Source organism: Clarias gariepinus, chromosome 10, assembly GCF_024256425.1.
Source record: "Clarias gariepinus isolate MV-2021 ecotype Netherlands chromosome 10, CGAR_prim_01v2, whole genome shotgun sequence".
In the NCBI taxonomy this organism is placed as follows: Eukaryota; Metazoa; Chordata; class Actinopteri; order Siluriformes; family Clariidae; genus Clarias; species Clarias gariepinus.
Genome location: NC_071109.1, coordinates 22,200,381 through 22,322,166, shown reverse-complemented (window position 1 = coordinate 22,322,166; position 121,786 = coordinate 22,200,381). Strand labels below are relative to the sequence as shown.

The 121,786-nt window shown below is 37.5% G+C and overlaps 6 protein-coding genes across 8 annotated transcripts; all 6 read right to left on the bottom strand.

The window, feature by feature from the left end:
- Window positions 1-7,235: 7,235 nt before the first annotated feature.
- tgfb5 (transforming growth factor, beta 5) lies at window positions 7,236-13,354 on the bottom strand. The gene is made up of 7 exons (XM_053506116.1): window positions 12,571-13,354; window positions 11,185-11,348; window positions 10,847-10,979; window positions 10,337-10,447; window positions 10,033-10,210; window positions 8,031-8,184; window positions 7,236-7,895 (listed from the first exon to the last, which is right to left on the bottom strand). Exons 1-7 carry the CDS (start codon window positions 12,917-12,919, stop codon window positions 7,737-7,739), a joined length of 1,248 nt encoding a protein of 415 aa, XP_053362091.1. The 5' UTR covers window positions 12,920-13,354; the 3' UTR covers window positions 7,236-7,736.
- A 4,564-nt stretch (window positions 13,355-17,918) lies between these two features.
- trmt112 (tRNA methyltransferase activator subunit 11-2) lies at window positions 17,919-28,947 on the bottom strand. The gene is made up of 4 exons (XM_053506138.1): window positions 28,760-28,947; window positions 27,914-28,015; window positions 27,750-27,842; window positions 17,919-18,297 (listed from the first exon to the last, which is right to left on the bottom strand). Exons 1-4 carry the CDS (start codon window positions 28,832-28,834, stop codon window positions 18,196-18,198), a joined length of 372 nt encoding a protein of 123 aa, XP_053362113.1. The 5' UTR covers window positions 28,835-28,947; the 3' UTR covers window positions 17,919-18,195.
- Window positions 28,948-29,159: 212 nt separating this feature from the next.
- On the bottom strand, window positions 29,160-55,149 carry atg2a (autophagy related 2A). 2 transcript variants are annotated; one of them, XM_053505628.1, is made up of 42 exons: window positions 54,625-55,149; window positions 54,192-54,354; window positions 53,939-54,088; window positions 52,299-52,401; window positions 51,948-52,086; window positions 51,652-51,813; window positions 51,430-51,529; window positions 49,566-49,733; window positions 48,940-49,082; window positions 47,417-47,492; window positions 47,066-47,318; window positions 46,818-46,959; window positions 46,033-46,131; window positions 45,495-45,656; window positions 45,115-45,379; window positions 44,877-44,964; window positions 44,555-44,726; window positions 44,291-44,433; window positions 43,671-43,816; window positions 42,863-43,017; window positions 42,624-42,774; window positions 41,577-41,761; window positions 41,406-41,486; window positions 40,979-41,085; window positions 40,685-40,777; window positions 40,535-40,605; window positions 40,357-40,433; window positions 40,097-40,267; window positions 39,201-39,327; window positions 38,731-38,957; window positions 38,276-38,505; window positions 37,774-37,909; window positions 37,171-37,386; window positions 36,566-36,667; window positions 34,581-34,665; window positions 34,303-34,456; window positions 34,137-34,206; window positions 33,255-33,337; window positions 32,902-33,023; window positions 31,478-31,632; window positions 31,065-31,217; window positions 29,160-30,578 (listed from the first exon to the last, which is right to left on the bottom strand). In XM_053505628.1, the coding sequence occupies exons 1-42, from the start codon at window positions 54,793-54,795 to the stop codon at window positions 30,342-30,344; spliced, it is 6,033 nt and encodes a 2,010-aa protein (XP_053361603.1). In that variant the 5' UTR covers window positions 54,796-55,149; the 3' UTR covers window positions 29,160-30,341. The 2 variants fall into 2 exon arrangements, with proteins under 2 accessions (XP_053361603.1, XP_053361604.1); XM_053505629.1 differs by having other exon boundaries at window positions 38,731-38,954.
- Window positions 55,150-55,685: 536 nt separating this feature from the next.
- nxf1a (nuclear RNA export factor 1a) lies at window positions 55,686-70,304 on the bottom strand. 2 transcript variants are annotated; one of them, XM_053506284.1, is made up of 22 exons: window positions 70,194-70,304; window positions 69,359-69,412; window positions 68,024-68,222; window positions 66,682-66,850; window positions 66,499-66,582; window positions 66,280-66,384; window positions 65,659-65,739; window positions 65,493-65,562; window positions 65,253-65,341; window positions 64,647-64,754; window positions 64,353-64,462; window positions 61,469-61,505; window positions 61,229-61,297; window positions 61,086-61,141; window positions 60,304-60,396; window positions 59,981-60,039; window positions 59,687-59,802; window positions 59,545-59,587; window positions 58,218-58,290; window positions 57,434-57,616; window positions 56,843-56,903; window positions 55,686-56,707 (listed from the first exon to the last, which is right to left on the bottom strand). In XM_053506284.1, the coding sequence occupies exons 1-22, from the start codon at window positions 70,249-70,251 to the stop codon at window positions 56,672-56,674; spliced, it is 1,953 nt and encodes a 650-aa protein (XP_053362259.1). In that variant the 5' UTR covers window positions 70,252-70,304; the 3' UTR covers window positions 55,686-56,671. The 2 variants fall into 2 exon arrangements, with proteins under 2 accessions (XP_053362259.1, XP_053362260.1); XM_053506285.1 differs by lacking the exons at window positions 69,359-69,412; window positions 70,194-70,304 and adding an exon at window positions 69,463-69,670 and having other exon boundaries at window positions 55,687-56,707.
- A 3,140-nt stretch (window positions 70,305-73,444) lies between these two features.
- On the bottom strand, window positions 73,445-83,662 carry si:ch73-22a13.3 (inositol-trisphosphate 3-kinase B). Its single transcript, XM_053505198.1, has 8 exons — window positions 83,592-83,662; window positions 82,584-83,479; window positions 81,849-81,933; window positions 81,505-81,718; window positions 76,579-76,783; window positions 76,386-76,487; window positions 73,980-74,051; window positions 73,445-73,863 (listed from the first exon to the last, which is right to left on the bottom strand). Exons 2-8 carry the CDS (start codon window positions 83,367-83,369, stop codon window positions 73,555-73,557), a joined length of 1,773 nt encoding a protein of 590 aa, XP_053361173.1. The 5' UTR covers window positions 83,370-83,479; window positions 83,592-83,662; the 3' UTR covers window positions 73,445-73,554.
- Window positions 83,663-90,758: 7,096 nt separating this feature from the next.
- Window positions 90,759-97,536, bottom strand: bscl2l (BSCL2 lipid droplet biogenesis associated, seipin, like). The gene is made up of 8 exons (XM_053505197.1): window positions 97,289-97,536; window positions 96,641-96,710; window positions 96,361-96,504; window positions 96,069-96,203; window positions 91,434-91,531; window positions 91,174-91,302; window positions 90,996-91,072; window positions 90,759-90,901 (listed from the first exon to the last, which is right to left on the bottom strand). Exons 1-8 carry the CDS (start codon window positions 97,534-97,536, stop codon window positions 90,759-90,761), a joined length of 1,044 nt encoding a protein of 347 aa, XP_053361172.1.
- Between the last annotated feature and the right edge of the window lie 24,250 nt (window positions 97,537-121,786).

The following is a 121,786-nucleotide window of genomic DNA, read 5'->3' as shown; positions in this document are numbered from 1 at the left end:
AACACTGTAAACCAGTTTGCTATTGATTTTTTTAAAACCAGAAGTACATTATAATAGTACAGTGGAACCTTGGATTACAAGCATAATTCGTTCCGGAAGCGGGCTCGTATTCCAAAACACTCATAAACCAAATTTAATTTTTCCATAAAAAATAATGGAAATGCAAATTATTCATTCTACAGCCCAAAAAAATAAATACATAAAAAAAATTAATAATAATAATTCGCTGTGTGTGTGTGTGTGTGTGTGCGCGCGCGCGTGTGTGAAGCCCCTCCCGTCCTGAGAGAAAATGTTTGTACCGGCAAATTACACACGCGCACACACATAAGAGAGGCTAAGGGAGAAAATGGATTTTGAACCTTCTAATGAGACTTTCTTACACAGTAAACCTTTCTTCTTTCTTATTTGAATTTCACATAAACACACAATAATGGAAAGACTGTTTTGTCGGAAAAATTTGCAAGGAACATGACTAATGACTCGTGTGAGCGCTTAATAATGGAATAACTGCTGTAAAGTAAAACAAACTAACAAATAAAGTTTGAACTGAACAGAATCGCGACAAAGCAGTGTTTCTGTGAGGAGCAGAGTGTGTGTGTGTTTGTGTGTCTGTATGTATGTGAAGCAGAGAGGGGGTGCTTCACACACACAAACACACATACTAAAGACGTGACACTCGGCATCAAAACAAGAAGCGCATGCGTGATGCATGATACTCTGTGCTCGTAAACCAAGACTTGCTTGTTTTTCACTCCAAATTTATTATAAAATCTTTACTTGTCTTGCGGAACACTCGCAAACTGCGTTACTCACAATCCGAGGTTTCACTGTATTAACCTATTTAATGATGGCAGCATAGCATCTTGAGCCATCCTCATTTCTTTATATTCAATTATATAGATTAAAGAAATGATAAATTTTTTTTAATTGTGACAGGCTGCAACATAACTAAAGATACCATTAAAAAAATTAAAGATTGTTTTTATGTAACAATCCAGCATCCAGCAGCAACCTCATTTCCCCTCTCATCCTTTCAAACTATTTAGCATTTAGCATCACGAGTCTACAAATCACCGGCTTGATCATCTGTCATCATCTGCTCCTCTTTCTCACTGGTCCATATTAGAAGGGTTTTTTAATTTTTTTATGATTTATGGGTCATTGTGTTGCTACTGAAAATTTAATTGATATGAATGGCTTAAAAAACAAAAAACACTCCTCTGAATCTGGTCAGGTGCAGGGACTGAACTGAACTGAAAGCTAAAAACGTGTTCTTGTCACTAATAATATACTGAGTATTTGACCAGCACTCTTCTCACTGCATATTGGTTAACATGTGGCTGTTTACAATTTACTGCATACCTTTTTAATCAAGACAGCTTTGAAGTGAATACTCAAATGACTTATCTAGTTCCGAAAGAAACAACCAGTTCCTATTCGCTGAACATAAGTAACTAAATAAGATCATGAGTAATAACTACAGCACTATCAGATCTAGTTCCAGAAGAGTCTGTTAGATGTTACATTGAAACACATGAATCATGTACACTCCACAGTCTTTATTAGCCGATCCTTCAGTTTGTTTTTATTGAACCCACCTTGATTCATTTTAGACAAAAAAAAAATATTTTATCCGGGACTGTATCATGATTTTCTTAAATGTTTGTCTAACATATTGTTGGGTATTTTCAAATACTGTTTATCTTTAAATGGTGTTTTTGTCTGATCTGTAGTTCTTTAAGAATGAGCAGAAGGGATTACATCATGTTGCACCTTTAAAAAATGTATCATGAAATTGTATTATGTTATCAGATTTGTTGATCACACTGTATGAGTTTAGATGAATCTGATGCCATTAACTATAGCTGCTGTTTATAGTCTTATTTTGAAGCATTTCATGAAAGGGTCAGGTATGAAGTGAATCTCAGATGAAAAGATGGCGCCCTCTTGTGGCCAATTAATTCAACAGTGTGTTTATTTATTTATTTTTATAACATTTGATTTTTAATTTTGTCTTCAGCTGTGGATGAGTAACTGATTTGTTTCTGCTTGAGTGACCATGAGTATGCAAATGTTTATTCTTTAGTTGGAGCACTAAAGAGAGAGAGAGAGATTATTCTCAACATGACATTCTGAAAATAGCCTACCATACATCTAAACCTCTGTTTTAAAATATATACACATAAAACCTGGGATAGATTGCAAAGACAAACATGTTTATGGAAAAGTACAAACAAATTGCACAGACAATTGCCTTGTCCTGGACAGGTTTAAATGCCCAGGGTGGCAGATGAGAATGAGAGAGGAAAACGTTATAGGCCAGCGAGAGACACAGCTTTTGGAATGACTTTTGTAAGAGCTCTGGCAAGCCAGGCTGCGGGGATAAGTGCCGGGTGCGCATGGTGAAGGGGGTATTTAGAGCCAAGAGGACAAACACATGATGGTAGTTTAGTGAGGAGTCTCACCACAGAGCCGGCAAAACTTCCCTAATTTCTACCTCTGAGGGACTGCAGCTCAGCCCCACCTAACACTGCGTCTCTACACCCACAGCACTGCTGTCTGCATCTGGACACTTTTTGTTCTATCTTGCCCAAAGAATCATTCCTAAATTGCTTTTTATTTTATATATAATATAGTCTAGAGACAAAAAACATTAAACCTTCATGTAATGTCATTGGTTAACATGTTAACACAAAGTTAATAAAGAAAAAAAGAGTTTCCTCATTTTCTTTTAAACTAAGTGTTTTGTTTTTGAAACAAATAATGTGTAAAATGGTGTTAAAATGTTTTAAATACCCGTAGAGTAACTTTAAGACAATGTTTTAATACAAATATAATATAATATAATATAATATAATATAATATAATATGAAATGAAGAGACACATTGTGGGATTTAGTCATTCAAACAAATTAAGCATTATATGAGCAGTAATAATAAAAAAACACTATTTCAGAATTCTATATTCCAGTTGAGCTTTTGTTGAACTGCTATGGAGACTGTGGTTTGACTCCTACACAACATTTTAAGGCTTAAATTTTATTCTGAGGGGAATAGTGGAGTGGAGTTTTCACAGAGAACATCACAAAAATAAAGAACAGAAGATTTGTGTAACTGTATGAGATCAGAGAAATGAAGAATGATCAAAGAAATACTCTATGAAGAACAAAAATTTGTGTACCTATATAAAGGCCTGGTTCAAATGGAAGATACAGTATATATATATATATATATATATATATTCTACATTGTAAAATATATATGAAGGCGTCCAAAAAATGCATTAATCTCCTTTGAACAGTTAATAGTGAGATGTGTCTGCTACTTATGCTCTGTAAAGACTTCATAACACCACTAATCTGAGATGCTGTTAATTGGTCATTTTTCAGGCTGATAACTCTAAATGAACTTCTCGTCTGCGGCAGAGGTACAGTAGGTTTTGGTCTTGCCCTCCTGGGATGGCCTTCATGAGAGCCAGTTTCATTATAGTGCTCGACTGTTCTTGCAAGAACTATTACAGAAAGGCTGACCTCTGTGTCTTAAAATAACAAATAACTGTTGTTTTTGTTGTTGTAATTACCTAATTCCATATGTGTTATTTTATCGTTTTGAAATCCCCAGTATTGTTGTAGAATGTAGAAAATAAATCACTAAACAAAAACAAAGAAATTTGCAAGTGACCCCAAACTTTTGAACGGTAGTGTATTTATATATATTTTACTAGAATATGTTATTCTTGTCTTTACTGGTAACCCTTGAACTTCAGGAACTGTTTAAAAAAAATACTTTCAACCCAAAACCTACCCAAAACATTATGAATGTATTTGATTAAAAAACCTTGCTGAGATAAAAGTTGATCCCTGTGATGCCCAAACCCGCTAAACAAATCTAACCTTTATTTCACTTTCAGAAAAACATGAAAGATTTAAAAATAGTTTGCTCAATCATTAATGCTTTTTGAGATTGCCTTCTATAGCCAAACCGATTCTAATAACATGATGAAGTACTTTATTATAAGTAAGTCTAAATTTGTCAAATGAAACTTGATCTTTTCCATAAACAGTAATAAAGATTTCTTTCAGACTCAGTCAAATGCTCTGAATTGTGTACCACAAATCGCAAATTCATTAAAACATGTAAAAATAGTAACGCTGTGGTTTTTCAGACAGTCCTGGTGCTTGTGTAATGAAAATGAAAATAAATGCACTCACGAACATTCCCTCCACACTGAATTGCAGCCAGAGTCAGAGTAAATACGTAGTAAATTATAATTAACTGTGAATTTATGTCCTGCTGCCCATATCCATGTCATTTCAAAAATCTCCAATCCAACTCAATTTGACTACACTTTCATTAAGTGTCCACAAAAAGACTATGAATATTACTTCCATTTGAACCAGGCCTGGTCTGGTTAACTTTGTGGTTAGGATAGTATGTAGGAAGGAAGGAAGAAGGAGTGTATGAAGGTTCTACGTGGATTTGACGAAAGAACTCTGGAGCATAAACAACGCCTTGCCTAAAGCTGGAACATTCCCTGGAATCCAAATCTCATTAAAAAAAAAAAATTAACTGGGGAAAAAGTAACTTGTAATCATGTTTCATAAGCACAAAATAATGGCAGAGTCTGGATCAAAGATTTTCAAATGTAACAACTAAGGTTTGCATTGGAGATATACAGTACTCATGGGGTAAATAAAATAAATACATTTAATGTCTGAAATACTCACAAAGATCCTCTTTTTCATGAAGTGAATCAATCTAATGTAGTTAATAAGAAATGGAAACTTCTACATTTAGAATCAATTACCTGAACCAGAAGCCAAAACCAGCTTTTAACAAAACATCATTTGCCATGTACCATCTGTGCACAAACAGTTTCATTAAAATCGAAATAAGAGCAGTTGGGCATGTTTCAACTTTTCAAATGATTTTGCCTTCCACATAGTCTTCAATTCAGCTGTTGTGATAGAGAATCAGGTATCACGGAAATAAACTCCCTCACCTTTGTACATCACTCATTTTATTACCTATAGTGAGGTGCCACCTAGGGCTGCAATGTGGGTATTTCTTGGGTGTGAGTGTCAGGGGGAGCAGCGTGCTTACTGCTCCAGATGTTCCATTAGACTCAAAGTTTCCTTTTTCTTGGCTAAGGTTTGGGCAAACTAGATGTTTACTTCTTACTTGGAAAATTCCTGTGCTGTGATAACTGATAAAGAGTTAACTTCATGCTAATGTTGGCACACATGGAATTAAAAGTGTTTAAGAACTGTAGTAAAAACTAGACGATAATTAAACCCGGGCATTTTACCTGTGACTTAACTTTTTTTTTGTGACTCGGGTTTATTTGTGGAAAACATTTTGAGTTTGACATGCGTTTGTTTGACAGCAGTCTGAATGGGAAAGCAACTGCTTGGTCTGTTTTCTTTCAAGCTTTGCCTCTTGAGAGCAAGCAAATAAAAAAAGCATTAAATTTAAATATAACCTAACTATTTTGGTCTCTGGTTTTGGTTTATTTGGTCATTACTGACTAAGTTGTCTTTTCAGCAAGGTTCAAATAGTCAATTTCTTCTTTAAAAAAGTCAATCAAAAGAAAGCTACCAGTCACAGGGTCCTGGTTTTTCATTTCATGTTCTTTAATGTGCCGGTTTCCTTTGAGTTCCCTAGTTTCCTTCCGCTGTGGAAAAATATGCCAGTAACCGGACTGGTTAAGCTGAATTGCTAGGTGTGAAATGTGTGAATGTGTGTGATTGGTGCACTGTGATTTAAGATGAAATGGATCTTGGCCTGTACCCAGTGTTACTGGTCTAGGACGCTGATCAGGATTAGGTTTTTACTGAAAAGTGAGTGAGTGAACAGTAGGGCAATGGTCAGCATAACTCTGACATTAGGTGGTCCAGTGAGTAACAGGTTCTTAATTTAGAACTGAACATGGTTATACATACTTAATGTGCTCTTTATCCTGGTCAGGGTCACAGAGGTTCTAAAGTCTATCCCATAGACATTGGCCGAAATACACACAGGCACACACCTATTAAGAGCAAACATTTAGAGTAGTCAGTCCACCTATTGGCATGTTTTGGGGAGGTGGAAGGAGCCTGAAGAACCTGAAGGAAACATACGGTGAAAACATAGCTCAGGAATAAACTGGGGACCCTGGACCTTTGCAGCAGTTAGATGCTGTGCTACCGTGGCATGCAACTCAGATACTGTAAATGGTTAAAAAACATCTAAATTCTTTGTTCAATTACATTTGAGGTAATGCAAAATGTACTGTTAATTTGATACTTGATTTTTGCAACAAAATCTTCCTTTAGCCTCTAAATGTTGAAGGCCGACAGAAGTTCAGAATCTTTAACTTTTGTTTATAGTCACGCAGAGCAATAGCACGAGTGCCTCACCGCGACTCCGTGACTTAGCAGTTGGTTAGAGACAATATTTTGTTCTATTTGATCCTATTTAGGAGACTCTTATGTAACTGCATTTAACACCCTCATGACTCCCTCTTTCTCGGCATCCCTTTTTCAAGGGTTATAAAAAGCTGTTTTCATAGGGCCCGAAAGTCGGAGGCATTTCGCCTGTTTTAACTCTGGCAGCCAGACACAGAAAGCCTCTCATTTCCCCGAGTTCGCCCTCAGCAGCCGCAGAGCGACACAGATAAACATTAGAGTGGCACAAAAAAACTTAATGTCCCCTCTAAAAAACAAACAGTGCCATGCAATGCCAAGGCTCATAGTTATGGGATTGAAAGAATAAACTGAGGCTTTGCAGGTTGAGAAAGGATGGAAAAAAATAAACAAATGCGATATGTAGGCCAAGTCAACAGAAAGCCTCCCACTGATAGGAAAAAATCCTATGATTCAGCAATATAGATGGGTTTGAGGTTGAAATATAAATAGACATGTCGTAAAGATTGCTTGGTCTGTTCTAGAGGGCGTGAAAAGCTCTCTATCAGCCTCTGGTTTCTCAAATGTCTTTTTTCCCCTGCTGTGTCACCACAAACCCTGAAGGCCAGGCATTTAAATCTGATGTTTCAGTGCAGCCAGCCACTCCAATATCATATATAACCCATAATATATAACAGGCTTATACTGTTTTCTCTGCTTTTCCCCCTTCCAAGTACATGAATTAAACCAGCCCACTATATTTCAGTTCATTATTCGTTCTTATTTCATTTAATGAAAAAAAATACTAGCTGATTAAAAAGTATCAAGTTTGTCTCATGTGATCACTTTTTTATTTGGATAATATAAACATATAAAACCTTTACCTGCATGTAAAATTATGTACACTTGGTTTAATTAAAAATCCAAAACAACAACTGCTCTACAGTTCTACAGTAAACCGCTTTTGTACAACTAAGTCCACACTCTAACACCGGGTGGATCTTAGACTACAGACGCTTCAATGTTTACTTTTCATTGAAGCTGCATCAGACCAAAAGCACTATGATAGAAAAACAGTTTGAAACATGAAGGACAATAGGACTGAATGGAATTATGTACCTGAAACAGGTGAAGTCTAGATTATTTGTGATTACCGATTAATGCTGTGCAACTCTCAAAATCAACTCCAAATGAGTGAAACCTGAGAAAACATGCGCACCAACATGCCAAGATGTATTCGCTTGCTCTCCTGGCTTTTTTTCCCACGGATATTGTCCATACTCTATTGCGTCTCCTGCGTCCTCTCCTGTTTGCTCGATCTCTTCGGCATCTCCCCTCTTGAACCTCCAGTAGTCAACGGCATTTGCAGGATTTTACCACCATGTTTGAGAGCTGCTCCACCCGCGGAGTCCGACCGAGGAAGTAAACGATAGTGAGAGGCTCCAGGTCCTGAGGCACACAGCAGGGAGATGCAGACGCCTCAGGATTCATTTTGTTATAAAGTGGCAAAATCTGGACAAGACAAAGGGAGACACAATGGGCACTTATGTGACTACAGTTAGACAAAATAATGCCTTTTGTTCTAAAAATAGGACAATACTCTGGATAGAAAACACAACCCAGATATAAAGTGTTTTATTCACACACCATATTATAATGATTGTCTGCACTCCACAAGTAGGGACAATTGCCAGCACAGAAATTGGCTTTGTAGCCTTTTGGTTCATGGATCCATTTCCAGTTAAGGTCCCGACGAAAGTCAATGTACAAAGACCTTAAACAACAGCTTTGGTCTGCATTCCTATGGGGGAATTCACAAAACAATAGTCAACAGCTAAAAACTGATTAAAAAATCATGTCTTAATGTCATTTAATTACTTTGTTTTTTATAAGAAAATAAAAATGCTTCTGTCTTTGACATTTACATAATTTTTTGATTCTGTAAAGCTGATTTGCAGCAGTGACCATTGATAGAAGCCTAGACATAATATAAGTAAAACTGAATTGATTTAAATCTGCTTGAAACTCACTTTGAAAATCCTATAGTGATGGTCAATCCAACCATTATATAGACCTTTTATCCTGTATATGGACACAGGGGGCCTGGAGCCCATCCAAGGGAACATCCCTGATCACACACTACAGTCAATTCGGAAATGCCAGTCAGCCTACACGGCATGCTTTTAGACTTTGGGAGGAAACTAGAGTATCCTCAGGAAACCCACCAATAATGGGGAAGAACCTGAAAACCTCAGTCACACAGACTTTAGATGAGACGTAAACCTCCTTCATCGGATGTGCAATGCACCAGTGCTAACCACTAAGCCCCAAAAGTTTATCCTACATCCTTTCTTTACTATATTGCCCCAGTGTTGGAACACTGCCTAACAATACAAACAACCTGCTATAAGACCTTCCCTCATGTGTGTAAAAAAATAGAAAGTGAACATATCTTGAATAATATTTCTAAATGAGGTTGTTATGTAACAAATATAAGGCCATTCATTATATTTCTAGACATATTTAATAATTTCAATCTTCAGTTTATATTCATTTAAAAGAAATTAAAAAAGTAGAATTGTGTGTTGAATTGACTCTCCCCTAGCTAGTTAGCACTATCGCCTTGCACCTCCAGGATCTGATCTCCAGGGTATGTACTGTATGTTATTCGCATTGTAATTGGCTTTTCCTCCCACAGTTTCCTCCAAGACATGTTGATTAGTCTAATTGGCATTTCCAAATTGCCTGTAGTTTGTGAGTGTATGTTTGAGTGTGTGTGTATTTTTGAGCCTTGCAAATCCAGGGTGTACCACGGCTAGTCCCCCAAGTCCCCTGGGATAGACTCCAGGCCTCCCGTGACCATGCACAAGATATGCGTTATAGAAAATGAGTGAGAGAGTGAGAGTGTGCTGACTTGGTTTCAATAAATATTCAATATGTTTTTAAGGAGTGAAAAGGTGAAAAAAAAAACACCAGCATATTCATTTAATACATGATGTTATCAGCTGATTTCACTAATTACTTTTCATTTATATGGCTGAAGAGTTGTGCTAATTAATGTCTTTTTGACTTTATGTCCTGCCAGATCCATCAGATTTTTTTTTAAAAAAGGAGTTCATATCAAATATTAATTAGTGTATGGCAATTTCATTGCATAAAATAACAAATAATTCTTGTTATCTTAATCGTCATCATGTTAAAAAACATTGAATCTTTTATCTCAATACTTTTGTCCACCACTGTATATCCAAGCCAATCTTACTGTTGCTCTTAGTAATGTAATATTTTGATCATTACCCACCAAAGAATTACTCAGCAAGATGATTTTCCCCACACTATTATGTTTTGTAAGCACTGCTTAAAGCCTGATGTCTATACAGCAATGATGAGGTGCACAGAGACATGGTTTATGAACATCTCTGTTATTTTTTTCCACACTTAAACACAAGGCACTCCCTAAGCAAGTCACTGCATGCAGACACTGCGTACACTGTATGCCAGTAAGTTTACAGAACAAACTCAGTACAGAGACTCTTTCATACATGCTATCACACACACACACACACACGCAAACACAGACAGATATTTGTAAGTATATATGTCCTCAAAACTTTATAGCTGTTTTTATGTCTTTTTAATGGTACAGTACCTGGAGCATGTCGTTGCATCAGCAGCTGCCCTCTTCTTGCGGTTCTTCTTGTTAGGGTTCTCTAAACGGTCTGTGGGCAGCAGTGTCAGTATAAGGTGTGGTGTTTTAGTACTAAATTCTATCTGCCCTTTAGTTAGACCTGGTTTCCGGTTAGGACGTATCAGGTCGTCATCAACACCTGTAAAATAGAGGCTTGGTTTAAAGGCTGTCAATCAATCAGCATTGTTAACAATCACTGAGTCTCTGCACTGAGGTTACTGATTCTATTTCTGATTTGAAATAGGTGATATAAGATCGAACTGACCTGCAAATCGAGCTTCCAACTCCTCACTCTTGTTGAGCAAAATATTATTTGGAGATGGAAGAAACGTGCAGCATGGACAATGAACACTGAGCATCAGACCCAAGTTCTTCTCTGAGTTAAAGGAATAATAAGAGAAAACGATAGATTTACAATCTCATCACATTCACAACATAATTCATTGCTTTTGCATTCATTTTTTTACTGCATCAGTGCTTTAATTCGCAAAAATAAAAGATGAAATAAAATCTTTATTATTATCATCCTGACCACACCACACAATAAAATAAAATTGAACATTTTTGTGGGTCTTTTGATATTTTGTTGCATTCACATGACTCAACAAACATAAATAATTTTGGTCAAAACAATTCAAATCCATTTAAGATCAAAGGCTCCCCAAGGGTATTTCTAGCACAAATGCAATATGCAGCAATATAATCTCGGTCCAGTGTTTTCCCTGTGTGCTTCAGCCCTACTTCCTGTGCGGTATGACTGCTTGAACTCTCTAACCTTCATAAGCCATCCACTCTTTCACAGTCTCGGTGACGTCAACAGACAGCCACGCCCCCTTGGCTCGTGGCTGTACGGTTCTGGAATCTATATACCTATGAGGGGAACCTGTAACAGCGTCTGACTTCAGAATCTGACCAAAGAGAGAACAAGAAATGCAGTTAGAGACTTGAAAAATGTTTGAAAATGAACTTTTATTATTTAAAAAAGGTCATCTCTTTATACACAGTATATATTTTTTATTATATTTATATAATGCAGCATGCTGTTTATTCTATAGTTCCAACTTTGCAGACATGACTCTGAGCTCATGCACACACAGTGTTGAACAAATTCACCTGGTATATTTCCACTCGCTGCTCCGAGGCTCGAGCATTTGTGTTCTGCACCCTGTATATGCGAAACTCTGCCTTGACAAGTGTGCTAGAATTCCTGTCTACGTTGGTGACGTCAAACTTTACCACTCTGAAGTAGGGACTCTGTGGCACTGTGTTTATTGCGTCTGTGGAAAAAAAACAGGAGAATTCTTTTAAAGTCTGTGGGGTTTTTCAGAATTCTCACCTCAAGATGATTAAAGTTACCTACACGTCCAAATCAACATCCATCCCCTTATGAACCTCCAAAAGAAATTAAAAAAAAAAAAATGCTAAAAGCATCTGAGATTTACAGAGCTTGTTGCATCTGGTTAAACAAAATGAAATGAAGTATATTCAGAGTGTGAAATATATTAATTTTTTAACCGGGGTTTTTCCACATGGGTGATCTGAGACATAATTTGGTTAATATTACAAGTACAAATACATAGCTAATTTTCAAAGCAAATTTTGAGAAGCGAGATTTCATTTTGCAATGAATGCGTGTTTAATTAGTAAATCATCAGGCAAAGCATGGTTTAATAGACAGACAGACATATAGATAGATATATAGATAGGCAGATAGATAGATAGATAGATAGATAGATAGATAGATAGATAGATAGATAGATAGATATGCTTTGGCCTTTATTTACAAGTCTTTTTCTTGGAAATTCTTGATTCACACCACTAAAGCTGTTTACTGAGGTTCACTAAGATATGAATGTTAAAGATAAGACTAAGAGCAGTATTGACCTTTATAATTTTTTTCATTTACATTACATTCATTATTTTTTATTATTATTTCCATAAAATTCAACCACACTGTGTTCATTAATTTGAATTCTTGTGATTTTTTCATGAATTCTTACTAAGGTGGCATGGTGGCATAGTGGTTAGCACTGTGGCCGTGCACCTCCAGGGTCAAGGGTTGGATTCCCATCTTAACAGGCTAACGGGTACTCCCAAAATGCCTACAGGTCCCCTGTCCGAGGTGCAACCCCCCAACGCCCCTTATGCCCTAAGTCTCAATGGGTTACGCTCCAGAACCCCTACAACCTTGTACAGAATAAATGGTATAGAAGATGAATAAAATTTCTATGAATGTTTACCAATACATTTTTAGTACCCATAACTTTTAGAGACCAACCACTAACTGCAATCAGGTGGGTCAGAACTATCTCCTCAACAGATAACATGGATGATGAAATGTTTAAAGTCAGTGATGTAAAAATACTGACGATACTGCCAGATAAGTGTATCGTGACGTAATTGATCAAGAATAACACATGGCCCAGCTCTAGGAGTCCCCAGAAGAAGGTGATTTTTAAACCTGAGTGAAGAATTTAAGTGATAACAGTGAGCACTCACTGGAGTCCGCGCGCTGAGGCAGCATGTCCACGCGCTGCACCTCTTTGGCGTAGTAATCTTCCTCGCTGCTCTCGCGCTCACACGCAGACTCGGCGTGGCGCGCGCGCTCTTTCAGCAGATCCTTGGTGCTGTTATAAAGCAGCATGACCTCGAAGGGAACCGACTCCGTCTGCGGGGCTGATGCGGGATCGGGTGGTGATCGGATGCGCAGCTTGCTCAGGATCTGTCCGCGCACCGCCTCTATCCTCTTCGACTTGTGATCGTCCAAGTCATACGACTGACACGTCGAAAAGCCCTCCGCCGAAACGGATAACTTCAGAATAAGCAGCGCGATATTGATGAACCACATGGCTGTTAGCAAAAAAATAAATTAAATAAACAAAGAAGAATCCGGTTTATTCAGCTGTTCTGTGCGTAGAACGCTGTAGCCGCACGCGCTGTGTGCCGCGTGCACCTGGTGACTGACCCACACCGCGCTCACGTGCAGGTTTTATCTGCCTTAGCGCGCGCTGCGATGCATCACGTAGCTCCGCGTGCTGATAACTGTGTGCACATACACATATCAAACTAGAGTTGGACTGAGAAAAACAAAATTGAAACATATATTACCAAATTACCGTGTGCATAATTTCACTCCACAGGTAAATAAATTATTTAAGAAAAACACGCACGGATTATGCAGCACGTCATTATAAAACATACTGCAAAAAAGGTGGTAAATAAATATAAATTTTAGCACAATACTGAATAATTCCTTTAGCTCTTTAGCTGCCGGTGAGGTCAGGAAGAAAGTGCAGGCTATCCTCTGAGTGTGTCTGAGGTCGAGTGTGGTGTTGAAGCAATGCTTAGGATTTTTGCGGCGCGACTCAGCTTTTTAGAGGAGGCTATTTTAGTGGGTCCACTTTTCTTTTAATGCTATTCTCCCATGAACCACTAGACTGTTCTTTTTTCTTTTCAGTTTATGCAACATCATAGCTTATAGGTTTTAAGTTGAAATGCTCAGTTTAAGATCTGACCACCTACAAATTGTTAAATAACCTGATAAAAAAATGGGCACGGCTTTGCTTTTATGAGGGGAACAACTATGGAGACATTAGAGGAAATCCAGTTCTCCCACTAAGCCCCACGTAAAATCCATACCTTTTGGGGAAAATAAAAGACCCTCTGTGTGTTGGTGGTGGGAGGAGAATCATCATTTGCTTAAAAAAATAGGAATACCTAATCAACGTGACTTTGTGGGACATTTGGTTGATCTTCACTTGAAAAGATTTAATACATTTGCTGTACTAATTATTATAGTACAGTTCATTATTATGTCAGTATTGTTTTTTATTAACAAATAAACTACAACAACAACTGAAAGAGACAAAAGGTTTTACTAAGGTTGGTAGGTAGATAATCAGCATAGCATTAATAGTTGCATTAACCACTGTATAGGTAATATGGCTTGTACAGTATATACAGTAAAAGGAGATGATGGTCTTATGTAGCTTTTATATATTGATAAAAAAATGTCCATGTAGCTTCATTAAATTTTGTTTGTATAACTATGTATTTTACATACTTTTTGAATTTATCTTATGTAATTAAGTGGAAATCCATCCATTATACATATCACTAATCCTGGACCCAGGAAAGGTGGGGTACCCGTTGGCTGGGGTGCCAACCATGCACAACACATGCACACACCCTAAAACTATACACTGTGGGTGATTTGGAAATGTTAATCAGACTAAATGTATTTGGAATGTGGAGAAAACCAGAGTACATAAAGGAAACCCACCAATCACAGGCAGAATATGCAACTCCATGCACACAGGACCACAGGTGAGATTTCAACCCAGGTTCGAGGATACAATGCTAACCACTAAGCCATCGCGCTTGATTTCCTTAAATGGGAATTTCTTTATTTATTTATGTTGGTTTATGAATTGTTTTCAATTTATATAGGCACTTTCTTATCAGATTTTTCCTGCACTCATGTATATTTACACATTAAGACATTTATGGTTTCATACAGAGCATTTGAGTGTGTGTTTGTGGTTGTGCCTTGCGATGCACTGGCACCCCATCCAGTGTGTACCCTGCCTCGCGACCTAAGTCTCCTGCTAGGCTACAGACCCCCCCCCGCCCCCCGCTCCTCCACTCATACAGGTAATGAATGTTGCACATCATGAAAATAACTGCACTTTATCCTCCTTCTATCCCACCTCTTTACATCAGCTTTATCTGTCACACATCATTGAATCATACTTTTGGATAAAAGCTTTCTCTTAAGGTGCTTCATAGTAACTAAACACCGCACCTAGTGCACAGGAGTGCGAAGCCCATGGCTGTGCATGATGATAAAAAATGTCTTGAACTGAATTTTCTGTAATTGATAGTTTTAGATGTTGGGCCTGGTAGTGTTATTACTCTCACCCTAAAGCATTCTTTTCCTGAAAAGATTAATATCCACTCCAGATGCCAGTCCTTTCATTTGAACTTCCACTCCCTCTTTATTTTACTTCTTTTAGTCTTACTGTTAATTACAGTGCGTGAACTACTCGATCGTTAATCTTTCGAAAACAGCTTTACTGAAGCTTTCCACCTCCTCCATTATAAGCTTCTTACAGTCCCAGTCACAGAGCTATAATTGAACTGAAAGTGGTTAAAAAACATTAGGGTTGAAATGAGTAAATGTGCCCAGGGGGATTTATATGTGCTCAGGGTGTTTGATAGGGCCGAGTGAGAAAATACAGAATTTCATGCTCATACACGACTTCTGGATCTAAAAGTTTATTCATAAGCATCTGAAACGAAAAACGCCCACGTGGAGAGAGACGGTTTGGCGACATCTAGCGCTAAAAGGAAGGGCGGAGGTTTCCGCCTAGTGGTTAGTGGCGGTATTGCAGCAATAGAAGACTTAAAAATAACGACCATAAAAAAGTCGCATTTTCCCCCTCCGACCTCCCTTTTCCCAAATATAGGCTGTAAAACGCCACGTCATTCCGCCCTTACTGCTTCCACTGTAAACAGCAGCTCAGGTCCTAGGAAACAGCTTAGAGCCAAAACACTGGAAGGAAAGAAAAAATTTAAATAAATAAATAAATTGGATCATAAAGCTGGTTCTTCTCCATGCAGAAAAAAATACACAGGGTGAAAAAGAGGACACTAATTTTCAAAATTGCTATACAGTGCATCCAGAAAGTATTCAGAGCGCATCGCTTTATCCAAATTTTATTTAACAGCCTTATTCCAAAACTCTACAAACAATACCCCGTAATGACAACATAAAAGTAGTTTTATGCAAATTTATTTAAAATTACCCAATAAAAAAATCATATGTATATACTGTAAGTATTCTCAGCCTTTCCCATGACACTTAAAATGAAGCTCAGGTGGATTCTGTTTCTACTGATCATCTTTAAAATGTTATAATGTTAAACCTTGAATGAATTCGACCTTTGGTAAATTCAGTTGATCGGACATGATTTGGAAAGGCACACACCTGTCTTTATAACGACCCAAAGTTAACAGTGCATGTAAGAACATAAACCAAACCATGAGGTCCAAAAAATTGTCTATACACCTCTGAGACAAGATTGTATTGAGGCACAGATTTAGGGAATAGTACAGAAAGATTTCTGCAGCATTGATGGTCCCAATGAGCACAGTGGCCTCCATCATCCATGAATGGAAGACATTTGGAACTACCAGGACTCTTTCTGAGCGATTGAGGGGGAAGGGCTTAGTCAGGAAGGTGGGCAAGAAACCTGATGGTCACTCTGAAAGATCTCCAGCATTTCTCTGTGGAGAGAGAAAAATCTTCCAAAAGAACAATCATGTCTGCAACACTCCACCAATCAGCCCTGTATGGTAGAGTGGCCAAATGGAAGCTACTCCGCACTAAAAGGCACATGACAGCACGTCTGGAGTTTGCGAAAATGCATGTGAAATACTCTCAGACCATGAGAAAAAATTCTCTGGCGTGATGAAAAGAAGATTGAACTTTATGGCCTAATTGCCAAGGTTCATGTTTAGAAGAAACCAGGCACCGCTCATCACCTGACCAATACCATCCCTACAGTGAAGCATGGTGGTGGTGGCATCATGCTGTGGGAATGTTTTTTAGCGACAGGAACAGTGGGACTAGTCAAGATTGAGGGAAAGATGAATGCAGCAATGTACAGAGACATTCTTAATGAAAACCTGCTCCAGAGTGCTCTGGACCTCAGACTGTGGCAAGGGTTCATCTTTCAACAGGACAACAACCCTAAGGCTAGATAACAAAGGAGTGGCTACAGGACAACTCTGTTAAGGCCCTTAAGGGGCTCAGGCCAGACTTGAACACGTTTGAACATATCTGGAGAGATCTCAAAATGGCTGTGCACCAAAGATCCCCATACAACTTGAAAGAACTTAAGAGGTCCTGCAAAAAATAATTGTAGTGCCAATTATCCTTAAATAAGACTCGAGGCTCTAATTGGTGCCAATGCAAAGGGCTGTAAATACTTCTGTACATGTGATTTTTCCCCCTTAATTTTTTTTCTTTTTTTTATAAATTTAATATAGATTTCAAACAAACTTTTTTCATGTTGTCATTATGTTGTTGTGTTTGTGGAATTTTAAGGCAAAAAATTAATTTAGTCTATTATGGAATAAGGCTGTAACATAACTCTTTCTAAAACGCTGCTCAAAACGTTGAACCTTAAAGTGAATGGGCTACAACAGCAGAGGATCACACTGGTTTCCACATCTGTCAAACTCACCAAAATAATTTTTTCAGTAAAGAGAAGAAACCTTGTCTGATAAATTTTGATTTCTACTGAGGCATACAAATATTGGGGTCTTTGACACAAACTGCATGATTCCATGGCCTCAACTTGCCTGGTGTCAACAGTCTAAGATGTTGGAGGTGGTGCAATTGCGTGGGGTACATCATCTTGCCACTTTTTGGCCATGTTAATACTTATGTTAATACCATTCCTTGAAATCCTTAACCCCTTGGTCTAAGGCTACTACATCCAGCATATCAACAGTCCTTTCAGAGTGGTTTAATAACCATGGCAACGATTTTAGCGTTCTTCAATGGCCTTCCCAGGCACTGGATCTAAATCCAATAGGACCTGTTGGGATGGGGTTAAACCAGATTCAAAGCATAAAAGTGAACTTGAAAAACTTACAGGAAATGGGTGATGCAATGAAGGCGACATAGGCCAGACTTTCAAAGTAATGTATAACATCTTGTGGAATCCATGTATCCTCATATATAATAACTCATTCAGACCCATACATTTTATTTTATGTAACTCACAGTTGTCATTAACTCAATTGGATAATGATACAACATTTATTTAAGATTCGGTCAAAAAGAAATGTTTTATTGCAAAGTATATTACAAAACATAGTAAACACAATACAAACAAGAGCTGAGAAAAGAAGGGCCAGGACCTGTGGAAATCCCTATTAAGATTAACTTTTTAAATTAAGGGCCAGGTTTGGATGATGGCAAGTATTTCAGGGGAACAACAATTATTATTTTTAAATCTTGATTCATTGCAATTCTATTGAACTCTGCTGCAATCCCTGACTGTAATTTGGTGTGTCTGTTATATTTGAATAAAACAAGAGTGGGGATGTTTCCTACGACTCATCTTCATTCAGTAGCATGTTGGGGACTCCTCTTGAGATGGGGAATTCTCGACCAGATTCAGGGCACTGCAGAGCCCCCTCTATCACCTCCACCTGTTAACATGGAAAACATGACCTGTGTAAATATGTACTGAGGTTTTCAGGCTAAATGCCTAGCATTTTGCTGTGAAAGGTCCATAATTTAATATCATAAATCTAGTTACTGAAGTTAGACCGTATATAGTATACCTACATAAATAGAAATAACAAAAATAGTGCTAATTGCCAAACTATTTCCTTGATAACCAGAACACTTGATTCTCCTTATGACTTAAACCTTGATCTGTAAAACATAAGTTATATGTCATATCAGTATATACTGTACACTGCCTGACCAAAAAAAGTCACCATTTCAGAAGGGTTCAATTATTGGGCTGCAACAAGCAAATAACACAACTAATTTGAACTAGATACAAAAGTTTGTTTAGACAAACTTTAAGTTGGCTTGAGAAAGCCGGAGATAAAAGTTTAAAAGTGTGAAAAGTTTAAAATAGTTTAAGAAGTTAAAAAAGTTAAAACAGTTTAAGTTTAAAAGGTTTAAAAGACAGATAGATAGATAGTGTCAGACAGATAGACAGTTACAGATATATAGATTGATAGATGAATTCATGATTGAGTCTATAGATAGATAAAAAATAGTCAGATTACAGATAGATAGATAGATAGATAGATAGAGTCAGATGATAGATAGATAGATAGATAGATAGATAGATAGATAGATTAGTTAGAAATAGTCAGATGATAGATACATAGCTAGATAGATAGATTAGTTAGAAATAGTCAGATGATAGATAGATAGATAGATGATAGATAGATAGATTAGTTATAAATAATCAGATGATAGATAGATAGAAAGATAAATAGATAGATAGATTAGTTAAAATAGTCAGATGATAGATAGATTAGAAAAGTTAGATAAGTTTGAATGAGTTAAAATGTGTTAGAAAAAGTACATAGAAGGGAAGTCTATAGATAGATAGAAATAATCAGATTATAGATAGATAGATAGATAGATAGATAGATAGATTAGTTAGAAATAGTCAGATGATAGATAGATAGATAGATAGATCGATAGATAGATAGATAGATAGATAGATAGATAGATAGATAGATAGATAGATAGATTAGTTAGAAATAGTCAGATGATAGATAGATAGATAGATAGATAGATTAGTTATAAATAGTCAGATGATAGATAGATAGATAGATAGATGATAAATAGATAGATAGATAGATAGATAGATAGATAGATAGATAGATAGATTAGTTAAAATAGTCAGATGACAGATAGATTAGAAAAGTTAGATAAGTTTGAATAAGTTAAAATGTGTTAGAAATAGTACATAGAAGGGAAGTCTATAGATAGATAGAAATAATCAGATTACAGATAGATAGATAGATAGATAGATAGATAGATAGATAGATAGATAGATAGATAGATAGATTAGTTAAAATAGTCAGATGATAGATAGATTAGAAAAGTTAGATAAGTTTGAATGAGTTAAAATGTGTTAGAAATAGTACATAGAAGGGAAGTCTATAGATAGATAGAAATAATCAGATTACAGATAGATAGATAGATATATAGATAGATAGATGAGTTTGAATGAGTTTGAATGGGTTAGAAATAGAAGAGAAGTTTGATTGAGACTAATTGGCATTAGCAAGTCGGTGGTGTGGGGGATGGGTCGTGCATGCGCACGCACACTCTTCTGTGACAGACACAGAGAACCGCAAACTGTAATAATTAAGCTCTCAAACAAACGCTTCCCAACCGAGAACCGTAGGTCCGATCGCAAAAATTCTTTCACCGTGAGTGGCAGGAACTTCCTGACTATGACATATTGAATCCTCATGCCCGTAGAGTGTATTATATTGACGTGGTGACAGTGTAAAGACACCCTCCGATTCACACTCTGTGAATATGGCAGTTGACAGTGGCACGCATGGTAAAAAATCAAAATTTTCATCAAACTTAAACTGCTCTCGTGAAGCAACCGTGAAAGTTATCAAAACATGGACCCAATCCGTAAAAGTCCAAAGTCTTGTGACCCGTTTAAACTTTGAATGATGTTTCTACGACAAATTATGGCCGAACGGTAAGCTTTCAAAGTGACCCATGTTTTCACCCTTTTTCGGGCCATTTCCCATTGAAATGAATAGGGGAAAATGGGGTGGTTATTTGGGAATTTCGGGAAAACCGTGCGACGGATCCCTACCAAAAGTCATAGCACACCATTCCCGAAAAAGGCGCACGGTTTGACACCTCACTCATGGCACTCGGGCAAAGTTAGTCTCAATGTTAAGTCTGTGGGGGGTTAATTGCCCCCTGCGAGGGCAATTGATCACCCACCCCTTAGAAAAGTCACAGCACCCCATTCCCGAATAAGGCGCACGGTTTGACACCTCACTCATGGGTTTCGGTCAAAGTTGGTTTTAATGTTAATTCTGTGGGTGGTTAATTGCCCCCTGCGGGGGCAATTAACCACCCACCCCTTAGAAGAGTCACAGCACCCGATCCCCGAATAAGGCGCACGGTTTAACACCTCACTCATGGGACTCGGGCAATGTTGGTCTCAATGTTAAGTCAGTGGGTGGTTAATTGCCCCCTGCGGGGGCAATTAACCACCCACCCCTTAGAAGAGTCACAGCACCCGATCCCCGAATAAGGCGCACGGTTTAACACCTCACTCATGGGACTCGGGCAATGTTGGTCTCAATGTTAAGTCTGTGGGTGGTTAATTGCCCCCTGCGGGGGCAATTAACCACCCACCCCTTAGAAAGGTCTCAGCACCCCATTCCCGAATAAGGCGCACGGTTTGACACCTCATTTGTTGGTTTACGATGAACGGTGCGGGACCAGTTATAATTCGCTAAAATCCCCATTATAAGTCAATGGGACGGTTAATTGCCCCCTGCGGGGGCAATTAACCGCCCACCCCTTAGTAAAGTCATAGAAAAATTCTTCCCGAATATTCTGCACGCTTTGACACCTCACTCATGGGTCTACGATAAATGGTGCGGGACTAGTTCATCGCCAAAATCCCCATTATATGTCAATGGGGCAAATTGGGGACCTCTCTTGCCCCGGGGGTAAAACTTATACCCTTGTGCATGGTATCTTTTGACAAAGGCTGCAAACATCTTCAAATAGGGTTAATTTAACGTTTCTACAAAATTCCCTCTCTGCGCAACAAACCGTCAAAATTCTCTCAATGTTAAGTAAATGGGATTTTTAGGGCGGTTAATTGCCCCTGCGGGGCAATTAGTAAGTCCGATCAGTTAGAAAAGATATAGCACACCCCGTGAGATCAGTCTGAAGGTCTGGGCCGAGTTTGGAGTTAGTGGAGTTAAAGCTCTAGGAGGAGATAGTGTTTACAAATTTAGTCTCAGAATAATAATAATAATAATAATAACTAGAGAGGTACATTTCCTGAAGAAAATGTGAGTGGTGCTTGCCGTGGCGAAACTCTGGCCCTCCATATCTCCACGACAATGGGATCTTGATAGCAACATGCTAATATAGCTAGCATCAAGCTAGCACCATGCTAATCAGCTAAACATCGTGCTAATTACACTAGCATGATGCTAGGAACATTCTATACATGTTATTAGCGAAAAGTTAGCATAATGCTAGCGACATGCTAATAGCGTTAGCATCATGCTAGCGATGTGCTGATGAAATTAGCATAACGCTAGCAAGATGCTAATTTTGTTAGCATCATGCTAGCAAAATGCTAATCGCGTTAGCATCATGCTAACAGCATGCTAATGAGGGTGCTAGTGGGCGTGGCTTATGAGCATGATGATACATGCAAAAGAGTGTCTCTACGACAGTCGTTTCCACAGTTAAATCAATGTTAAGTCTGTGGGTGGTTAATTGCCCCCTGCGGGGGCAATTAACCACCCACCCCTTAGAAAAGTCACAGCACCCTGTTCCCGAAGATGGGCCGCACGGTTTGACACCTCACTCATGGGACTCAGTCAAAGTTGGTCTCAATGTTAAGTCTGTGGGTGGTTAATTGCCCCCTGCGGGGGCAAATAACCACCCACCCCTTCAAACAGTCACAGCACCCTACTCCCGAATAAGCCGCACGGTTTGACACCTCATTCATGGGTCCACGACGAACGGTGCAAGACTCAGTCAAAGTTGTTCTCAGTGTTAAGTCTGTGGGCGGTTAATTGCCCCCTGCGGGGGCAATTAACCACCCACCCCTCAGAAAAGTCACAGCACCCTGTTCCCGAAAATGGGCCGCACAGTTCGACACCTCACTCATGGTACTCGGTCAAAGTTGGTCTCAATGTTAAGTCTGTGGGTGGTTAATTGCCCCCTGCGGGGGCAATTAACCACCCACCCCTTCAAACAGTCAGAGCACTCTACTCCCGAATAAGCCGCACGGTTTGACACCTCATTCGTGGGTCTACGACGAACGGTGCGGGACTCAGTCAAAGTTGTTGTCAGTGTTAAGTCTGTGTGTGGTTAATTGCCCCCTGCGGGGGCAATTAACCACCCACCCCTTCAAACAGTCAAAGCACCCTACTCCCGAATAAGCCGCACGTGTTGACACCTCATTCATGGGTCCACGACGAACGGTGCGGGACTAGTAATTTTCTTAAATTCCCATTATAAGTCAATGGGCAAAGTCGCCAAAATCCCCATTCAAATTCTATGGGGCAACTTTGGGGACCTCTCTTGCCCCGGGGGTCGAACGTATCCCCTTGTGCGGGGTATGTTCTCACACAGGCTGCAAACCTCTTCAAATGTGGTAAATCTGACGTCTCTACAAAATTTACTCTCTGCGCTACAATCTGTCAAAGTTGGTCTCCATGTTAAGTCAATGGGATTTTTGGGGCGGTTAATTGCCCCCTGCGGGGGCAATTAACCGCCCACCCCTTATAAAAGTCATAGCACCCCATTCCCGTATAAGCCGCACGATTTGACACCTCACTCAGGGGTCTACGACAAACGGTGCGGGACTAGTTACGCGCCAAACTTTTGTACGGAAGAAGAAGAATAAAAACTAGAGAGGTACATTTCCTGAAGAAAATGTGAGTGGTGCTTGCCGTGGCGAAACTCTGGCCCTCCATATCTCTACGACAATGGGATCTTGCTAGCAATATGCTAATATAGCTAGCATCAAGCTAGCACCATGCTAATCAGCTAAACATCATGCTAATTACACTAGCATGATGCTAGGAACATTCTATACATGTTATTAGCGAAAAGTTAGCATAATGCTAGCGACATGCTAATAGCGTTAGCATCATGCTAGCGATGTGCTGATGAAATTAGCATAACGCTAGAAAGATGCTAATTTTGTTAGCATCATGCTAGCAAAATGCTAATCGCGTTAGCATCATGCTAACAGCATGCTAATGAGAGTGCTAGGGGGCGTGGCTTATGAGCATGATGATAAATGCAAAAGAGTGTCTCTACGACAGTCAGATCCACAGTTAAATCAATGTTAAGTCTGTAGGTGGTTAATTGCCCCCTGCGGGGGCAATTAACCACCCACCCCTTACAGAAGTCACAGCACCCCGTTCCCGAAGATGGGCAGCACGGTTTGACACCTCACTCATGGGACTCAGTCAAAGTTTGTCTCAATTTTAAGTCTGTGGGTGGTTAATTGCCCCCTGCGGGGGCAATTAACCACCCACCCCTTGGAAAAGTCACAGCACCCCATTCCCGAAGATGGGCAGCACGGTTTGACACCTCACTCATGGGACTCAGTCAAAGTTTGTCTCAATTTTAAGTCTGTGGGTGGTTAATTGCCCCCTGCGGGGGCAATTAACCACCCACCCCTAAGAAAAGTCACAGCACCCCGTTCCCGAAAGTGGGCCGCACGGTTTGACACCTCACTCATGGTACTCGGTCAAAGTTGGTCTCAATGTTAATTCTGTGGGTGGTTAATTGCCCCCTGCGGGGGCAATTAACCACCCACCCCTTCGAACAGTCAAAGCACCCTACTCCCGAATAAGCCGCACGGTTTGACACCTCATTCATGGGTCTACGACGAACGGTGCGGGACTCAGTCAAAGTTGTTGTCAGTGTTAGGTCTGTAGGTGGTTAATTGCCCCCTGCGGGGGCAATTAACCACCCACCCCTTTTAACAGTGAGAGTACCCTACTCCCGAATGAGCCGCACGGTTTAACACCTCATTCATGGGTCTACGATGAACGGTGCAAGAGTCAGTCAAAGTTGTTCTCAGTGATAAGTCTGTAGGTGGTTAATTGCCCCCTGCGGGGGCAATTAACCACCCACCCCTTTCAACAGTGAGAGTACCCTACTCCCGAATAAGCCGCATGGTTAGACACCTCATTCATGGGTCTACGACGAACGGTGCGGGACTAGTAATTTTTTTAAATTCCCATTATAAGTCAATGGGCAAAGTCGCCAAAATCCCCATTCAAATTCTATGGGGCAACTTTGGGGACCTCTCTTGCCCCGGGGGTCGAACGTATCCCCTTGTGCGGGGTATGTTCTCACACAGGCTGCAAACCTCTTCAAATGTGGTAAATCTGACGTCTCTACAAAATTCACTCTCTGCGCTACAATCTGTCAAAGTTGGTCTCCATGTTAAGTCAATGGGATTTTTGGGGCGGTTAATTGCCCCCTGCGGGGGCAATTAACCGCCCACCCCTTAGAAAAGTCATAGCACCCCATTCCCGTATAAGCCGCACGATTTGACACCTCACTCAGGGGTCTACGAAAAACGGTGCGGGACTAGTTACGCGCCAAACTTTTGTACGGAAGAAGAAGAATAAAAATAAAAATAATAATAATAAGTTTGCAAGATAACAATAGTGATGCTTTGCAAGCACCACTAATAAAAATAATAATAATAAGTTTGCAAGATAACAATAGTGATGCTTTGCAAGCACCACTAATAATAAGTTTAAGTCGGATATCAGTAAGTTGGCTTTCTCAAGCCAACTTAATTACTAGATGTGGGTTAATAGCCTTTTAACACATAATCAAAACCTGAAAAAATAATCCTGAACCATCAATTTTGTGGAAGAAATGTGGTTAGAAAAAAAAAGTGAATGCAGATCACACTTGGAAGTTGTAAAGTAAAAAGATCAACAGTAAAACTGTAGCTCTATTTAATAGTGCAAGTAGGGCTGCTCGATTATGGAAAAAATCATAATCACGATAATTTGACACGATTACTCATTGACTTTAATAATATGTTGCATTTATTGAACAGAACAGTAAATTCTCCTTAAAACAGATTAAGAGATAAAACAGATAAAGGCAAACAAGATCAACAATGTAGTGCACTTCCACAATATTCTGAAAACAAGTAATAAATAAAATATAAATATTAAATAAAATAATAAATTATGAATTATTATTAATAGTGTCGAGATGGTAAAGCATAACGCTTGTCCAGAGTATTTATCATTTTCTTGAATCCTTCGTTCTCAACCGTGCTAATAGGGCACATGTCTTTGGCTAAAAAGTATGCAACGGCATCTGTTATTTTTTGTGCCTTTCTGAGCTGGATGTTTACGGAGTTGCACTGAAGAGTGTGTCTTTAATGGATGACTGTGTTGCAGAGGATGTTGTGGGGGTTGTTCGTCGTTCTTTTTGTTTCTTTATTAGTTGGTCATATGTTGGTCTGTGTTTAAATTTTAAATAATTAAAAAGATTTGTGGTGTTACCAACCGGTGCCGACACAACCGCGTAGCAAATCTTGCACCTAATATGTTTTTGATGCACGTCCGCTTCTTCGAATCCAAACTGTTTCCAAACAACAGAAGTGCTTCTACCTCTTTTGTTGACCAAAGACTTCTGTGGCTGCTCTTTTTCTACCATCTTCACTCGCGCTGATTTTGAAATGCGATCAGATACCATATAGGCAACTTCTTCACTGACAGTATAGAGTGAGTGTTCTCCAGCTTCTGGAAGGGCGAAAGTGCGGATGCGCGTCCGCAGATCAAAATAACTTAAAAAAAAAAATTTTGAATAATCGTTTTTTCCGATTACACCATTTTTGTGATCGTTGAGACCCGAAATCGAAATTCGATTAATTGCACAGCCTTAATTGCAAGTAAGAGCATTTCCATACACAAAATGTAATGAGATTGTGACTCAACAGCTGTGTGTCACAGTAAAGAAAACCAATTACAGTCTTATGCAAAAGTTTGGGCACCCCTTGATAGATAACAGCTGTCATTAGTAAATGTCAATTTCAAAGTTTTACAAATACTTCAAACTCTTCAAACCTTGTGCACACACTTGCGGACACTCAACAACCATGGGTTTTTCTGAGCAGCTGTGTAAGACTCTTAAAATGAAAGTTATTGATGCCCACAATGCAGGAGAAGGCTACAACAAGATAGCAAAGTGTTGTCTGCTTGCAGTTTTCACAGTCAGAAATGTAGTTAAGAGATGGCAGTTCAAGGGAACTGTTGAGGTCGAGATGAGATCTGGAAGACCAAGTAAACCCTCAGAGAGAACTGCTCGTATGCTGGTCAAAAAGACAAACCAAAAACCTCATTCGACTGCAAAAAACCTGCAGGAAGACTTAGCAGACTCAGGAGTGGTGGTGCATGGTTCCACAAAACCTTTATTGAGGAGTCAGCAGAAGAAAACCTTACCTGCATCCCCATCATGAAATCCAACATCAGAAGTAGGCAACAGAACATCTAAAGAATCCAGATGCGTTTTGGAAACAAGTGCTGTGGACTGACGAAGATAAAATAGAACTCTTTGGCCACAATCAGCAAAGACATGTTTGAGGAAAAAAGGAGCAGCATTTCATGAAAAGAACACCTTGCCAACTATTAAGCATGGGGGTGGATCTATCATGCTTTGGGGTTGTGATGCAGCCAGTGGCACAGGAAACATTGCACAGGTGAAGGGAAGAATGGATTCCACTAAATACCAGCAAGTTCTGGAAGCAAACATCACATTATCCGTAAAAAAGCTGAAGCTGAAAAAAGGATGTCTTTTTCCATTTTCCCTTTTTAAAGAGAGACTGTGTTTACATCTTTTCAATTTAAAAAAAATTACCAAAATCTGTTATTTATCAAGGGGTGCCCAAACTTTTGCATAAGACTGTATTAGAGGGACTAATTCGAAAAAGAGGCTGCAGTTTTCTAGGAAGCAAAAAAAATTGCTTTTTGGAGCAAAGGATAAAGGTGGCATGATGAGTTCAGATTGACACTATGACACCAGAGTGATGGGTTTATACAGCCCAGTGTATAAGCCTCAGTGGGCAGTGTTGTGATCTGCGGTTGCTTCAGTTGGTCATGTCTAACCTGACCAATGTTACTTGGATGATCTGGGTGAACTGAATTATCACACCAATGAAGTTTTTCTTCCTTGATGGCACAGGCATATTTCAGGACTCAATCTCTCAAAGAGTGGCACTGTGAGCATGAGGAATCATATTTACAAATTAACTGAACACCACATTGTGTGCTGTAGTCAAAGCTAAAGAGGACTGAATGAAACCTGTTTTTTTTTTTTTTACCAGTCAGTTTTCAATTCCTCTTACCTCCAACAGGACTCTGTGAACTTTGCGTAAAAAGTCTTCATCGTTCTCATAGTTTGCTGCAGGCGTGCTGGGCAAGTCCTGCAGGTATCCCAGCTGTGGAAACAAATTATTTATTCACTGATCTTATTAGACCCTTGGTGAACCATAAGTTGAACTAGTCTCACCCCATCAGCTGCATGGATTAAAGCACTCCACTCCAGCTTTGGTATCATTCGGGTCACAAACTGAGGGTTGAACTCGACTTCGTTCACTTTGACCTCTGTCGCCTTTGGAGAGAACAGAAAAAGGCAGAATATTACCCAACACTTAAAACTAACATGAAGGGATTTTTATTGGTCACATTTGTTATAGTAATGGGCTCTTATAGTGACATCACAACCATTTTGTATACACACACTAACTCAAACATCTTCATCCTGTATACAGGGTCGTGGAGGGACTGGAGCCTATCCCAGGAGACTTAGGGCAAGAGGCGGCTTACAAATCTTGTTAAAAATCTTGCATGTCGACCAGATGTTAATTTTAGGAATGATAAAAGCAGCCAATTTGCTTTTAGCATAGTTTAAATGCTTTAATGTTAAAAAAAATAAAATGACATTTTAAACAGTGTGTAGTGAGCACTGAGGGTTTGCAGGTTATAATAGACTTACTTTTGTCATTAAACTTATTAAAAGTGATTTCTAACAATAATGAAACATATAGGACAAAAATAGGACTGAAACTTTGATGTTCTTGCTACAATATTAGATACACAAGACTGAGCAAAAGATCAGACGGATATAAAGAGAAGTTTTCTACAAAGTAAGTTAACACATGACATCACTCCATCAGTGAGTGAGTTTCTGATGATGTGATTCCTCAACCCTTAATGAACAGTTAAGCCGTGCACGGAGTTTAGATTTTATTGAATGCTTCTCCTTTAGCATCACAGCTGACCATCACTGATCTAAACACTGCGCTAGCTTACCGTAGCATGTCACACACACACACACACCAGCTAGCGTGCTCACCTTAATCAGCAGTGGATATCCTTTAGTCACTCCTTTCACATGCGACGTCAACATGTTATGCGTTAACAGTTTCATTGTCGCAGTCTTTGCAATGATATATAAAAGCAAAAATATAAATATCAGGTGTATTAAGTGTGCGCGAGCTCTGCTTTCACGTGTTGTTCTTCTTCGTGCTGTTGAAATGAGCGTTAGAGGACAAAATAAAGGACGACACTGCCATCTGCTGGGCTTGAATAAGATCTACAATTTCGAGCAAGGTAATAAAACAGGAGTTTAACAAGTTATACAGTACTAGATATAGGAATATACAGTTCCTTATTTTTATACACCTATAATCATGGGTACAGGTGTTTCTATTAAACTACAACAGCACCACCAATCACATTACAAACACTTATTCCAATGTACAGGTTTTATTGATTTTTTTAATATATATAACTGTTTACACATCGTCTTGATATTATACAGATTAATCTTACAGCTTATGATATAGCAATAATTACAAAAAAAAAAAAAAACACGGTCAGAGCCATGATTTGATTTTCATAGCCTGTAGAACCACAGCCTATTGTAACAACACTCAACCTACAAACATGCAGAACTTCACTCATCCACTCATAAGACACTGTGTACATGTACACATGCACTTACTTTACAGTGCATTAACAAACATAATCTTTCAGCTGCTGAATATGACACCACTGCATGAATATGATAAGCAGTTAATTATAATGAGGAACATTAAAACAAACAAACAAACAAACAAACAAACAAAAACAAAAAAACAACAATTCCAAGCAAGGCTGAATATGAGTTTCCTGTCTGCAGAACTAAAAACACACGTAACAAAAGCTAAAATATTAGAACTTTAGCATGGAAATGCCACAGGCCCATGGATACGGGCAAAAGGAGAATAAACTAAACATTCAAATTGATGATAATTATGGCACGATTACACCAGAGGCGTTGTTTAATGTGGTCAAAGGTCATTTCACAGGATGCAGAAGAATCACACTGGTACACTTTATATTGTGTTATGGAAAGGTCACGTACAAACTGCCTTCGGTATTATTTTTTAACAAAAACGCAGCCTTAGTTCCTACTTTGGACATTTTAATCAAGGTTATAATTCCTTATAATGGATAAAAGAAATCCTGAACAATTAAATGATTTACAGAATAACAATACCCAGTGTGGAAGTCCAAGAGGAAAGAAAAGAAAAGAAAAAAAAAAACCCTTGTTTGCTGTAGTAGTTGGTGTTCAGAATCGATACGATTGCATACTTTCAAATCGGGTGGATTGCACTTGGCTACCTACAAAGTCTTCTGCATGCGCACAGTGACCGTGCAATGAGTGTGAAAATGTGCAACTAACAAGTAAAAGCCACTAAAACCATGTGTGCAGTTGTGATGAGTGGCAGATTTCTTTCCTTCACCTTTTCCTTGTATTAATACTCACAGAGATATCCACATTTCTCTCTACCTCTACCTCTTATTCACTCACTCTCTTACACACAAACACGCACACATTCACGCCTCTATGATAACATTCTCACTAGCAAAAAGGCCGGTTTAGCAGTTAGTTATTCATGGCCGTCTTCTGTGCGCCATTTTAAGAAGTCCTCTTTCCGTGCGTCCGGTTTGATTTGGTTCCGCATGCCTCCTAGAAGATTGGAGGTGGCTTCAGAGGCTACTATTAAGGGACGCACGACAGTTGGGGGAATCTGACGCAGAACTCCACCCACTGCTCCTGGAAGACCTTTCTGTTCGTGCCCACGAGAGGCCACGTCACAAAGCGTCTGAGCAGTGTCTATCACACCCTACAACATACAAAACACAAGGTCTGGTTGTATTAGTTCATTTGACTTAAGTGTGACTTCACACTTAGTATTGACTTCAGTATTTGTGAATACTGAAGTCAAGTGAATCCAAACATTTTTACATTTGTAAATATTATAGATCTAATTTTGTATGGATCAATATTTTTGAAATGATTCTGCCATGGAAACATTGTGCTGGGAATTATTTTTTAATAGGGAAAGTAAGTAATTAGCTTGTATGCATGACAAATAACATTCTATCACTCTATTAATAGTGCATGCTATATATAGAAATTAAGCCAGAATATAATATAAATTATTTTAGTTCAAGTTTAATATGCTAGAAAATATTGCGGGAGAGAATCCGTCTTATCTGATGGCAGTAAGACCTTTTTTATATAGTAGCTTGACTATAAATAATAGGACCTATGTATCTACTGTATAAATTATTAATGAATGATAAAGTATAAAATAGAAGAACGCTACCTCTCTGACAGTGTCGTAGGCCTTGGCCACACCTTCTCTGAGGTCAGCTGGTTGCGGCGTGCGTCTGGGTCGGGAGACAGGACGCCCCTCTGTGATGCAACGGGTCAGGGGGGGAGTTGGGGACAGGATGTCATACACTGTCTCTGCTGTGGCCTGCAAAGCAAACATGACATGCTTTCCTTGTTTAATCTACCTTTCAGATGATCTCTGGGGTTGGGGCTAAACACCACACCTTATAATATTTTTTATAATTTAATTATAAATAAATATAATATAATATAGTTCCTTACTAAATACATCAAGGACATTATGCAGCATCTGTGTGTGTGAGGGAACAGGTTTCTGTCTGTGTGTACAGGTACTACCCGTATAAACATGTACGAGTGTGCGCCTGTGTGTCCTCTTGGACATACCTGTATAGCCTGCACCAGTCTGTTGCTCAGCTCCAGCGCAGCCGAAGCTGTAGAGGTGCCGAAGGATGCTGCCCCCCTCTGGAGACCCCGAATAATACGCCCATCTTTCCTGTACTGCTCAATTGGCATCCAGAACAGATCCCGGACTCCGTGAACTACAACAAAAACCGAATAAGAAGCAGTAAGTAAGCTGACTGGAATAAGACCCTGCGTATAGTGTCACGAAACATGATTTAAACAACAGTTAGCTCCGACTAAGCAATCTGATTGGACAAGATGTGTTCCAGGAGTGGTAACATCACTGGGACGTTTAACTATATGCATCACACATCGCATTTTAGGTGCTCTATATATTTACTAGTAACACTAACTGTCAACTGCAACATGGATGACAGTAAGGTCTGTATGGTCAGCAATACTAGTAGAAATCCACTGCTTGACCCAACACATATTTAAAACTAGTCACAGAAGCACTTTCAGCAAGAAAACACATCCGGTAACATTATGTCATGTTAAAAAAACAATTTGATTCCTTAATAATTGCTTTAAAGTCATTCCAGATCGCACCTGAAATGAAATATTAGTATTATTTTATTTACGCTACAAAGCTAACTCGCTCCTAACATAAGTCTGAATGCCAAATTGCTCTCCAACCCCTGATGGAGGGCACTACTTTGTGTGTGTGACAAGCGATTGTACACCTTACATAGCGCACCAGCTATGTTATTTAACGCTATTTGTGATTCAACCCTGGAACCAGGAAGTTAACGGAGCTGATCGTCTAAGGCAAAATATGTGGAAATATAACGTGGAGATTTATAGAACTGCTTACAGGACAGAAGGCTTCTTCCTCTCACCTAGCATCAGTAAGATTTTAAAACAATTTTCACACCTGTTAATTACACTAACTGTCGGTCGCTGTCAGTCATAGTTATGTATGATGATATATAACTATATAACTTTTATATAATGTAATGTTGGAGGTTAATAAAGCAATAAAGTGAGATCAAGTCTAAGTAAATAAAACAAAATTAACAGATATGGCAGAAAAAAAAATTATGAAAAGCCTCATTAACAGGAAACCACCTGTTGTTTTTTTGGTAACCATCCATGTGGTAGACCTGAGAACCGCACCATTAGCCAAAACTTTCCTGCTTCCTGGAATCTTTCTGCCTTCTATGTAAATGCACTACTGTACTGACTACTCCAAACACCACATCTCTATTACCTCCTGCTTTTTATGAGTTTAGATATTAGGACAAATCGGGTTCTAGCAGGAAAAAAAAACACATTAGTGCATTTAAAGTTATATACTAAACATTACAATCAGTAAAAATAAATAAAAAAATAGATATAACTTTTTAATCCGTTATACTATATACTTTAATAACTTTTTAAATGTTATACTATACATGCATACTTACACAACTGAACTACAGAGTGCATAGGACCAACACCTCCCAGAATGCCCGGTAACTGGTTCTTCCTGATGTCAGTCAGCCACTCGTTCACTGCGTACTGAATGACTTTATCAACACCCAGCAATCTACCAGGGAACATGTTTTTTTAAATCAATTATTATTATCATCTAAATAAACTAATACATAAAAAAAAAAAAAACATTTAAAGCTAGCAAGGCTAATTCAATTCCTAATTTTCTATAACGAATCTAGACAAAATCTGACTATTAAAAAAAAAATGCTACATAAGCAAATAGGTGTATAGACTGCTGTAGGAATGAGGCAGAGGTTGGTTGATGTAATATAAAGATAATTACCCATGTCTACAACACAGCCTCTTCAGCTTCAGCTCTGAGCAGTTCAGTTGGGCCAGGCCAATAAGAATTCCTGCAAATGTTCCCTATAAAAACAGCAGAGGGTCAACGATAGGGTGTAACTACTGTACGGTAATCTTTTGCTTGTGTGGATTGGAAAAAAACAACACGACCAGCACACAATTGTCAGCTAAATGGTAGTGTATGACTAATCTTAATAAGGTATGACTATTATGATTTAAGTGTGTTTGACTTCTACATAATGTAGGAACAGGTTAATATTGGGGTGCAACGAATCACAAAACCCACAATTATGAACAGATCACAATATTAGAGTCATGGATCAGATCACCAAAGAACACATAAAACAAGGAACTTCTACCTATGGCCTCAATGAAAACAACATTCAAGATGAACAATGTTTAAATAAAATCTTAAAATAAAACATTCAATACACAATAGTTAAAGTACATTATGAGAAACAATGATTATTATTTTACCTTTTTGATGATATTGACTTTTTTTTTTCTTTTCCCATTATGTGAATTGAAATTTGTATTTATTTATTTTTATTCACTTGGGCAGTTATATAATTTAAGCACATTTCAGTAAAACAAAGTACAGTATGTGCAGATACAGTATTAGTTCTAGTAGCTCTGTTATTTGTCCTGTTTTCCACTTACTGTATACAGAAGTGAGAAAACTAATTTCTCCATACTAATGGTAACAATGATTTCCATCACTCAACCATGTAAGATACTTATACAGAAGGTTTTGGGTTATAAAACTTGGGCTTTACAAGTTTTGGTTGAATATCCCTGGTCTAAAGGGTCTCTGAGACACTCCTAATAATGCTGAAAATGTATCCAGTAACTGAACGCTCACCTGTTCAATGGCCACATGCTTCCCATGGTAGTCCAGCCATATGGGAACTTCTGAGGTGAAACGAAACTCTCTAATAGAAGTGAAAAAAAAAAGAAAGACAATGCACATACTGTATAATACTTTAAAACTTTGTTGTGAAAACAATGTTAATATATTTAAGGCGTACCTGAAATAAATTGGCTGGTCAGAGGAAGAGGTTGAACCAGCAGAGGAAGAGCTCTGCTCACTATACGTTGTCTCTACAGAAGCAGTAAGATCAGGACCCAATCCGGTGCCAGACTCTAATTCTTCTGATGGCTTCTGAGTAAAGTCTGCTTTAACTATTAAATAAATATATATTTACATACACATATGCATAAGAAAGAAAAAGATGTATATATGAAATACATATGAAAAGAATAATAATATAACAAAAATGATGCTGCTTCATTCTTACTGGCTTACCTTCTGCAGCCGGATCAACAGGTAAGTACGGATTAATCCCAGCAGCTAGATTACTAAAGTAGTCTTTCAGAAAGAAAAGGGCATCCTGCAGGCATAAAAAAAGAGAAAACATTCTTAATATGTAATATTCATTGTAGTAGCACCACAGACATTACAGCAGTACAACTTATTAACTATGCATATGGGAAAAATACAATACACGTCACTAAAATGTCTTTTGCAGAACATTGTCGAAATTGTGAGGCTGAATTATGCTGGAATTTTCATCACTTCTGATGCCCTTGGTCAATCAGCTTATATTAATAAGAGCAGTGATTGTCAGCCGCCAATGTTAGGTCTATTTGTGTGCAAAAAGATGTCAGCAAGTTTTTCTTTACTTTAGTCTCCCTTAAAACACTTTAAATAATGAAAGAAAAACATTTACATGTTTCAATATCCTTCAATATCAAGTCCTGAAACCATTAGGTTTGACTGAAATTAGTGTCACACAGAGTGAACTGTGTCATGATGACCCACTATTGACAACTGGCATCCTACCCAAACATTTGGACTTATAAATCATACAACACATTTCCATAATGCTATGTGTGTTATTTCATAGTTAATGAAATAAAAACACACACACACACACACACACACACACACACACACACACACACACACACACGGCATTTAGTTATTAAGTAAAAACAACAACAGTCAGCTGTTATTTTAATACATGAAGGCCAGATGTTCTACAATAGTTCTTGTAAGAACAGTTTTGTCAAACACCATATAATGAAACTGACTCTCATGAAGATCATCCCAGGAACGCAAGACCAAAACTTACCTCTGCTGCAAAGGAGTTCATTTAGTGTTACCACCAGCTTCAAAAATCACCAATTAACAAACAGGACCTCAGATAAGAGCCATTATGAAGTCTTTACAGAAAATTAGTAGCAGACACATCTTAATATCAACTGAACAAAGGAGATTATTGCATATTTTGGACACCTTCAACATTGTTTTACAAAGTACATCATGGATTTAAAAGGTCTGTCAAAATTAAACTGCAACATATGTGAAATCACAATGTTGAGTAAAAGCAATGTTACATGTATGAATAGTTATGTGCCGGATGTAATCTACTTCAAAATAAAGATTTAGATTTTTGATTAGAAAACCTAAACTGAATATTTTTACCTTCTATTACCTATACATTCAATTAATAATTTAATATTATCACTGGAGTCATTTTAAGCAAAAATTGCAACCTTTATCTGATCTACTTTTTCTCATCTGTGATTCAGTGTTTGATTACCGAACATAGAGTGTATTCGATTGATGATGAAAGAAGTACAACTTAGTGAAAACTATGCCTATGTATAGAGGCTTCAACCTGAAATAATAATATCGCTAATTACATTAAATTGAACAGCTTATTTTTAGCTTTAACATTTTTAACTATTTCCATATTTAGATATTATTGTTACATATATTACACTATTCCCGCCCTCCTCCCCTTGCCACCAAAAAGTAATGAAAAAAAAAAACACCTTCTGACATCTGTTTATTGGGACCAGCATTAATCTATTTCTGATTTGAGCTACAGTAGCTCTTCTATTTGAGCAGACTACATGGGCCAGCCTTCGCTTCCCATGTGTATCAGTGTCCCTATTGCTAGTTTACTGGTTTACTTTCCTTGGATTACTTTTGGTGTGTCCTGACTACTGTAGCCTGGAAACATCCCATAGGAGCTGCAGTTTTGGGCAGCAACTGAATCTTTTTTTCTATAATAATACTATAAGAATTTGACCGACTTTGAGAAATTGTGATGGCTAGATGACTGGGTCAGAGCAACTCCATAACTGCAGCTCTTGTGGGATATTCCTGGTCTGTAGTGGTCAGGACTTACCCAAAGGTGTCAGAATGGTCTGTTAGTCTATCATAGCGTTACAGAATTATTAATATTTATCATTAAGCAGCACAGCTGGAGGCTGTATTACCTGATCTATGTTGAGTCTGAGGGGCAGCAGACTAATTCTCAGGCAGCACTCTGGACCTCCCAAGCCAGATTCAGGAAGTACCTGCAGAGCCTTTATTGATAACTAAAGGACACAAACATAACTATGTTGACCCCAAAAAACACAGAACAGTTATAGAACATGATCAACATCAACACACTGTTTATTTGCTAAGCTAAGCTTCTTTCAGTCTCTTTTATCCACAATTCATGGTTATTCTCCCCAGCTGTTTTCTACAATTTTTCTCCTTAAAATGTTAATTAATTAATGTTAATTAACCCTGTTGGTTACAACAGCAATATTCAATGTCAGATCCAGAAAACCCCAGGGGTGTGTGAATCATACAGATTTTTTTTGATAATTTTTTTTTTTACAATGTTAGACCCCATATTCTGAAATAAGGACTCTTTGGCTTTAATAAATAATCAAAGTAATACTTAAATGTTTGGATTTTTTGTAAAACTATAATTGTGTACTGGGTCTGTGAAAATTCAGTCCATACAGTTAAAAGGCTTTGTGGTTGCTAAATATCCAAATACCCCTTAATTACAATAAAAGGCCTTTCTTCCCTCCCCATCCCTGCTCACCATGTTGGAGTGGGCTCTACGTGGCATGCTCTCGCTGGTATACAGGTAGAGGAATTTGTTAATCTGAGAGGATGCAAGTCTGTCACGGACCTCCAGCTCTTGCACTATGAACACCTGCCGTGAGAGAGGCTGCTCTCCCGGTCCCGTCCCTTCCCCATCCTGCCCTGAGACTGCGGGGGGCACTACCACAGGGTATGACTCGTGCTGAAAGCTGACCTGGAATCACAAATAGTGTTTTAATAGGGGTGATAATTAAATCTAAATGGCATAAAATATGAAGGTCTAAAGCAATCCAATTACATTAAGCAGTTAGTTACTAGGTTATAATGACTGATATTAATGCAAGCAGAGTCATTAACACTGCCGGAGCTGTGTTTAACAAATTATTTGGAGAGGGAGAGATTACTTTTACCTTTTTTTTTAATGGATTTTGTTTTGTACTGGATTATAATTTCAGTTTTTGAAAATCATTTGACTAAATATGGCTTCCTGGTAAAACTATTCTGGCCTGAATAAGGCTTAATTCACTTGTGAGAAAAAAAAGTTATTGTTTTTAATCATGCTAGTGAAGGATGTGTTGTCTGTATGTCACTGTCACACAACCTTTGTCAGTTGTATTTCCATGAGCAGGGAGTGCAGCCGGCCACTGCCTCCCACCCATCGCCATGTGTTCTGTGGTCTGGAGGAGCCAGCAGAGCGCGAAGGAGAACCACGGGCTACTGCAGGTGCTGAGCGCCCCCTAAATTTTTTTTGGAAAAAATACATACAAAGCATTAATTTATCAGTGTTACTCTTGTATCCTGCTTTATTTGTAGATGATGAAAGTGGCCCAATCCTTTCTCTTCCTTCATGACACACTATTAGAACTAGTTCCCCCGTAAAAAAAAAAACCCAAAAAAAACAAAAAAACAATGAGTCAGTAAGAAAATTGTCTCCGTTTTAACCTACTGCATGTCACAATTTCTCCAGGAATTTTCTCTTGTTTATTTATTTATTTATTTATTATGCCCAAACAAGCAAGATACAAAATGTTATTTATTACTGAATAAGCAGGTTTATCATGACTGGTTATGGATATGTTAGACAATTTACTAAAGTTTGTTACCTGTGGCTGTGTTGTGTGTGAGCAGAGATGGGTTTTCCTCCAAAGTCTTTGCCTCCATAGAGATGCCAGATTACCGATACCTCTCTGAGTACCACCCTGCTCTGAGGCATAGGAAAGCGAGCTGGTGCCCGTAGGAGGTCTGAACTGCCCCGTGGCCGAGAGAAATAGCCATCGCGAACCTTTATAGGATTCTGTGACAACACTGTGACCACTGGCTCTCCATCCTTAGGCTGTAGAGTAAAATTATGTAGAGGGAGAGATTGGATTAATAAATTTATGTTTAAACTTGCCAGCTACAACTGCTGAGATTGATAAAAAAAAAAAAAAAAAAAAATGAATGAATGAATGGATGAATGACTTAGATCATTTATTTGCAGGTTGTACTCTAAATACTGTAGATGAAATGACATGCAGAAGAAACAAAATCAAAAATAGTCTGAATTAAAAATACTCACAGGAATGCCTATACCAGGAGCCTCTAAAATACAGAAGTCATCATTGTCAGTGGAACCTTCCGAACATTCCTCTGAGATCATGTCATGTACTTCGGTGGCCGTTACTACCAGATGATCAAGTTCAGACTCCTTGCCCTCTAGCACAGAGAATCTAGCTTTTGGGCCTTCCCCAGGAAATAAGTACACTGAGACAGGTGAGCCTCGCTTTACTGAGGCAGGAGAGCCTGCTAATTCAAACAAAAGATGTAGACCGTGAACAATCTGTAATCACTCTTAGTTTCTGAACTACTAGTTTGGCGAAGTGACAGTATGACGTATCCTTTTGTACTGAGAGCAACAACACTATGATTCAGAACAGGATTTAAAACTGCATTCCAAAAATTACAATTCTGATTTGTAATCAGTAATGCTTTGAGGATTAGACGCTGATAACGTGCGACCGCAACCAATTACTCATCAAGCAATCTTACCAAATTCTCTATCCTCTTCATACAGCGTTCGTTCTGTGTCGATCAGAGCATCTGTGAGATCACACTGATTAATTTCGGCCGTCTCTGCTGGTGGACAGGGTGGTAATGATGCAGGAGCTTCTGAGAGCTGTGAAAAACAAATATCCTTATGTATCTGTGCATGTAGACTAAATTCAAATTCGCCATACAAATATGGTGTATTAAACCATTCAAATAGCCAAAAAAAAAAAAAAAAAAAACTGAGATGGTGAGGTGAGGATTTTGAGATGGTGAGTCAAAAAACCTTACGCGCAAAATGAAAGGAAACAGCTTAATTATAAGCAGCAGTAGCATGGGACTGTTGCACAAAAAGTGCAAATGCAAATGGTCTGCATAAACATTTCTTCCTTTCATACATTACTTCCAAAAATCATGTACAAAAAATGCTTTAAAAACAGTATCTTCTTGTCTGTAATGCAAGACCCCAAACTCAAAAAGTTCAGCGCTGTTGAGGAGTTAAAAGAATGATCAAAACCATCAAGCCAGGACAAAAATCAATTTAAGTTTATAAAGCCAACTGGCAGACTGACCTGCTAGTTAGCTTTGGAAGTAAAGATACTGGATTAAAAAAAAAAAATTATAAAAAAAAAAAAAATTATTATTTTGCAAAATGCAACTACACTAATGGATATGTTTCAAATGTGCTGCTAAACTCCATTGAGCACACGCTGATGATGTAGCATAGCTCAAGCTCAGCTGTAAGCAGAGGAACAAAGTGTGCTTAGCCTCATGGTGAACAAAGGACACAAACATTTTTTGTCTCATTATATTCAGTTTTTTGTGCTTGGACAAGGCTTAATAGCAGGAGGCACTAAAAACTGATGTGGCACATTGAAATCATCTACAGACATTCTTACCGGAAGCTTCTGTCCAGCAATCTCAGTAGGGCAAGTATGGCGAGGAGGTGGGTGCAGGTCCCCTTGACAGACCAGGTACTGGAGCATATTAACTAAAGCAGCACAGGAGTCTGCACAGGTGTGCACATGAACCACATTATTTGAACAGCGCAGCTCAAACAGTGGCTGAGTCTGAACACGAATGAAAAAAAAAATGCTGTAAATATAATGTAGCACTAAATCAGAGAAGGAAAAAAGAAAATCAGAATTTTGAGACATACCAGTTTGCCAGTGTTGTTGCCTTTCCAGGTAGTTATGGCCAGCTCCAAAAGATCAATGTCTAATACACACACATAATCTGTAGAAATTGAAAAATAACGGCAATAAATAATTTTTGGGGAAAATACAACACACTCTAAACATCACAGAAATTACATAAATAAAACAGATCAACAGTACCTCGTCTTAAATCCACTGTCTCACTTTCACACTTATCAGTTAGGTACAATGCAGAGTCATCCAGGATGAACCTAGGAGGTTTTCAGTGCCATACAGGTTAACCAATAATAAGTAACCAAATACACTCACAGTATTAAACACTGACAGTACCTGAGGTGAAAGGTGGCGGTATCCACAATGATGTTACTGGACAGAGAAAAGGATTCTGCTGTAAACAACACTCGCAATGGAAGATAGAGGGGTCTAAATAGGACAAAAAATAAAAAGAAACCAGAAGAGATATTTTGATATTGGGTAAACTTTTACTGTACAACCAGTTACTGTTATTACTTCTGCATACATGATTCCTTCTGTGGGATCACAGTTAAGTGCTATTGCTACTAGTTACACAAAATGTTTGTGGTGTGTAAAAAAAATAAAAAAAACCTTTCTTAAACACTTTACCTGTAGTCAACTGCACAGGTGGCCAGGTGTGTATGCAACACTGTGATGACTGCAGGAGGTGTGTATCCCAAAATGTCATCATCAATGACGTCTAGAAAATCAACCAACTGATGGCAGAAAACAGGCAGGAATTCTTATATATATATATATATACACACACACATAACAAATGCTGATACCTATGACATACAAATATCAATTACAAGTAAATGAAGGCGTAAAAGCGATTGACATAAGGTGATGAGAGTCTTTACCGCACTAGAAATGTGTGTGTGTGTATAAATACAAGGTGCACTGAATGCACCTTGTATTTATGCTATTTGGAAGTTCAATCAGAGATGTGTTATAATTGTTGCTTGTAAAACACAACTTTGCCACCATTAAATCATTTAACCACATCTGTCCAACATTTTTCAGTAAGTAATACCTGCTCATGCCAACTGTGATTGGTCAATGCCATATGATGTCTAAAAGTAGCACCTTGAAGCCGTAACGCAACCAGGAACTCCTGAGTGGAAAAAAAAAGTACATTAACCTATATGGAAAAAATAAACGCTGTTACATTTACAAAAACAGTAAATTTAAATAATATTGGAACCTTGACATTGCGTTGGAGGTCTAGCGTGATTTTGATGGCAGTCGACAACATCTGACCACCTGCTCCTCTGCGCCCCACACCGCTTACCCCCACTTCTGTGGGATAAATAGTAGGGTCCAGGTGGCTTGGGGGAGTAAACTTGGGCATTTCTAGTCGCGCTGGGAAAGGGGTATCTGGGACCTCCGCTTTACAGAGAAAGTATGACAAAAACAGAGAATTTATTTGTTATAAACTGCATTTCATTTAAGAAATAATATCACATTGTTTAAGAAATATTACCCATGCATGTGGTAGACCTAGTAAACCCCTTCCCACGTGGAGAGTTATATATTCTACTATATGTACAGTTAAACCTTGGATTGCGAGCATAATTTGATCCCGAAGTGTGCTTGTATATCAAAATCACTCGTATATTAAAGGGAATTTCCCCATAAGAAATAATATAAACTCATATGATTCGTTACACAGTCCAAAAATATTCATATAAAACAAATTAACCTCTTTTCGACACTGCTATGTCGGAAAACTTCTTTAACAAGGAACCTCACAATTAAATGCTTATGTGATTTTTAAACAACCCATTTTAGATGTGGTCTGCTTATCCTTGCTGTTATAATAACTTCCACTCTTCTGGGAAGACTTTGTGCTAAATTTTGAGACACGGCTGTGGGGATTTGCCCATTCAGATACAATGACATTGGTGAGGTTGGGCACTGATGTCAAGTGAGAAGATTTGGGGTAGAGTCAACATTCTAGTTCCTTTTGAGGGTGCTCAGTGAGGGCTCACCAGCCTTGGCAATGCATGTCTTTAAAGACCTCGCTTTGTGCACAGGAGCAATGACATTCTAGAACAGGTTTGGACTTTAGTGTACAGGCTCCAATACACCAATGAAGGGAATCTGTGATGCTAAAGCATATAAAGATACTAGACAATTCTACCCTCCCAAATTCAGTTTGGGGAAGACCCTGTGATGTCAGTCAGATGTTCGCTTATGTTTGGCCATTGTTAAATCTGTTTGTAGAGCAAACCGTGTTTCTTTTACTTACCTTTATGATAGAGTTCAACTTTTTTGCTCTCTATAGTAACAAAGTTTAAATTGGGATTATTCTGGTGCTGGGTAACACTGAAAATCCTCCCGCCTTCTAAATCTAGCAGCAGTTCTCCATGGCACTGTTCCACCCTCCGTCCTGCTTCATTCTGTGAGAGAAGAATACAAGTGGACTGGAATCAAAGGTAAGCACTTGATTATACTCGATTTTTATAGCGCATCTTATAATTTGCTTACCTTACTGTCTGTCAAAGCCTGCAGGCGACCTTTGCCAATCAGTACAGTTAGACTGAGAAAACTGAGGGCGTGGTTTGATTGAGGCTCTGACTGCTCTGTTTTCCTTGGCTCACTGTCTGAATAGAACTGAGGTTCATCCTCTTCCGAATCGGAATCTACACTTGGATTAAAGATTTTAGAGAAAATAGCTCAGAAGTTTTTTTTTTTAGTTTTTTTTTTTTTATAAATATATCAAGACTGCATTCTAATCACCAATTATATCCTAAACACATGCAGTTCTCTCATTAATGCTTATTATTTCCTGTTTTATTCTTTGTATAAATATTGTTAGTCTTTCGGCTGCTCCCAGCAAGGATATTAATTTAAATATTTATTTTTCCCTGAAATGGAAGAGCATTCTTCTTATCCATATAACTACAGTGCAAGGCAACTATTGTAAAAAAAAAAAAAAAAAATCTATAGTAATAATAATAATAATAATAATAATAATAATATCAGGTGTTAAAATATTCAGTACCCATAAATAGTTCCTTTAACAAGCTTCCTAATTACCAACAGTTTTTTATGAGTACACTGATGGTCATACTTGACTTATGCACAACAGAATACTTTTACACAATAAGATTAAATGTAAATAGACAAAACATGTAATTCATAGCAGAATTTCAAAAAACAAAACCGATCATTACTGCCCGCTCTAAACCATTAGCAGTGTCCAAAGATGTTGTTCAAGTTCTATTTGAGAACCAGTTTAAAGCATATCACCAATTTGAGAAACATTCTGATTATTTGCATCTAGATGACTGACCAAGTCTAAAGGCAGATTTGCAGAGCTGAAACTCGTCATCGTCTGATCTGCGCTGCTGCACAGGGCTGTGAGTGATCTTTGAAGGGGGTTGAGGAGGAGGAGGAGGAGGAGGTGGGGGCTCCCACATCAGCAAATCATTATTGATTCTGAGGAAGGACATAACATCCATAATTGTTGAACAAAAAAAACATTACAATACTGTTCATTTTCGGACAAAGAAGAAACTCATAACCAGGAAAATACAAAAATGTAATAAACAAGAAATGAGGAAAAACGGTAACAAATATGTGGCTGGCCCAAGAACAAGAGTACACAGTCACACTAGTACCAGAACAGCACAGACAAGTAAAGGGTGAGATCATGACACTTGCGCATATGATTCACTGCTTGCATTATCATTTGAGAAGAATCTAACAGACTGAGTATTTTTATTACGTTTATATATACTTTAAAAAAACAAAAACACAAAACAACAGAAATAGAATAATTTTAAACAACAAGGACATAAAAAAGTGGAAAAATGTTATTTACATTTTTTTTTATGAAGCATGCTAATAATTCTGCAGGGCAATATATCTAAATAAACTAAAAAATAAAAAATAAAGAGCAAAAGCTCATGCCTGTTGTAGATGCTTTGAAAGGCTTCTTTGCTGGGTAAAAGGATGTAGGCCACAGGGAGTGTGATATCCACTACATACTGACTCTGAGCCACACACTGAGTCTGGAATTCCTTCATTTCCTCAGGATCTGCAGGGATTACCATCTAAGTAAGACAAGTGGAAGAAAGACAATGGAAGATAGTTGAGTGTCTAGTTGAAAATAACAGGAGTGAAAAAGGTTCAAAATTACATGGATAAAATGAGAAAAATTACAAAGTTGTCCACCTCTTCGGTCTCAAACATTGTTCGGTTGGAGGAGAAGGGGGAGCTGTTTTTCTCTCTAAGTTCACAGGGACTTTCCATAGACACAAAGCCAAACCCCAAATCCCTGTTGATACCAACACCTACACCCCCTGGACCATCTGAGTCTGCTGCTCCACTTACATACACCACAATTCTACAAGAAAGTAAGAAAAAAAGCAAAACCAAAAAACAATAGTGGTTTCGGAAGTAATTTAGGACCAATCAGTGCCTACTGCGATATAACTATAGTTTTATGTTTCTAATAAAACTACATTATATAAAGTCAGTGCCCACACAGACTCACTTGGGTATGCTGTCTGGGTTCTGCATGTTGGAGCCCTTTTGTACACAGATGCAAGGGAACGAGCCTCCCTCCCAGCCCTCATACACTCCTTAGAGAGAGTGAAACAAAGAACAATCACACGTCATGAACAACAGGCACTATAGGGGGTCAAATCAGAAGCATATAGTTTTCTTATTAAAGATAAAAGGAAAAGTGATTATGCCTAATTAAAATGTATAAGTGAGTAGGTTCTCCCTACCATGCATGTCATTGAAGCTTGCCTCCAGCAGCTTGGTGAGTTTAGTTGTGGAGGTGGATGGCACCTGCTGCTGGAGGTCCGATCCCTGATGAGACTTCAGTTCTAGATTGCACATCTCCAGACTCAGGAGCTCCTTACGCACAGCTTGTTCATTAACAGGTCTTCTCTGATCTAAAGGTCGGAGGTCAGGAATGGGAAAACGAAGCTTCAGCACAGCGTGGGGAGAGAGGAGAACAAGAGAGGTGTGCAGCTCCAGCAATGGTGTCTATGGAGAGATAAATTCACATTAGTGGAAAGAAGCAATATAGTCGAGTGAAAAAGATACAGCCTACATACATACATTGCTAACAGACAAAGCATACAGAATATCAGGTCAGCACCTGGGAATTTCCTGGCTTTTTCGGCTGGTTAGGACAGTGGCTCAGGGCCTGTGTGATGCTGTCCAGTCTGCCCAGTATGTCCAAGTCTATCTCAGTGGTGAGCTCACCCAGCTCTACACGTAACGAGCTGTCTCTGCGCACTATTCGCTGCTTTGAGCCACTCTGCAGAACAGAACAACATGAAAATGCTTTGAAACTATAAAACAGGGGCACTGAACTAATATTTCTAAATGTGCAGGTACATACTTTTTTATAAATGTAACCTCTGTGAAAATCTATGAAATCTATGAAAAACCCTTTATGACTAAATCTCATAGCTTTGTAGCCAGTCTCTATTCCAATAAGCTGCCTTTAGCTAAACAATTTGTATAAATGCATATAAGTGGATAAACCACAACAGGCAATCTGTTGTAGCACCAAAGCTGGTTCATGTTCAAAACCATTAGACAAGCAAGAGTACATGGTTAGCTCTGCTGAAGCACTGTGGTGGGTTCATAGTAGGGTAGTACAAATGGACAAGTACATTCAGATAAATCACCTTGCGCTGCTGTTTTTCTGTCAGGACGTGGTGAATTTGGGCACAAGGTCTTGCAGTCGCTCCCACAGTAAAGTGACCAGCATTTTTGAACTGCAACAGCTGAAGAAACACACACACTATATAGTTAGTACCTTCTTTAGGAGTGAAAGATGAGCTCAGGGTGTGTACTAAGCACTAATGTAGTGGCTGCTGGGTGTGAACAGCTTTTTAAGAAACAATAAAGGATAAATTATGTTGTATACATGTATTTCTATACTATAGTGTTTTTACTATAATAAAATTGTAATAATTGAAGTAATAAAGTAATAATTATTTGACAGTTAACCTACCTGGCCAAAAATTAAAATCACCATTTGATTTAAATCATTAAACACTGTTAAATTGGAGTAAGTAGTTTGTTATTGCTTAAACAAAATATGTTGGAAAATTTACACAATGTGACAAGAACTGGGATTTTGGGAAAAAAAAGGATTGGGACGGCAGGGTGGCCTTAAGAAAACCAATTTCTATTTAGGCTAATCAGAAAACAAAAGGCTTCAAAATTTTTCACAAAATTTTCTAGAGAACATGAAGATTGGCCTTCTGGAAAATGAAAAGCAGTCATGTCTGATGAGTCCAGATTTACCCTATTCCTGACTGATGGGCGCATCAAGATGAGGTAGAGGGGGAGTGCATGAAGCATATGTTTACCATTTAGCCATGGCTATGAAATGAATGTAAAATAAATAAAGGCTGAACAAAGTAAAAGTTGTGCATTACAAAAATGTATATGAAAAGCATATTACCTCAGTGTACTGGGGTTGGTCTGCCTCGCAAAGACACTCCAGCAATTCCAATCTGCTGAAGGAGAGGTCAGAAGTCATAGAACGGGCATAACGCCCAGAGCTACGCATCTCGCATGCTACCTGCACCGCTGCCCCAGTTAGCCTGAAAAAGAAAAAATGCCGTGTGTTAGTCAATAAACAGATTGCTTATATTCTTACCTAATGCTCAAGGAATAAACATAAAAGTGTAGAAACATTACAATTTGTACCTAAGATGTGAGTGAGGGCACGCTTTGGCAAAGCTACCCCTCAGGTTCTCAAAGTCTCTTTCACTGAACATGCTGTCCTTGAAGAAAGCTAGCTCATGGAAGAACGCCTGGGACACCTTCGCCATTGAGGACAGATCATCAGGGTCCTGAGATGGCTCCTGTTCCAGAAGGACCAGTGTCATTCCACCCAGAGAAAGCCGGAGCAAACAATCAGGCTTCATGGCTTCTGACTGGCCAGTGTGTGTTGATCGCCCTGTTATATAGAGAAGTGAAGAAACAGAAAATATATATTTAAATAAAGTCAGAAAGGCGAAAATGTAGTTCGGTAAGTAATGAGGGGAACATACGTACGTGGCGACTTGCTACATTGAGGCAAACTAGATAAAGTTCCTGGTACAGGATAACGTCTGGGGCAGTTAAGCATTCCCTAAAACAAACAAACAAACACAAAAAACAAAAAAAAAAAACACACACATTTAAAACATACAAGAAACAAACTACAGAATTAAGTATACATATTAGCAAAAAAAAAAAACATCTCTCAATACAATTTGCTATTGTACCAGTTAATGTTATAGTAAACTACAAATGCCATATAACGTTTAAAACAGGCAACAGGAAAAGCTGCTGTCTATAACTGTTATAAAGTTTAACAAAAAGCTTCTGTAATTTCAAGACTACTGCAGTTTATCTTGCAATCTTTATGTGATGTGAGATCAACACAACGTGACACTTTGCCATATAAAATTGAGGAAGAACAATCACATGAACATGAAATAAAACTGAAATGTTGCCAACAACTGTGTGACTTTACATTGAGTGTTCAAAACACCATTAGAATCTTGTTAGAAAATATTAATGACCATATCCTTAGACATTACTTAGCCTGTATTGATTTACTTATCTAGCTAACCATATAATATTAAATTAGAATATCCACCATTTAGACGAGCTTTATACAGGGCAAACAGATTGAAGCTTTAAATGCCCTGTTTTTGTTTGTAAAAAAAAAAAGTGCCCCCTGTATTTTATACAGTATAACAGTAAATCTACTGTATGACCATGAAAATTGTGGTTACATAGTAATTCTGAAAATTATAATACACAGTCTGGTCAAATAAGAGTCACCGCTTCAGATGGGTCAAATTATTAGGGCAAACAAAACATAAGAACTGTATAATGCATTTTTATAAAATTGCAAGACTAAAACTGAATGGAAGAAGTGTGGTCAGAAAATAAATAATAAATAATGAAATATCTGAGATCACATTAACAACTGCTTAAGTTTGACTGAAAATTCTTATATATATATATTTGATAGTACGTATATAAGAGCATTTTTACACACAATGCAAGAAGAACTCACAGCACTTTGTCTAAACATGAAAACCGCTTGTTAGTGAGGTTATTCTGAAAAAAAAGTCTGCAGCTTAATCACTGGACTTTGGGGCAATTGAAAAAGGTCATGTTATCTAATGAGTTCTGATTGACCCTATTGCAGACCGACGGGTGCATCAGGGTAAGGAGCCAAGCACATGAAGCTATAGGTTCATGTCCCCCAGTGTACAAGCTTCTGCTGGCAGTGTTATGATCTGGGTTTGCTTCAATTGGTCAGGTCTAGACCTAGCAACATTATGCTGCAATAAAATGAAGACATCTAACCCTGTCATTCAGTACATTCAGGTTATCACATCAGTGGAGTTTTCCCTTTGCCAATAGCATGGGCATATTCCAGGACTCAAACTATGAAAGAGTGGTTCTGAGAGCATGAAGAAACCTGAAGCTAAAATCAAAGCTAAATGAAGTTAAACAAAATATGTGTGTGACTGATTTTTTTTTGGCCTTTACAGCATTTTTCTGGGTCTTGCACAGACCTGTGGAGACAGGGGGTGTGTTGGAGCCAGGCTGCTTTGGCTGTGTATTGAGGACTCCATGTCACTGTCTGAGAGCTCACTTCCTGAGCGTGTGGACGTCACACTGCTAGTCATACATCCAGGTCCCATAGAGTAAAACATCTCTGAAATGCAAAAACAAACAAAATTTTAGGGATATGTCATGAATAACTTTTTTTATGGTATTAAAATGTCAGAAAATCACAGATGATTTCAATAGGCAGGAAGTACATACAATATATTCCTTAAGTATTTGGACACCAACACTTTCCATAACTTTGCTTCTGTACACCACCACAACAGATTTGAAATGAAGCTATTTTGATAGGATTGAAGTGTAGACTTTATTCATACTCTTCTCGTCCTATGCTTCTGGTATAATATTTTTTAATATTATTTTTTCTAACAAAGTCTAATCTCTGTTCTCTGTTGTTGAGTGTTTATGACTGTAAATAATTGATTTATCCAATACTACTGCTTCAGCTATTACTTATATCTATTAAAATTTTTATGTCCTTGATTTGTCATGAAATAACTGGATCATTTCAAGTCTGTTGTGGTGGCATGCAGAAGCAAAATGATTATGGACTGTATACATGGCCACGCACCTCCATTTTCCAGGGTGCAAATGTAAGGCTCTGTGTTTAGCTCCAGATCTCGATCTGTTGAATCCACACTGAGTTGCTTACTGAGGTCCTCCTCTATCAACTTCAGATCATCTGAACCCAGAGGCCTACTATGAGCACCATTACCCCCATGTGTATTACTGCTACCCTCTGAAAGAAGGAGAAATAAATGAACAGCCTTGTATAAAAGGGTGACCCCGAGACAATTCTAGAGACAATGAATATAGCTGACATTATATCACACAAAACTGAAAGCATATCAAATTGAAGTGAAAACCCTTCAATCTACTGTTTTCACATTACTTGGCCTGTGATACTATATATATAGAATTACAAACTGTTAAATTTAGGCCAGAATTAAATAATACACTTGAATAAGAAAATGAAACAAAAACTAATGTTGGAGAAACTGGCTTGCATGTTACCTATGCATATAATTATGTAGTACTATGGAGTTGGAGACTTAAGTCCAAAAGTTAAGATAATATTTATTAAAGCTATTCTTTTGTGTATAAATATTTTTTATACACAAAAGAATATTACACACAAAAAAATATAAGTTTTTTTCAGTTCTTGTGATTCAACCTGCTATTTTGCTTTGAGGAATTTTGGCACTATTATACTTCCATAATCAGTCTCACATATAAACTATTCTGTACTGAGCGCTTACACCAGTCTTGTGACCAGACCAGTCTCGAAACGCTGCAAGTGCTAATCAGTTAAAAATCGCATATTAGAAGCCGCATGGACCTGTTTGCTCAAGGCTGTTCACTGTTAAATTATGACACCTAGGAGGTGCTTGAGGAGATAAAACATTGCTGTTTCTTTATATTCCTACAGGTAAACTACTTTTTACCTTTACACATTTTTCATCTCGTGTGGTCAGGGGGAATTATTAGCTAAATTTTTTTTTTTTATAATAATTACAGCGAATGAAAAAGATACGCGCCGAACCTAGAGTTGAACCCCTTATTTAGTTGTTAGGTTTAAACTAAACAGGGAATCCTAAATTATAATAAAAAATTATTACCCTCATATTTCTACAAGACTATACTTGTACATGAAAATTCAAGATTACCTAGTACCTTTTAGATATTTTTAGTTACTTTATGGCATTTTGAAATTACATTCTAAAACAATTTCTGACATGATTTTTAAACTCAATCCTAATCTAATTCCGTAGAAAACACTGCAATCCCCATAGATTAGTTATAATACAAATTTATGAAGCAAAAATATTTGAAACTAACAGTTTTAGGAGGGGGGAAAAAGCTGTCGAAAACATAGCTTGCCTCTCTCGGCCATTACTCAAAAACTTTACCTGCGCTCCCACATTAATCACGGCTCTACAGCCAATCAGGGGTGTCTGTGAGCTCGCGCACGTGGAAGGAGCGGCTAGCGCTTTCCTCCGAGTGTGTTACTCCGCCCCTAACAGGGCGTGAGCGAGCAGTTCGAAAAGATGCAGTCGGCTCGCGTCACGTGGTTCGGAGGAAACACGGGATAGCTTTTGCCCTCCCGACTGAGAGGTTGCAGTAGCCTTAATGTGGGAGGCTCCTAGTGAGGGGAGGAATTGGCTACATGACTAGATTGGGGAGAAAATCTGGGAATAAGAATTGGACAGGACTAAATTTATATAAAAAAAGAAAAATTAACCAGTTAGTATGTAAATCATTAATATTCCTAAAATAAAGTGACGCACAAGACATGAGACTTTTAATGAAACTTAATCATTTGCTTTGCTGTGTTTATAGGTGTAATATTCAAAAGCTATTTTATGTGCGAACTACATTAATCATTGTTCTTTAATTGTTCTTTAATTGTAGAATCATACTGGCAAGAATGTTACCTGTTTCAATGCAAAGAGCAGTCAGGAGGTCCGTTAGGTTAGTAATCTGATTGGGAGAGAGCAACAAGTGTAGACACCCCACCTTTCCATCTAACTCCAGCTAAAAGAATGGAAATAGGGAAGGATTATAAATAACATTCAATTAATGTCTGTTGCACAGGGAGGGCATCAAATCTGCTCAGGTAAAATGGGAGAATAAATAATTTATTTCACAAAGCAAACCTTGGGCCCAGGAAGCATGTCATTCTGCTTGATTTTAACAGTGGTCTCCATGAAACCAGAGCAGCTTCCAATGACTAGAGGTCCAAGATGTGGCCGTAACGGTTTGGGTTTGCTATCCTTCTCTTCATCATCACAGTCCTCAGTGTGTTCATGAACAAGACTCTGAAAACAGAACATATTTTAAAAAGCTCATCATATTATTCTAACTGATCCCATAAGAATTCAGACTGAAGAAAAAGCCTGAATAAAAAAAAGTTCTTATTGACAACTAGATTTATAAAAAAATCTCTTCTCACCTGTGGCTCTCCAAGAGTCTCATAAAGCAGCTGTACTGAGTTGAGCTGAAGAATTTTATGCAGGAAGGCTGGAGGCTGGTGGATATCTACAGGCACTGTTTGGCTGGAGTCTCTCACAGCTTCATCACAGTACTCCAGCCTGTAGTACAAGACTTACAGACTCAGGTTTACCTTACAAGCAAGATGTTCAGCTGCTAGAACAACTAACCCCTTATTAAACAGTGCTGTTTTTTGTTGCTGTTATATGGTGTAGTGGTGTAATGCAAGGCAATATAACAAGACTAAAAGATGTTCAGACTGGTGACAAGGAGAATCAATGTTGCAGGTTTCACACAGGTCCTATGTTCTTACCGTTTAATTTGCATCTCTAAGGCAACCCCATCCTTAGCGTCAAGGGGATGGTGCTCAATTCGTACTATAGTGTCCAGAAATGTGACTTTTATACGTCGCAGAACTGTAGAGCACAGAAAGAGGACAACATATTAGACTTTATTTACATGCATAAGACACATACAGTACTTAGCTTTTGCCATGCAGATACATTTTCATTGATGAGAACAACAGTATACCCGATGTTAATGACATGTACAGATTTTGGCAGTACTGCAAAGTCTGGGTTACTCTTTGTGCATCCTCAGAAACAAATAGTTCTCTACACAGGACACTACACTGGTGATATAGTTTTTATAAAAATCTCATGAACATTGATTTGTATATAAAAGGTTTGTAAAAATGCATTGTACAGAAATCACTTTATAAATAATATAAAGTCACAGAAAGGTGACCTACTGAGGTTTTAACTCTAATCTGCCCAAAGTAGATAAAGTTTTATTCCTAAAGTGGCATAAAAATTCTGCATACGAGCACATGACTGATGGTCGAGTCTGTTACCATGATGCAAAGTCATTATTAACCTCCTGAGACCTGGACTCGACTGTTGACTACACTGCATTTCCTGCCCATTGTTTCTATTTATCAGCAGCTAATAACTCTGAATTTAATGAATGTCTTTTAATTGAAAGTAGTTTGACAAAAGAATTATACCCGACTTTCCTTATATGAAAGACAAAGCAGTTGGGAGAAAAATTCATGTTCTCATATAAGGACATTTGGGTCACAAGAGATTAAATATATCAAGGTTGAATAGGTGAGGAAGAAAACATTGGGGTTCGTGCTGTTCTAGAAAAATAATGTTCTGACATTAAATGTTTCATTACTCTTATGTTCTGACATTAAATGTTTCATTCCTCTTTTTCAACCATATATATATATATATATATATATATATATATATACATATATATATATATATATACATATATATATATATACATACACACACACTGTATACGTTTTTTTTTAAATGTGCTAAAAAATAACATTTACTTAAATTTGACAACCAGAAATTGCAATACTATAGGGTCACATAGGACCTGGAGCCTATCCTAGGACTCTAGATTGGATGCCAACCTATTACAGCGCACAAGCAGGCACACTCATACATCCACATAACATGCATTTGACATAGAAACTCCACACACAATAATAAAATAAAATGAGATTTGATCTCCCAACCTTAAGACAACAGTGCTTACCACTAAGAAGTCTCCCTCCCACTTTAAATAATAAATACAAATATTTCATAGGAAAATCAAAATCCATATCACCAATTTAATTTTTTGTTTTAATAAAGAAAGAAGTGTTTTAATTATTATGCTCACAATACTTGAAGCACCTGCTGTAGAAGTTACTGTAAAAGAGCTGTTACCACAGAAATTATTGGACATAATTATGTGTGCATTAATATACTTCTGTGATTTGTCTGCAAATTGGCACTACTGGCAGGGCTTCAGTAAAAGTAAATAAATCAGCATCTTCTAACCAGAGCAGACTGGAGAATCTAACATCTTAGAGAGTTTAGAGGTTTACAGTTAAATAATTTCAGACTGACTTAAAATGCCACTTTTAAATAACATTTTGGGAATGCACACCTGTCTCAATGGTCTGTGCAAACATTTCCAGCCCCTCCAATGGAGCAGGCGGCTCTTCCGATGCCTCAGGTGGGTCCTTCAGACACTCTTGGGCCAGCTGCATGCTGGAAGTCATACATGAGGACCAGCCTTGGGAGTCCCACGTACCACCTACATAAAGAAGTCATCAAAAGAAATCGAATAATTAACACAATGATCAAAAAATAAATATATATATTTCGAGAAAGGTGTCATCAAAGTGCATTTAACCCACTGGTTCTGTCCTTGGGTCTGCATGTTATCTGTAGCCCAGTGACTTCAAGTGTGCAGTGGTCAGTGACGAGCGCTGCCCATGGGATTGTTACTTTTATACGCTGAACAAAACCCTCTACGATCTCCAGAGGGGCTGCGAGGGAATCCAGCAACTCATTTACTGACTGTAAGGGAGAACAGGTAAAGACAAATCATCACTGATTACGATTACATGACTTTGAAAAAGCTCCCAGGTCCTGGAAATGACTGTCAATTATTAGTTCCAGGCCCTGAAAAAAAAAACATCTTGGTTCTTCTAAGAACATTGTACGAGGCACATGATGAGGATGAGGACTTTTATTCTCAGCGTTCCTAGAAAATTGCGAAACACTACTCAGATGTATTTCATGGTTAGGGCGCTAATCTAGCTCCTGTAAACTCATTCACTCACTCACCCACACGTCGAGGTTGATTTCTGTAATGACACCGCTGCCATTGTACAAGTCCAAACTCAGCTGGTCCAAACTCAAACGTTCTTCCAAGAAGTGTCCGAGGTAATGCTGTAAAAGATAGCGACAGGCCCGCTTCTTTATCGAGCCTGACCAAGGGAAGAGCCACCGAGACATAGGGCCAGAGAGACTAGGGTGAGGGACTGACAAGGTGGCGGAGGAGAAAGAAAACGACCGAGACAACAGTCCTCCGGGAACTGCATAACAATCAGCACTGACTCACGAGGCACAATGCAGAGGTGAAACGGGAGGCTAGCGTCAGCCTGAAGGGGCTAGCTGCATACACTGGCTAGCTAACTTCCTTCTCTTTGACACAAAGATTCTGAATTTGTTCGAGACAGGACAGCTATCTGTCCGGTTTACTTTTTAAAGTGCGACGGTCTTCTTACAACTTTACACTTTACTCGTAAATAAGTATATTTCTGCCACCAGCGACAGGTCCCCCCGCGTTCCTCCTGACAGGGTTGTTTATTGTTTTCATACTGAACCCTGATAGAGACTAGCAACGTCATTACGTCACACAGAGGCACGTCACGGATAAGGCGGTACGCCATTTTGAGAAGGTCAGAAAACAACTTTTCACATTATTTTAATAACGTACTTACAAGTTGAGCAAACCAGCCTCCTGCTTTTATTTATTCACAAGTCAGTCCACAATTATTAATATACAAATTCAATTCAAACTGCTTTTTAAGGACTATTTTTGTTCTTAAAATCACCAATAATGGCGCAGCAAGCAGCATCACTACCTCACAGCTCCTGCACTGGAACCAAGGCTCAGGTTACTGTTCAAGGAGTTCCTGTTAATTTCTATGTCCATATTGGTTTTATCTAGAATCAGCAACTGTTTTAACCTTACTCTTATTGTCCGTTTCTCACAGTTCTGTTCATTCTTGCCTCCTTCATGTCAAATTCTTTTTCTTGGTTTGGTGTTTTGTACACACAGACACAATTAGCTCCATAGATTTAGAAAGGAATTTTTTTATTTTATTTTGCCATTTGGCCTCTTTACATGGCCACACTAAATTTTAAATGAACACTCAAGATAGGTGTCACTGTGGCCCTGCCCCCAGAGTCAAGGTTTTGATTACCGGCTTGGGTTGGTGTGAGGAGTTTGCATGTTCTCCCCGTGCTTGGTGGGTTTCCTCCAGGTACTCCAGTTTCCCCAGGTGCAAACACATGCAGAGTTTCCAAATTGCTCATAGTGTGGAAAATGAGTGTCAGTTTGTGGCATGTACATGTGTGCCCTGCGATAGATGGGCACCCTGTCCTTTTGCCCCAAGTTTCCTGGAAAAGGCTTTCAGCTCCATGTGACCGTGTACAATGATAAGCAGCATAGAAGATGAATGAATAAATGAATGAACTGTCACTATATGTGTGAAGACCATGAGTCACTATTTTTAGCTTTAGTTTCAGAGGTTTGACAAAAGTGTGAAATTAACTATTCAGAAAGTACAGCCATTTTCACAAACAAACAAACATTTTAGGGCTCATAAATAAGAGAACAATGCACTTGGTAGCTGTTCATGCAAATTAACATGAGGTGTCTATGCACGCGAAGGCGGCTATCATTGGGCTGAAAAAACAAAATAACCCCATCAGAGAGAGAGAGAGAGCAAAAGCATTGGGAAAAACTTATAAATCTGTTTGTTTAATGATCTATTTTTGTATCGGAAAACAGAATTATGGTACAGTGCCTGAGACCTTTAAGCCATGGGATATACAATAACCACAATTTTATTACTGTTTTAATGGTTTATCTAACAAGGTTTGTGCTGTCCTGAACGGACACAAAATAAATACACAATGGTAAGAGAAAACAGAAGTGTCCTTAATGTTTAATTCTTAGTCCAGCCTATAATACAATAGTAATAATAATTCAACTATAACAACATTAAGAAACACAAACACCAAAAAATATAAAACAATTAAATAATGGGAAAACAATGTTTCTTTCTAAACACAGCAATCTCCTTTGTGAAATGGAGAACTATTAGGTTCTTGCCATATTAGGTTCCATCCCCTGAGCCTGTTGCAAAATAGAAACACATCATAAACACAATAACTGAATACAACACATTTATCATGCAATTATATTACTATTATATTACCTTTCATATAAATTCTGTTGTATAAGTGGTATGACTAAAACATTAAGTCTCACCTGGAGGTTTGTGAAGAGCTGAAAAGCTCTGTTGAAGTCCCAGTCATGCTGTTGCAGCCACCTGAGACAAAAATAAATGACATTAAAAATAGGCATTAAAGATTTGAAAGCCTAATTGTTTGTCTTTTTTTTCTCTAGATAATCTGCTTGGCTTATCAATCCCAAAGTTGCATTAATCATAATTATAATTTCCCCCCCACACACATAAAAGTGTACTTGGACGGGTTGACAAAGTACACTTGCCCACCCTTTTTAAAAATCTGAAGAACGGAAGAACGATGCCATCTGCAATCGCTTGACTAGTAGTGGACAGTTCTCTTTTGTGCTAACTGCTCCTGTACCCGTTTATTCTTTTACTGTGAGAGCGGTGTACTGAGAGACTGTAAATGCAGCGTTACTAGATACTAACGTTCTGTTATGAAACGAAATCAAAAATCAAAATATTATACCATATTATAAAAAGTTAATATGTATTTCTTGTTTATTTTATGTACTTTTGAGCAGGTAATGCCTGCCCGTTCTGTTCACTGCCACAAGTATGTTTCAGCTGCTATATATACATAATATATTTTTATTAAGATCTCCACTTGCCTTTGGGACCACTCAAGATCCATCTGAGATTTCTGGGAGAAGGTAGTGATCATCTCCAGCTGGGTGGGAGAGTGGGTGGATACAGGGCTGCTGGACGGGGTCGGTGCAGCTGTGGCGAATGCACGGCAGATCTCTTCAGTGGTGGCGTTCCTTACAAATAGGGCATCATTGACTAAACAGATCCTATAAGACAAAAACACATAACACGTGTATTAAAACTACATTTGGATGCTTACAAAAAAAACAAGATAAAACTTGTACCAGGAGTGGACAAATATTTGTCCTTTGTGGCTAAGAATACTAAATTCAACAGGCTGCTGAAATCGAAACATAAAATTGCATTTGTTCACTTATTGTGTTAAGTCTAAATTAGCTATCTAACTTGTCATACTCAATCCCAGTAACCACTAGAACATTATCGAATCTGGAGCCTGCATGTGTATATCTGTGTGTGGTAATGCACCTTAGATGGGATGCAAGGTGCTCACAGGTCACCATACACACTTTCATTTATAACCACATTCACCCTAAGGGTTAATTTATGTTAGGCAACTCAACTTCTGTCATGGATTTGGGAGGAGGGAGGAAATTAAAGAAATCTGAAAGAAGACTGTAAAGCAAGATAAGGATAGAACTTGGGACCTGGGAAACAACATTGATACATGCTATGCTACAGCTATGTCAATTTTCTGGGCAATGGTACGGTAAAATAACTTGAATTTATCACTTGGTCACCAGTTATTTTAATAAGTAAATGTCAGTAAAACAGACTGTTTTTCCCTACCCATTATTCATGGCTGGAACTCCAACAAAGACACGGGAGAAGGCACGAGTAGATTCTTTTGACTTGATGTCAACTAAGAAAAATAGAAAAAAACAGTATACATATATATAGAAAAACACATCTACATATAAACAAACAGAGGGTGACCTAAAGGCCCGGATCCATAGGAAAACAAGTAAATCATGTAAAATTCGGCAGCAACTTGTGTATTCAATCTTTTACTGTTGTTACCATCTCAGTTCTGAGATAAAGAAAAAAACATTCAATTTCACCTGCCTGTGGATCCAAACATTTGGGCCACCTGTTATACGAGGGTGAGTCAAATATATATAAAATATATATCAAATATAACCGCACTCTGGTTATAATAAAACTTCTTTAGGCCTCGCTGTCTCATCAGTGCTTTCTGTTCAAGGCTACTGCCTCCCCTGTTACTGCTGTGCAGGTGTAAATGTGTTACATCACTTTATTTCCAACTGTGGTGCAAGCAAAAATAGATGTCCTACTTGTGATTTGTTTGTAAAAGAAAAGCAGTGTGCAGTGATTTTTTTTTTGGTGGTCTGATAGTGTACCTGGAGCTGAAGCAACTCACAAAAGAGCATAAACAGAAGCATTTTAATACTCTGAGGAATGTCAAAGTTTCTTAAAGAGAATCATCACTGGTGACGAGACATGAATTCAGCACTATGAGCCTTCGAGTAAACGGCAGAGAATAGAATGGAAACATCCTAACTCGGCAGCTGAGAAAAAGTTCAATAGTCATTTATCAGCTGGTAAATTGATGCTTACAGTTTTCTGGGATTTTCAGGGGCCAGTACTGGAACATTATCAGGAAAATGAACTGACAGTACTCATGACTGTAAGATGCTTTTAGTGGACCTGAAGCCTAAACTTCGATTTGAATGAAGAGCACTGCTGTATTAAGGGTGTTGTGATCTTGCATGACAATGCACGTTCTTCCTATAGTCCTATGATATTGCTCCTTCTGACTTTCTCCTGTTTGGTCCCCTGAAAGCTGCCCTACAAGAATAATGATTCACTTCTGATGAAGAAGTGAAGACAGCAATGCATTCATGGCTCACAACTCATTAAAACATTTTTAATGAGGGAATACAGAAGCTTGTTGACAAAGCAGATGGACAAAGTGTATTGAAAAGCCAGGAGATTATGTCGAAAAAGTATGTACTTGTCTTTTCTAAAAATAAAAAATAAATAAATTCTACAGCCAAAGTGCGAATAATATATTTTACGCGGATAATAAAATGTATATAACAGCTTTCTAAATAACATAGAAAGTTTAAATCTTTGGGAAACGTTCAATACTTACTGTCCTTGAACAATCCACTGACTGTAAACACCAGTAATGTTTGCTATGGAGATACAAGCAATAGCTGTAATAAGAATTAAGTTGTGTGACAAGCCAACAGTTATACATAGATGCATAAAATACAATTTGTATGAGAACTCACTGTGCATGTGTTTACATCCACAATAAAAGATGATAGGTCATGCTGAGTTTTGGGCAGTTCATTTAGAAAGGCCACTACATTCAGTCGCGTGTGCTTCAATACACGGAACCGCATTGCTGTCAAGAAGATCAAAAGCAGTGACGTTTCAGAGTTTTTCATCAAAGTTTTTTCCTCAGTTTGTAGCTTAAATTATTCAGAAGTAGAATAAAGTAGAATACAGTATAAGGACATAACTAAAATTATTAATTAAGTAAACTATAAACTTTACTTCACTTGCTTTTTATAAATACTTGCCTGGGTCTTTTATTTGTGTAATGTTGTGATCGTGATTTTGATATTCCCCCAAGTTAGACCTGTGATGGGAAGGACGCTGAGAGTTAGTGAGGGAAAGAAGAAATATATGACTTCCAGCATTCGCAAAAAGACTAAGAGCATTGGATGGACAATTGATATGTACAGTCATTTTTATAGTTATGTCTCCATAATTTGATATCTTAAGTTCTTCAAAAGATAAAGCCTTCATAGTTGTGTTTGCTACGTTTATTCCTGTACTTCATGATTCATTATGTTCTATGAATACCAAAATAATGAACAGAAAGTTAAAAAAAAAGATGTACTTGGAAGAGGGAAGGCTGAGGGAGAAACATGCCCCATCATGATATGCGTCCAGCAGAGGCTGTCTGTTTCCTGAGTCATATATGCTGTAGAATCTATAACAAAACAGAGAGTGATTCTGTTAGAGGTGGTATAATGGACAATTGTATGGCAATGCAGTAATCACTTATTTAAAGTAAGGATGCAATTTTCTGACCCATAAAGTCTACAGATTCTAAACTCATTCAGATTTTTCTTCTGTAACATAAATAATTGCTTGCATACATGAACGCTTTTCTTTTAACGCTTTAAATTTTTTTTAAACATTTCTTTAATAGAGGATGTTATTCAACATTTATAATAAAACATGGACATATGAAATAACAATGTGTCTTGCTTCTTATAAATCTTTCTGCTCTGCATACCATCTGTGAAGTTTGTCACCCAGAATTACAGCACAGGGATTACAATGCATTCCAAAACCCTTGTACCCTGTGGAAAATGAATTCCAGCTTTCAGTAGAATTATACTGTATTTAGTACAAATGACTAACCGGACGTAGCCATAAAGCTATAGTAGTGTATGTCCATTTCTGCATTGTATGAGGGTTGTGAAATTAAGCTCCAATTACTTACATTGTACTTGCTGTGAAACACATCACAGTTTTTGTGAAGAGCAGGAAGGTTTATGACAACCAAGACCTATTGTAATGTACTTACATACATCTTCATTTTGATTAGAGACAGACTTGGAAAAAACCCCACTGTAACTAATCCTAAAATTTGAGAGGTGCATGTGGACTTACTGTTGCAGAAAACGCAAAATGAATTCCTTGACATCACCCGAAACAAAGTAGCTGCCCTGATGCGGAAAGACATAAGCATGGCATTAAAACACAGAATTGTATATATATTAGTGCAAATTCTTTTCAAATGCATAATGACACACTTTACAAGAAGGGACTGTAGTGTGCGGTTCAACATCAAAACCAATCGGCGCAGGAAGACTGTGGCCGTCCTTCATAAAAAGAAAATGAAGAATGCAAGCATTAGGTTCAAGTCAGTTAACTACATGAGTTACATTTTCCTCTCACAGAGTAACTTTTTAATAGTTACCAGCAAAGTGACTTTAAATAGGAAGAAGGGAAGGTAAACCTGAGGAAAAGAGAAACCATAATAAAGCTCTAACCAGTTTGATGAGTCTTGGGAATCGTCCACAAATAGCGCTGTCGACACGAAAAGGAAAGACAACACAGCATAAGAATGTTATAGTTTAAGCCTTTACACTTGCACAACAGTCACACACACAATGAACATACAATATATTTTAACAATCATAAAGAGCAGAAGAAACCAATAACTTCAAACCCTCGCATTCATTTTCTGTACTGCTTAACCTTCATAGCAGGCATCACTAAATGGCGGACGGCGGTCCGGACCTGGACTGAGTAACAGTTCTGTCTGGACCCTGATGCTTTTCTGATAAACGAGAATAATTAACATACCAGTAATCTAGCACTTTTTTTCCCTTGAGCTGGGCATGGATATATGTTTCACTCAACAGAGCCGATCAACGTGATAAGAGTTTGCGAAATATATAGAACCAAAAGTATGACAGAACAGAGCATGGTTTACTCAAAAAAAAAAAAAAAAAAAAGACTAAAAACCAGACCTTCAAAAATAAATGTACGGATCGATATATAAGTATTCGTTCTGCTGGAAGTTGGAAACAAGTTTGCTCTAAAAGGTTGGTGATAAAAAGCAGTAATTTAAAGCGCTACTATTATAGAAAACACTGGTTGTATTAAAAATTTAAAGGAACCCACCAAGCACAGGAAGAACATGCAAACTCCACGCACACAGACCCGAGGTGGAAATTGAAACACGTAGGTTTGTGTCCACAGTGCTAACCACTCTTGGACCTTATATTTAAAAGGCAAAATTTCTTTATCACAGGCTTAAGAATAATTTAACTTTAAACTCTCGCTAGAGTTTAAAGTTAAATTAGCTTTAAATTTTTGATTATATAATACATTCCCCATTTTGCTACATTGCAATAAAGTTAAAACCCAGAGTTCACTTACCCCCAAAATATGTGGAGAAACACTAAAACCCAGAGCCTCTGATGAAAGGCAGGTGGTACAGTATGTCAAACACAGTATAAATATGCAATTTAATCATTTTGAATATTTATTTAGAAGCAGATACTGTACAGGCATGCAAGGACAGAAATTCATGCCATAAATTTGACCTCCTAGCTATTCAATCATTCTTTAAAATTTCAGTGCATTACTAACGCGATATTTAGGCTTTAGCTGTGTTTCAAATAAAGCAAAAGGAAAAACCTTTAAGTTGTAATCTGCAGTTTGCTGCAAATGACTATTTTAACACTCATTCATTTTTCCTCTTTAATAACGATGCAATTCTTTTTGGAGAATCCCTGCGAGCTTTTATGTAATTGCAGGAATGCTGTGGAATATTTAGCCACAATACGGCACAAAATTCTGGCATGTCTTAAAAGACATGAGTAAATTTTTATTGCCTAGATGGGAGCAGCATTTTAATGAATGCTTGTTGCTTTTTCCCCAAAGTAAATCGGTAGATACATTTGCTATTGACAGTGTGTGTTTAATAGTCTAGTTTTTATTATTTCCTGGTTAAACCAGTGTGGTTTAACTTTTACTCTCTTCCACATTTAATTTATCCTTCCAGTGGATTTCATCCATTCCTCATTTTTTTCTGGCCAGTTATCACGACTGTGCCTGCCTTAGGTTGTCCCAGGTGCAAAAGGTGGGATCTTACCCGTCATTGGCTAACCAGCCCTCTCAACTGGCCAACAGCACTGATGTGGTTTGAGGAGGAACATGATGGTGGGATAAATAAAACGAGACATCAACATTAAAATATAACATTGCCCTTTTGTTTTGCCAATATTTGTATCCAAATAGAGGGTTGAAAATGTATATATTGTAATATAAAATCATTCAGCTGTCTTGAAATAAAAGTAAAAATTAGATGAATTTAAATACTAAGATAGCTTTTCATAGTAAAAGCGATCAACTTTGTATTGAAATTGCAGGGCAGAAATGACTCAAGAAAGCACACAGCTAAATTATGCAAATTTATATTTTGAAATGAAATATGAAATTTTTTATTATTTTCCCAACAGCAAAGAATCCAGGTCTAATTAAAAAGGATTCTCTTTTTCCTAACTACAGTAGGTTTATGTTCCATGGTTGTTTTAAATACTTGTAGAAAGAAACCAGCGACCTTAGGTGGTCACTGAACCTCGTTTTTAATAAGTACTCTTTTGTTTATATTATAAATACAAGTGTGTATTTAAAATTATAGCATGCCTGACTTGGTTTAATTCAGCACGGAGAGTATGTGTACCTCAAAGCAAAAGGTTTGGACAGTCACAGTGCTTTAGACACTAAATTGTATTAATTCTATGATTATTAGGTTTAATATTTCAACTCGACACCGTCTTGTATGCTGAATTTTACTCCAACTGAAATATGAAACCCTGATTCTGTGCAACATGACTATGCACTGCTTCATCTCATTACACTATGTGTAACTGTTAACATGATGTGTTTTTCCTATGCTGCAGGATGAATCTGCTTTTACACACACCTTAGGGATTTTACAGAAGAATTACCCTGTTTCCCAAAAACATGCTGGCATGAAAAGTTTTCCAAAAACAAGAGAAAGGCCTCAAAGGGAAAAAGCCTGCAATGTAGTATATTGTGCAAGTGTAATTTAAAGAATAAAAATTATCTACAGGTTTTTGCTTATTATTTGTATAATTTCACTCATTCTTACTCAAATATCGTGTCACATTTAGTCTAAACAGTAAGGAATTTTCCCACAAGATATTTCTATACATCCCTTTAGTCTTACCTTATTATAATAACAGTATACCATCATATATTGTGTTTAAGAAGGATTATGAACTCATACACCAACCCATTTATCTCAGTAATGAAAACTTTTACATATACAAGGTTATCCTTTTAAAGATCTCTGACTGTTTCCTAGTTCAATACAGCTGTAGAGTCAAAAGCACTGACCTTATATATGTTGCCTGGTCTGTGAAATAATCACACAGAGGATTGCGATCCAGCCACAGCTCGGTCAGCTTCAAGCTTTTCAGCTTGTCCAGCTCACGCTCAGATTTCAACTACAGCGGAAGCATAGCAAGACAAACCATAAACTCATTTTATCTTAGTTCAAATGAGAACACATGCCTTAACTCATTATGTTTAAGTACATAATGAAATGACAACTTGTGGGAATAATAAAAAACTTAATGTATCCTGATTTAATGAATCATTGGAAGACAGTGTTGAATTGTAAAGTATCACCTCGTTATGGGACAGGTTGAGAGTCTTTAGGTTGGGAGCTATATTCACCAGCTCTGTAAGGTCATCCAGCTTGAAGAGCTTGTTATTGCTTAGGTTTAGACCAGTCAGCTAAAAACAACATATTAGCGAGAGACAGACTGTTAATTCATCTACTGCTGGGTTTGCAGGGTTAAATTATGATTATACAAGAGAGGTGTTTGCAGGATTGTTTTTAAATTTCACCCAGGCAGACACTCTTATATATATAGTGTATATATGTGTGTAATATATATATATATATATATAACGTCTTTTTTTTTTTTTCATATTTCATTTCCAAATTTACATTATTATCCAACAGTCTAAATAAATCAATTAACTATGCAAAACAAAATAGTTCTGATGTTTTGATGAAATATCATTGCTATAAATATACTTTGAGACAAGATGTGCATGTGCTTCTCATAAGTGTATCAGTTAGCCATTAATGATAATATTCTTTTTTAGGTCACAGCTAGCTTACATTAGTTAAGTACCATATGTTTCACAGCATATACATTATAAGGAAAAAGATCAGATACAAAATTTAACTTAGAATTTATTAGTGTTTGTGAAATGCAGTCTTACTTGTGGAATATTCTCTTTAATAATCTTTAATACAGCCTCCATGCAGCTCTTCCTGCTCAAAATCACAGTGACGTTCTTCGAGATCAGATCTAAAAAAGACATCATGTCAACCATTATCCATTTTACACGCATGGTACACACTTGTAGTGGCTGATCAGTTTTTATTTTACCATTTTAACACCTAAAGAATAACATGAGGCAAATGTGAGCTGGTGCTAGTCAAGTAAAAAGAGAACGTACCTTGATCACTGCGGAGACTGTTCAGGTCAAGAAACTGCTCTGAGGAATCAAAACGCTTGGACATGCATTGCTGTGAAAATGATTAGATTTATGAATACAGTGTGTTTTTAAATCACTTTTCTTTATATGTTTTTTTTTTTTTTACGTTGCATGCATAAAGTTTTACCTTTAAGTGTTCAAGGTCCAGGGCTTTCAGGTCATTTTGGAGGAAGGCTGGTGGAGGACAGGGGTTTTTGATCACAACAACCTAAACGGGGAACCAAAGCAAAATATAAATCATTTATTAATATTAATTGCTATAGGAATTCACTCACTCACTCATTCACCCATCTTCTATACCGCTTTATCCAGTATTCAGGGTCGCAGGGACCTGGAGCCTATCCCAGGAGGCTTAGGGCACGAGGCAGTGTATGACCTAGACAGGGTGCCAATCCATCGCAGGGCACACACACACACACACTCATTCACACACTACGGGCAATTTGGGAACGCCAATTAGCCTAACCTGCGTATCTTTGGACCTCAGCGAGTACCCAGAGAAAACCCACCAAGCACGGGGAGAACATGCAAACTCCATGAACACAGAGATGGGAATCGAGCCTGGCCAGGAATCGAACCTGGACCCTGGAGATGCAAGGCGACAGTGCTAACCACTACACTGCCCTGCTATTATCTTAATGTTAAAAATTTAATTATCTGTTACCTAAAATGACTGAAGACCATTTAACTACACAAACATGTAAAATGGGGTGTAGGACAGAGTTAAAAATCAAGTACTGTATCATGCCTTATATCCTTCACTGTCTGTGATCCTGTGAGAGATGTTGCACAGCGCACTGGCAGCGTTCCCATCCTCTACGTAGAACTGTGCTTTTTGTCCCTCCACGGAATACTTTTATACATATCGATTAACAAAAAACAAAGACATGAAACTGTTACACATCGGCTATGTATACATAACAGTTTACCATGATCTGGACTATTAAGCCAGTCGGGGTTTACTCACGTGTACAGGAGTAAAAGGTATGGGGCAGAGATTCTGCAAAGCAGTCAAAAGCCACTTCTTCTCATATTTCTTGCCAAAAGGGATCTGTTAAAGAGCAACCACTGTTGAAAATCTATTGACTTTGCAAAAAACTGAAGTATTTTATTTTTTGTATTCAACATAATTTTACTTTTTTATCCATACCGTAATTTTGTACCAAGTTTTGAATTTTCCTGAGACTGGTGCACCTCCTTGTCTTTCTGCGGTGACTGATAACTGATTTCGTACTCCTTGCCGGTATCTCATGACAACTCCTCTTCTCTCTCGAGCAATTTGGCCTGTCCCTCTCCAGTTGGCTCTGCCATACGGGTTGCTACATGAAAGAAACCAGACCAATCCATTCGCAGCCATGTCATATATTCTACGTGGCAAAAAAGTTTGTGGAAACCTGACCAAGCAGTCCCATGTGAGAATTCTCATCACCATTTTTCATATTTATTCATCCTTTGCTGTTATAATAAACCCTATTTGTCTGGGAAGGCTTTTCACTAGATTCTGAACCATAAATACAGGAACCAGTATATCCACATTTAGCCACAGGAGCATTAGTAATGGCAGATACTGATGTTGGGTGAGAAGGCCATAGGTGCAGTTGGTGTTTCAGTAAATCTCAAAGGTGTTTAGTGAAGTTGAAATCAGGGCTTTGTGCCAGTCGAACGTTAGCACACCATATCTTCATGGTGCTTCATTGTGCTGAAACTAGTGCTGGGCATTATGACCTCAAACAAATATTTAATTAACTTAATATTTTACCTCAATTGGGATTTTTTTTTCTAATGAAAGGGTCCATGTTGCTTCCATGCTGCAAACTAGTGCAGTAATGTTTAAGGGGAAAAAGTATGTGAACACATAGTAGGGAAAGTATCAACAGAATTAAAAAAAAATTGACAAGATGACGTTGATTAGAAGAAGAAGCCTTTATTTGTCTCATATACATTACAGCACAGTGAAATTCTTTTTTTCACATATCCTTGCATGTTAGGAACCTAGGGTGAAAACATGGGGTCAGCTATGATACAGTATCCCTGGAGCAGATAGGCATAAGAGCCCTTGCTCAAGGGCCCTTCAGTGGATGCTTGGTGGAGCTGGCGTCTGAACTGACCTGCTGATCAGTAACACACAGCCTTAACTTGATGACCTACCACTGCCCCCAATTTGAGGTTCTAAACATTGGGTTTCAGTTAATTTTTAATAAATTGCCCAGTCCTAGCTGGAACATTTTTAACGTTCGAATTGATTTTAAACGTACGTTTTAACCAGCGAAGATAGTTTAATAATACTACACCATGCAAAAATGTTAAAAAATGACAATCAAAAATGTGCTTGTACACAGTATTCAATATAGCATCCATTTTGAGCAACTAAATGCTGAAACTTACGAGCAATAGAGTAATTAATAATCTAAATAATCTAATTTTCCTCTCATTATTCAAAAATTATAACAGAATGTGTGCTCACACAAACACACATGTGCGCTTTTACTCACATTCTCCCTCGGAAAGCCCCACCCTGGCCACTGTTCATGTTCACATTTCTGTCTTCTCGCACAATCCTGCTAGGGCCAAAGCCTCCTGCGGGAGCTCCTCGTAGTCTCTTATGTACGTTTCCACCGTGCACATGTCCCCTGGGCGGCCCACGACTATCACGGTTACGGAACTGAGGACCAGCCCCTGTGGCATTATGCTCTGGAGCACAAAAATATACATTTATATAATTTCCAGAACATTATTAGTTTCTGTTTATATGTTGCATTCATGCACAACACATTTTGACTTACAGTGTACTGATTTTTATTTTTACTCAGAGCTTACTTTAAAGTGATAGAACTTTGGGAACGGTTACCATGGTAACACCCCTAACAAGGACTGTTGTCAAGCAACTGTTATTGCAATGAAAAAAAAAACACTTGATGCAAAAACAGTAGTGGTGTAAATGAATTACAATGTAAGGGGAACGCAAAATTTTCATTCTGTTAACAAACAAATAACAAATTTCCAAAGACAATATTATTAATGTATGATAATGATGTACATGATTTTATATAATACATGCTAGTAATATTTACACCAGTTTTTGGGGTACCCCATGGGTCTGGGAGGCAAAGCCAGAGAGTTGTGATTATATTTTTTAGCAGTGAAAGCACAACTCACAGTTATCATTTACTAAATTCATAATAGAACTTATATGATTGTTAGCTAAAATATTACTGAACACATTTAAATTATTGTGTAATAGTTTAAGAGTCATAAAATAAAAAATAAAACAGATCACAGTTTAAAGGGCTCCTGATTACAAATCTGGTGTGTGTGCGCGAGTATGTATATTGACTTGAACACCTCTCATGTGTATGCATGTTTTAAGTCAAACCGTGACTAGGTCTTCCCTGTATTTTTCTGAGCAGTATATGTACATACATTTATATTCTCACATTAGTAGAAATCGCAACTCTTATATAACTGAAACTGTAAGGACTGCTCTCATTTTGCTGTACTTGGTATAGTGAGAATCTTAATACTTTTTAGCTAAAATGTTACTAAGTATGTTTAAATTATTGCATAATAGTAGACGAGTTTATGAAATAAATCTAAACCAAACAGATCACAATCCTCTGTATGAATGTCAGGTTAATCAATGTGATTCCCAGAATCAAATTCCTAATTTGCCACAGAATCACAATATGCAAAATGTAAACTAGATGCAGTCATAAGTACGCAAACCCTTCATGCATTAAGTCTAACTTTACTACATAAACCCAAATCATCTAAAAACAGCAAAACAGGAAACAGATGATCACCATGAGAAAGATTTTGTTTGTTTTTACCCGCAGAACAGTTACTGATCCAGACTTCTCTTACAGCAGGGTCTTCATGCAAACCTAAAGAAGCAACAAACCCAAACAGAGTCACAGTGTGTTCGGAGACTCACCATAGTAGTAGCGGCCAAAGTCCGCCATTATCCGAGATTAAAAACTCCGCCAGCTTGACTCGAGTGCTATTTCTTCTGAACAGAAATAAAAAAGCTCAGCGACTTTACGTAAACACGACCTGAACGAGTCCCGCTGTTAAACCTTATCTGTCGGTCAGTGCAGGCGAACACTGTACACAACTCCAAAAGCCAGTGTTTCCAGGGGAACATCATTAATCGTCACACCCAATGGGCGGTCACTTCCGGGTCTCATCTAGTCTACCTAATTAACGGCGTTGGGAATAATTTGCTCGTTCTTTTTTTTAAATCTAAAATATAACGTTATCTTAGCATTATCAAAAACATAATTTAGTCCATATAAACACACGAAATGTGTTAATCAAGCTAAAAAAGTTTAACTGAAATAAATCTAATCCTTAACATCACGGCACATGCTCCACTCTTGATTTACATACAACTAACCACTAACTAATAAACAAACACTTTTTAAATGTTTAGCATGTTAACTAGTGCAAAACACGTTTACAAGCTTGGCTAGTTAACGTTAGTAAGCCGACCCGTGGACTTTTTTTTTTATAAATTTATTTTCAAAGCCCAACCCGCAACCAAACTAGTTTTTAATTTTTATGCTCTTACAACAAATAACAGATTAATTTGACTTGTTTTACCGTTTATTAGTGTACTTTTGTAACTTAAATACTTTAGGAGAGTTACTTAGATTGTTTGCTCACCTTCAAAGCCAACCTGTTTCTGCACAATAAGATTGCACCGCCTTCGGTTGGGAAGCATCTTCTTCTTTAATTGGAGTTAGTTTCTAATGGGAGAGTTCAGACCTTACACACTGACGTCACAAGCATAGCGGGACTGTGTTAGCTGGGTCGTACCTCCCACACAAATAAATGACCAAAGATTTGTAAAAAATTATAAATAAATTACAACAATAATGAAATAATACTATATTTTACACTCATATAAATGTATCTTTTTTCATTTTAAAAGTTGTATTTTTAAGGCCTAAGCACGATGACGTCACAAGGATGACATCACAATAAAATTACCGGATATAACTAATATACTATAAACAAATATATTATAATAAATATTTTATATAATGTATATTTTATAAATGAATACACTATAATATACTATACCATAATTTTTACACTATCATATTTTTCTTTTTTATATTACAACATAATTTTTTCTTCTTCGTTGTTGATTAGCAGTTGACTAGCAATTGACAGTTGAAATCCCTCTGGTCACATTACATACGCCAAGCGTAGGTCTCACTCTCCCTCATATTCCTGGTCGCTTTAAGTCCAGTCTTCCTTAAATCATGTCTTGTCATGTTATGCTGTCGATCATTTCTTGAATTGTCCTGTGTCTTGACCTCTTCGTCTGCTTTATCCGGTACTTCCACAAACTCTTTCTTCTTGACACGTTTCCTCTCAGTAGGAACTCTACAGTACCACACTGCATTTTTAGCTCAAGTTCTGTAGGTCGCATCACTGCTACCTATAGCTCTCACTCTCCTTAGGTTAAAGGCGATTTTCCAGTCCAGTCTTTCTCAAAAACAACATTAAATCCTTCCCTGATCAGTAACTCCCCATTCTAAAAGACTTTTAACATTGCTTTCTACTATCTCTGGTTCTTGGAGCTTGCCACCATATTAGACCTTCCTGCATATATTTCCTGCACAAGAGCAATCAATGCGCACCGGTCTCACTTTACAGGCATTCCACAGAGTTCCATTGGTTGGTATTTCACTATCCATTTCCCAACTAGAGGTTTAATCTTAGCTCCGCCCGTGTGCAGATCCAGATGCCTGCGTACTACCATTACCTGCGAATGGAGTGTGCGTTAACTTCCTACTGCTCCTCACACTGCCGTTACATACAGTGAGGAACGCCTGTGGCACATTCACAGTATGAGATAAAAGTTGATGATGACGCTGCCTGCTGTTACATTTTATGATGAACAACTGTGACATGCCCACAGTATGACATAGAAGTTGATGATGCTGCCTACTGTTCCATTCATTTAAATAAATACATTAGACTTATTTAATTCTGTTGTCACCTGTTGGTGAACAGAAATGGGCCTCAACCTATTCAGTGATTTCTCTAGCAGCGACCCCTGAAATAAATTATGTACTGATGCTGTGAAAACCCCCTGGATATCCTCTTTGTGTTCACAGTTACATACAGGACATGTCAAGAGCTTCTAACAATATGATGTATTATATCATGTAGTGCTTGCAACTACTTGGAACCCAGTCAAAATGTTCTCCCCTACCTGGTGGCAATACTTAATTTTCTTCTTTGTTGTTTAACAGCGGTTGGAAACCAGTAGGTTACAAATACCACCAACTGTAGTTCTCATTCTCACATCTTCCTAGCCTCTTAGCTGATTTTGCACTCCTTCCTTAAAACCTCTCATGCTACCTACGTCTCCTAACCTCTTCCTGTGCTATATCCTGCACTTCTACACACTTTTTCTTCCCAACATTGTTTCCCCTTAGCCCTGCTCTGCATCTTTAGTTGGTGTTCTCTAAGTTGCATCACCGCCACCTAAAGATCTCAGTCTCCTCAGCTTCCCTGACCTTTAAAGTTATCGTTCCAGCCCGTTTTTTCTCATATAGAACATTAAGTGCTTTCTTCCCCGATCAGTGACTCCCTAATCTAAAAGACTTTTATTATTGCCTTTTACTCCCCCTAGTTCTTTGTGCCAATATTAAATGACAAACAACTCTGAATGATTGTTTTCCAATGTTCAGAGAACTACAGTTAAATACAGGATTAAAGATTTGTTTTATTCTGAAAGCGAGAATCAATTTATGGGGCATCAAAATTTATTTTTATAACATTATTCTACATGCCTTTGCTTAGAATAGCAAATCGAACAATATACAGTATTTCCTCACCGGATTTTAAAAAGGTGAAAGTTGTTTTACAGTTTACAGCCTGTTCTCTTATTTGCCAGTGTTGAAATTGTGATCTACATTTTTTAGCCTTTTTCTTGGGTTTGCGTTGGCTTTGCTCGTGTATATATATATATATATATATATATATATATATATATATATATATATATATATATATATATATATATATACACGATATATATTTTTTTAAATATAAATAATATAATAAATATAAAGTGACTGGGTTTAACAAAATTTTTACAGTGATACTCATAGTTCCTGCAAATTATATGAAAAGTAAAAAGTAAAAGTTTACATTAGTTAGTTTTCTTATGTGTAAATTTACACACATTAAGGAACATAAAAAGGATACAATTGTGTTTATGAAATTGCAGGATTTTTACTTTACATTTTTTTTGGTGAAGGGTCACATGACATGATTTATGGATAAGTCTTTTAATATACGTCTTAATAAACAAAATAAGTCCAGTTGTGTTTTGGCTGCAGGCAGTGTTTGGGTCAGATCAGACTCTAAATCAAAGTGCTAGATAAACACACTATGTCTGAGTTATGCCTGGATTTTCTATACATTCTGTTAAGTAAGCTAGCGTAAGTGTAGCTTACTTAACAGAATGTATAGAAAATAGTAAGTGTAGCTTGCTAGTCATTAGCCTTTAGGGAGATCAGACAGGCTGCACAAGTCCAAGTCTTGCTGCATGACTGCTTAATATAATACGTAAGTGATAAGAGGAGACTATCCACAACTTAGGGACCCCGACTAAAGATACCTACAGTACCTACTAAGATACAGTAGTTATAGAGCCAAAACCTCTATGTACACCACATGCCTATAAAGCAAAAAGAAAAAAGAGAAAGAAAAATATATTGTATTTCCAGCCCTGTTAGCTGGAATAACCAGGTAATAAATTCCATTATGATTTAGAAGTCATTATTTAATTGCTATTATATATTATTGTGTTTATTTTGTAGTAATAACAGTGATTTAACTGTAAAAAAAACACACAAAATACTCTTTTTTTATTGATTGACCATGTTTGCAATGAATATGTTGTATATTATATACAGTACATCTACATATAAACAGTACAGGATATTAGCAATTACTTTATCCAGCATCAGTCCATATGATTCGTGGTTGTAGGCTCCGTTTAAAAGTCTGTTGTTGCCTCATTTGTCAGAGGTTGGTTTTGAGTAAGTTCTGACAATACATGTTCTGTCTGTGATTGGTGGGTCTCCAAATCTTGTCCCCTAACCTCAGTTATAGCAATATGCAGAAGAGAGATGAGGGATGCCAGCCCTAATAGGTAACCATCTTCACGGTTTCCCTCAACCCATGGAACATCATGCTTCAAATGCATGTTACTGGGCACTGGTGTGGTCTTCCCAAAATCAATCATCCATATGTTGGCTTTGTTGGTAGGTCGATCGTGGACGAAAAGAAGAGAGCCACCTATTACCTAGGGGAAGGACAGAAGGAATGATGGGCTATTGTTAAAAGGGCCATATTAATAGAAGGGAGAGTTGTACACCTAAGAGTAGAAAAATAAGAGAAGAACTAATAACTCTACTTAACCTCATGACTTTGGAAAAAGGCAGACTCCTTTAATGTCTCTTTCAGCGCATCCAGTCTGGACACATAGGCTTCCTAACATGCAGGAGATAAAAGAATTCCGGAATATTTAGATAGCAAGTACCTTATGGACCTGTCCAGTAAGGCTCAAACTCAGGCTGAAGATTTTCCACAAGGGGGAGCTTTTAGCATTTGGAAAGTTAAAAATCAGACATTCTGCTCTTTCTAAATAATAGTTGCTGACAAATGTTTAAAATTCGAATAAATTCCAAGGTATGAGGAATTCATCACAACCGAATGTGCATGTTGAACATCCATTTCCTAAACCATGTGCATTTAATATGAAGATAGATCCACTTTCGCTGCTTTAGCCCTTAAAGCTCAGAGCATTTTAGCAATTTTTTTTTTTTAAATACACATACTGTATATAGCGCTCAGGATTGTGCAGTATAGAGTGACATTATTTTTTTAACCAACTTCCCCAAACACAACTGGGTGAAAAATTAGAAACTGGGTCACATAGGCAAGGAAAAAGCACAAAGACACACAATCACGTGTTTCTATGATTTTTCTTTTTTTTTCCGGTTGTCTCTATTACCAAAAAATAATTATACTATGCTCATTTTGTGAAGTCTACATTTTTGCAACTTCATTGATATATTCCGGTAGTGGTAAAATTTATCCTTTATGAAAGTAATGATAACTTTTGTTCTACCTGACATATCCACATTATCCCTGACATACACAGTTTGCGGCTTGGGTTTTAACAGCCTCCAATCTTCTGGGAAAGCTTCCTATTAAATTTTGGCAAATACCTGTGGCAATTTGTGCCCATTCATTCACAAGAATACTGGGGATGTCAGGGACAGATGTCATGTAAGAAAGACTTGTGTACCACATTACCTGCTTAAATATGTGAAAATTATCATAATAATTGCAGTTTTAGGAAGGTACTGTAATCATGAAAAGATTAGCACTAATGTTATCTAGATTTTGGCTAAGCTCTGCTAGCTAGCTTGCTACTGTATGTTTTTGAAAGGAATAAAGAATTTGCTTGCAAATTATGTTGGAAAATAAGTATTTGGTCACCTACAAACAAGCAAGATTTCTGGCTCTCACAGACCTGTAACAACTTCTTTAAGAGGCTCTTCTGTCCTCCACTCGTTACCTGTATTAATGGCATCTGATATTAGTATAAAAGACACCTGTCCACAACCTCAAACAGTCACACCCCAAACCCCACTATGGCCAAGACCAAAGAGCTGTCACCAGGCTGGGAAGACAGAATCTGCAATAGGTAGCTTCGTGTGAAAAAATCAACTGTGGAGGCATTTGTTAAATGCCAGGGACTCAAATCCTGCAGTGCCAGACATGTCCCCCTGCTTAAGCCAGTACATGTCCAGGCCCATCTGAAGTTTGCTAGAGAGCATTTGGATGATCCAGAAGAGGATTGGGATAATGTCATATGTTGAGATGAAACAGAACTTTGTGTTTGGAGGAGAAAGAATGCTGAGTTGCATCCAAAGAACACCATACCCACAGTGAAGCATGGGGGTGGAAACATCATGCTTTGGGGCTGTTTTTCTGCAAAGGGACCAGGACGACTTTTAAAGGAAAGAATGAATAGGGCTATGTATCATGAGACTTTGAGTAAAAACCTCCTTCCATCAGCAAGGGCATTGAAGATGAAATGTTCACTGGGTCTTTCAGCATGACAATGATTCCAAACACATCGTTTGGGCAATGAAGGAGTGGCCTTGTAAGTAGCATTTCAAGGTCCTGGAGTGGCCTAGCCAGTCTCCAGATCTCCACCCCATAAAAAATCTTTGGAGGGAGTTGAAAGTTTGTGTTGCTCAGTGACAGCCGCAAAACAACACTGCTCTAGAGGAGATCTGCATGGAGGAATGGGCCAAACTACCAGCAACAGTGTGTGAAAACCTTGTGAACACTTACAAAAATCCTGACCTCTTTCATTGCCAACAAAGGGTATATACCAAAGTATTGAGATGAAATTTTGTTATTGACCAAATACTTATTTTCCACCATCATTTACAAATAAATTATTGAAAAATCCTACAATGTGATTTTCTAGATTTTTTTTTCTTTCGTATTTTGTCTTTTATAGTTGAGGTATACCTATTATGAAAAATACAGTCCTCTCATCTTTTTAAGTGGGCACTTGCACAATTGGTGGCCGACTAAATACCTTTTTGCCCCACTGTACAAGACAGCATACAAAGACATTCTAGACAAGGGCCTGTTTCCACATTTGTGGCAACAGTTTGTGGAATGCCTACATATTGGTGTGAGACAGGTGTCCACATATTTTTGGTCATCTACATCAGATCACTCTATGCATGGTTTTACTGGCAATAAAATCATATAAAGGATATAATAACAGTAACTTACTAGAATGTGTGCCTGCCTCTTGGTAAATAATAGCAGGGTTTCTGTAACTTGCGCTTTGCTCTGAGTTTTATTAAAATCCCGTAGCACAATCCCATTTTCTGTCTGAAAAGCATGAAAAAGGAAAGTAGGTCATAAGTTGTATGTTGTATGTTCATAAAACTGCAATAAAGCACTTCACTTCTTTGAGTCGTACCATTATGCCTTCAATGCGGAATCCTAACGTTGATGTGCTACTTGTGTTGTCTCGCCACTGCATGTAGCGCAGCTTTGTCACACCCCTCTGTGTATGTTCTTCCTCTGTAGGAGCTGTAGGATCTACTTTCACCATCTTCTGGTACATATCAGTTCGGATGCTAGCTTTGGTTCTTGCCTTAACAATCTCCTCCTCCTGAAAGGTGCTAAGAGTAAGGCACCAAAATAAGCAGGGAAATGCTTAAACGAGTACATATGTATTTGAACAGTCAACCACACAAGCATAGTAGTAGGGTACATAGAGCCTATTATTAAAAAAAAACAACTTTAAAATTGTATGAGAGTGAGTTAAACATTATCCACACTAAAAATGTATCTTATTAGTGCTTTATGTAGCATTCAAGGCTACCGTTTCCCTAGTCCGTGCTGTGCAGGTGTGAACATGTGACATCAGTTTATTTGTGACTGTGATGCGAGCAGAAATGGATGCCCCATTTGTAATTTGCACGAAAGAAGATCAGCATGCATTGATCATGAAAAAAGTTACCACTTATGTTTTTGGGCCAAGCTATTCACTCTGCTGGGTACATTGCTATGTTTTTTATTCCAAATGGTGCTTACTGGCACTGACAGAGTAAACAAAAGACACACTTACAGAGAGTCATTAATTTTTTTCCCCCACAACACACACTGAATGTCCCATGGTGGAAAATGATGGTATTACTACTTGCAAATTGCCACTTACAAGACATAGTGAATGGAACATTAATGCTACAGCATACAAAGACAGGGTGTGGGTGAGGTGAGGGTGCCCTGGTGCCAAAACAAATCCCAAAGAACATAAACAGAGGCATTTAGATATCTGCAGACAAAATTTTCATTGATGGTCTAATGAAGATGAAATTTTCCTAAAGAGAATCATTACTGATGACGAAACATGGACTCATTACTACAAGCCTGAGAGTAAAAGGCAGAGTATGGAGCGAAACAACCTTAATCGCCATACAAGATCAAGTTCAAAGGTAAACATCAGCTGGAAAATTAAAACTTACAGTTTTCTGTAATTTCCAAGGGCCAGTATTGGAACATTATCAGGTAAAGAGTTTTACAATCCACAGTGCTCATTACAGAGATGCTAATTAAAGGGCTGTTATCCAAAAGCAATGGTGATCTTGCATGACAATACACGTCCCCACACTTATGCCCCCACTGTTGAAACTCTAAAAAACTTTTTTTGTAGTGTTAAAGTGTAAAACTCTATTAAATTTTGACCTGTTTGTTCCCCTAAAAGTTGCCCTACGAGGACAAATATTAATTTCTGAAAATTTTGAAAAGCAAGGAGATTATGTTGAAAAATTTTTTGTATGTATTTGTCTTTTTAAAAAGTTCATTAAAATAAATGCAAATAATTTTTTGACTTACCCTTATACAAAAAAGACCAACACTACATTGAGATTCAAAAGATTTTTTTGATTCTGTTAATTTAACACCATGGGGGAAAAATAGGCCACCACCCAGCCAGAGTGTAAGATGGATATACCTAAGCCAGGGGTAACTCAGTGGTTAAGGCATTGGATTATGGTTGGAAAGATCCCAGGTTCAAACCCCACAACCACCAAGTTGCCAGTGTTGGGCCCTTAAGCAAGGCCCTTAACCCTCAACTGATTAGATGTGTAATGAGATAAAAATGTAAGTCGCTTTGGATAGGATCGTCTGCCAAATGCCTAAATGCAAATGTAAACTATGATGGTAAGGCACTGCTGATCCTTGCTATATACGTAATTACATTAAATGGCAAAAAATATGTGGACTCCTGACTATTACACTATACACTTATTCCCATAGTAAATCTAGTGAAAATCCTACCATGAAGACTGGAGGTTAATATAATGGTAAAAGCAGATTAAATCTGGAATAGGATATTCCACAAGCACATTTAGGTGTGACAGTCAGGTGTCAACATTTGGCCATACACAGTATATCTCATATAAAAATTGGGTTCTCTGCTGAATGTCAGAAATGATTTCACTGATATAATGTCCTTTACACTGTGCACTGATGTGATCTGCTCGAGAGCTGCTAAAATGACAGTACAGATAAGCAATACAGATTCTACCTGAGTAGCTTAGCATATCCAGTTCTGACAGGTAAAAACCAAGGCTCTTCATGGAGTACCTGCATCTATGTAAATGACTTACTGTGAAGGGCACTAAACAGAACATTTTGCTTCTCGTTATCATGCTTCACTTGTTATGGAAATCATTGTTTACTTTCCTTTTGCCAATAAATTGGGTAAAATGCACAGCTCACACATACTGTATGATTCTGTCGCATCAGTGCCTCACACATATAAGTCATTATTGTCTGGGTCTTTAACTACAGCCCAACAATGTGATAAACCTCTATGGCTTTACAGTATATACTGTATCTATACAGACCCTTTCTCATGTTAAACATTGCTAAGAAATTTACCCATTCATTATGTTTTTATCACCTTGAAGACTGTAATGCATTGTTCACAGGACCTCTTACAACTACAACAAACAGCTTGTACAAAATGAAGCAGAGAGTAACAATTCTAAAAATGTGATTAAAATATAAGCATGATTTTTAGCTTTACTCCAGTTTCTGTTTCTGTTAAAAGGGTCGAAATGATAATTCTTTTTCTTATTCATGTTCAGGTTGAAGGTGACCGAATTTTCCACAGATGTGATGCAATTTAGTGTAGACACTCCACAATGATGCACAAACACTAGGAGAACATGCGAAACTCCACATCAGAGAATAATCTCAACTATGGATCAAACCTGGGAGCTTCGATCTGATTCAATCAATTTTTAAATATTGTTTATTTCTCATCTATGTGCACTCTTTTTCACCTTCCATCGATTTCTGTCATCTTTTGCATTCTACAGCTGTCTAAATACCTGATAGACTATGAGGAGTGTTCAAGTCAAAGACTTGATTACAGAAGACTACAATCACAACACAGTGATGAGATTCTTAGCTGCAGTAAAACATTTGAATGGTGAAAACATTTTAAAAAAGGCTGTATAGCTGTGTGTGACGATCCCTGCCAAGGTGGCTCAGAGCCACTGTAGTCGTTCCCATAAACATTCAGACACATCTGTCTGTGGGAAATGTACAGACAATCATTCACCAACACCTACGCATTATAGAAACTGGACTGGGAGTTATTGCCACATCCCCCATACAGTCCTGACCTAGGCTCCATTTTCACATGTTTGGGCCATTAAAGGAAATCCTGGGAGGCCAGCGTGTTAGATGTGAAGCAGGCAGTCTGATCATGGTTTTGGTGTACTAAGAACTCTTTCTACCTTGATTGTATCCAATTGTATACATTAGTGTAGCTGACAATTATATGAAGAAATAAAGGTAATTTTTACTCTTATAACTGGGTTCTGCAATTTTGCACAATCAGAAGTCCCGGTTTGACTTGAACATCCTTCATATTTTACAAATCATGTATTTGGGCTATGATTCTGCACATTCAACATACGGAATATATATAAAAAAATGATTTTAACACATTTTAATATGCAGTATATTTTCATATTATAGAGTAATGTTTAAAAGTTAGTACTCGTCTTTGAATTTAAATTTAAGGCAATACTAAGTACAATTTGCAGCCAGGTGCTCCTAATCATTAGCCCTTGTTTAATTGATCATCAGCAGGTGTGCAGACCTCTATAAAAGCTTTAGCAGTTTGCTGGTCAAGATCTGGTGTATGTTAACACAATGCTAAAAACATAAGCAAAGCCTTAGAAAGCAATGTTTGCCGCACATCAATCTGGTAAGGTTTATAACAACATTTTCAAAAATTTGTTTTTTTTTTGTCAGTTCATCGTTCTACAGTGAGACGGATTATTCACAAGTGGAAAGCATAAATGAACATCCCAGCACATTCATTCCAAGGTCAGACCCAAACAAGAGCCACATTTCAGACACTATAGGTCTCACTAAGCATGTTAAATATTAAAGTCCATGACAGAACAATTTTAAGAAGACTGAACAAGTATGGGTTATTTGTTAAGTAAGTGTGCCTCTTGTCTAAAAAAAAAACATAAAAAGAACATCTGGTCAAACCACAAGGCTTCTGGAACAAAAACCAAACAGCATTTTTGCTGTCACTGTATATCTGCGTATTTTAGAGGGGAATGTGAGGCCATCTGTCCAACAGCTTTAGCTTGATTGAAATTGGGTCATGCAACAGGACAATGATCAAAAGCACACCATGTAAACCCAGGATGGGTGAAAAATAAATGAATCAAGGCTTTTGGAATGGCCTAGTCGAATACAAGACCTCAACCATGGCTAAAATGCTGTGGTGGGACCTTAAGAGAGCTGGGCATAAGTGCATGCCCAAAAACCTCAATGAACCGAAGCAATGTTATAAAGAAGAATGGGCCAAAAATCCTCCACTGCAATGTGAGAGACTGATAAATGAAATTATTGATATACAGGAAATGATTACTTCAAGTTATAGTTGCTAAAGGTGGATCTACAAGTTATTGAATCTTTGGGGGTACATAGTATTGCCTACCAGTTTTTTTCCTTTTAACTTTGTTTTTTGTTAAATAAATCAAGGCGCAGTAAAAAGTTACATGTTGTTTTTCATCTGAGGTGGTATTTGCCGTAATACTGAGACCCGATACAATCAGATGATTTTTATGATGTTTTTTCCACAAAAAACATTGAATTTAAATGGGGGGTACTAACTTTTGAACATGACTGTATATTGTCATTATCTTCTTTCTGCCACTACTTTTACATATTTTTTTAAAAATTATTTGCTTATTTTTTATTTTCTGTCTCTTTTTCAATTAATTCTTTACAGCACTTTTTAAATAATAAAAGGTGGTGTATTTAAAAAAAAAAAAAAAAAGCATGTAAACAGCATACATACCGAATTCCCATTTTGCAATCCATAATGACAGGCTGCTTGAGACCGCTCAGCAGGTCCTCAAGACGGATATAGTTCTCTCCGTTCCTGCTGATGTTCCCATAATAGCGAGGCACGAACTGATGAAGTGGATCAGACATGAGTGCCCGCAGGCAGGTATCTTCCACCTCGTTGAATCTCTTCAGCACCTCCCCACCTTCACCCAGCTGGATGTTACCTGATTATAATCAGGCAATTGCATGCAGATTATTTTATATGTGCTGCATTTTTATAAATTCCTTAACAGATTTGTAATATGGTTCGTATCACATGTAACATATGTAACAGTGTAAGCACAGGTCACGTGCCTTGGTGTCCAGCTAGCTGTACCCAGGAACTTTGCCTGCGCTTCGACCACTGCATCATAGTCAGAAACGTCCTCCAGGATCGACACTGGCAAGGAAAAGATGCTATTATTATGTGTAGTGTGTGCTCCAAGCTACCGAGTCAACCATCATTGTGATATCATTATGCTTGTGATCATTGCACTACTCAGAGATACAGTGCAATCATGGAAATGATTTCTTTTTAAACTGTAATTTTTTTAAATCCTGCTTTAAACCTCTTTTAGGTTTATTTCATCCATATACACTTGTTTTTTTTTCGAGCTTTCTTTATATATGGTTATAATTACTATACCATTATCCATAATAATACATCAATACATCCTTCCTCAGCAGCTGAAACCTTTTAACACAAATAATGTTTTAAATTTTGAGAGTAATAGGCTACTATCGTACTATCTGTCTGCCGTGCCATGCAAATAGCTTATTCAAATGCTTAATGTCAGAGTTCTCTTTCAGAAACCATGCAAATAGACTGCAGGACAGTAAGAGTAAGCTTAAAAAAGTATTTTTTTCAAAAAGCAGAAGTATTACAGAAGTCCAATATTTCATTCAGAAATGTACTTAAATGGGTCCACCCTAGGTAATTATCTTTTATGATTATAAATGGAATAAAATGATAACAGGTCTTAGATATGTAGTTCATGATGCTTTTTTAATAGCATGAGTGTAAATGAATTATGCTGTGACTCCACTCACCCTTCTCACGTCTTTCCTTTTCACCATCTCCTCTCCCTCACTGAAGACCTCATCACTTTCTGCTGAGGAGTAGTTGAAGGATGAGGATGAAGAGGAGGATGATGAGGCAAAAGAGGTGGCGAAAACCTTTGAGAATATGCGGTGAGGGACCGGTTCTCTCATCTCTGCGTCCCCGTTGATATTTCCTTGCTCTGCCCCTCTCAGCCTTGTTACATCCTTTTCTGACTCCTCATCTTGTGTATCCTTAGATCTCCACTGCCTTTGTTGGTGCCTCAATCTAATTCCTCGATTCATTTCCTTTGCACTAATGTTGGCCTCTTCCTCTGCGCTACCCTCCAGCCTCTCTCTTCTCATCCCTCTCCATCTTTCCCTCTGTCCAGCTCGCCACATATACTTTCTGGACACTTCACCAGAAAAGGAACCCCCTTCATCAGCAATGTGTTTTGTAGTTTCTTTTTTTCTGTCTTTCTCTTTTTCTCCATTGTTGGTTTCAGACCAGTTCTGCAAACTGTTAGGCTTCCAGTCCGCTGGCTTTTCTGATGCTGTTACAAACAGTTCCTTTTGAATAGTCTCTGGTTCTAGTCTGGATGAGAGTACAGCCTGAGCAGACACAAGTTTGGGCTTTGACCTCTGTGTAGCAAACAAAGCTTCCTTCATGCAATTGTTCTCAAATGCATCTATGTCTTCTCCTTCTGCTGTCAACTGATTTCTTAAAGGCTCAACATTTTCCGCTTTGCTTATTTTTCCTGATTCATCTTCGGCAGGCATGTCTATTGATGTGCTCATATTTCTTGAAGTAAATTCCAGTCTTTCATGGACCTAGGTTGGCAAATACAATTCCCATAGCAAAAAATAAAAAGTGCAATAATCCAAAAATGGGATCCAGGTGAAGAGTGCTGAGTTAATAATGAGAAAATGTTTTAAGGTTACATCATGATAAATAGAGAAGCATTATCAATCAGCTGTGTACTTAAAGTTAAACAAAAATAAAGGAAATACTCATTTTACCTAGTCTGATGGTAAATCTGTAATTTGATATCATACAAAATACGGATTCATGTATCCAAGTTTGACACACCAGGTCCAGGGGCAAGTCAGAATCCTATTGGAGTGTGCTCTTTGGTTGAGCTCAAAGGCTTTAGTATCAACATCCACAGCCGTGCATTTGCATGCTGTGACATCATGAAGTTTCCACACGGCAGTGACTCCTAGATAAACTAACCTGGAGGTAATCAATCCAGCATGAAAACAGGCTGGCCTGCGAACTAATATAAGCCAATCTAACATGTGAACAAATCATTTTTCTGCACAGTTCATCTCCACTACGTTCTGTGTCTTTTAAAGTAGTTTGTATGAAACTCAAATGATATTCATGGTGGATAAAAAATGCAATCTATGACCAGTTAAACGTAGAAAACCCACTGCATGTTACACATGTGTACATATTCTGATCTGCTAATAAATAAAAAACAACTTTAGGATAAGTAATAAACGAGCAGATGTAATAAGCAGATGTCTTAAGGTTCCAGGGTACCCCTTTAACCTTTATATTTGAGATCTATGTATGTATGTATGTATTTATTTTTTTATTTATTTATTCATTTATGGCATCACGGTGGCTTAATGGTTAGCCCCGTCTCCTAGCACCTTCAGGTCCTGTGTTGGGTCTGTGTGCTTGGAGTTTGCATGTTCTCCCCGTGCTTGGTGGGTTTTCTCCAGGTTCTCCGGTTTTCTCCCACAGTCTAAAAAATGTTGTGTGATGAATGTGTATTAATGTTGACTGGAGGTAGTACCATGGTTGTACAAGAAGGGAATACATACAGTGGTCACACTTGGCTTCCACGGTCTCTAGTTGAATTACAGAGGTTCCTAGATGGATTTATTTATTTATTTATTTATTTATTCATACAAATTTTCATTAAATTATCTGAATAAGTTGTTCAAAGTCTGTTTGTATATATGTATGTATTTATGTATTGTATATGTATGTATGTATGTCTATATACATTTATGTATGTATGTATGTATGTATGTATTAATTATTATTATTATTATTAATAATAATAATGATAATAATAATAATAATAATAATATAAGTAGTAGTAGAATTAGTGTTAAGACTATAGTTAGTGGCAGTGGTGATGCCAAGAAATGTGTGACTTTCCAAGAAATATTAAATACATCAGAACATGAAATCTCTTTTCAAATGTTCCTGTAGCTCCTGCAGCATGTGGAAACACTGTGGTGCACAGTATGCAAATTGAAACATCGATTCCAGTATTTATAACACATACGAAGAAATAGACTTTGTCTCCTAATCTTGAATCCCTGGAACTTTCACGTTCAGAATTTTGTTTGAGGATATGCTATCACTTAAACAAATTTTAAGAAAATGTAATTATGATTCATGATTATTTAAGGGATGAATGAATGAATGAATGATTATGACATCCTATGTCTTAGTCATAAGATCATATATCTTACTTCTTAAGGTTTTTAAAATATAGTTGTTCATGACTCGATTTGGGCATTTTAATGAACTTACCCAAACTTAAGCTAAATATAAGTTTTATTTTACAAACTTCGGATTTAAACTGATGGCGCACTTTGCATTGATGACTGAAATATGGTTTGTGTTCTGTGTAGGTAATAGGTACGCACTGCAAATATATAGCATGAATAATGTAGTTTGTAGTGCTTGAGTTTGTAATGCTGCCAGTGTGCAGTATAAAGCCCACTTTGATGTTCTTAAGATACAATAAGTTCCATATTTATTATGGATCTAATAAATTCAGGTAACAACAACAACAACAACAACAAGAATAATAATAATAATAATAATAATAATAATAATATCTGCAGTGCTGCAGCTGAGAAATTTATAAAAAACCCTTCTTTACAACATCTACTGTATTTTCTATTTGATTTATTTCTAGTCAGTGGACATGAGGAGATACTGCACTTCTACAGAATGATAAGGGGTCCAGGGAATCATCTCTGCTGATGTAAATCCAGAAACACACAATACTTGACTCACAATTCTTTGATAGAAAGAATTTATTTTACAGTAAATATTAGATGAGCTTATGTGACCTATGGGAAATAGATGCTGAGATAAATCTAATTTTCATTTGCAGGGGTTCCCTTGCCACCCCCACTGACAAAACATTTAAATGCAATTATTATTATTATTATTATTATTATTATTATTATTATTATTATATATTTTTTCTCTTTCAATTCTAAGTGTACATTTTTATTTTTTAATTTACAATTTTATTTGTCTGCAGTGCTTATATTTGTTCTTTAACATCAAGCCTTTAAAAAGTTGACCTGCATCTAGAGATGGTCAGGTAGACACATTTACTTGGGTGTAGGAACACATGTCTGACTCTCTTCAGAACGTTAGCCAGACTATCAGGTAAATTTGTGTTTCAGACCTGATGTGAATCTACACATCCACATCAGATCTGAAACAGAAATTTACCTGATAAATCTACACATGTTGCTGTTTCCTTGGATGGGAGATGGTAAGACTTTCTCTGTGATTTAATACTGTGCTAATTTCACTTGCAAGAGAGTGAAGAGAGTCAGGAGAAGAATGCTGTAATGTATGTACAATCAGCATTTATTTCTCTTGTTTCTTAGCTACCATCTTAAAGACAGACAGGGTTGATATTGGTATGAAGCTGCATGCTCTCCATCAGGTGCTCTCAGTGAGTAAAACATTTGTTTAGCTTCTGTTACTCCTCGGGTATTTACACTCTGCTTTAATATTGTGTGTTATTACTGTATATTCTGACTTTGCTGGCCATAAGATTTTCATGTGTCTGGAAGCAGCTTACAACCAGGTAACTTTAGAATTAGTTTTTGTTCCCAGAATTTCTTTTTTTTTTCAGTTTTAAAAGGTTGTTGCAGTTAAACATAAAACAAAAAGGGCGACAAGGCAAAACTAGCCAGATTAGATAATTTTCTGGTTTATAATAATAACAATCTTTTATGAATTAAAGACATTTTTAGGGCAGAATATAAATAAACACCAGCTTAATCAAGATTGATATGGAAACCCCATTTGGCCCATGTAGTGCACTTAGTGTCTTTAGTAGAGTAATGGACATACTCCGGCAGACCGATCCTTCTCCCTAGGGCTTAAAATGAGCAACCAAGTTGAAGACCATAGCCAAAATGAGTCTTACAGATTTTTTGTTGTTGATTTTGCAGGGCGTGGTTGTTGTGCATCTGGCCTGTGAGTCTTATTCAATTCCAAGGATTCCTAGCCTTTTACTCAGGACTCGATTGTAAACCATTTTATGACTTTTTTCATTCTGTGCAGGTCCATGATTACCTCTGATTTTTGAGAAGCTTTCCTTCAGCTACATCAAAAACAGTCACCAAAAACAGTCATGACTGTTTTATCTGGAGATTTCAGTGATGCTTTCATGTATGGTCCACCCTTTTCTCTTTTTGTATTCCCTATATTCTTAACTCTGATATGACAGTTGAGTTTGTTGTCTTTCTTTCATTAAGTTGGAGAGAGAATTCTTGGAGCGCTTGTTTGAGCTCATCAGAATGTGGGATGTAGGACTGTGTGGGAGCCAGTGGAAATGCTGTACTTCATATGGCTTACTGTAAGTGTTAAATATGACACTTTGTTGAATCTGTATATTGTATATTAAAATTTTATGTCAGTAGGATCAGCTTAAAGTGCTTCCAGAAGTAATGTTTTTGCTCCTGCTGGAGCTTTCCAGCAACCTAATGGCCTTAGGCAATGCAGTTTTGCGTCTCCTCAATCAGCATGTCTGGCTGCTGGACTCATACAGTATAATCACTCTTTACAACCATGAGGAGTGCAGCAGATGGACATGCTGAGTCCAGGCCGAATGTTTTGATGCAAGGTTTGTGGAGTTGTGTGCCAAATCGAGCATGATATGGCTGCATAGTCCCGAGTCGCATTAAGACCACAATTGTTTTCCATGCTGCTTTTACCCCGAGGCTGTCTGCATTAGATCCTGCCTATCAAGAGCTGTCATTGAGGTAAGTTGTTGCAAGGTATTAGTTACTACTGCTGAGTTATTGCTTGTTTTTTTTTTTTTTTTTTAGACATTTATTACATCCTTGTCTAAATAGGCTTGTCTACAGCTAACGCTAGTTGGCATTTGGCTGAATGGCGAAGGCTGATGTTAGAGGCACTGTTAGTCTCTTGTTTTGGTATTGAACCTAACATGGACGGGGGGATTTCTTGTTGTAAGAAATTGCTAACTCAAATAGTTGGACTCAAATAGTAGAAGAGTGGTTCTGGGAGCATAAGGAATCATTTTCACACATGGATTGGCCACCATGTTGCACGGTGTAATCAAAGCCAAAGGCTGTTGAATGAAATATTAGCATGTGCGACTCTTCTTTGGACAAGCAGCATATATTTCCAGAGTTGTGGCTTTGATCTGGCTCCTTTTTATATCTGGCAGTGTAATGCAGCCAATGTAGCAGCTGCATGTGAAGTAAACAGCTGAATATCTTATCTGACTCTTCAGACACAAATGAATGGAAAAGAAGTGCTCCATTTGTTAACAGCAGTACACATTAGCAGAAGACTTAATTTTACATATGCTTATGTTAAATAAATTCTTTTATATTATCAACAGCATTTTGTATGATTCCTTGTGTTTTGTTCCTTTTTATAATTTCCAGGTACAGTATATGTCTCCTATGCCACATGTGTGGCTCCTTAAAGTCTTTCCTAATCAGCCTCCCTTTTCTAGGGAAGGATCTAAATATGTATGAATATTGGCTCAATTTCTCATTTGCTAATAGAGAAATGCTAAACAGAATTGTGATTTTTATTGAATGTGATTTGTCATTTCTAGGCTAGTTGGTATCAAAACCATTCCCCTTCTACCATCTGTCTTAAAAGAGAATGTAATGTCACAGGGTGCCAGTCCATTGCTGGGCTCACAAGCACACACATAAACACAGGGAATTTGAAAACAGCATTGTCCCAAACCCCCCTCTGTTATTGTGAAAATAGTGAGGTTGGCACACTTAGCCGGTCACGTTATTGGTGACAACGGCTTGAGATGTCTGCATTAAAAAAAAATGAAACTGGGGTAGGGGTTGTTCCTTGGAAAAGGCATTGGACTACAGTCTCGCAGGTTCCGGAATCAAACTCCATCACAACCAAATTGCACCTGTTGGGCCCTTGAGCACGGCCCTTAACGCTCAAATGCTTAGATGTATAATGAAACAGAAATGTAAGTCGCTCTGAATAAGGGTGTCTGTCAAATGCTGAAATGTAAATAACTATACTGTATGCGCTCTATAATAAAAACTATATGCGCTCCACAATGAGACAAGAAATGCTCAATGGACTTGCCATTTAGCATTTCTTGTTGCAAAAAAAGTTAAGTGACTTGCATTGAACACTAGTGAGCAAAAGTATCACAAGTCATAAAATACAGCTGTAAAGGAGGTTACAATAAAATAATCTATATATGTGGGTCAGCTGATGCTTATACTATTATTATTATTATTAGTATTTGTAGTAGTATTTGAGTGGACAGTTATTTATTGATCAACACTTTTATTAAAGCTGCCCTGAAGACTGAATTAATAAATGACAAATAAATGTATTTATCCAGCCATAATTTAATCTCATCTCAAGCATCCAATGCGTTGCAATAATTTCTTTATTTAGTGTTTGCTTTTACTTTCCTCTAATCAGCATTTGCTGATTTCACTTATATTTTTTATTGTGTTTTAAAATACTGATTTTATCTTTGTGCTTTACAATCATATTTAGTAGATGTATGTAAAACACAGCATGGCCTGGATAAGACTGTAACACTGGATTTGTAAATGCTCATTTGTTACTTCACCCGTGTGTCACTACAAGGCTAATGCCACTTATTTAAAATTACTTATGTTGTATAAGAGGTACAAGGGTACTAGGGTTGCGTGGGTGTTTGATGAGGAGCACAATTGGGAAAATGTTGTCCTGCTGTTCAAAATTTCCAATGATTGACCTGCTCATGTCTGTAACATTGGATACCCATCAGCTAAACAAAAGTTTTTTTTATTTTTTTAAGCAGTATTTTTTGCAAGGGACTTTAAAAAAGACACTTTCTAAAGATCCATTTGTCATTTTTGTTTTGTCACAATGCAGTAAGTCAATTTTAAAAATAAATGAAATGATAGCTAACTACTGTTTTTCATATATTTCTTCAACATACTCAATTTACAATATAAAAGAAACAATTTATTCCTTGAAAAACATTTTAGCTTTTATTTATTTTTTAAAAAGACCCTTTTGAAAACTTTTTTTTTACTTTGCCTCAAAGAGTCATCTTTAAATAAAATATTTCCCTGTGAAAGGTTCATTGTAAAACAGAAATGTTTTTTTTATACCATTACTTCTGAAGAGCTACGTTCAGTTCCAATGAGCATTTTTAATTTTCTGCGAGTACATTGGCTAATGAGTGTGACAAACGAGAGCATTTTGTCAGTTAAGTTAAACACAATTTATTTCTAATTCATTCATGCACACACTGGGCTTCATTGATTAAAAGTTTGTGTGCTTCTTTTTCTAGGCCACAACAAAGTACAATTTTCAGCCAGATTTAGAAAACGTAACATGGTAACACGGATTCTTTTTCATTCTCATGCACGTTAATAAATGCCTATGATGTGCAAAACACATGCATGTCACAGCTCATTTGCATGTAGTGATGACCACAAAACCCCATAAAATAAAGCTAATCTAAAGAGGAAAGCCAGAATGATAATAAAATAGAAAAGGAATTTCTACTCAAGACATATTTTTTTATGTCTACACAAATGAAAATAAAAGTTATTTTACCTATATTTTAATAAGAGTTTTACTCAAATTCATCATCTATTATTGCATAAACATTTTCTGAACAAATAGAATTTTCATTTTCCACAAGTTCTCAGTAAATTCACTTATATCCAGCTTAATAACTCAGGGTCAGCATTTACAGCGCTTGCAGTGAAACCCACAATATAAAACACCAGATTGCTTTTTCCTTTGCTGCTTATAACATTTGCTCTTATTATTTAAACCTCTCCATCTCTTTGGCCTTAGGAGCTTAAGCTGACAATCCATCAATCAAAAATCAATGCTTTCAACCCTCTGCTCCTTCACTCCTAACATTAAATCTGCTAATCATAAAGGTCAGAAAGATCATTTGTCTTAGCCGTCTCCTTTACTTCTGCATTAAAATTGCCTTCCATCTTGTCAGAACTGGAATCCTCGATGCCGCTGGGTCTTATATTGGATGGATCCGACAAATGTGTCTTCGCTTCTAAAAAGAAAAATAATTAAAAAACACCTGTTTTGAAGTTCTGTAATTTTTTTAACATGATGTGTTTATTAATAAATATATGTAGATTAGTTACCTGTGCAGTGTGTGTTCCTCTCATACTGATATGCATTTCCTTGTATATCATCTCTTCTCATGTTAGGTTTATTCAAACTGTAATTACCAACAAGCCCAGAGAAGTATGGAGAGATGATGAAATAAAAGAGTGCAGACGTAATGCAGAGCGATAATGTCATGGGTTTCACAGTACATACTGTAAAAATAGACGAGTCCACAAGCTGCTGTCCTGCACAAAGCCAACCAGGATGATGCCAGTAAGGAACATAAAGTTAGTCATCACTCCAACCACAGCGGATGTGAACGGGAAGTAATAGAGGACATACCTGTAGTGAGAAACTTCAGTCAGTGTTTAAAGATTTCTCTCTCTCTCTCTTTCTCTCTCACACACCCACACACACACACACGCACACACACGTACACACACACACACACGCACGCACGCACACACACAAACCTGATGCCACTGAAGTGAGCATGAATGTAAAGCTGTGCTTTGTAAATCTGAACTTGCTGAGAGTGGATTTCTATAACAGCTCCAGTGGCAGGTTTATACTGCAGACAGAAAGGAAGAGAGAAGAACAAGGAAACTGAATGTGCAAACTCAAAATCTATTAGGTCTATTCTGCTTGTCCCCAATTTCGTAAAACAATATATAAATTTAAATCTCGTACCTTATATGCTAAAAATCAGTAGTGAAATAAACCAACAGTCAAAAACGACAACGTAGAAGAGAATTTTCCTAATAAATTTAATGAACTTGAACCGAATTGAAAGGTGCAACTTTGCCTGCATCCAGAAACGCTTGCATATCTTAATTTTATGAGGGCTTTATGAGGACATTAGGGTAGAACAAACTACAGCTTACAATTTAAACTGTGTATACCTAATATTTAAGATATACACAGTATAAACTGTAAACTCTAGTCAACTGTAGTAAGTGAAAGTTTAGCTGTGTAACATTCCTTGTCTTTCACTAGGATTTTTCCATAATAATAAGCAGCCCTGATTTAAGCTGATGTAAATCTGATTCCTAAATTTTTTTTAATTCTTGATTGATTCTTCAGCCAGATTACCATTTTAATGTTTGCAGAAGAAAGAAATGTACATTTTGTATTGTAGGGATGTAATTCTTGACAGATTTTTCAGTCAGATTATAACTAGGTAGCATCCGGTTGCTAGGCTAGGTTTTTTTTTGCAATCATGTTGCATGTACATCTCTTTTGTCTGCAAACATTAAGGTGGTCTGTTATACCTGCTTTATTATGTACATAGTAGTAAAGTGTTCCAAAAATCACTCACTCATCGTCTATACCGCTTTATCCTGTATACAAGGTATATATAAACTTTAGCCCTTTTTTAGGACTGTGTATTTCAACAATAATGTTGTAAAAATCCAAATAACTTTACAGATCTTCATTGTAAAGGGTTTAAACAATGTTTTCCATGCATGTTCAATTAACCATAATCAATTAATTAACATGCACCTGTGGAATGGTCGTTAAGACCTTAACAGCTTACAGAAAGTAGGGATTTAAGGTCACAGTTCTAAAAACGCAGGACACTAAAGAGACTTGTCTACCGACTGTGAAAAACACCAAAAGAAAGATGCCCAGGGTCCCTGCTCATCTGCGTGAACGTGCATTAGACATGCTGCAGGGAGGCATGAGGACTGCTAATGTGGCTAGGGCAATAAATCGCCATGTCCGAACTGTGAGACGCCTAAGACAGTGCTACAGGAAGACAGGAAGGACAGCTGATCATTCTCGCAGTGAAAGACCACGTGTAACAACACCTGCACAGGATCGGTACATCCGAATATCACACCTGCGTGACAGGTACAGGATGGCCACAACAACCAGGGGTGATGGACGGATTCGTGTTTATCGTCAAAGGAATGAGCGTTACACTGAGGCCTGTCCCCTGGAGCGGGATCGATTTGGAGGTGGGGGGGGTCCGTCATGGTCTGGGGCGGTATATCACATCATCATCGGACTGAGCTTGTTGTCATTGCAGGCAATCTCAATGCCTTGCGGTACAGGGAAGACATCCTGATCCCTCATGTGGTACCCTTTATGCATGCTCATCTGGACATGATCCTCCAGCAGGACCATACCACCAGCCATACTGTTAGTTATGTGCGTGAGTTTTTGCATGACAGCAATGTCAGTGTTCTGCCATGGCCAGCAAAGAGCCCGGATCTAAATCCCATTGAGCACATCTGGGACCTGTTGGATTGCAGGGTGAGGGCTAGGGCCATTCCCCCCAGAAATGTTCAGGAACTTGCAGGTGCCTTGGTGGACGAGTGGGGTAACATCTCACAGCATGAACTGACAAATCTGGTCCAGTCCATGAGGAGGAGACGCACTGCAGTACTTCAAGCAACTGGTGGCCACACCAGATACTGACTGGTACTTTTGATTTGGAGCCTCCCTTCATTCAGGGACACATTGTGAAACATTTTTAGTTTATGTCTTATGGTGTTGACCCTTTTAGTGTTCATACAAATATTTACACATTAAGTTTACTGAAAGTAAAAACAGTTGAAAGTCAGAGGACGTTCCTTTTTTTTGGTGAGTTTATATAGGGTCGTGGGAGCCTATTCTTTATGGCACGTGGTGGGAAGGGCAATTAGCATATTCTGCAGGTCTTTGGATTGTGGAAGGAAACCGGAGTACCTGGAGGAAACCCACCAAGCACGGGGAGAACATGCAAACTCCATGCACACAGAGATGGGAATCGAGCCTAGTTGGGAATCGAACCTGGAGGTGCAAGGCAACAGTGCTAACCACTACACCATCCTGCCACCCACCAAAAATCAATCAGAGTAAACTAGGAGTTTAGCAATAGCACAAACTTGCATAAAATCACATGAATGCATAGAGTATTGCTTTTATATACTACACAACATAAAATCTCTTTCGTCTACCTAGTTATAATCTGATTGAAGAATCAATTAAAAATTTAAGAAATTTTAGGAATCCGATTTTTTTATGTGCACTTCTTAGTATGGAGAAATTCTGGTAAAACACACACAATGTTACAGAGCTAAGCTTTCACATGGTGTAACTCAAGAAGGTTTGCCACCCTCTCAGTGAGCCGGAATGTTAATATAACCACCAAAAACAGGTCATACTGTATATACATATTTCATAAAATCTCAGACTTTTAATATTAAAGGGAAATACAAGGCTGAGTCAAATATCAAGTCAAACTGGGACTCTCTTGTGAATGATTTACAGAAGACGTCTAGCGTCAGCACAATTTGCTAATCCTTACTTACAGTAATACTTACATTAAAACATTAAATGGTGCAAACATTTTAAAGAAGGCAGTTTGTCTGTGAATGACAATCCCGGACAAGGTAGAACGTTTTCTTAGTGCCAGGTCCATGAACATTCCTCTTGCTGAATGTTCATGGGAATAACTGCAGTGAGATTCAAGCCACCTTGTCCGGGATCATCATACTAATTGCCCTACACTAAAACCGGCTGTGATCAAATGATTTTAATTATGTTTTTACACACACACACACACACACACACCCACACACACACACTCACACACACACACACACACACACACAAAAAAAGGAAATTAAAAGAGGGCCACTAACTTTTACACATGACCGTGCAGTATGAATATCCTTTGAGTTAATTACACAGGCCATTGTTTCCACACAGAAAATTTAATGTAAATTTAATTTAGTGTAAACAATGGTGTTAATTTTAAGAGAGTTAAAAAGATGTCATCACATTTAGCATGTTTAAATGTCTCTTCTTGATTTATGACCAAAACACTGCACCACCAGTCAAAAGGTCTAATTATGTGTTTTTTCCTAATTTTTATTTCTTTCTGCATTGTAAACCATCCAAAATATACAATACTCTCCTTTAAAAAGTTAATATTGAGGTATGTATACTACTTATGATCCGTAAAGCCTTCATAACGGGTTAATCTGAGGTGCTGTTAATTGTAGATTTTTGAGGCTGGTTACTCTAAATAAACTTCTCCTCTGCAACAGAGTTTCGGTCTTATTGTCCTGGGAAGGTCTTCATGAGAGCCAGTTTCATCAGGGTGCTTGATGGTTTTTGCAAACACACTTGACAAGTTCTTGTGAGAGCTATTCCACAACAGCTGACCTTCTTGTCTTAAAATAACTGGCTGATGCTATTTTATTTGTTGTTGTTCCTTAATTACTTCATGCCATGTGTGTTATTTTATGGTTTTTAAAAAATCCAGTATTGTCCTGGAATGTAGAAAATTAACCCAAGTTTTGACTGGTACTGTGTACAGTATATTGACCATATAACAAACCTGACACTTTTTTGCAAGAAGTTTCATAATACTGATTACATATTGCATGCTGTATACTGTAGGGTTTATAATGCATAGTTCCAATTTATATTTTTAATATTTTCCTTGCAACAAGGCAAGTTGAACAATTTTCAGAGTAGATCTGTATCACTCCAATCTCTTACAGTGACCACTTACAAAATTAGCATATTGCAGTAGTAGACAAAATCAACTAATGAAGGAACTATTGTTTTTCTATATCTAGCAGATTAACATTGTGGCGTGTGTGTTCAAGCAACTTTGGTCAAAACACAGTCGTGAAGTTCATCAATTACACTGTAGTCTTTACAGCTGAATAATCACTAACGCTACGTCCCAACTGAGAGAAGCATAATTAGTTAGCAAAGTTCGGTCCATGTATTTGGCTTGTGCTGCATCTCTTACTGGCGTAGGCAATTACATTATAGACTTAAACTAATACAAATACATGATGCTCCAGTGCACATTTTTACTATTTACTAATTAATTTAGAAATGTTACAGTATGTTAAAAATTGTATTGTTATTGTAGTGTTATTTACAGTATGGAATCTCTTCTAGTATGGACATGGGATTAAAAGTGCACAAATTTGTGTTTTGTGAAAAGTGAAATGATCAGAACACACCCTGATCAAATGATTTTCCGATAATATTATAATATTTTTACATTTAAAACAATTTAGGTATGTGATCATATTACATGACGTGTTATTATGCCATATCCATCTCCCTGTGTCTGAGTGCAGGACAGTACTTACTGAGCTGTCTATATAAGAAGAGTAAAGCTCAACCAGGACATGCTGCTTTTGCTCAATAACTCCCATCAGCATCAAAGGAAGCAACATTAGAGTCTCCAGGGTCTGCAGCAGGTATGAGCGATAGTGAAGCATTGTCTATAATCATACACAAAAAATGTAGTTCATCAAAAGGCATTCTAAGTGAGTACTGCATTGTTTGTTATACAGGACTAGCAGTAATGAGTTTGTGTATGTGTGTGTGTGTAAGATGGTTGTGTATTATGTGTAGCATGTGTTTTATATATATACACACAGTTTGCATTGAAGAATCAACAGTCTGTCCATCATGGGAGTAACACGACATCTTTACCAGGAACATTCCTAGTTCCATATTGGTCGGAGATTCTGGCATTTCCAGGTCCAGTGTGATGTGATAGGGCTGACCAGGTGTCATCACCTGCATTTAGTCCAACAAAAGATATAAAATTTAAATTTATAAAGAGGATAAAAACTATTTAAAGAACAGCAATAAATATGCAATAAATTGCATACTGTATTTCATATATATATATGAATGAAAAATATGAGGTCACCTGTTTCTTGTTGCTCATAAGCAGGGAGAAGTTTGACACAGGAAAGGAGGGGACCGAGTGTGAGAGCTTTCTGCTGGATAATGAAACACTTAAAATGATTAAATTCCAAAAGTCTCCAGTGTCAAGTTTTTGTTGCAGTCAGAGGTTTAAAGATGTAATGTTAAAATTTCAGACACAGTTTATATTTCTTATTAACTTGATAAGAAAAAAAAAGAAAAAAGGCAAGGCAAGTAAAGAATGGACTGTGTTTAGCTCTTACTTTTAAGTTAAATATTTCTCTTATAACATCCGAAATTAAATGCAGAAAAATATGGTTATGCTTAACAACCATAACCATACTCAACAACCATAGTTTACAAATTGTGAAAGGAATAAAGAGGAATAAAACACTAGCTTTGTTTCACCAAAGGTCACCCCCTGATCTTGAATATTTTCCCTTTTTATAAAGTCATGCCCACGATATTTAATTCCTTATCAATACTACTACAAGTAAGTACTGTAAGTATTTTTATACAATGACTACAATACAATGAGTTTGACATTTCTTACAGTTATAATCAGGAAAATATGTTTTTAATCACACCTAGCAAAATGTTTGAAGACTAACTGAGTATTTGAACTGTAGGGCACATATTGATGTACTCTCACCTGTAATGGAAGTGCACAGGAGTGATGAAGCTTGCAGTGGGCATGAAAGTATAATAGAAACCGACATAGAGAAAAATGGCTACAAATACCAGCAGATGAAGCATACACAGAACATTGGCAGTCTGCACGACTTTCTGTTTGATCCTTAGACCCAGTCCGGTTATAACTTCCTGGATTTGGAGCAGGAGGTCCCCAATCTCTGTATTCAGCTCATGTATGCTAGTGCCCTCGCTTTGCAATTCCTCCATCTCTGGGCTGAGATTTCCAACTGTCTCAAAAAAATTATAAAAAAAAAAGGGGAAAAAGCTCAAGACTTTCCTCAGTGCTTTCCTTTCTTTTCAGGACTCTTACACCAGTTCAGTCTTGGCACATGATGAACTCTTGACACACATTTGCAGATGAACATTCTTTTTGTTTCACTGTACAAGAAACATTCCACATAGCTGCCCATGTGGCAGCACTCACCTTCAGCTCTTGATTAATTTCTACATTTACATTTGGGCATTTGACAGAAGCTCTTATCCAGAGCGACTTGCATTTTTATTTCATTACACATCTGAGCAATTGAGGGTTAAGGGCCTTGCTCAAGGGCCCAACAGTGGCAACTTGGTGGTTGAACCTGGGATCTTCCGAACCGTAATCCAATGCCTTAACCACTGAGCTACCCCTGGCCTATTTCTATTCATCTTCCAAATAATCTTCGTACTCATCACTGTGGGAGCCTGATACTTACTATATAGTAGCGTGATTTCTGTTTCTCAGTTGTCTCATCCAGGGAAAAGGGCAAGAGGCTGAAAAACACTGACTCCGTGTCCCAAATGAAGTAAAGCACACTACAGTGCGACTTATAGTGCACCATCCTCTTGGCATACTTAGTAGAGCATTTAAATGGGTTGGGATTTTTTTGGAAAGAAAACAGTGACACAATAAATTGCTTCTACAACCTTGAAACATTTTGGGAAACAGCCTCAGAAAGTACAATAATTACTTGTGCTTTGTCTAAAATGGTTGCCATATAACTGCAGTTGGTTGACTACCAACTCATAGGATCCTATTTCTTTTAGTTTATGTGCTTTCCTAGATCTCACTATAAGGTTTAACACTATATTATGGCATCTTAGGACATTTCATCTAATATTTGACTACCGTGTTTTCAGACACACTAATGTTTCTGGTGTGCTATGTTGAGTAAAAGTATGTGATTTGAGATGCAGACAGTGACACTTACCCCACTGTGGAAGAGTTCATGACCAGCCTGTGATGCAAGAACACGAGGAATTCTGCAATAAAATCAAGTACTTTTAAATGTCTGAGTGGAATTCATATTAGAAGTGAAAAAACAAGCACTAGAAGTACTTAAGACAAGACAATATTGTTACAATATGCATTTCAAAAAAGTTAAACCATCACATTATTCATTATAATATAACTTTTTACATCACTTTTTTTTATTGCCAATAGGTTGTTTAACTAAATATGTATTTCATGATTTGACATATTCTCCACTGCATGATGTACATGCCTGTATTTTTCTTTTTTTCTTTCCTATACAGCTCATTTAGGGACTAAGAAGTAATTTGGGATTCATCCTAGACTTCATGATCTCATTGCAGACACAACAATCAGTAAGACATTTATTAGATTTAGATCCACAAAGATGTAAGAAAATATTGAACAAGACACTGCTTTGTTCATACGGTACGCACTATTCTCCCTAAGTGGCACTGCAAAATTTCCTTCAGTTATTAGTCTCTGAGGACGCTGAGTGTCGAAGTGTTGTATATGTTATCTGCATGAAATTAAATTTTACCATTCACGAGGTCGGTTAAATGGTCAGAAAGCAAATTACATATGCTTGTACAGCTTCATACCAAATTAATTCATTAGGCATTTCAAGTGATTGCTTTTGTCTGAGATAAATACCTTCCCTATTTAAATTGAATTATGTTAATTCTTGTTCTTGAAAAGGGCACATGTCCAGCACAATCTTTCCACTGACAACACAAAACAAGAATTCACAGGGCATCAGTTCCCAAAGTGTGGACAGTACTTGATGTAGGCAAAAAGGGTCAGCAGATAATTTTGCTTGCGTGTGAATGTTTCCCTTTGAAAGCAATGAATCAGTTTCACCACAGGCTCCAATTTAAGATCCCAGTTGAATTTTTTTGGTCTCAGTGCGTTTCATTGTAATCTATGCCAGCTCTGATGCTAGGATAGCACTGACATTAATGCTTGTGCAGCACAGAGTGAGAAAGAGATGCACCTTCCATAAGTGGCAACAACCTCAGAAACACAAAAACACACTAGAATAGCTGCAGTGGTGAGGATGCTATTAGGCAGCACTTCCAATGTCAGACGTTTATAAGTTACTTAGGGCTAAGGAGGTGGGAAGTGAAGGTGCTAAGGGTAATGCAAAAAAAAAAAAAAAGGAAAAAAGAAAAAAGCAACTGCTGAAACAATGGCAATTATATATAGATGAACAAATAAAGGACAGGCAAACTTTAGAATGAAGTATTTTTAATTGTATAATTAATTTTGCATTTTGGAAATTATAATTTTGTTTTAAATTTGTAATTTTCTCAAACTTATGCATTGGTTGTTGATATTTGTTGGTGATGTGCAGTCATGCAGTATTGAAACCTACTAGGTACAGTCCCAGGTAATTGCATCAATAACTTGCAACCATAATGTTACAAAAGTCAATATCAGATTTTCTTCTTGACCCCACCAAACCAAAATTACAGAATGAATCACACATAATGTCATAAATGCTACTTAAAATCCCAGCACCCCAATGTAAAATTTCTTCATGCATCCACAAGAATGCAGAAATAAAAAAGTATAGTAGTAACAAACTTGGGTGTTGCTTAAGGCCTCAAACAGTCAGCCAACATAAACTAACAAATGCTACACTCATCATCAGCAAGACTGGTCACATTGCTGTGCTTTCTTAAATGCCATGCAGCTCTGAAATGCCAAGCACTGCAAGCAGTCTTCTCAATGGACAGGAAAGGACTGTCACATTTCTGAAACACACACACACACACACACACACACACACACACACACACACACACACACACGTACCATTTTACAACATGAGATAGGACATATGACCTCTTATGCAAGGTGATATTGACTGTTCTGCCCCCAAGTAAGGTGGTCGAATTAATCACATGCAGTGTTAGTTAGAACAGCAAAAAGGTTTGGGCGAAATTAAATCAGAGCAGATCACAGCAGGGCACGTCAGAATGCAACCATGACTGTATGTTCCACCAGAGGGCATTCTCTTACTGCACCCTGATTGGAGGTTGGTGTTGCAGTATTTTAGCCAGCCTCGCAATAGTTTATCTAACTTTTAACAACTGTATAATGTTTAATGTCCACGATTTAATGATGACACTAATTATTATTATTATTATTATTATTATTATTATTATTATTAATTTTGTTGTTGTTGTTGTTGTTTGTTTTGTTTTACAAATAGTAGCAATTTGTTACACTACAACAGATTCTATGCATTGTACATTCCCTTCACTTATTTTGCTTCATTTTATTCTTTAAATCTTTGTCTTAAAAGAATTCATTACCAGATCCTAACACTTTGAGCGGTGTAAGCCATATGTACCATGCTGTGAAAAGTATCCCCCTCCTATATGGTTGATTTCTCAATGCACATTACAAACAATACCAGCTGTGACGCTTGTAATCTTGAATATGCTCCAGTCACTCTCCCTCCTCTACCTCCCTCATTACCCTTGCTCTTGGCATGAGCCAGATGTCACTGAGCAGTCCTGTGACCTGAACGTGTGGGGAAATCATTAGGAAAACATTATGTTCTGACATCAATTTTCTAGCACAGGCTCTAATTACACTGTAGTGGCACTTTGTGCATTTTGTATCTTTATATGCCATCTGCTTGGTTTTGTGGTTTCTGACATTTAGCACCAACTTACTGTAAATCACTACGTCACTGTAAATCATATGTCATTCCACATATGATTGGGTTTATGTCCTACTGAACATATATAAGACAATAGTTTTTAAGAAATCCCTGGTTTATACATCCTATTCCATAATCTATTCCGAACTGTGATGTGAGGATAACACACTTAAAAAATCTTTAATTATAGGAAATAAATCACTGTGGGCTGCTTGAACTGAGCTGCATCATAGCACCTTGTAATGATTTATTTCTTACAGTATATATCAAACACCTGGATTTTACACTTTTGCTCGTAATAGTTAAGAGATATACAGTATGTATATATTAAAACAGCAATATTAAAGAAATAGAATTAAACGTTTCGTGAGTGAGTGCAATCACTGTGAAACAGGAACATAGAAATCTGCTAAAGATTTCACTGATTCATATGGGTCTCTATGCTGGTGTATCCTGGAGGGGTGTTTTAGTGTATAAAATTGAGAGCACAGATGGGTGAATTTATTTAAACATTAAACAAAAACTAAGCTTAAAAAATGTTGGGCTGAATTGCCAATGGCCATTTCAAAGACTTAAGGCAGGAGCTTGGCACCAGCACAATGTCCTCAAAAGCCAGGCAGTGGGACCGGCACTAGGCCTTAGACTAGACCAGAGAACAAAGCAAGCATTGCCAGATAAATTTTCAACTACATTAGCTCTTCTGTGGGATTGGACCAGACAGGCAATCCTTCATTTCCCACATGCATCATTTAGGTTGTCCTTTCTCAAACCTCTTTTTGTAGTAACTAAGCAGTGTGTACCAAAAATAGGCAACCAAACTCTGTTGATCTGACCGCTCATCTAGCCACCAAATTATGGTCCTTGTGACATCACATACATGTAAATCCTTCTGTTTCCCATTTTTTCTTTTTCCAACATATCAACTTCAAAAGACTATTGACTTGCTGCACAATATACCCCACTCCTTTAGAGGTGCCAATTATCAATGTTAGTACACCTGTCAGTGGTTATCATGTTAAGGCTGATACAGTATGCGTGCATGTGGTACTGTATATTGCATGTGGTATACTTGTAGTGTGTATGCGGTTTTTGGCTCCATGTAAATTCTGCCTCAGGTGAAAATCTACAGATAAGTTATCCCTGTTTTTCCAAAACACAAACACAAGCACACTGGTTGGAGCAGTCTGACTCAGAACACTGTACTGGATGCAAAGTGACAGGCATGTGTAATGTGTGACAGAATTCATGTAAATGAGTTAACAGCTGAAACAAAGCTACCTTTCACATGGGAGCTGCTGATGAACATTATTTTTCAAAGACTGTACATGTATATAGGAAAATACATATATATTCAAAATTCTTAAATTCCTTACACATAAAATAAAAAATAAAAATCATGCATTTTTGTTTTCATTTTGATGGTATCAATCTCACACCTTCCTTTTGTTTTTTCCAAGACTTAACAGATGGCTTTGTACATTTTTAAAAACACACTTATAAGTGAATAAAGTCATGAGCACATCTTCTAGTTTTCTTTAATTCAAATTACTGCAGCAGTGTGGCATGGCATGGCGTGGAGGGGTACTGTATGCCTGTGGCCCTGCTAATGTGTTATTGAAGACCAGGTTGTTTTGATAGCAGCCTTCAGCTCATCTGTATTGTTGGGTTGGTGTTTCTCATCACTCACTCAATCACTATATCACTTGATCCTGTATTCAGGGTCACGGGGGTCTAAAGCCTTTCCCAGGAGACTTAGAGCACAAGGCGGGTTACCCCCTAGACATGGTGCCAATCTAGCACAGTCACACACACACACACACTCATTCACACACTATGGGCGATTTGGGAACGCCAATTAGCATAATCCACAATCTATTGAAACCGGAGTACATGGAGGAAACTCACCAAGCATAGGGAAAACATACAGTACAAACTGCACACAGAGACAAGAATCGTACTCAGATCCTGGAGGTGCAAGGCGAGAGTGCTAACCACTACACCACTGTGCCGCCTGGTGTTACTCATCTTCTTAAAATACTTCTTAGGGTTTAAGTCGGGGATGTTGTCTGGCCAATCGAGCACAGTAATATCATGAAGTGCAGTTTTGACACTGTGGGCAGGTGCTAAGTAAGTATATACATTATAAATAGTATAAACACATATCCAGCCTAAAATGTAGAAAGACTAACATAATATAGCGAAACATAGTTTAGTTTAGTTTAGTTTTGGAGTTCTTTTGGGATTCCTGTGAATCAGTACAACGTTATGACTGAGCACCTTTAACCAATTATGGTGTTCATCTCTCCAGTACACTGTCTGGACTGTCTAGTAAAATCTCTGCCAAGGTGTAGTAAAGGTGATTGGTGCCTTATAGTGGCCCAACATCCTTTATATTGTTTTTTCCCCCCTTAAATTTGTCATCCATCAATATGTTCTCTTTTTAGAAGATTGATCTGTGCCAATCAACTTCAAGGAACCCTTAGGTCTTGGAAATGTTTTTAATTTCTTTAATGGTACATTCTGTAGACAGTATAGTATAAAATATAATATAACTACTGTTATGTCTTCTGAGGAGTATGCACTGTAGGTATAACATTAAATATTCATGAAATCATTTGCAATAAGCTTGCACTACATTTACCAAAACACAGGGACAGAACAGAGACAAGGCTCACCGCACAGAGAAAAAAGGTTGCATTAATATTTTATTAAGCTATGCCTTTATTAATTATATGTATTAAGCATAATTCATCTAATGCTCCATTGCATTTACACCTTCTGCATGCAGTCGCATTTTAATTAACTGCCACAGATGTTCAGGGAAAATAAAATGCTTTTAATACAAACGAATACAAATACAGGTGTTTGTACATTCAGCAAACTGAACATATGCCACTGATGCTTGTTAGCATGATGTCCAATGTGTTAAAATGTGTAATGGCTCCAACTGTGGCATCCTGGTGCCTGTTTCCTTTCGGCTTCACCACAGAAAGCCAATCTAAAGGTCAATTGCACTTTTCAAAGGCTGTGTTTCTGGCATGATCATGAATAAATTAGTGAGGGGTGACCAGATCTGGTGAGTTAATGGAGCTATTAACATCGACAGCCTACTGAAAATGCCAAAGGAGGCCTCAGTGTAAACAATTAGAGAGCTCTGTTTTGCTGTCTGGTCATGTGCAGAAGACACGGGAAGGAGCTTATGGAGTTATTCTGCAAAATTAAATTGCAGGTAAGCTGCAAAATATCACATTTTGCTACTATTTTAAAAATACATTTAATAATATACTTTGGATTTTTGGTTATTTTTATAGCTTTATTGCATTAATATATATATATATATATATATATATATATATATATATATATATATACAGTATATAATGCCAAAAGCCACACACAATAATAATTATTTGATTAGATCATTTTTATTGTAATTGTTTCATGAACCTTATTCAATGTCATAACATTTAATTTTCATTTAGAGTTACATTAGTTTTTGGTGAGATCTTGTACTGATGAAGAGTCAAAACACTCCGTAGACTTTTCTATAGCACATCCCAAAGACTTTGAATAGACACTTCCTCAATTTCATCCTGAATCTTGTCAGCCTGACATATAGCCATGCCATCAGGAAAGAAAAAAACTCCACTGATTTGGAGTTCCCTGGTATGGGAACAGCACCATGCAGGACAGATGAGCCCTACAGAGGATGGTGCAATCAGCTGAGCGCATCATTCACACTGAGCTCCCTGACCTGCACTCAATCTACAGTAAGCGCTGCTGGACCAAGGCCAGGAAGATCGTGAAGGACCTTAGACACCCCAACAATATACTGCTCTCTCTGTTGTGGTCAGGAAAGCGACTCTGGTCCCTGCGGACCAACACAGAGAGACTGAGGAAAAGCTTCTTCCCGCAGGCTATACGGACTCTTAATCACCACACCACATATACCTCCAGAGACTTGTACAGTAGGCACTATGCATGACAACCCATTGCTCTGGAATAATATGAATCTGGACTCATCAGATCACATGACCTGTTTCCATCGCTTCAAAGTCTTATCATTATCCTCTGTAGCAAATTGAAGCCTTTTTTTCTGATAGATTTTACTAACAAGTGGTCTTCATACAGTATATAACAAAATAGTGAATTATCCGAGTTTACATACTAGGCTGAATTTTGTCCAAAAGCACAAAAACAGTATCCATGCAATAAATAAGGACAGTAGAGTGAATCCAAATGTTGAGGCAAAAAAAAAAAAAGCAGGAAAACATGAGGGAGGCTTCCAACAATGTTTAGACAGCATTAAGAGTATATTTCACATACTTTCATTATCAATGTGCAAACAATAGTAGTAATTAATCAGTCTTTGATTGAGGATGGAGTATAAAATGAATTCCAGAAGACAACACAGGCATGTGGTGTGATCACCCTGAGAAGCATGACGCATCAGGGGTAGGGAACTAAATCTTGACAAAAACGCATTTTCATTTCATATGATATACCTGTAGAGTACATTTGCACAATAGAGGAGCCAAATGTAAACACAAACGATCTGACACCAAAGTTATTAAAAGACTAATCGCTGCCTACTGGCAATAAAATACTCCTTTTCCCAGCATGCCAGCTTTACTCTGATTTACTTTAGATGACTGTTCGTCATTGTGAACATTCTAATACAAGTTTATTTTCCTTTTTATAAATATTTCGCCAGTGTTATAGCCTTAACTGTTACTGCATTTCAAACCAGACTTCAGTCTGTTCCCTGAGAGACTATGTCTGAGAATGAATAAATTCTTAACTGTCCCGGGTCATGTTGACACACGTTGACTTATTAGCACATTCAGATAATTTGAATGGTGTTGGTTTGTCAGTTTCCTCCACATTTACTGTCAGGACTTTCTATATTTCACACATATTTTAATTTCAACCACCACTGTTTAATCTCTAAAGGGACTTTTTGTCCTACAAATGAAATTTTAAGTCTGATTTTAACTCCAACTTTTCTTTCTGTATCGCCTGCATTGCACCATCTGCTCATGTGTTAATATTTGCCTAGTTATCATTTCCTGGTTTTGTGATTCTTTAGCTAGGATGCTAATAGACTGGGTATTTGGATGCTTGCTCCTGTTTCCACTGCACTCGGTCTGGACGGATTGAAATTTGGAACCTGGAAGATGCCATGTTGTGTTTGTCATCATGCGGAGAGAGCTGGGGAGATCTGAGTGGGATTAGACCATTCTGGAAGGTATTTATTGGAGGTCCAAGACCATCTCCTGGGCTAATGGGCTGGAACAGATGGGAGAGGATGAAGGGATCTGTTGCTACTGCATGTTGCTGCATTCCTTTGTCACCAGCTGTTTAAGGCCCATTATGGGTGCTGATGAAGGACGATGCATTGAATGACACTAAATATCTCAGCTATGACTCCAGCTTTGGTGTTCCAGTCAAGCATAGCCAGCAAAGACCTGAAAAGGATGAAGAAAGATGATAGAGACTTGACTGATGTGAAAGACATTTGAGAACCACTTTATTTCTTGGTAGGTCAATGCCTGTCGGTGAAAGCGGTGAATGCAAATCTAATAAATGGGGAAGAAAATGCAAGGCCACTATTACTAGAGAGCAAAGGAGAAGATCTTAATGTTTATTTATATATTCACATTAGACCCTCAAGAAAGCCATTCAAATGGCATACAAGGATCTGTTGCTTGGGCTATAATGGCATTATTGAAATACATCAGACAAAAATATTAAAATTCATTACTTGTGTTTTTAGTGCCATCAGCTTTTGCACATAAATCCATCACAAATGTATGACATGCAACCATCTGATTAGCATGCACCACATAAGTGGGGATTTAGATTTGAAATATGAATCGATCTGGAAGGTGCTGAATGTCATGCAGAACATAAGGAGAAAAATATACAAGGAAAGGAAGATGATTAAAAAAAAGTTAGGCTTTTCCAATAAGGAGAGAATTCACACCACAAAGATCATCCATTTAGTCTATGATATAAAGAGCTCTTTGTAGACTTAATTAAAATACAAATATTCAATGTTAAAGTGTCACAGTCAGCCTTTATGTGCGTCTAAAAAAGTTCAATGCAATAATCTTGGGAAAATCCATACATTCAAAAGGGTGCAGTATTTCAGAGGCAGGCCAGCTTTGTGTTCATTGTGCTCAGTCCTGCAGGGTGTGTGTCTTTGTTGGTGCCTCCGGTAGACTTATTGCAAGTTAATAATTCATTGAAAAACAGCCCTATCCAAGTTGTATTTCTCCCTGAGCATTAAAACGGTGAGAAGAATAGAACTTGATGAGACAATCTTGGAAAAGGCTAGGATTTCCAGATGAAATGTGGAGTGGAAAAAGATCTGAAAGTGATCCTTTGGAATCACCTAATCCTGCAGAAGTCTCCAAAGATCAGCCTATAGATTAGAGGATAGACTAAGCAAAGAGAGGTTAGATAGGAAAAGGGATGAAGAAAAATGAAGCAACATCTACAGCTTATTACTCTGTGATGACACTGCAACTAGTATGATTATACACCATCAGATAGAGCTCTCTTTCAGTAGCAAAACCCTGAGATAGAATATTTTTGATGCCATGTTGTATTTGAGTTTATTATTTTTAAAGATTTAATCTTATGGTGGGCCACAATTATAAATCTTTCAAATAATCATGCAGATATACCATTTTCATGGGTCTGTGGCTACATACAAAAATAATATTACAGGGTTTAGCTCTTCCAGGTTTAATGTGTTTCCTTCTTTTAAAACATTTGATTCGGCTCACAGATCACTAGATAATTATTTCATGAGTTGAGAACAAACAGGAAAAATTCTCTCTGCAGGACTGATCTGGTTGTAGATAAGAAAAATCAATTGCAAATGAATAGAAAGACATGTCTGTCACAACATAAAGGGGTCAGTATTTGAAAGGAAAAATCTTTTACATACCGATTGCATGTCTGTTTGTGCAGCACATGTGGTGAAGTGTAAAAAGCTGATTTCTAGCACTTGGTCCTCATGCTCTTGTTGGTGGACATAACCTTGCTTCAAGTTTCATAACTGTGGGGAAATGCAAAAATTATAATACTTTTAGAAATACCGAAAATTTAAAAAACAAGTACTGGACCTCAATATTTAGCTCACTTTGGTGGTTGGTGCTTGGATAGTGATCTTCCTGTACAGGGTCATGGCATGCATTCAAAAGGCTATTTAAAGTGCCCCTATTATGCCATTTTAAAGGTTGCTAATATTGCTTAATGAGTCTCTTTTTATGACTTTTTATTTAGGTTTACATGTATGCAAGGTCAAAAAACACTTTAGTTTTCTCCAAAAATAGATTTAATTTTACCCCATTTCTAAATGATTTGTAAAGGACTCGTGTGAAGCAGTTCAAAGATTCAGTCTGTCTAAACCCCTCCTTTCCGTGAGCCCTCACTGCTGTGATTGGTCAGATGGCACGGTCCTTGATTGGTCAACCGCTACAGCGTGTGTCGGAAAAAACAAAACGCCCATTACCATAACTAAGCGACAGCTCTGGAGACCCGTTAATACATAGAAAAGATGGTGTCGGCTTTGCGTTTAAAGGCCGGTGAGCAAAAAGGACAAACCCAAACAAGTAGATAAAGCAAACGTGTATTATACAAAACTAAATAAAGTAAACAATAAAGGTGCACCACAACCAAACAAAGATATAAACAATATTTACAAAATATATATAATAAACAGTGAGTGTATGTGCGAGTGAATAGAAAATGTCCGAAGTCCGTGTTTATTGTATGTGTGTTATTCGAGTATACCGAGGTTCGGTCTCAGCGGGGTTAATGAAGTCCAGGAGGCCGATGATGGAGGGTGAGAAGTCCGGGGAATATGTCCAGTCAAAGATAATCCGGTTAAAAAATGTCCGAAAGAAAATGATCCACAGCAATCTCTCCTTCTCTCGTCCATACTAATAACGCCAGCGCTGGTCCACCATTACTAACTCATGCAAGGAGCATGCGCACTTCGCGTGTGTGTTTTTCCCCCTCGGGGCGCCGTAGAAGGGCATGGGACATGCGCACTTTGCGAGTGTGTGGCCGTAAGGGCATGGAGCATGCGCACTTCACATGTGTGTTTTTCCCCTCGAGGCTTGCCGTAGATAGGCATGCGCACTTCGCGAGTGTTAGAGTTCAGTTTTGGTGAATGGTGGAGAACAAACTGTTAAAAAGGATTTTGTGTGCTCTCGTTTTTTATTGTTTTTTTATGTTACAAAGTGTTTAAACGAATCCGGCATGAATGCTCGGTCACATTAACAAGAATGTGGTAACGTAATTGTTAGATGGGCAAGTTGTTTGTGACGTAGAACGTGGGCGGACATTATGTAGATATGCTCAGAAAAACAATAAGATAAAACCTGGTGCTTACCATTTTGCAAACCTGTGCACACAAATGTAATATATGAAATGGTGTGATTGATCAACAAATCAGAAGGACTTCTTTAGTATGAAAGCACATTTGTTATGAAAACGTATTGCTGTTACTGAACATTTTGGGGACTTTTGCAATATTTACTATCAAGGAAGAGAGACATTTTAACAACAAAAATAAAAACTACCTAAAGAAATATATATATAGAACAAGTAATTAAAAGAAAAATTTGGCCTTAAATTGTACCTGAATCATTTTCACTTAGTTGTAATACTTATGAAATAGATTTTAGAATTATCATTATACTACTTATTATAGCATGAGTACTCTTAATATTTCTTTGGTTTTGACTAATTGCTGTAGTTTTCCAGGTGTATTGTCTTTAAAGTCAATATGTTACGTTGTCATAATAATTAGTAACTTCTATAATAATTAGTAACTTCATAATAATTAGCAAGTTCTAACTTTTTAAAACATTTTAATTACATCAAATGATGCAAGAGCACAGAGCAGAAATTAAAGGATAAATCAATAAAAGTAATTTTTTTGCTTTTTGCTTTTATTAGATAGACATAAACATCACTGTCATCATTTTTTTACATTAGTTATTTTAGTTTTGTAAATTAGTTTGCCAACTTTTAGTTAAAATTTGTTCACCAAAAAATGGAACTTCTGCATCTGCCTGATCTGTTAATATTTCAGCTAAAGTTTGTGTTTTTGTATATCAGTTTAAAAAATTATAAGGCCTCTTCGTCATTCATTGGCCCTAAACAACAAGGTCCTATACAGTTTATAAGAAATTGCCCTATAAAAAATGATATCTGATCCGCAAACACACACATGCCACAATATACAGTACTAGTTAAACAATCACATTAAGGCATCTTGCTTTCAACATCCAATACAAAACCTACACTCCTGTACACATCAGTTAAGAACAACCTTGACTAAACAAAAAATATTTTAAACCTCCCAAGCTATTAGACATTTATTAAACATTTATATCTCAGTTATGTGTGTAAATTATTTATGAAAAGCATAATGCTATCTTTTGTGTTTTAAATGGTTGATAGGTATATTATTGCTTTGTAATGTTAGTACATGTACATTATTATGTGAGATTATCATGTGATAAGCCACATGCGAGTAATAAAAATCTGACTTCAATAAAATGAGAGCATTTCTCCATATAGCAGTGTGAAACCAAATTACTTTATTATAATACATTATTATAATCACAGTAATGGCATGTTAGGTTTTACACTTCAATCACATTGTAAGATTGGGTTCTTGCTTTTTATACTTAGGGGAATTTTTAAAATGTTAGAGCAGTAGATGCACAGGAAGATGCTTCAGGAATAACTTGTGAGGTCAGTAAATAGATCATTTATTTAAAAAAAAACTAAACAAGTTAACAAGCTGAATCATACTATAAAAATATGAAATTATGCAACACCAACGATAACTGTACCCATTTACTTATGAGACAATTTTACCTGCTCATGCAGTGTACTTTTCTATACCAACTATAAAAAAGAAGCTGCTAAGATATTCTTCAAATGTAATTTACATTCATTATTATGAACATTATTTATTTTATTTTATTTATCTATTTAACAAATTTTAGGGATTTTTATACATGCAAAACTGACATGATTTTATATTCAATTCTCCCCTATGTTTCTCTGTGGAAATGCACAGACAAATCCTACTAATCATCTCTTCAAAAGGGGCACAAAATGGCTGCCAAATCACACAAGATGTCCCTCAGCATGTAGCTGTAATCAGAGACCATCATGCATAGTTCATTGTTGTACATTCTCATGTTTAATTCCTTTCTCTACCAATGTTATATAGGTTGTCTATTAATTCACTATTACATTTACCTTGCTATAGAAAGGTCAAAGTATCAGACGATAAAATAACATTGTGTTTTAATTAGACAGTTGCCATTCTTGAAAAACAAACGACATACAACGGCATTGTAGGAAACGTCTTTATCTCGGCCAAAAAGCTCATCTAAGCATTGTGTTGAACAGTTATAGTAAATCAACTCCCCTCTTTCAGGGCTACACGTGAAGACTGTGAAAACAAGTTAGTTATTATTAAGATCTGGAATGCCACATTCAGGCCCACGAGGAATTGCTCTGCAGTTAATTTCCTTAGTGCATTGATGAGATTCTCCACAACGTTTTCTCTTCCCTTGACATGTTAAAAAAACATCCTTCCCCCCATTTCAATTTAACGCTCTTTATCTGCGCCTAAAGCCAAAAGATTACTCCTTGACTCCTCTTTCCCATATGAAAAGCAAGAGGGATGGGCTACTTAGCTTCAAAACAGGATGTCAAACGCACAGCCAGCAGCCTCATGCATCCTGCAGCAGACAGAAAATGCCAGCTTCATTAGAGGGGGTTTTGAAGCACCCTGCAAACCCAGCTTCTGTGCCCTTTGTCACCCTGTGATCAATATTTAGCATTTTAATTCTGTGTGCGTGGCCTGTCTGACCCCAGAGAGTAAAATGGAAGAATGGAAGCTGGGGGAGAATAGATAAGACACTCAGGGGGGCGATTGGGAATCTGAAAGAGGTATACTGGCAAGGGAAGGGTGCTGAATATGTTTATGCAGTATTTTCTACTCCAGGATCTGGTTTGATATTAAAAAGATGGCAAGTGCTAAATTTGCTCGTAGGGTAAAAGGAAAGATTCTACAGCTGGCCAGTAAAATATGTAATGTTGCAAATCCTTACAGCTTGCTAAATGATGCAAGCCATAATTTATACAGGACAGAAGGATAGAACAATGTCAGTTGAAGCGTTAATTTTTTTTTAGCTGAGCTAAAGCATCTTTGGACTATTGTATACACGATACGTGACTGGTGCCCTCCCATTTGTCCTTGGATACTCAACCTTTAAATGATGTCTCTCTCTCTCTCTCTTTTCCTCTACCCATCTCACTCTATCTCTCTCTGCTGGAGCTCAGTTAGCAGCAGGGGAATGGCACAGGGCCCATTTGAAATGAAGTCTTACATTCTCTGCTGTAAGAAAGATGTCTGATGTTCCAAGCAATGTGATCCCTGGCAGAACAGAATCAGAGAAGACAGGTTTGGATGCATTAACATTTATTATATGAATAATTTTAAACTTTGATTATCTCATTTTAGAAGAACTATTGAAATAATTACGTTTTTCTTACGCTATATATATAGTATAGTATATGTACTTTAGCAGTAGTGCATGAGGGGTGGAGACATATTACAGTTAAATGCCATCTCAGGTTTTTTTTTTGGTTCCTAAGTAGGTTCTACAGTATCAGGAACCCGCTCTGATCAGGAAATCCTATTAATCCTACTGTCTACTTCTGCTATCTTCAAGACCCAGGATAGCACCCTACTAGAAGGAACTGTCACTGTAGTTCTAATCAGATGTTCATTTCCTGTCTAATTCTGGGTTTAACACAATATAATCACATTATTTGCATTTACTAAGTTCTCAGGTGTGTTTTTATGCATTCAAGTGCATATCTTCTTTCTGCTGAATACAATTTAAGTTGCCCTCTCAATGTGGTAACCAGTGCAACTATTGTGTTTAACTGCTGCCTTCGTATAATTTGGACTTGTGTTGGAGAAATGTGGTCTATGCACGATTCTGGAAAGATGATTTAATAATTTTCAGTAAATGCTTACTGAAGTTTGTTTATTCATTCATTGTTGTTGAATCCAGTTGTACTGAATCCAGTGCCTTCCCTGAGAACACTGGTGCAATAACATAGTCAGCACACATTTTTGTGTGCACTGGGGGAATCGAACCCTCAACCCCGGAGGTGCAAGGTCACAGTGCTCCCTATAAAGTACCACTTATCTTGTTTAGAGTCATGGAAAGTCTGGAGCGTATCCCAGATGGGGTACAACCTAGATGAATCCATCGCAGGGCACAAGCACACACTTAGACACACACTACAGTGCTTTTTTAGCAGAGACTTTAGAAAGGCTAATTAACCTACAATCTGCATGTCTTTGAAATATGGGAGGAAACCAGAGTACATGGAGGAAATTCACCAAGCATGGGAAAAAGAATTTGTATACATTTTAACAAATTCCAGTGGTGTTACACTTGCAAAGCTGATATGATGTTATTAAAAATTTCACTATGTACGTGCACATACAACTTCTACTAATCATTTCTCTAAAATGAGTACGAAAAGGCTGCCATATTGCAGATGTCCCGCAGTATGTAATTGTAATCAGAAACCATCACACCCGTGTTGTGTTCTCAGCTCATTCTCGTACATACATTGGGGAGAATATGCACACAAACTCCACATGAACAGTAAGACAAGCTGAGGAATCTAACCAGGGGATTCGGGAGTTATGAGGCGGAAATGCCACCCACAGTTGACAGTGATAAAGTGTCCTTTTCCAGCTATGATTTTTTTTTTATTAATTGATTTATGGTCTCTCTGAACTACTGAAAGTTTCTCTGTATTAATAAACAAGATCATCTGATAGCCTTCTCAAGCTCTGCTTATTCTTAATTTTTTGGTGCATATAACTTTTCTGAAGAATATATTAAAGAATATTACGAAATATCAGTATTCAAGTTCAAAGATTAAAACATGTGAATAACATTTATAATAAAAATTAAAACTTATATGTGTATAAATATTTACATTTATGAAGTAGTTCAGTATCAACGTGTAAACAGTTGCAGTATTGTTAAAAATCAAACATAAATATGGCTATTAGAATTTTTTGTAATCTTCTGGGATGTTTGGAAGCCAGTTATGATTATGATTATAATATGAGTTTTGATAGAACCACTGGTCATGTCTTATTTCCAAATGTTTTGTGATTCACTTCCAGTCCTGCCTATAATGACATATAGAGCTTGATAGGTTTAATTCTCCATGGATGAGTATACCAACTTTTGATGACTGTGAAAGATCATGTGATATGGTTCACACTGCAAAGGGCAAAGCCATAATAGAGCATGAACAGATTTAATTTAAGAGAGATAATTGCTATAATTCCCATCGCTGTCAAGATTAGTTTGATTATAAAATGCAAAACAGCAATTAATAACAATAAGTCCAACAATGTGCAGAAACATCTTGGTCACAACTGCTAAACCATTTCCCCAAGATCTTTGTCTCTAGATTTAGTGTTTATCATTGGTTTGTAAAGCAAAGTGTAAAATTGCTATTTATAGGATACAGTTTAGACAGTATGAGAATTACCAACTGAATGACATCGCAGATGCTAAGCTATTCTGTTGTAAAATAAATGCTTTTACACAAAAAAAGAAAGAATGAGGAGAAGAAAGAAGTGGCACATTTCTTGCCATCTTTCCTGTCTTCTTTACTCAGGAGCTCCTGTCAGTCAAGTCGTCCTAATCCTGAACAACCATTGAGCAGGGCCTGGACCACAGGCCTGTGAAATCACTTTGTGGATATCTGTGTGTGTGTGTGTGTGTGTGTGTGTGTGTGTGTGTGTGTGTGTGTGTGTGTGTTAGTGAGCGAGTGCACCTGAAAAAAGATAGTGAGAAAATCACAATGTTCCACTGGGAATGCTAAGTAACTGAGTGAAGCAGTTGAAATTGACTGCTGGAATGCTTTCTGAATGACTGACTGTTTTGCTCAGTGAGCACAGAACAATGGTTACTTAATAGTGTTCACTTTACTTAAGAAGCATGAAGAAGTGTTTTTCTGAATATTCATACAACTCAGACACCTATTTATGAAGAGAGGTTTTGGATGAGGAGGAAAATAAGCTGGTTTTCTGCAGTGCATTAGATGCTAATCCAAGGTTTACTCTGATTTCCCTTGGCTTCGCTCTGTGGAGTTCTCAGTTAGGGAAGATGAGCATGAAGCAGAACTGAGCCACTTAGCAATTCAACGCTCTGGTGCAGGTGGACACTCTGCTTGTTTAAACTCTTTTTCACCACTTTCTTTAGAATTTCTTCGATAAACTTTTACTTTAAAAAGGCATTCCTACTGTAGTAAAGCAGTATTAGTGGCTCCTTAACCGGCTATAGATTAGACATGATATTGCCAGCTATCAAACAAATTTTATGTAAATTTAATTCCAAAGTTAAATTAAAAGTACTGATACTTAATATATTTTCAAATTTGGTTGAATTTAAAATTAAATTCAAAATTTATTTGTTACATACACAACCCTACACAGTATGATATGCAGTCGTCCAAAACACAGTATTGGTGCAGATTTAAAAAAAAAATTTTTATGGACATGTCTGAGAGCTGTAAGACAGTGGTGAGATGTGCTGTAGGTGTGACAGAAGAGTTCAAGGTGGAGGTGGGTCTGCATCAAGGATCGGCTCTAAGTCCCTTTTTGTTTGCTCTGGTGATGGACAGGATGACAGATGAGGTTAGACAGGAGTCTCCATGGACTATGATGTTTGCAGATGACATTGTGCTTTGTAGCGAGAGCAGGGAACAGTTGGAAGAAAATTTGGAGAGGTGGAGGTATGCTCTGAAAAGCAGAGGAATGAAGGTTAGCCGCAGTAAGACCCTAGAGGAACGGTGAGGCTACAGGGAGCAGAGGTAAAGAAGGTGCAGGACTTTAATTACTTAGGGTCAACAGTCCCGACCAACAGAGACTGTGGAAAGGAGGTGAAGAGGCCGGTTCAGGCAGGTTGGAATGGGTGGAGAAAAGATTCAGGTGTGTTGTGCGATAAAAGAGTATCAGCAAGAATAAAAGAAAAGGTGTACAGGACAGAGGTGAGACCAGCAATGTTCTACGGCTTAGAGACAGTGGCACTGAAGAAAAGACAGGAGGCAGAGTTGGAGGTAGCAGAGCTGAAGATGTTGAGGTTCTCCTTGGGAGTGACAAGGATGAATAGGATAGGATCGAGAATGAGTTCATCAGAGGGACAACCCATGTTAGATGTTTTGGAGATAAAGTCAGAGAGGCCAGGTGGAAGGATGCTGAGGTTGGAACTGCCAGGCAGGAGGTCTAGAGGAAGACCAAAGAGGAGATTTATGGATGCAGTGAGAGAGGACATGAAGTTAGTTGGTGTGAGAGAAGAGGATGCAGAGGATAGGGTTGGATGGAGGCAGATGATTCGCTGTGGCGACCCCTGAAAGGGAACAGCCGAAAGACAAAGAAGAAAGAAAATTTATTTTATGTATATAAAACAAAAAATCTGTGTGTGCCAAAGATGCTACATGTACTTTTGAAGTTTAAGTAACATGGAAGTAACCAATCTTGCTTCCCTAAAAAGTTACTAACTTCAGCCATTTTGGTGAGATGATTTTATATTATGTGCCCCAAAAATGGCCATTTTTTTGTGTTATACTGTCTTGCTTCAAACAATAATAATAATATAAACTGCATATTATTCATATTTCTTTATGAAGTGTAATAATGAAATTGGTGTAAGCTTTTAGAAGCATATGACCTGTAAATATTGCTAAATAATTTATAGCGTTCTGTGAATAATTAAGGATATCCCCCCCAAAATAATCTGTAGTGTCTGTAACCACGTCAAATTCATCTTACAATATTCATGTAAAATCTAAATTGTCCAGTTTCATCTGAATGACAATTAAGATCATTGAAAGATTTGAATAAAAAAAACTTACGGACACTACACCTACAGTAGTTGAGACACTTTATAGCACAAAAACAATGTTTTAGCTGAGTGAAATGCTTAAACATCTGTTTGTGACCTACTGTACAAAGAGAAGATAAGATACAATAGGATAAAGTAAAAGAAAAAGAAATGTAGAAAAAAATTATGTAAAAAAAAAAATGTAAATGTACAAATTTACAGATTTAAGTTACAATAAAATTTTATAAAGAAAAATGGAAAAGTAAATGTAATTTTTAAAAAGTTATACAGAAAATGTATAAATCTATGTGGAATATATTGCATGGAATGTGCAATATATAAGAGGATAATAGGGTAAGGATATGGCATGTAGGTATGACAACAGCAGCATGAGTGAAACATGGAGTTTGGAGTTTGTGTGTGACAGCAGCAGTGTTATTGTCCATACTTTAAAATGCAAAGTTGCATATATTTATGTGCAAACAAGGCACAAATACTGTAGGGCATTCACAGGACTGACAAGTGTACTAGGATTAAATGTTGCTTGGAATTCCCCTTTAATTATTATTGTTATTTTTTAAGAAAATGAGCAAATTTTCTCTAAATTTTAGTTCAGATAAAAATTAATTCAGGCTCAACTCTAGCAGTTTCTTAAAGGCTAAATATCGAGATGAGTTCACTGCTAGGCATTCCATAGAGATATATTCTCGCTGTTGTTTTTGTTGATGTGATTTGACTTGTTAGCAAAATCAGACTTAGTATGCTTTGCATTTCCTGGACACTTTTGATCATAGCAATTTTTCATCTCATTATTATGTATTATATCTCTTATGTTTACAACATCAGTTAGGAATTGCCTGTGCTGATGCTGTTGATGCTGTTGACAAATTCTGCTCATTCCTGCAGTTATTTATAAATTCTCTCTCTTGTTCTCTCCCTTTCTCTCTCTTTAACTAACACACTTATTTGGTTCTACTTCCCAAAATAGAAAGAAAAAAAACATTAAAAACAGTATGACCCTGACCCCGATCAAGATAAAGCAGTTTTCCGTAGATGAATATATTATAAATAAATAAATGTTGTGAATGTGTATTACAGCACTGCATGAACACCCAGCATGTACTGGTATGTGTCCTACAAGCTTAAGATCTGACTTCCTGCTCCCAGCATGAAAATAAAAACATGTGCCCTCTTGATTATTTTGTGGCATATTTTCTGCATGTTTTCTTGTGCACTCTACCTACCTGTACATATTAAAAATGTACCATCTCCCAGTATAGAAATGGGTAAAAAACTGTAAACACAGTTGACAGATTTAGGGTTCTGATCTAGTGATCAATAAGATTTTGAGATTAAATCCCATGACTACTTTTGACTTAATGTTGGTCCCTTAATTCCCTAACTCTCAGCTGTTCAGATGGGTCCTTGGATGGTGTATGAATCTCAGACTTGGGAAAAGAGTCCTCAGTCCTCAGTATAGCTAAATATTGAGAAAATAATGAGCGCACTGCAGTAATATTCTAAAAATGGATTTTGTATGTGGTAGCCATTAATCAGGACCTGTATTGATTTAATATGTAAGGAAGCCCTCTCCAGATTGAACGTTATGCTGTGTAATAAATTGTGGCATCTCTTACACTAATACATCATATTAAACAGAAACAAATCATTTGTTATTTAGAATGAGAACATACATACAGTACACACCAAGAGTCAAAAAAATTGGACCCACCTTTTTATTTATTTTTTTAATAGTTTTCAATAAAAACAATGTCTAATACTGAAGACAGTGAAATTGCGACAGAACAAATATGTGTAATCAACAAAAAGTGTGTTAAATATCCAAGAACCCAGAATATGTTTTGTATTTTTAATTCTTCAAACTTTTGCTTAGATGACAGCTTTGCACATACAGTATTGGCGCTCTCTCAGTCAGCCACATTAGGTCATCAACTGAAATGGTTTTCCACTAATCTTGAAAGAGTTCCCAGAGGTGTAGAGTATTTGTTGGCTCAATATTAAAAATAAAGAAAAACCACTGAAGGTACAGTAATACAGTACCTGTATGTGTATGTATCATACATTAATACTGAAGACATCCAAACTATGTAAGATCACGCATGAAATTATGTATGAATTATAGTAGACAAAAAGGTTAATGGTTAATTTGTGATATTTCATGTGTGATATTTCATGTCTTGTTAATGTGCTTTAGACCATCAGTTGTCTTATGCAAAGGAAGGGTGGGTACAAAGTCAATAGCCCTATTAGTACTAAAACTACTGTACAAATCCATAATATGACAAGAAACATTAAGTTAAGTAAAAAGAAAAAGACAGTCCATCATTACTTTAAAAAACGAAGGTCAATAAATAAGAAAAATCTCAAGAACTTTAAAGGTATCTCGAAAGTTCAGTCACCAAAACCATCAAACACAATGATCAAACTGACTCTCATGAGGACTGCCCTGAAGGAAAAACCAAGAGCTACTGCTACTGCAGAGGATAAGTGTATTATAATGATTAGCCTAAAAAAAACACTGAATTACATCACCTCAGGTTACAGTCCATATAAATACTTTTTGGAGTATTTCAAACATATAGTGCAGTATTTCCATATCAACCGTTCAGAGGAGGCTGCGTGAGTCAGGCCCTTATGGTCAAATTGTGGCAAAGAAACTATTACTGTGGGAGAACAACAAGCAGAAGAGACTTGCTTGGACCAAGAAACACAAGAAATGGAAATTAGGTCAGTGAAAAAGTTTCCTTAGGTCTGATATTGTAAGTGCAAACTTGAGATTACTGGTTCTACAGTAAATGCAAGGTCTTTGTTAGATGAAGAGCGGGTGAACAGTTTGGTCCTGAATGTAGGGATCCCACTGTAAAGCATGGAGCAATAGGTGTGAAGGTATGGGGGGTGCTTTGCTCATTTACCTGTTGGCGACTTAGTCAAAATTGGGACACGCTTAGCCAGCATGGCTACCACAGCATTTTGCATGGTTTGCATTAGTGGGACAATAATTTGTCAAAAGGACAATGACCCCAAACGCATGTTTGTACACTACAAACTTATTTATTATAACATATTTTACATATTTAACATATATTTAACATATTTAACAAAATTTTACTATATAAAAACACAATATTTTTAATTGTAGACATGAAGCTCAGAATAATTCTTTGAATAAATCTATTTACAAATGCAGTGTGTAAGACATAAAATAAAAAGTTTCAGATCACACAACCTAAGCAGAAACTGTTAATATGTTGTTATTTAGGAAAACTGAATGCTGGCTCAATCATGCAGTTATCTATTCATGCGGTTGTGTAGCAGCAGCACAATGCATAAAATCATAGAGATAAAAGGTAAAAAGCTTCAGTTAATGTTCGCATCAAACATCAAAATAGGGAAAATTGTGATCTCATTTACTTTGACCTTGGCATAGGTGTTGGTGGGCCAGATGGGCTCTTTTGTGTATTTCAGAAACTGCTGATATTCTTTAGCATGCACAACATTCTCTAGAGTTTACGCAAAATGATGCAAAAAAGAAAAAATAACATGCAGTGAGTGGCAATTCTATAGGCAGAAACATCTTGCTGTTGGTTATTTGTTTATAAGAAGTAAATGATCACCCATTAAAATGACACAACTGTCAGTGATAACAATGGGCAGGCCTCTGAGTGGCGCAGTGGTAAAGCGCTCGCTCTATCATCTGGAGATCGCGAGTTTGATTCCCAAGGGATGCTGTAACCTCTTGCAGCCAGAGGTCTAGAGAGAGCTGATTGGCTGAGCTCTCTCAGCGGGGTGGAATGAGAGGTACTTTCAGAGTCGTAATTATGCTCCTGCATTAACTACGGCTCTACAGCCAATCAGGGGCGTCTTTGAGCTCACGCAAGCGGAAGGAGCAAATAGCGCTGTCCTCCGAGTGTGTTACTCCGCCCCCAACAGTGCTTGAGCGAGCAGTTCAAAAAGATGCGGTCGGCTGGCGTCACGTGGTTTAGAGGAAACACGTGATAGTGCCCTTCCGACTGAGTGGTAGTAGTAGCCTTAATGTGGGAGCCCCCTAGTGATGGGGAGGAATTGGACATGATTAGGGAGAAAATCTATAAAAAAAAAAAAAAGTTATAACAATTTGTGTTTATTTTATGTCACAATTGACATTCTGAAATAAGATAATAATAGTTATTACAGCAAGGTGATGCACATGCTATCCTGGGGAAAAGACTTTTATCTCTTGTGTTCTCATACACCTGGCAGGTACGATGTAGATAGTGCAGAATAGGAATTTGCCAGAAAGAGACAAACAGATTTGCCTCTCCGGATGGAGCAGTTTTTCCGTCAATCTGTTGACAGGAGATTACCCATCTCCCTGTAGCCGTGAAACAGCCACTAATCCTACCTCTCTTTAATCCTGTATGCTACACAGTGCATGCCTATGTTTATTCACAGTGTCTGTCTGATAAAACTAAAAATACTCTGACTTTACTGTAAGATGTATGTATACGGCAGACTGACTCTACATTATGACTCTATACGTTTGCATATAAAACAAAATCATATATATATACATAT

Coding starts and splice junctions, on each gene's coding strand:
- tgfb5 (XM_053506116.1), bottom strand. CDS start 12,919: ATGTGGTTCATCAATATCGCGCTGCTTATTCTGAAGTTATCCGTTTCG. Junction 11,349..12,570: donor GCCTCAGCGCGCGGACTCCA/GTGAGTGCTCAC, acceptor TTTTTTCCACAG/ACGCAATAAACACAGTGCCA. Junction 7,896..8,030: donor CAGACAATCATTATAATATG/GTGTGTGAATAA, acceptor TGTCTTGTCCAG/ATTTTGCCACTTTATAACAA.
- trmt112 (XM_053506138.1), bottom strand. CDS start 28,834: ATGAAACTGTTAACGCATAACATGTTGACGTCGCATGTGAAAGGAGTG. Junction 27,843..27,913: donor TAATCCATGCAGCTGATGGG/GTGAGACTAGTT, acceptor TTGTTTCCACAG/CTGGGATACCTGCAGGACTT. Junction 18,298..27,749: donor TTCACAGAGTCCTGTTGGAG/GTAAGAGGAATT, acceptor CCATGTTAACAG/GTGGAGGTGATAGAGGGGGC.
- atg2a (XM_053505628.1), bottom strand. CDS start 54,795: ATGTCTCGGTGGCTCTTCCCTTGGTCAGGCTCGATAAAGAAGCGGGCC. Junction 52,087..52,298: donor TTAGAGATGCAAATTAAACG/GTAAGAACATAG, acceptor CTTGTACTACAG/GCTGGAGTACTGTGATGAAG. Junction 43,018..43,670: donor CAAATCTGCCTTTAGACTTG/GTCAGTCATCTA, acceptor ATCCAAGTGTAG/ATTCCGATTCGGAAGAGGAT.
- nxf1a (XM_053506284.1), bottom strand. CDS start 70,251: ATGCTTCCCAACCGAAGGCGGTGCAATCTTATTGTGCAGAAACAGGTT. Junction 66,385..66,498: donor TACCTTTTACTCCTGTACAC/GTGAGTAAACCC, acceptor TATGTATAAAAG/TATTCCGTGGAGGGACAAAA. Junction 61,142..61,228: donor CTACAGTCCCTTCTTGTAAA/GTGTGTCATTAT, acceptor TTTCCGCATCAG/GGCAGCTACTTTGTTTCGGG.
- si:ch73-22a13.3 (XM_053505198.1), bottom strand. CDS start 83,369: ATGAGCACATCAATAGACATGCCTGCCGAAGATGAATCAGGAAAAATA. Junction 76,784..81,504: donor GATTGCAAAATGGGAATTCG/GTATGTATGCTG, acceptor CCTTACTCTTAG/CACCTTTCAGGAGGAGGAGA. Junction 74,052..76,385: donor AGAGGCAGGCACACATTCTA/GTAAGTTACTGT, acceptor CCTGCATGTTAG/GAAGCCTATGTGTCCAGACT.
- bscl2l (XM_053505197.1), bottom strand. CDS start 97,536: ATGGAGGAATTGCAAAGCGAGGGCACTAGCATACATGAGCTGAATACA. Junction 91,073..91,173: donor TGGACTCGTCTATTTTTACA/GTATGTACTGTG, acceptor TGGTAATTACAG/TTTGAATAAACCTAACATGA. Junction 90,902..90,995: donor GAGGAACACACACTGCACAG/GTAACTAATCTA, acceptor TTTTCTTTTTAG/AAGCGAAGACACATTTGTCG.